The sequence below is a fragment of the Ochlerotatus camptorhynchus genome, unplaced genomic scaffold (assembly GCF_037179485.1).
Source record: "Ochlerotatus camptorhynchus isolate MF236.1 unplaced genomic scaffold, CSIRO-AGI_Acam_v1.1 ptg000303l, whole genome shotgun sequence".
NCBI lineage: Eukaryota > Metazoa > Arthropoda > Insecta > Diptera > Culicidae > Ochlerotatus > Ochlerotatus camptorhynchus.
This window is the reverse complement of record NW_027040791.1, coordinates 256-126,042: the sequence shown is the minus strand read 5'-3', so window position 1 is coordinate 126,042 and position 125,787 is coordinate 256. Positions and strand designations below refer to the sequence as shown.

Genomic DNA, 125,787 nt, shown 5'->3' with positions numbered 1-125,787 from the left:
CTACTACCTACCACAAACCGTACACTACCCTGAATATTCATGCGAGATTTTAGGTGACGAAACCGCATCATAAGGTTTAGTAACCGGAATAGTCCAATACAGGAATAACGCAGCTCTTGATTAAAAGCAGATAAATTGACTATTTAACAGGTTTATCGCAAGCCTGCCAAAAATCACTAAACTTCTTTGTTTCAATAGCCATGTTCGATGAAAATTATTCAAGCTGCATTTTGCTTATTTCGAGGAACCAAGTCTCTTTAAAGTAAATAGCATAGAATCCCGTTAGTTTGAATAGCTAAAATGGCTATTAAACGGCGCGCATTTAGAATTTGTTCAACTGGTACAGATGTGTCCAATGGCGTCCGGTTGATTGCAATGTTAGCTTTTCAAACTAACGGGGTTCTACGGTAGCTTGTCAGTTTCTTTTTCTAGCAGGTCACTAAAAGCCACTTGTTTCCACTTTTCCAATCTTTTTTTGTTTGTTTTATCCTCTATCAACTGTTATATCTGTATATTTTTGTTTTCTAGAGCTACTTGCCCCAGTATAGCATACTTGTCACAGATCAGTTGTGATTAGTTTTAAGAAATTAATTTTAGTCAACTTGATGATCGAATTATTGTGACCGAAGTATACTATTGTGTGGTTATCTCCATTATAATTTTTGCGCTTGCTAGAAGTTCAATTTTTCTTCGATTAACACAGGCCGATTCAAGTGAATATATTTGTGTTGTTTAGCTCTCATAGCGACCATTGATTCTGGATTAAGGTATGTCCAGATGAACTACACACGTGGATTCTAATACATTGACTAAGATTATTCCAATGTGGGATTGATATTTAAGGCTGGTACCTGTAAACGTTCCAATAAGTTATTGGAATGACCACATTATTATTGCGTTTGTCTTGTAGTTCATAGGTCAGAAGGAGTATTGCAGTTTTTTGATGATAATATTCGCTTAAATACATCGTTTGATGTAATTTTTACGTTTAGAGTTAGGATCTTCTGACATGTTGTTACTGATATCATCATACCCTACCATTTTTTTGTGACGGCGGTGAGCTGAACATAAAAACGGCAAATCATGTCGTAATTCCTGACATTGACAATAATATTTTATCGTTTACCGCTTGAATTCACCCGTGGCTTAAAAACAGTGTTCTTGGTGTCAAAAGGTTAATTGTAGGGAATTTTATGTAAACTTTGAAAAAATGCATCGTTGTAGATGGAGAACCACGACTAACTTATAAAAAAAATGATAGTTGAGTGAAAAAAAAACAAATGCTGCCAAAACGATTTTTCAAATATATCGTATTATTATTTTTCTTACAACTTTAAACCTTTAAGAAAAATAAAAAAAATCGTTCGTTAGGGCAATCAACGTTTTTCGAGTTATGATTTTTTTGAAAAAAAAATGAGAAACACATACGCCCTATTTGACATATAAATCTTGAGTCAAATGGTTTCTTGACCTGTGGAATGTTTTCCATATCTCCAATATCGAAGAGGCGTTAAGGACAAGATTGACGATAGTTCCATTTCGAGATAACTCAGCACCCAGAAGTCGTGCAGATCTAAAAATTAAACTCGGTACTTGCTTCTCTACAGCAAACAATTAGATACATTTTGAACTTCGTAAATTAACGGGAAGCTTACCGCTCGTAAAAATAATTACGCTTTGATTTTTCTAAAAATATTCGAAAAGATATCTAACATTAAACAGTTATTTTCCTCCAATTCTTAAGGGGGGAAGTACAATTAGAAGGCCTAAAATGAGGCCTATCTTTGAGAGTGGATTGCGAGTAGGGAAATAAATGAATGTTAGCGATTCTTTATGTATGTTATTAAGGATTTAATGAAGATTAATTATCAGTGACATTTTTTTAAAATTTTGCAATTTAGCCCAATTATTATAAATAATGTGAAGTCAATTTTTTAAAGCAGCACTTTGCGCCGTGCAGTCCCTACGTCCATGATCACGTCTGAATTAAAAAAAACAGGACATTAAATTTGAAGGTACAGCGCACAACATGAATTAATTCGTATCTAAAAAAAAAAATTTTTTTTCACAAAAAAATTTGAAGTTGAAAAAAAAAATTTAAAAACCCTATTTTTTTCGACTTTGTTTATAAAAAAACATGTTATAACAAACAAATCTAAAAAATCTTTCTATTCATGTTGTGGAGAATTTAATTATGAACATAAAACAGAAAACCGGAATCGATTTGAATGAAAACTCTGACCTGTACATTGCACGGCGATTTTGAAAACACTACTTTTCAGTAGAAGCATTTAAAGTTCAACTTTGACATGTTCAGCCATTTGACATGCACTCACTGAATTGCGTATAACTTTTTAAATAAGTTCCGGACGGCTTTATGCTTTTAAAGGCTCATTCCCAGATACATATAGAGTAAATCAAGCCAACAAAAAATTTTTCGAAAAAAAAAATTCTAATTGTACTTCCCCCCTTAAGATAATTTACGTGTACAATAGTTATTTATGCAACGAGGTTTGCCAGTTGAATAATTACGACGAGTGCTAAAAAAACAAGTTTTGCAACGAGTTGCATACAATTTTTTTTTAGAATTTAAAAAAAATCCCCTTTCTGTTTTAAGTATTTCTATCTGTATAGAACGCAGTTTCTAGATTAACTGAACGTCCATGTGTATGATCAAGTATAGGTTATGAAATATGACCGTCACATATTTTCAAGCTCTCGGTTGGTCTTCTCCGCACGCTTTCAGTTAGAAAACCTAATCCATTATGATGCGGAATTGCAAAAACATTTTTCTTATGTCATCATGGCAAAAATTGGACTTAAAAAACCGTAAAATCATCTTTTCGGTATTGTTTAGAGTCCAACTTTTGTTCATGATGAAATAGAAAAAAAAATGTTTACACGTTACTGTTACCAAGAATCTAAGAACGAACTGAATTTTTTAGATTTTGAATAGCTTTTTTTTCAATATTTTTAGGAAAAAAACAAATCGTGCCAGACAAAAACATTATTTTGGGTGTTGTGCTTCCCGAGTAGTTCGCCAGGGACCAAGAAAATGCGAATTGACAAAAGAGATTGTATGTAAAATGATTTCGTCAATCTTGTCTTTAAGTACAAGGTGATGTGATGTGAAAGGTACCCACCATCAGTGCATGGATTACCTATTTCTGCCTGATGGTTTGTTGGTGCAGGGTGAAGCAATGTCTTTTTTTTTTTTTTAACTCTTTATTTGTTTCAAATTTAAAATAAATTACATTTCATTTTTAACCTAGGTACTCCAGTTACTACAGTAACTTACCAGCCTTAATTGTTATGATATATATCTAAATGTTTTTACATTGTTCCTGTCTTGGCAATTCAGTATTTTAAACAGGTTTTTTTTAAACCTGCATGTCAGTATAACAATTGATATCTTAAAACTTAACACTAAAACTAAATCTTATCTAAGTATAAAGGGAATTAATCGTTGCAATTGAGGATTGTAACGATTTTTGCCGGAAATTATTAATTATTTTGTTGGACATTTGTGGTAAAGTCTCAACATTCGAAATTCTATGTACTTCAGTAGTACTGTACCAGGGAGGCAACTTCAAAATCATCTTCAGAACTTTGTTCTGAATCCTTTGAAGTGCTTTTTTCCTGGTAGTGCAACAACTAGACCATATTGGCACAGCGTAAAGCATGGCCGGTCTAAAAACTTGTTTAAATATTAGAAGTTTATTCGTCAGGCAAAGTTTGGATTTTCTGTTTATAAGAGGATACAAACATTTTAAATATTTGTTACATTTGGCTTGAATGCCCTCAATGTGATCTTTAAAAGTTAATTTTTGGTCAAGTATTAATCCAAGATATTTCACTTGGTTTGACCAGGAAATTGGAACTCCGTTCATAGCGACTATGTGACTACTACTAGGTTTCAAAACGGAAGCTCTAGGCTTACGTTGGAATATTATAAGTTGAGTTTTGGAAGCGTTGGGAGAAATCTTCCTTTTTTGTAAGTAAGAAGAGAAAATATCTAAACTTTTCTGCAGTCAGCTGCAAATAACACGAAGACTTCTTCCTTTAGCGGAAATGCCTGTGTCATCAGCGAACAAAGATTTGTGACAACCCTGAGGCAAATCAGGGAGGTCCGAAGTGAAAATGTTATACAATATAGGCCCAAGAATGCTGCCCTGAGGAACTCCTGCTCTAACAGGTAGTCGATTAGATTTGGAATTTTGATAATTTACCTGCAGAGTTCTGTCAGTTAAATAATTTTGAACTAATTTCATAATATAGAGTGGGAAATTAAACTTTTCAATTTAGCAATCAAACCTCCATATCAAACACTGTCGAATGCGTATTCTATGTCTAGAAGAGCAACTCCAGTTGAGTGGCCTTCAGATTTGTTTGAAAGAATTAAATTGGTAACTCTTAAGAGTTGATGAGTAGTGGAATGCCCATGGCGAAATCCAAACTACTCATCTGCAAAAATTGAGTTCGTATTGATGTGAAGCATCATTCTATTTAAAATTATCTTTTCAAAAAGTTTACTTATTGAAGAAAGCAAACTTATTGGACGGTAGCTAGAAGCTTCAGCTGGATTTTTATCCGGCTTCAAAATTGGAACAACTTTTGCATTTTTCCATTTATCAGGAAAGTATGCCAAATGGAAACATCTGTTAAATAATTTTACCAAGAAAGACAAGGTACTCTCTGGGAGTTTTTTGATAAGGATATAGAAAATTCCATCATCACCTGGAGCTTTCATATTTTGTGAAGCAATGTCTTCATTCCTTTATTTAACGTCGATTCCATCAATCTTGTCCTTAAACGTTTCCCCCAAATTGGAAAAGCTCGTGCAAGATTTAGGCTTTTCTGGAAAATTTTGAATTTCCGCCAGGACCGCAGCTCCCACACCTGGGGAGCTACTGGCTACATAGGTCAGGCCAGTGACAAGGCCTATACCAACAGCAGCGCTTGACAGTAGGCAGCGTGTCCCGGACTCAAATCGTTTATTTTACTGTGCTGGGCTCGCTGTCACACATGTTGCCTACGCGCCTGCCACTGGGCTGACTTAGGCTCGTTGAGGACACAGATCAGATATAGATTCTCTGCTTGACCGTCAAGCAGTTCAGTCCGGTTTTTGCTCGCACTGTCGAGTTGTTCAATAAGTTTGTCCTAAAAGTTCGCAGTTTTACCGGTGGAAACTAACGATTTTAAATTGGCTCACCACTGACTGGCCTATTGGTCCAAAGCACATCTATAAGCGTACCCCAATCTAGTCGAAATTCTAGTACTTCACTATGTTTGTTTTGATTCGCTATGAAAGTTTGGCAGATAAAATGAGGGGTTCGTTGATTTTCCTATGTTTCGAGAGGTGCATCTTAGCTTGGGACCGAAGAGAGTACCAAGAGATGAACTAGCCTCAGGCTAAAAATCTCTAAAATAAAGACAAAAAAAAAAAAAAAAAAAAAAAGAAGAGAGTACCAGAGCTGAGCCAAAAAGTTATATTTCTTCACGTCACGTCGACAGTACACAATTAATCACGGTTTCCTTGTTCGGTAATTTTTTTACAGTTTTCGAACTGTAAATCACAAGAACTAAAAGCTGTTCTCAATAACATTACTGACGTTCATTAGTTTTTGCAAGAAACTACTGATTGCGGTAATAGCATAGAGGTAACTCTAAGACTAGAAGGTCCCGAAATAACGTGCTCAACTTTTTGGCTCAGCTCTGGTACTCTCTTCGGTCCCAAGCTAATCGATTCACCCCTCGAAAACCAATAACCCCTCATTTTATCAGTCAAACTTTTATAGCGAATCAAAACAAACATTGTGTAGTACTAGAATTTCGACTAGAATGGGGTACGTTAATCGTTTGCTTGGGACCAATAGGCTAGTCAAGTAGTGAGCCAATTTAAAATCGTTAGTTTCGTATTGATTGTTGGTAATAGTAATTACTGAATTGACCGTAAAATAACAGTTTTACGGGAAATGACCAAAACTTAGTTAAATTCAACACCGAGTTTTAAGTACTAATTATGTTTTACTGAAACATTCATCAAACGAAATTCCAAAATTACTGATCACACTAGTAAATTGGACTCCTTTACGTCATTCTCCTTCGTTCCACCAACAATCAATACGAAACTAACGATTTTAAATTGGCTCACCACTTTAGTAGCCTATTGGTCCCAAGCAAACGATTAACGTACCCTATTCTAGTTGAAATTCTATTACTACACTATGTTTGTTTTGATTCGCTATGAAAGTTTGACAGATAACATCAGGGGTGTGTGGATTCATGCAGAACATGCAGGGGTGAGTGAAATAGCTTGGGACTGCTTGGGACCGTTGTTCTGGTACTGAGTGAGCCAAAAATAATAATGATTTTCTTCGGGACCCAGTGGTCTTAGAGTTACCTCTATGGTTCCACCTCGTGCACTTGACTTCAGAAATTTGTGTGTGAAAACAGCAACATGTTTGTGAAAATACGTTAAATGACTGGAAGTCAACGCAGGAGTGCAGAATCATTCACGAAATCCGGCAGTTTCTGCACTCCTACATCGATTTCCAGATGTTCCATTGAATTTGCGGCCAAGAATTTCAATTGAGTGTAGCATTGCTCCAGACTTACACACTTAGATTTTTTTGCCGAGATGGGCACCACCGAGCAGCTCGGCATTTTATTTTGCTGGAAATTCAGCAAAAAATATGTTTGTTAGCTGAGATCTCGGCAAAATTCTCGTTTGTTAGCTGAATCGCGGCAAGTTTTTCACTGAGAACTAGCAAAATAAAATGCCGAGCTGCTCGGTGGTGCCCATCTCGGCGAAAAAATCTAAGTGTGTAGGCACGCAATCTGGCACTCCAAGAAAGCAACCAGCCGGCTGAACCACGAGGAAGTATTGAGCGCTTAAGCTGGACTATAGGTCAAGATAAGTTTAAACAGCATAATTGCTATTATGCCTCTAAACAAAATAAACCTGAGTCCTCTAATAAAAATCTTAAAAAAATCCGAAATAATTTATTTACTACTCATTGATATGTATTCATCAAAATACTGAAAAATTCAGCAAAAATAATGTTAACAAATAAATTACTGAAAAAGTCAGCAATTCTTTAACTGACTAAAACGGTAAATTTTGACATCTCAGGGATTTTTTCCATTTACCGAGTTTTCAGTTAAACCAAAAACTACTGAATTGATTGCTGAAAACTCAGCTGTTTAAAACCCCAGTAAAATTTTACCGGCTTCGGTAATCTAAACTCTGTGTGTAGTGCCGGTCGCATCGTGTGATGGGAAGGCAGCGCTCCCGGAACAGGTTCCGTGAGAAAGCGGAGAAGAAAAACAGGGTAGCTCGAGAGTACCTATCTCGAATAGGTACACTACTCTTCCAACCGATGTTGGTAATACCCAAGGGGGGGAGGTGGCTGTCAAATACGAACAATCGTCGCCTACCTCGCATAACTGGTTCCAAACGTAAACAAGCCATAAGAAACCTACAGGGTTTGTTTACGTTTGGAGCCAATTTCATACAAGAATGATCAGTAGGCTGATTTGACAGCACGTCTCACCTAGGTAATACCAACAATCAATACGAAACTAACAATTTTAAATTGGCTCACTACTTGACTAACCTATTGGTCCCAAGCAAATGATTAACGTAGCCCATTCTAGTATAAATTCCAGTACTACACTATGTTTGTTTTGATTCGCTATGAAAGTTTGACAGATAAAATGAGGGGTTAGTGGATTTTCCAATGTTTCGAGGGGTGAATCGATTAGCTTGGGACCGAAAATAGTACCAGAGCTGAGCCAAAAAGTTGAGCTCGTTTTTTCTGGACCATCTGGTCTTAGAGTTACTTCTAAAGAAATAAGATCATAACATCTAATTATTTCATCATTCCGAAAACATTTTTTTTACCCGAAATTAGTAATAGCAACGACCCCTAGTGCTGCACCCGGCACCCAGCTTTCATTTTGTTTTCATCCTTCCGCCGGGTTCCGGATGCAATGCCGCGCATAAGAATCTCATTTCCCGAACACTGCACCATCCTCACTGAGTCTGACGAAAGCTAAACCGACGCGATGTGTGGCCTAGAGAGAAAAACGAAAAACTTTTCCGCCCAAGCTCGTACACAACATCGATTCGGGTGGAAAACGGAAGAGTCAGAGTCGAGCATAATGTGTCAAGCTCATAATTTACATACCTACTACTACCTCCTCGTGGCCGTCCAGCAAATGGGTAACCATAGTTGGTGCTGAGACGGGGTAGCTGCTCCATGCAAGCTCGTTCGTGAGCACAGTCAAATGGTCTTTCAATAGAGAAGACCGAGGTGTTTTTTTAATACAGCCTACATGAAACTTTCCTCAGAATAGCAATAGCGGTGTTTTAGTTATTTATATTTTATTTTATTTATTATATTATTATGTGTGCTTTCTTGTTCGGTATTATCCTTTTGCTCCTAACGAGCCAGTGTAGATTGGTGTGTCGAAATATAAACATGGCTCTGCCCCAATATTCGATGGAGTGTGCAGCAATGGAGCAAGTTCTAGGTCGATACCAAATTCAGTTCAATTTCTTGCACAAATCAAAGAACAAGCGGTCCGAACAAATTAAAAAGTGCTAGTGATTTGTCTTCCAATTTTGGAAAATTTATTTATCTTTTAACTAACGTCGAAGTTCGAGAACGTGTGAGGCAGTGATGCTGCGGAAGAACCGCAGTCTAGCCGATCTTAAGGGGTTTGTTGGCAATTATCTAATGTGTATGCGATGCTAGACATTCAGCCGGTAGTGAACCATTGTTGAAGTTGCAGCAAAGTACATTCAATACATTTCATTATGTAATTATTCGAGGATTATACTAATGAACATCGATTTTCCATATATTCCATGCTCTGAAAGAAAATGTGTAGGCGGATGACCTAGTTTTCCTGTGCATGTGCTAACGAGAATATTAATGCATGCTTAGGATAGTTGCACGTGTTTAATTCAGTTTATTGAGTCCATCGAATAACATGTGGGGACATGCTGCGGCATTTTGATTAGCCCCACGTTGCATTATGACAAAGTTAATTTACTAATAATTTTCCATTCTATCATGACTCATCACAAATTATGAACGTATTAAAATCCCACTTGATGTCTTAGTTGTTGGTTAAACGTTAATGAAATATTTCTGTTTTATACAAAACATTAGCTGTGTTCAATAAAATAGCAGCGCATGCCGATTTTCATACAAAATGGTCAACATGATGTAACTTTGTTAAATTATGATCAATTGAGCTGAAAAGTTCGCCAAAGAACCACAAATATGTTCAATTTTACGATTACAAAATATTAAATTTTTGGAAGCACCTGCCGGCACCAGCTAAAAACTTCTTAGAAAGTTCTTGTCATGCCAAATTGTGGAAAAAACATAAACAAAATTATGGTTCGTTCAAAACCAATGTAAATGGATCAAAAACATCTAAAAATTCAGAAGTTTGTGAAGTTTTCAATATTTTTTTTCCCAAATTGGAACCAATCTTGTTGATAAAATACCGAAAAATAACTTAAATCCTTTGAACAACGTTGCTCGATAATAATCGATTGGAACGGTGTGTCTTTCTGAGACCCGCAAATGTGAATGAAGTGACGGGAATTATAAACGAGCTCAATGTAAAAACCCGAATTTATCCACCTATGGTGTGATCAGACCCTTCTTACTTATTCAAGTTTATTTATTTTATTGTCATTATCAGTGACCAAGCCCCCCACCCCCGTGTCATCCAGTGACGCTACGCCACTGCCTGGGGGTACCCGGAATATATCCGGGTGTAGTCTATTTGGTGAGGCTACCAATCACCTTATCATCGTATTTTAATGTGATTTAATGGGTTTTAATTCAATTCATATTCAAGCAACTTCCCCGGGGTACCCGGAACATGTCAAAGTGTGTCCAATGTGGTCTGGAACACTTAACACGACTTGCATTGATCTTATTTTTGAATTCTGTAGTAATTTGATGTGAGATCCTAGATGGTTTTGATACGTTTTCCGTTAAATCCAGCGTGAAGGCCCATATTCACCGGATCTTATTCCGGCCATATCTCCGGAACCGGTTCACCGATTCCAAAACCGTTCAATAGCGTTCAATGGGACCCCAAGACCTATCATTTGGCGCCGAGTTTGTCCAAATCGGTTGAGCGGTTGCTGAGAAACGTGAGCGCATTCATTTCGTTACATACACACACACATACACACATACACACGTACACACACACACACACACACACACACACACACACACACACACACACACACACACACACACACACACACACACACACACACACACACACACACAGACATGTTCCGATCTCGTCGAGCTGAGTCGAATGGTATATGACACTCGGCCCTCCGGGCCTCGGATCGATAGTCGGTTTTTCAAGTGATATCTATACCCTTCTTTGTAAGAAGGGTAAAAAGTAGTGGACCTGGTAATTTCCCTGCTAGTGTCATAAAAAGTAATGCAACTAAGTTTTCAGACATTCTTGTTCACCATTTCAATCAAATACTAGAACAAGGTACAAAGGTAACTCCTATATTCAAATCCGGCGACGCGTTTGATCCCTATAACCTATCTCTACTCTTTCTGTATTTAGCAAATTTTTAAAAAAATGTTGGTTAATAGATTCATTAATTTTATTAATCAGTATGATATTCTGTACAAACTTCAATACGGTTTCAGAAAGGGATGTAGCACTTTTACAGTCATAGTAGAACTTGTTAAGCTCCTTCTTCTTCGCTGTTTATGCTAAGTTTAGCTCAAAATTAAACGAAGGGAGATTTTAGGCGATAGTTAAAATTCAGAATTTTTTTCTGTGTACACTAACGTCATGCACAATGCTTTACCAATACGGGGGTTGTGTGAACTACAATCATGTTTATTTATTTACGATGTAATAAAACATCCAAACATGCATCATAATTTGGTTTACCTATTAATTCTCATGGCCACAACACGAGATATGCAAATAATTTAGTGAGAACTAGAGCTTTCAGTAGTCTTATTCAACGCGTTATTTAATATTTCAAATAACGCGTTGAATAACATTTATAGAGTGTAATTGGCAATAGTAAATGTAATCATATAAAAAATATGTTTTTTTTTTCTTTTCGGTTTCCTGGGATCCCTTCAAAGGAAAATAAGTCAACTGGGCATCTCTTTCTTAGCTAGTTTTTGTTTAGTGTTCATCACTTTCGTGCACACACCAATAAAGTATATGTTTATTTGATTGTATTATTATTTTTCATGTATACCTTACTTTTAGTTTTAGATTAGTCTTCTACCAGGGGGCTCAAAAGAGCTTTTTGGTGTGGGAATTAGTGGTAGGCCATAAAAAAAAACATGTAAACTGAAACGCGCGTCTACAGCTACCCGATTGTTTTAGCACCCAACAAGTCACATGTTTTTTGAGATCTGAAAAAGAAGGTAGATTAAGCATTTTTTTTTATCTGGTTGAGACCAGATTTGAAAAATCTCTTTTTTGAGCCCAAATGAGTAAAATTTCCATTATTTTGTTTATTTTACTTTACTTCAAGCGTTTTTAAATAGTATACAAAAAAATTGGCACTCTTGCAAACTAACCATACTATTATCTGGTACACAGATAAAAATTCTGAATTTTACTAGTGATGTAAACATTCATTCACGTAAACTTATATTTAATTTCACGCAACAGAGCAACTTGCAAACAATGTTGTTTACAACAATTGGCTTTTGTATACAATATTTGGACATTTCATGAAATGTATCTTAACTTTACACGATTTATAATGTAAACTTATATGATATGTGACGCTCCATTTATGTGCATCATATTGAACAGAAATTTACACTATTTTTCGAACTGTCTAGAGGAAACATTCCTCTACTTGATGGTATGAGAATGTGCGCACTTTTATTTGTGAGACCACGACGGATAAAGTCATTGTTTACAAAAACAGGTCCGCCCTTTTCAATGTTCATGAAGAATTAAGCTCAAAACAATGTTGTTAAATATTGCCGCTCATGGCATGTCCGTCCTTATAGCACAAAGCAGCAAGCAGAGAAAAAAAGGCAGTTCAGTTTGCTTTTTACACCTTTCCACGCTCAGCAATGGAGGCCTTCTTTTTTCATCATTTTCCGAAGAAACTTGATAAGATAATCCAGAAGTATAAAAATATGGGCTCATTGAAACTACAATTTTGATAAAGACGGTAATATGACCTTTCTGATTTTCATGAAACTTTGCATAATTTAGTTGAAGATGCTAATTTCAAATAACACACAGTTCGAAAAAGTAGTGTAAATTTCTGTTCAATATGATGCACATAAATGGAGCGTCACATATCATATACGGTTATATTATCAATCAATCTCAGATTGACCGCCCACGGATGTTGCTCTGTTATTACCAGATCAGCTGCAATTACACAGAGAACCAACAGATGATGTTTGGGACTAACATTCATCCTCAATGTGTAAGAACTGGAGATCTAATATTTAGCAATACCAGCGCCGGCCGTGTCCGAATGCAGGTCAACTAGGGAATGGGAAGGAATGTGTTGAAGTGGTACTCGCTGTGAAGGAAACCGAGAAATCCTCTGCGCTTCCACGAGAAATCACTGGGATGTTGGATGTGGGGAAAGGTTGCACACGCACACGCAGGGATCGTTTTTTGGTAGAGCGATTATAATACACAAAAACACACACACACACACGCGCGCGCGCACTCATCCAATTTCTATTTTTAGATCAGGACCCACACTGTGGTAAGCGATGCGATCGGTGTTAAAGAAGAATTTGTTTTCATTAAAATCTAGTGGGTATACAAATAAGGCAAAGTGAAAAATTGCAAGGAAGGGGACGGGCCTGGGATTGAACTCCCGACCTTCTGCTCAGTAAGCAGAAACGGTAACCACTGAGCTACCGAGCCTCGTCTCATATCATATACGGTTACATTATATATCATGTAAAGTTCTGACACATTTCATGCAATGTAGCAAATATTGTATACAAAAGCCCATCTTTGTAAACAACATTGTTTGCAAGTTGCTCGGTTGCGTGAAATGAAATACAAGTCTACGTGAATGAATGTTTACATCACAATTAAAATTCAGAATTTTTATCTGTGAGAGTAAAGTGGTAATTTTTATACGATAGATGAGGAGATGAAAGTATAGAATTGATAGTACCGTTTAGAGTACGGCAGTGTGAAAATTGCATATAGAGAGTAGAAAACTATCAAGGACAACTTTAGGACGGTACAAATCGGTTTTATCATCTATCTTTTCCAAACTCCCCCGTTGGAGAGGGATGGTGAGGGATATTCCCCCCCGCTACCACTGGCAAAAAGAGATGATCACCGACACGCTCAAGTACCGACGATGTAATTGAAACAGTTCTACCGATTTTGTAAAAAAATTGTTGCATAATTGGTGAAAAAATTGCATAATCCAAAATGGTCAACACACTTAGAAATAACTAATTTAACACGTGATGGAATCCGTCTTTGACATAAAAAATGAGACGTAAACAAACATGGCATGTAGTACTAAAAGCTCCGAGACTGAAAAGTTCGTTGCTCGACGAAAAGTACGTTTGATTGAGCTATATTTCGCGTCTGTTATGACTCAAATTTATGTCAAAATTGGCGCTCGTATACGTCACTCTCAGAGCACTTAAATTTACGTGAATTTTTCTAAGTGTGTATAACATCTTGATTGATTCAGCAAAAATGTGCATCATCAAAAGTTCTAAAATAACCTGGTTTCTAGTGGCCACCCTAATTCGCTTGTTTACGGGAAGCTTACCGCTCGCCCCGAAAAATAAATTATGGTTTGATTTTTCTTAAAATGTTGAAAAAGAGATCGAAATCAGTTTTTTCTCCAATTATAACGAAAATTTACGTGTAAAAGCATTTTTACTACGTCATCATGGCAAAAAGTTATATTTAAAAAACCGTAAAATTCTACCGTTTTTTGTTTAGAGTTTAACCTTTTTTCCATTGTGAATTTTCTCAAGAATCTAAGGAAAAATCCTAAAAATAAGATTTAAGGTGAACATTTATATGATTGATTAGATGATGATACAATTGATAGTTCCGTTAGAGTACGGTAGTGTGAAAATTGTATATAGAAGTAGAATATGAGCAAAGGGCATCAAACGAGAAATATGTAAAAACTTTCCCGACGATATCATTAACCGACCAGTAACTGTTTAGACACAAACATTTTTGTCTTCTTACGGCAACGAATACAATCCGAAACATCTTCACGTTCGATTCAAGTGAAAAAGGTTTTCGTAAACCCTATTTATCACGTAACTTTTACCGGAATTGCTCAAATAGAAAAAAAAATTGTGTGACGAAATAGTGTCCGATTTTGAACGCTTCTAACATGGTCCTTTATGGATGAAATTCAATTTTAATTTGGCAGTTATTGATAGTTATTTATCAATGGTGAACTATTGAAAATCAATCAAAGTTTTCAGCCATAATCAACCAATCACGTGCTCGCTCGCTATCACTATTGAGAGAACAGAGAAACGAGCCAGTACAACTCAATCCTCAATGTAATTTTTTTGTTTCCTGACAAACGTGAGTTTGATCGGTTGCTTTTAAAACCTAGCTCAGGTTGAGGTTCTCACTGACAAAAAGTTAGGTTTCGGGTATTATCCTCTAATAAAAAAAAAGTTATTAATTGTGCAGAACCAATGAATGAGTAATAGACTCTTTTTATCAGCTTTGTCTTGCAGCTACAAAATGCTAAGTGGGACGGCTCCGGTGTAGTTGTTAAAATTCATACCTCTCATGCCAATGTGACGAATTAAAGCTCACCCCCGGACAAGTCATGAATGACACAAGAATGTTAAAGTGACTATACTTAAAAAAAAGTAGAGCCAAACCACAACAACATATCCCACCACAGTCAAATTACTCTACAAGTAATATTAATAGTTCATCATATGGTAAAATTTACCTTTTTGTTTTGCTTTCATTAGTCATCAACTATTCTAGTCATGTTGGAATATATAGATAGTTTCAAAGATACTATTTATGTTCTTGATTGCAGATCTCCTCGTAAAGGTATTGCCCGGGGTTTTCCCGGACGCGGAGGTATTGTTGCTGCTGAGTGTGTCCGGTTGGATATCGAAGGGTAAGTATCAAACTAATTTTGTCAGTTGATTTAAACTTTTCGAAAAAAGGCATAGTTTCTAACCGTTACATTTACGTCATCTCATAAGAGGCAAATCAACTTCATTTAACACTTGTGTGACGACACAGTTCTTATCATCCGTGGGTGTCTGTGCAATATAAAACAATCAACGAGCTATTTAGACCAGGTGTTCAAACGGCCATGAAATCCATACATTGATAAATAGATTTGATAACGGTCTGCGAGCTCTGTATCTGGAGACAGGTTTATACACCTGATATGAACTTGTTGAATGAAATTCAATTTAATAGCATGTTTTCGATATCCGCACTTCCACTCAAAATATTTTGAGCATGGCAATAAGTCCGTTAATTGTCTGCTAATCGCTCTTTTTGCAATACAGGGAATCAAAATGTTATATTAGTCGTATATTAGCACTATTTTGCTATAAGTGCAATTAGTGGGCTTCTTAATTACTTGGATTGATCATCTTTAGTCTATGCTTGAACTAATCATGAAGGACTAACCCTGTCAAATCATTTGTAATAAATCCAACCTTACATTCGATGTAACATAAATTTGTTTTGCGTGCATCCATGCGACATATCAAACTTCATGATTTTCAAAACTCGGCCCATAAAGGTCTTATTGAGACTTTATGGTCACATTGGCCCTCCTGGAAAAAAAGAGATGAACCAGCCTCTGGCTGAAAGTCTCGCTAATAAAGATAACCTAAGCTAACCTCCTGGGAATGTTCCGGTGACCTCGAGGAGGTGTATAATTCTCGACAAGATGCAAAACCCGTCGTGCGACAATCCAAACTTCATGATTCTGCAGAAACTTGACAAAAGCTGCATGGCCTTATAGAGACTCTACGATCACATTAGCCATTACGAACATATTCTGGGGCTCCGGAAAAGTGACCAGTTTTCGACAGAAAAGGATTGCTGAATGATTTTTAGAGCTAATTGCATTTTGAAATCTATTCAAGTTTAGACGTTTGGTACGCAAAGGTTAAGGGTCACGTAAAAGGTTTACAGTTTGTAAGAGATTTTAGCGATTAATTGTAATTAAAAATGTTTAAATTGCACTAAAAATTTTGCTCTATTTTTGGGGTTATTTGTTCAAATGCTGTCGATATTGAACATGTGTGGATGCTATGATAATGACTAACAAGCCTAATTTTTGGGGAAATTAAAAATCTTCCATAGTAAAAAACATAATAGTATACAAACTTTAAATCTTTGCGCAACCTTCTTAATGACACGATTGATGGAATCCTTTTTTCATACAATTTGCTTTACCACTTCGCATTTTCACATCTTGTGATCTACAAATGTTCATAAGTTCAAAATGTTTGCTGCAAAAAAGCAAGCATCACGTTTAATGTTCAGATCTGTATGATTTCTAGATGGCGAGATTAGTACCAGTGAAAACGAGAAGTGGAGGGATCCTGTGAACCTTCCTTAACATTCATAAATATTAACCATAAATATTGAACAGGCTCATATTGTTGGGTAAACGGCGCCGGTGGTGTAGTGGTAAGCGTGATTACCTCTCACCCCGCGGCAGGCCTGGGTTCAATCCCAGTCGGCGCTGCCAGGATGTTCTGAGGCTTAACATCTCTGATCACGCCTTTCTTCGGATGGGAAGTAAAGCCGTTGGTCCCCGGTTCATGAGTTGATGGGTCGATAGGTAGGGTCCAGGTGTGGGAGCTGCCTTCCTGGCACGTCGGTAGCATTGGTGCTCAGCACGGAAAACAAGATCGACGGAAAAACAAAGCAAAGGAAAAAAAATTGTTGGGTGATTGCAATCATTACAGACACATTTTTTTAATGAAGCACTCTTATGTAGCATCATCAAACACTCATAGTGAATAAATCATTCTTATTCATGGGAAAGTAGTAGCATTTTCTTCTATAACTTAAATGTAGAACATGTTACTTTTTCCAAGGGAATAAAATATTGGGATTGGAAGGAGAAGCCCAGAAGTGTTCCAAAAGAGTTTCTGAGCAAGATTTAAAAGAAACACTGAAGACATTTTAAACAATAATTCCAAGGAATTTCTGACCACAATTTCAAGAAAACTCTGAAGAGCTCAAAAGAACTCCTGACATTATTTCCAAGAGAATCGCGGTAATAATTCTAAGCAAATCTAACCATGGAAACAGTTCCAAAGGAACTTTAAGGATATCATATCATTTTTAGAGAACATACAAAGGGGAGCACCCTGAAAATAAATTTGTGAACCTTTTACAACGAAATTGATAAGGTAATTCAGATATAGGTAAAAGTTTTTCCTATCTATGAAATTCTTATTCTTCTTCTTCTTCTTCTTCTTCTTCTTCTTCTTCTTCTTCTTCTTCTTCTTTTTATTTGGCTTTATGACGTCCCTACTGGGACTCTACGCCGTTCTTTGTTCTTTGAGCACTTCCACAGTTGAGAGCTTTCTAAGCCTGTACCATTTTTGCATTAGTATAATTGTGTGGCAATCATATAGGGTAGAGAACTACTTCGGCCTAATCGCCCATTTTTGGCCTATCGAGCAGAACACTTCAAATAAATCCATGATTTCAGAGTTAACAAGTCTATTATGCGTTTGATACGATACGTTAGTTAATAAGCTACCGAACGAAGCCAATGAGAATGCGTGATATGAATGTTTGCACCCATTATTCCCAAAAACAAAAGAAGCACTCCGACCGAATGAATTTTCATCTTCATCCGATATGCCAAAGTGAATTCATTGGCGTTTCAATGCGTTAGACCGAATTTAGAATCTGTAGGCCGAGTTTGGCGTCAAGAAGTAGTGTTAGACTTTCGACAATATCTCAACGATTGATTTATCTTTATCAAATCTTACGGTACTTACGGAAAAGTAAATAAATGTTGTTAACCAAGACTGCTTTATAGCTGCACCTTTACCGACTGAACTAAGGGAGGCTCCATATTTTTGAACATTTTTGTTGCAAGGGACTAGGGATTGAACGAATTTTCAAGATTTTGGAAATCATTATTTTATTTTAAGCATTCTGTGACTGGAATTTGTTAGATCTTAAGCTTGATTTTTTTTCGATACGCTGACCATAGAAAACAAATGTAATAAATTAAAATTAGAAGGGAACATTTGCGGGATTCTGAGACAAACAAAAACATTTACAATTATCAACATTTTTCGAGTCCTGGATTTTGAAAAATATTAGAGAATGCTAAGTTTCAAAAATCGAATGTTTGAGACTATGGAATTTGAAGTAATCTGATCCTTTTGATAAATTTATAATTTAATTTTTTTTAGGGCTATCCACACCGGAGATATGTCCTGGAATTAGCTTAAATTTAGCATTGCCCATTTTATTTTCAAACCTGGCACTGTTTGTTCTTTGTAAACGCCAGACAGACATACTTATCATACTTACCACTCAACCACTGCCGCCGTCAAAAGCTGTCACATGATTTATTGTTTCAGTTTGGAAAGAGGCGTCATTTCAAAAGATTGCCTCGTTACGCTGCTGAGTGACGGTCTGGTAACATGGGTTTTGAGTGATGATATGATCTTGCAAATTTTGTAATTTCAAGCTGAACATTGCATTTGGTCCTAAGTAACATTGACAGATTCTCTTCGTCGACTCTTTGCATCCTCACGGCCACGTAAGACATTCCCAGCTATTTTCAGCTCACAGATCGACGAAAGAAGCTATCATCTATCTTCTAAGACGACAAACATGACAAGAAACGGTTCTATACCTACCCAAATTATTAACGAAAGAGAAAGTCGGCTGCTGCCTTATGGGTAAAATTTTGCATCTCGCAACGATTGTTGATGGTATGATAGATTATTTGGATTGAGCAGTCGCTGCCCTTAGTACACATCTACTACCAAACGGTCTCTTCCAACTTCCAAGTCAGCTGTTTGCAAAAGGAGCGGATACAGTAGAAGGCCTGCGCGTACCAATACACGTGCAACTTCATAATGTGATGGATGGGGTTTAACCGTGTATCAGCACTAGACCCCATCGTGGAAGTATGCGCACATCGCGAATCAAAAGAGGCAGTAATTCATCTCTCAGTGCAAAGAGCGTTGATTATAATTATAAAAAAGCGTATCTTATCTGACACACTCATTCCCATTTATATGGTTTGCCTGGAAGTAGTGGCTGATTTCTGTTATAATGGTTATCATCAGTCGCGATGCTGCCGTAGGTACTATTTCGTTTATGTATGTGCACTATAGAACAGAACTTTTGTGTTGTTTAGCCCATGAAAGTGTGCGAAAGAGATTACGCTGGCCAGAAAGGGGTGGAAATTTCAATTGAAGTTTGCGAATGTCTACTCGCAGCAGTGTCGTATCGCGTCCCAATCTATTAGTACAGATCCAAATTCACCCGAAACCTTCTGAAGTAGTCGATTTTCTTTCCTAATCTTACTAGCAAAAAAAAAGTGCGATTCCCAGTGTATAGGCCTATCGGTGTGAATGAATGTATTGCTTTAATATTTTTCTTCACCTATAATTTCTGCTCTCTCGTAGCAGTTTTTCTCTAACTTGGAGTACGACCCACCGTCGTCGTGTAATCAAGACCTGTCGTCTCAGTTCGCTCTCGTCTCACCGAAGGTAGTCTGGCGCAGTGCTATCATCATCTTGGTATGATGATGATGCGGGAAACCATCGATATATCGTGTGGTTTGGTGGAATTTTGCAAAATAAATCCGTAAAGGTGATCGACGAAAGTGTGTTCTATTTTCGCCTTAGTGTTGTTGTTGTTAGCATAAGCGAGGAAAATGAAAATTTGGATTTTATTTTTAGTCATCAACTTCGTAATTAATTCTCGGTGGGAAACTGTGTGACTGGCGTGTAGTAAAATTTGCCGTGACGGTACTGGAGACTGCATGGGAAGGTTTCTATCGTACGATAGTGGTTGCCCTTGGTGGTGTTAGTGTGATGGTTTGATTCAACGTTGCGAATTTATGCGAATTTTGGAGAGAGAGTTTTCTTGCGGTACTTAACTGTTCTTTTAAAGTTTACATTAGCGGTTTACACAAGTGAGTCAGTTCAGTAATTAACAACTTTGTTTGTGATATCAGATTTATAGGCACATGTGTTATGTTTCAAGGAAAGTAGAAGTTAGTGAAACTTATTTGCAGTCCAAATCTGATAGGTGGTGTGTATTGGTCGTATTATTTGTTGATACGTAGGTGTTGAACAGCTGAGACAAATGTGTTAATTTGCATTTTATATTTGATATGTTTTTTGGTGGATTTCTTTGAAACAATAAGTGTATGAATTGGTGTAATTCACTTTGACAATTGCATGTGGGTTGTATTTTTTTGGCACAACCACAATGGATAAGAAACGACAGCGAAAATTATGGTTGTTTACTTACTCATGATAAAGCACGTTTCTAGAATTCAAATAAATTTCGGATGTATGCAGTCCTTTTGTTATCAGTAAAAATACTGTAAATATAATACGATAGTAAATCACATTAATCTGAACCTTTATTTTGTCGATATTGGCATGAACTGAGCTTGGATTGCTTTTAATTTGTACTAAATTTTATGAGTATGTGATCCTTTTTTGTTTCAGTTATTTATAAAGTTATAGAATTGAATTTATAAAGAGGACCAGACATAAGTTTCAAAGCTGCTCCAAAGATCAAACCATGCGCCTTCAATTAATCTTGTAATGCCGATGAACGTCATGATTTTGAGGTGATGTTTTATCAGTGATACGTGATTTTTTTCTAAATCTGACGCTTCTTCATATCAGGCGGATTGTTAACCAGTGCTTATACTTAACACGACAACAAAACGAAGCCTCTAAATCCTTGAATTATGTGAAATAAACTGAAGTTATTACTTTACAATATTGATAGAAATGATTTTTTTCTAGATCCGACGCATCTTTAAATCATGCAATTTGTTAACCTGTGCTATAACTTTATAATTTCCATTTAAGTTCCATGGTGTGTTTGTTAGAATGACTATAAAACATTAAATGGTATACTTTTGTGTACAAAATATGGGTCAATTTGAGCGTTTATTTCTATGAGTCACTTTTTTCTAAGTCTATTTGTATGGAAACAACATTCAAGACCCCACGATGAAAAATTTAAGTACCTATTAGTTTAACAATTACTGGAAACGTCCCCTCTTTCGAATGGTGAAGGTTTCGAAAATAGCGATTTTTTGGTTTTCATGTTATTCTAACAAAGACACCATAAGTTCACTCTTGAAGGGGGTGGCGGTGGTTGGGGTTCCACCCCTTTCCTCTTTTTTGCCTTGAGGCAAATATAAAATTGTCTTTTCGTTTGTACAAAATATGAGTCAATTTGAGTGAGTTTTGCTATGGATCACGTTTCGCTCAATCATTTTTCACGAAACATATCGATAGCAAATTTGTTTGATCAAGAACTTGTTGGTGAAGTTTCATGCAACTATTCCAGGAAAGGTCATCCGACTTTCCAGATTTTTATTAACAACTGTACCCGGTTTCTTCTGACTTCCTTGGGGAGTTTTTTTTTTCTTTCGGGAGTTTCAAGTCAGTACTAGTTTCAAGATATATTAGTTCCAATTCGTCCAGAATAAAAAAAATACACCGACTTTCCTAATTTCTATTTTTGGTTGATTCTGCTTACACCTTATTTGAATCACATACTAACCCCTATTCGGAAGTTTCTTTCAGCTTTTCCTGGAAGTTTTTTTTTATTAAAGTGTTCAATTTCACCGACCACCGGATTTTTTTTTACTATACCCGGAATTTACCGCTAAACTTTCTTTTATCTTTTCACAGAAGCTAATTCCAGTTTGTTTTACGATCTTACGACTTCTTCTGGATGGTTCTTCTGACTTCCCCAAGATTTTTTTTATAACTTCTAACGGAAGTATATTCCGGTATTCCCCAGAAGTGCTTCTTGCTTCCATCGATGTTTCTACCGATATCGAATGGGAGTTAATGGGAGATTGCTCCGAAAGTTTCATTTGACTGACACCGGAATATTTTTAAGATTTTTCCTGGAAGCTCTATCCGACTTTCTCTGGAAGTTTTGCTAACATGCCTGGAATTGTCTGTCGTAACTCTCTGGAAGTTTATCTAAACTTTATCTGAAAGTTCTCTCGGATGTGTCCCGAAGGCTCTTTCCGTCTTCCATTGGAAATTTCTTCAGACTTATCTCCTGAGTTCTAACATATACTGTCAGCTTCCTCCGGAAATTTCTTACAACTTTCCTCTGAAGTTTTTTCCAACTCATTTGAAAGTTCTTTTCAACATCTCCAAAAAAGTTAGTTTTCTCTTCATTTTTCCTCTCCAAAAAGTTTCCATCGACTTCCACTGAAAATTTCTGATTGATGGTTCTTTTTGCACAGATTAAATTTTCCGGCAACCTTTTTATCTGTTTCCCATGATATCACCCTTCCTTCCTTATAATTGAAAAACGTGATTTGTGGTGAAATTAGCTGAAATTGTTTCCCAGGATGTCACTGCACAGAATAGAAAGCTAGCGTTAAGTCCAAATGCATTTTCAGTAAATGCATCTTAATACATTAATGCTGTTGTTCACCCGATCAAACTTCAAAATTTTCGCACAGTAGAGCCACACTCTGTGTTTTTACAGAAGGTGCAGCCGAGTGTGCACTCTAGTATTTTTTTGATTTTTTTTTTATCAGAAGCATATTAGCATTAATCTATCTAGCTTAAGGTGGCTTATCTTAAAATTGAATTGGTTTTAAACGTTAGCTTTCAATATTAAAAAGTAATGAACGATGCTTTAATGAGCGATCCATCTCTGCCGGTCGTAATGTTTTTTTTAATCGTAACCAACATCCTCTTTAAGTTATTTGATGGTCCTGAATCCACATTTTGATGGTCCTGACCCCACAATTATGGATCAACGAAAAACAATTATTGATCAGTCAGTCTAGCGTGTTAGTCATAATTGTGGTGTTTATTAACATGTAAAGTTGAGAATAATAACAGCACCTTTTTCTGGGTTAAATTGAATAATAATTTGATTTTATATTATTAAACATTTTTAACGCTCTAGATCAAGACAAAAAACACAAGAAAACTAGGGCTGGTTGGTTATCTTTATTATGGACTTTGACTATATGTTTAGTACTACTTCTGCGTGAAGTCATAGTTGAAGATGCTAATTTCAAATAACAGACTACAGTGGTAATTTTTATACGATAGATGAGGAGATGAAAGTATAGAATTGATAGTTCCGTTTAGTGTACGGCAGTGTGAAAATTGCATATAGAGAGTAGAAAGCGAGCTAGGACAACATTTAGGAAGGTACAAATCAGTTTTATTATCTCTCTTTACCAAACTCCCCTTTTGGAGAGGAATGGTGAGGGGCAAGGGTTGAAATAGTTGATGTTTTTTACTACACTTGCTTAGTTGTCGTGCACGACATTCTGTTTGTGAGAGAGAGAAGGATTAGTATTTTCCATTTAATTCCACTACTTTATTTGCTTATCCTTGACAGATACGCGTATTTCGTCTACAATGTGCAGACATCTTCAGTGTCTTCAGAGTCTTGTACTCCAAAGGGGGAGTTTGGTAAAGAGAGATGATAAAACCGATTTGTACCTACCTTTAAAAGTTGTCTAGCTCGCTGTCTACTCTCTATATGCAATTTTCACACTGCCGTACTCTAAACGGAACTATCAATTCTTTACTTTCATCTCCTCATCTATCGTATAAAAATTACCACTTTAGTCTGTTATTTGAAATTAGAATATATTAATTATGGAGATTTTCAGTCAGAGGCTGGTTCAGCTCCGGGAAAATCCTAGGGTGACTGCTAAATATAACTAAAAAATCAATCTTGATGAAAATAATCAATTTTAAAATTGAAGCACAAACTTGAGCAAAACGTGGTCCAGATATTTAGAAAGGTCTCGTTTAGTTATAGATGTCTAAAAATTATTTTCAATGAAAAGTAGTGAAAAAATACTCGGTAACGAGTAAACAAATCTTATAACGGAATTTTATTTATTTTATTGTAGAAGGTGTTAGTTTTCCTCGTGGAGGATAAGGACAAATTATTATAATACATTGAATTTCTTGAAGATCAATGTATCATGCTATGCCTAAAAATTTACAGTTTCTCTACAAATTATCTTCTTTATCGCTGTGCACAATATTAAACTATTGTCGCATTATCCTGAAATTTTGCATTTTAGGCTAAAACCTATCTAAGATTCTGAAAAAATACTATAAAAGTATTGATTCTAATAATAAATTTTATTACCACAAGCATCGCCCACTGTTAACTGGGTATTTAAAAAAACAAAAGGTTTTTTAAAAAGCCTCCCTCAGACGGCAATCCTGGTTACGCATGTCAAAAGGGTCTAACTCGAAACGCAAACACCTACTTTGAACGTCGATTTCTTACGAATGACAACACACCCAGGAAAACTAACTACACCACCTGCTAAACTAAATTTTGCTCTATCAGATGGTGTAGTTAGCGGCACCGGTGGTGTAGTGGTAAGCGTAATTACCTCTCACCCCAAAAGGCCTGGGTTCAATCCCAGTCAGCGCCGCCGGGATGTCTGATCACGCATAACATGTCTGATCACGCCCTTCTTCGGAAGGGAAGTAAAGCCGTTGGTCCCCGGTTCATGAGTTGATGGGTCGTGGTGTGGGAGCTGCCTCCCGTCGGTAGCAAAAAAAAAAAAAAAGAAAAAGATGTTGTAGTTAGTTTGCGCAGATGTGTTATAATTCGTAAGAAATCAATGATCCAAGCCAATGTTTACGTGTCGAGTTAGGCCATTCTGACTTGTTTCCCCTGAATTAGAACACAGCCTTAGTGTCCTTTGAAGCACTTCAACAGTTATTGGTGATGTGGGACAATTTATCGTGCATATGCGCGTCCATAAATATAAAATGGATGACAGACACAATATTGATAAAAGCGGTTTTATACCAAGAGCACTTTTAGTTCGTTCAGAAAATAATAAAAATTGATATGAAAAAATAGGATAACATTCAAAAATGCGCTCGTGGTTCCTTTTTTCTCCTGACTGATCGTTTTGATGCAGTGCTGGAAGTGCTGGAAGTGCTGGAAGTGTAGGGTATGTACTGTTACGTGAAGGCGGGTTATTCCGCGTGGGTGATAATTCCCCGTACTTGATAACAAGTTAAATTTTATGTAAATTCGTTCAAAAAACTATAATTTTTTGATGTTCGAACAGAAAATACATTGAGCTTCACAACACTACATGCTAACCACACACTTCGAAAATCCTAATTTTACACGTGACGGAATCCATCTTTGACATAAAGGATGACACGTAAACAAACGTGTCATGTAAAATTAAGTGCTCCGAGACGGAAGAGTTTGTTACTCGACGAAACGTACGTTTCATTGAGCTGAATTTCGTGTCTATCATGACTTAATTTTATGTCAAAATTGACGCTCGTATATGTCAGTCTCAGAACACCTAAATTTACATGAATTTTTCTAAGTGTGCATGCAGGCATCATACTTAGCGCCGTTTCTAACGTGTGTGAAATGCGTGTAATTTTAAATGTCCTGTAAAATTACAAGATGAGCCCATCTAAAGCCATCCATGTAAAATTCAAGTGACGTTTAATTTTACATTCATGTAAATTTCAAGTTGTGTAAATTTAAAAACCAATATAATTTTTCACCATATGCATGCTCTTTTTATGTGCATGGAAATGCGTGTAAAATTACAAAATAATTTTAACTGTGTAGGCCAACGTTAGAGCCATTTCCGAATAATATTCTATGCCCATGTAAGTCTAAAAACCGAGTACCTCCAGAATGGTTTTGCTTTATAACTGCACACTTAGAAATAACTAATTTTACACGTGACCGAATTCGTCTTTGACATAAAAGATGAAACGTAAACAAACATGTCATGTAATATTAAGTGCTCCTAGACTGAAAATTTCGTTGCTCGACGAAAAGTACGTTTGATTGAGCTATATTTCGCGTCTGTCAGAATATATTTCAAATTTATGTCAAAATTGACGCTCGTATATGTCGCTCTCAGAGCACCTAAATTTACATGATTTTTTCTAAGTGTGTGCGTCTATACTGGCTGAGCTAAGGGAGATTGAGAAAATAGATGGCCTTTAAAATAAATATACACGTTAAAAAATCCCAAATTTTGAACAAGAAAAAAATGAACAAAAACAGCGTACATTAAATATTTTTAAACTTATGTTTAATTAAATGCTTATAAAACAACTTTTGTGAAATTTTCAAATTGGTAACTCTAAAATTGACAAAAAAATGTAAAAGATCAACACACTTAGAAATAACTAATTTTACACGTGACGGAATCCATCTTTGACATAAAAGATGAAACGTAAACAAACATGTCATGTAATATTTAGTGCTCCAAGACTGAGAAGTTCGATGCTCGACGAAAAGTACGTTTGATTGAGCTATATTTCACGTATGTCATGACTCAAATTTATGTCAAAATTGACGCTCGTATATGTCACTCTCAGAGCACCTAAATTTACATGAATTTTCTAAGTGTGAACTTTTACTAAAATTTCTGAATTTTTTTTGTTCAAATATATTGTTTTTTTTTTGCATACGATTTCTTATATCTAAAGAATTGTTTTTATTGCCCAAAACAAAAATTATCTCAATTGGCAATCTAACGATGGTAAAGTGCCGCTTGTGGCAAATAGGAGAACTAGAAAACTGATGATGGTATCATATTTTTGCACGACAAGGTAAAGGAAAATATTTTAAAAACGCTTTTATTTAACGAATAAAGTATTTTCTATAAATTTGGTTGTGCATACAAGGTTAGAAAAGTTCAGATCTAAAGATCTAAACAAAAACTAAGAAAATAAAATAAAATTTTAAAATCATACGTCTATCGGATATCTTTTGAGGCTTCTTCCTCCGTAGCAGCTTTTAAAAAAATGATAAATATTTTTTTTCGGATAATAAATGGTTTTAGAGATTTCTTTCCTATACCTCAACGTGCAAAATTTTAAGACCATCATCATTTTTCTATTTCTCTTATTCACCACGAGCGCTATCGTTAGATCGCCAATAAAAAAAAATCGAATTTTCTGAATAGTTTGCATTTTTTGTTTTGAAATAACAGTAAGTTTAAACACATTTGAAGTACGCTTTTGTTAATATTGCAGCTTTTATCAGATCTTTTCGGTTTTTGACCAACATTTGTTTTGTTTTACTGTGCGTAAAAATTAGGTGCGAATCAAAATGGCCTAATTTCAATACAAATTTTCATGGAAGTCAGAGAGGGTCTGAAATTCGTTTTTATTCGCGTTTTGCCTGGGTTGTTAAGTAGTAAAACTCTGTGTATGGAATTAGTTTCATTCCAAATGGTCGGATTTTTGAGACAGGTGAATTTTCCAACTATAAGGTCGAACTTTTACTCTATGTTGTGGATGTTTTCAAAACGATTAGAAAACCAGAATTTTTCATTCTCATTTCTCACAATTTCGCAAAATGCAAAATATTTTCTAGCTCTTTTATGGCCTCAGGAAGTGCTAACTAAACTGCGTATCTGCTCGTATGTTCAGTTTCATAATAACAGCTGTGCTCAGGGTTTAATGAAACACGCACAAAAACGCGCAATCCATAAAATGAAGGAACAGACGTTTTAAGGCAAAAGTCGGCGACCGCCATACTTACTTTTAATATACGTATGACTTATGTCGTTGGAAAATGCTGAATGGCGAGTGAGTAAAACAGTGTTATCGATCGGCACATGGAAACATTTAGTCGAAGTCCCAAAGCGAAGTGATGTGTGAAATTATCGATGGCAAAAAAATGTTCAAGTTAGTTAGCGGCGATGGAGTATTGCAGCAACGAAAAGACGCAGAGAGAATTTGGTGAGGAAGCAGTGCAGCAGCGCAGTGTGAAATGATATAATTTTGAAATCGAGCCAATATCGATCGCATTGACCGGTAGTGTGGGAGTGGTGTCGCCGAAAGCTGGGTGTCTAACGGGTGGCGAGGAAAAATGGTCTCACTGTCGGAAGAGTCCAACGGAGTGCACAGAAAAACTAAATTTTTGCCGCAATTTGTACGGCGGTTGGGCATTGGGAAAAACAAAACGGTTCCCAAAAATGGGCTCGATTCGGAAGATGACGTGTATTTGCGGAAAAAGATAGTGTCGTTCGAATCCAACGAGGCAGATGGGAATACCGCAAGCGGTGGAGGAAGCTCATACAGCAGTGATCGCCCGTGTAGTTTGCCATTATTGGTGAGGCATAACGATATGGGACAGCTATGTGATGGGCGGGAAGAAAAAGCAATAAGTTTGGGTAACGAAACAGGTGCGCGGATAACATCGATTCTCAAGCCTGGCTCCCAAGTGATTGTGATTGATGACGGGCGAGATGCATGTGCTAAGGCTAGAAGCATTTCGCGTCAGACAGAAGATTTTACCAATAGTTCCGGTAATGAATCTTCCTCGTCTCCATTCCGCCGGGGGTCTTCATTTCGGCAAAGTTTCAATTATTTATTCAAACGAAACAAACTGAAACTGAAGGACCGTTCGTGTACTAGTGATAGCGATTCGAATGCTGTTCTTGAGCTGGACGAAGAAACCAACACCAACATCCCTAGTAAACCATTCTTGGATGCCTTTCTGCCGGAAAAAGTGCCTAGTAAACGTGCCAGCACCGGAGACATATTCGACGACATTGTGATACAACTGAATGAGGACTTTGGAGTTAAAAATAGAGAAAAGTCCCATCGACGAATGCATTCTGACTCGTTATGCATAGGGAAGAACGCTGTTTCGTCAAATGCCGTGCAAAGTGATAGGTAAGTTATTCATTCTCTTCCTGTTGTTATATTTTGCTTATTCCTCCAGTTTTAGCAAAAAAAGAAAAATGCCGGGGACTGGGCCTTTGGCACACGTATTGCATAAAAAGCGGCGCAAAGTATTGTGCATGTATTATGAATGTGTTATTCAAAAGGGATATTTGCTGCGAACGGGACTTTGAAATGGTAGCATTTATTTACAGAAAAAAAGATTAAAACAAGCGTATATTTATTGTCAACATTCAATATTGTCAGAGGCGAGAACCTCTGAAGCTTATATGTGGTATGTACATTTCTTACAAACTCGCTGTTTGTGAACTTACTGGCCAGTTTTGTTTTTGCTACTGCGTCTTTGTTTTCAATGGAATGGAAATTGCGTAAAAGTAGAATCCATCGTATTTATATGGGGGCAATTATTTAGGTATACAGAGGGGGCGACCCCGGCGTAGTGGTTAGCATTCATACCTCTCACGCCAAAGTCACGAGTTCAAATCTCACCCCCGGACAAGTCACTAATGACCCAAAAGCGTTAGTTAAAGGGACTACAATAAAAAAGAAAAAAAAAATATTGTATGTATATTTGATAGAAATTGTAAAACGAATCAATAATCAAATGTCTCCCAAATTAGCGCACTTCTGATTAGCCATTAGCCATGCAAAATCGTATGAACTCATCAATCATTCGCTTTGAACACTTTTCTAAGCATGTAATCTCAACAATTTAAAATAAAATAAAATCTTGAATTTTTTATTTCTCAATCATAGATTTGACTTCTGTGTTTGAGGACGTGTAATTTTTTCTTTGTCTGAATCATCCTGATAATGTCTTTGGAATTCTTCACTAGATTTTGTTCAAGACCAGAGGTGTGTTTACTGCGCCCTTGGCAATGGCAATTTTTCCAAATTGAAAATATAAAGTGACAAGTTTTGACGGCACCGGTGGTTGTGTGGTAACCGTGACTGCCTTCTCACCTTAGTGGGTACAACCCCAGTCGAGGTAGTTAAGATATTCTAAGACAAAAAATCTCTGTCATCTCTGTCTGTCTCACATTTTTCTTCGGAAGGGAATTAAAGCCTATAGCCCCGGCCCATCAAAACATGTGTTCGACATTAAGGTGATTGACGATTGCGTGGTGGAACCAAGGGCCTGACACGCCGCCTTCTTTTCGTAGCCAGCATAAAAACGTGATCACATATCAATCTAAGCGGGTCCTCGCCTATGCACGCTACGGGTTCTTGTTATTAGTAAGGATAGGGATGCCACCTCCTTGGGTGGAACAGATACCGACCAAAAATATTCAAAGAAAAAAGTGCCGTCTTGAATTCTAAATTTATGCTAGTTCCAGGACATTAGAACTACATTAGAATTCCTAGAATTAAATTCTAGGAGTTTGAATTTTAAACATAGTATGAAAATTCGGGTTATAATTTGTCATGATTCTGATATTTCAAGTGAAAAAAAAGTAATAAAATATTTATCCAGAACATTTTTTTTATTCGATGCATCGGACTAACTGACATGCAGAGTCAATCAAGATTTAACTTTAATTCTAATTAAAAGGAATGAACTCGAAACTTGAATGATAGTGTTCCTGTTTGTAACTAGATAATAATTGAATTTATTTTCGCAAAAGCATTGGGATTTTTATATATTTTAAATGAAGTTAGTTTTGGTTAAACCCATTCGGAACCAAATAATTATTTACACAAGCTTTTACAGTGTTCTTGATTTCTTTAATACAAAATACACACAAAAGATTTTTCTATGTGCTAAGGCTATCCTGCAGCTGAATTCCGAAAAGAAAGAAATGAATACCGTAATCCGGGGATAAATTGATCACTATTTAACGTAAAAAAAAAAATCTACAATAAACTACAATGAAAAACTAATGATATTCAAATCAGTAGCTATAAGGGCTCCACCGTCCTGCATGATTTCTTATAAATTTGAATGTTTTGTTAATTTTTAGGAAATTTGTTTTAAATCTTAAATTTGAAAATATCGATATTGGGTGAAATTGATCAACCCCTCAAATGACTACCCATTGCATTTCTAGTAATTATTCTTATGAAATGTGGGTTCCCTGAATCCGATGCAAGTGCTAAAACAGAAATGCCAAATAAAGTTGTCTTAAATGCTCAGTTGCGCCTTTATGTAGGTAATTTAGATCAAATTCAATTAAATATCGATATAATATGATTTCTCAAATTGCCTTCTTCTAGTCCTGGTCTACAAGAAGAAATTTTGAGAAGTCATATTATATTTATATTTAATCGTTGGCATAATAAGACGTCTTCAGGACGTCGTAATAAAGGACTTAAAAAAAAAAGATTTGTAACATTGAACTTGACAAGCTTGACAAAATACCGGCGAATAAAAAAAAACACCAAAAGTTCGGGGGGGGGGGGGGGGGGTGTCTAGATAATTTTGGAGGAGACGTGATCCCCTTGGCACCCTCATTAGCTACGCCAATGTAATTACCATGTAATAAGCTCATGGAATCACGGGGCCTCATAGCCTAGTCAGTAAAGGCACGGTATTACCAAGCCGGAGGCGGCGGGTTCGATTCCCGGTCCGGTCGGGACGGGTTGGAAATTTTCTTGACTTCCCTGGGCATAGAGTATCATTGTGCTTGCCACGCAATATACAAATTCATGCATTGGTATTGGCATCAAAAGCTCTCAATTAATAACTGTGGAAGTGCATTTAGTAGAACACTAAGTTGAGAGCACGCAATAAGCTAATATGCACTAAGCAATAAGCTTGAAATGCGAATAAGAAGAAAGAAGAAGAAGCTCATGGAATGCTTTTCAATATAGCTTTGAAATCGTCAACGGATATCCAGAATTCCCTAGGAGTTCAATACAAAATGCCCTTGGACTGCTGCCTATTGATTAAATGTCAACGAAATTAATGTCGTTAAAAAGATGCTAGGAAATCCTCTTTGAAAACGCCCCTTTGCCTTGACCTTTGGCGGAGGCTATTTTTCTCACTACCTCACTACGTACCTGCTCAAGACTCATCGCAGAATTCGTCCTCTGGATTTCTCCTGAAGCCTCAGATCTCTTTACTAATATTCCTTACAGTTCTTTTGGAATTAACCTCAGAATCTTCTATCTTTATTCAATAAGTTCACTTCGGTGATTTATTGAAATCTGTCAGAATTCTCTTAGAATTCTACTAAAACTACCTTGGAATTCTCCTTAAAGTTCACTAAATGTTCGCTAATCATAGAAAAACTTAGCCTAACTCTTTAAAAAAAAATTCCAGGTTTTACATTCCTAAAATTTATCTGTAATTCTCCTCACAGAGTAATGATAGTGCCAGTCACACAGTGTGGGGGAATTACTCTCTCAGCAGGCTTGGCACCTACTAGGTTCTATTTTATGTGGGAGGGGGAGAAAAAACCAGATTTTACGCACAACATTACCTTATTCATGTTGTGCGTAAAATCTGGTTTTTTACGAAATTTAAATCTTTCTTGAAAAACATATTTGGTGCACGTGGTAGGTTTCATCATTACAGAACATAACATTTTTGATGTGTTCGCTTCTTAAGTCGATATTTTGGAAAAAATAAATAAATTAAATCTTCATAGGGTGACGAATGTTACACTTAGGAACGACCCATCTAGTACGCTACTCTCTAAGGTATGTGTTTTTTTTAAAGAATTCTGCGATAAGCATTGCTTTAGGTATAGGATGAACATGACGAAAAGGGGTTGGGATCAAACCCAGGTCCCAGAATATTAAGGAGTTTTATACATTGCTTGCTCATCGTGTGTTTTGTGAAAATAATCGTCGTTTTCGTCGGTACTGTGGTGATCTGAATTCAGTTTGTACAATTGTATTCCGTTTGGGTCATAGTTTGGAACCTCTTATAATATAATCTGTATAGATTAAAATATTTCATTGAAGGAAATTTCATTCTTCTAATGTTTTTGATTTTTACTTACCGATGTTCGGTTAGGACGGTTTGCCATGAAACCAACCAATAATTACAAAAAAAAAAAAAATTATTACGGAATCTCTGGAAAACGTGAGATATAGCTCCAAAAGATTTTTGAAAATAGTCCTAGCCATTTTCGAGAAAAAAAAAATACTTCTGATGCAATAAAATTAAGCTGGGTTTCACTCCCCATATTATTTGTAAAACTTTTCTTGTGGTTCAAACAATATAGAAGAAACTAGTCATGGTATGCTAGATGTGCCATATTTTCGAGATAATTCTTTAAAGTAAGCCATTACATAGCAAACCGTTATAATAGTTCTCAGAATTTCGTAAAAATTGGTAGTTTTGTTCCTTATCGCAACATATTGGACCCGTATTTTTTATTTTGTCATTGGGGTGACAATTTCCACGTGCCAGATTTGTGCCTTTAGGTGAGAAAACCATTCTCTGAAAGTTTAAGCTCATTTGGTTGTAGGATGAGCTAGCGCTTTAAATTGAATTTTGCATGGGGATTTTGGATAAAATACAAGAAAAAATGACACTCCTACACTCTATCGATCATAACAACGTTTTTTCATGCTCGATTTGATTCAGATTTTCAAAACTTGTAGTTCAATTAATAAGTAACAACTTTGCTGAAGATCGCATCATGGATCCAGTTAATTATATTGAACTATTTGCCTTTGAATGTATATGAACATTTTGTATATGAAAATTTCAACCAAATCTCTTATATGAACATTAAACCAAAAGCGTCAGCCCGTGTAACGTCAAAAAGAGCTGAAACATGCAGAGAGTTGTTATCGCACCAAAAGACACGATCCTGGATGTAGACCTGTTGAACATACGAACTTTTATTTTTAGTTGCAATATATGGAGCCCAATGCACATAATTATTTAATATCTCCATAATACTAACTTGATTCGTGATGCTGTCTTCAGCAAAGTTGTTTCTGATAGTTTAAGCTGCGTGTACTGAAATTCTGAGCTTACTTGAGTTTGCTGAACCAGTTCTATCCACGAAAGAGTGAAGGAATATTATTTCTCCATACATTTCAACCATATAAATTTTAAATCTTGTTACATCCGAATGAGCTGAAATTTTCAGAGAGTGGTTTTCTCATCTAATGGCACAAATCTAGGGGTTGGCCCGTTGAAAAAAATGATAAAAATTTCTTCCATATAAATGAAAGTTGGTGGTCGAAGATATCCATGTTTTTTTTGACGTCGTGACCATGTTACAGTCGCTATAAATCAATGGAGACGCATGGTAGTCTAGTCGCATAGAAGTATTGAGTGAAAACCCAAAACTTGATAACTTAAAAACAATATAACTCAAAACCGAAAAACACATTGCTGATTTTTTTTATATGTTGTGTTAAAAGCCTAAATTTTTAAGGATACATATGAAAATATGTTGTGTCTAGGAAAAATCATGAAATTTATAAAAAAAACAAATACAAACATCTTTTTTTTTCAATACAAAATCCAAATTTTTTAATATAAAGTCTGGAACGCGCAAAAAATGGTCAACTTCAAATTGGTGTATTTCTGTTAAAAATGCATAAAAAAAACCTGAAATGCTGCATTTGGAAGTTGAGTGTATGATTACTATGGTTGCTTTTCCGTCACCGTTTGCACTCCAGTTTTCAAAATGACGTCCAAGCAAGAGATGCAGCGTGTCAAAATTTTACTCGCGCAGCAGGAGAATCCGACGTTCTCACGACGAAACTTATGTGAAGGCGGATTTCAAGCAGCTTCCGGGACAGGAGTTTTATACCGCATCAGGAAAAGGGAAGGTGGCAGAAATTTTCAAAACCATCAAACTATCGAAGTTCCCGAAAAATATCTCGTCTGGCAGTCCATATGCACGTGTGGTTTAAAAAGCGGCATTTTCATTACTACGGGAACACACAAGAGTTTTACGTCCAGGAGTACCTGGAAAAGCGGCTGCTACCATTCCTAAAGCAACAGGATAGACCTGTGCTGTTCTGGCCGGACTGGACGCTGCCACTATGGAAAACAAGGCAATCGAGTGGTACGATGCGAACAACGTGGTTGTGGTACCCAAAGACCACAACCCTTCGAACAGCCCAGAACTCCGCCCTATCGAACGATATTGGGAAATGGTCAAACGGAATCTAAAAAAAAGCTAATAAATCTATGGAAAACGAGCAGCAGTTTAAATCTAACTGGCGTTCGGCGGCGAATAAGGTCGATGAGACCACTGTGCAAAATTTAATGGAAGGGGTTAAGCGGAAGGCATGGCAGTTCGGATTTGGCAAACCAAAAGAATAAACGAACATTTTTTCCTTTAAATATATGAATTGAACTACGAAAAAGAAAAATAAGAAGATTTTTGTGATATGAAGACTGAAAGAAACGATTTTTTTGTCGACCAATTTTTGCGCGTTCCAGCCTTTAATTATATTTTTCATAAACATTATTTTTGGTAACCTTTAATCAAGGTTGCAAAGACTCATTTCAGCTAAAACAATGTTTTTCTAAATTATGAAATAATTAGATGCCATGATCAAATTTTGAATTGGTAGGATACAAGAAGAGGTTGCAAAGAATGTGTTTGACATATTAAACCTGTTTATTTCACTTCATGAGAGTCACAATCAGCGATTTTTCACAAACTCACTCACTCACTCACTCACTCACTCAGCGATCAGCAAATCGCTGATTGTGACTCATAGAAAGCAAAATTTACAGGTTTTATGTTTCCAACGCATACTTTGTAACCTCTTCTTGTAAGTTACAAGTAAAACATGCCATCATACCATCTTTTGGTTTTATTATTTCGAAAAACATTATTTTAGCTGAAATGAGTCTTTGCAACCTTGCCTTTAATTTGATATTATAATCTTTGAAATCAATAGTTGAATTTTTGAAAAAAAAATATTTTTCGGGCCACCCTTACATGGAAATTGTCAGCCTAATTACAAAAAAAAAAAAGAAAAAATACGGGACAAAACTACCATTTTTTACGTGAACCACTTACGGAATGGTTGAATTTCTGGAAATGATAATTTTTTAGTAACATAATGGTATTTAATCATCAATAACCTTTTCTTTCTGGGAAAAATATACATGTTTTTTTTTTGTAATTTTGAGTACACATTTCAAAAAAGTGTTGGAAAACTCATCTGTTAGGGAAATGCAAAAAAGTGAAGCAATTTTCGGCTACGGCATCACTAGTGTATATGGACGTGAAAAAGGAGACTCCCTCATAGTTCCATTTCCTCAATCGCAAGGGAAATGTATTTTATGAGGAAAACAAAAAAAAAACACATGCATGACGGAGGGGCACGGGATGAATTCACATACTTTACAACCTCTTCTTGTAACGTACACTAACAAAATATCATTATAACTTCGAATGATTTATTGATTCCGAAAAACTATTTTCATTGCTAAGTGTGTGGAAGCAATAAGTCTTGTTTGAATATCAACTTTTGATGAATAAATGCCATTTTGTAACTAAAAAATTATTATTCCAGTATTTAAAAAAATAAATCTCGAATTAAAGGCACATGGCATGGCGTGACTAGATTCTCTTGTATTGTTTGGCCCAAAGTAATGTGTGAACAATAATATGGGGTTATGTTTCACTTAAGGTGAAAGTGACCTAGTGAGTAAATGAAAATTTCAAAAATGGTTATCTCTGGAAATAATAAAAGGAAAACAGTGACGCGAGCTTTTCGCAATCTGGAGTAATGTCTCAAAGATAACCATTTTTGAAATTTTGCATGAATTATGTCACTTTCATCTTAATTTCAATGCATTAGAAGATTTTTTTAAATGGCTATTAAAATAGTTCTTATTTCAAAAATCTCATCGGTGCTACTCACGTTTTTCAGAGTTTATGTTGTAGAATCTTTCGAGATCTGTCATATCTATGGACGAATGAAACTTCCACTTGTTATTAACTCATTAGAAGTAAGACCTAATCCGGACTCGTCCAGATTAGCATTATCATTTCAGAGCAAATTTGGAAAATTTAGCTAAAATTATTTTGTTTGTTTATGGCTAAAATCAACAGTAACTAATTTTGACCAGATTTTTTACCTTGTTAGACTGTTAGTCGCTTGGCAGGAGAGTTCGATCTCGTATGTCAGCTTTTCCGCTCTCAGAGAACCATTGATCGCACAGCTAGGGATATAAGAAGAGAGGTAGTACCTTATGGAGACAATTGACACCGTCTTCAACCAGAGGTTGCACAGACTGAACACTTAACACTAGACAACGGACAACACACAACACCCTGTTGATCAGTATGGACATTTTCGGGTTGCGAAAAGTTCCACCGGCTAACTTTGGACATTTTAATAAAGCTTGTTCCCTCTGTGAACAATCATCCACACAATTAAAAAAAATGTGTGGACTGTGAACATTTGGCCCTTTCTACGTGGTATATGGACAGCCCCTTAAACGAGGGGAGGTTTAACGCGACGAAGACAATTCTGAATTTTGTTTGTGAAAAGTTAAAAAAAAAAACAATTCGAAAATAACGCCATCAAAGCATACATGTAGGGGAATGGGAGGTAAAACGGGAGATTATCGTTTGATCACATAATACAGGCAAATCTCCACAACTCGATGTCCACTAACTCGTTATCGAGTTATAGAACCATAGTAAACATTAATTTCATGGCTGCTGTGATAGCGAGTTCACTGCAATATGGTTTTTGAAGGTGGTACAATCATAAATGATTGATGATCACGTTAACAAGAAATTGCAATCGATAGGTATATAAGGTGAACAAACTATATGACAAACTAAGAATTGTAAAAAAGTGCACGTAAAGAATACACATATTTTGCGAAGTAAATAACCGAAATGTGACTAACATCAGGCTTCATTTTGCTTGCAATCATGTTTCTGAATTCCGCTCTAGGTCTGGATGACCATCAGTGAGTGCGGAAGAAAGTGTGTAGTGTAGTGTGGACAGTGGGTACGTACGCTGTATGGAGGGTAATAAGTGCAGAACGGAATTGAAAAGACAGGCGAATGTATAAGGGAACATACATAAAAGACGTAGCATTTGAGGGTGGACGGGGGGTTTCAGAAGTTGTGTATTAGGTATATCAAAATACGCTACAAAGGTGGAGGGAGGTCTAAAATTAATCAAAAATATGCTTTGTCATTTATGGATAATCCCTAATAACATGAAACCTGCTAGTAGTAGACCGGCTGGCTGCCGTCATCTTTTCTGTATTTGTTAGAGCTCAAGCTCATGCTTCATGCATTTGCTTCGGCAAGGAGAGTGCGGTTCAGAGCAATGTGTTTTGCCAGTTAGCCGTTAGTCGTCAGTAGGTATAGTATCGTTGGGTGTGTGTTTCGTCGTACAAAAATACACAACTGCCTCCGAAATCCGTTTGCTTTCCTTCAGTTTCGTGGTAGTTTTCGTTGTCCATATCATCTAAATCGGGTTCTTAGGTGCAATTTCTCCCTTTAGCTTTCGTACCGTTTACAATTTACAGTTGAAAGTGTGACAGCAACTATGTTATTTTTCTTTGTATGGTTATATAGAACAGAAGCAACAAGACTCGTTAAGGTTCTTTTCCAAACAGTGTATCCACAGGTGCATGAGATTTCCAAAATCCGAATCGGTGTATCGATTTCTGCGTTAAATTTCACCGGTAATCATTTAACATTACCTAAAGTGAAGATAGTGAGGTGTTTGTGAAACGTAAAACTTACCCACCCAGTGTGTATCAGTCGGTCTAGTTGTTGAAGCCATGGGAAGTTTCACGGCATTCGTTGCGAAAATTGGATCAGTTGAGCGAATGATACGAAAAAAGTTGAAAGAGTTTATATACACGTATGCCTTTGTGTTCATTGATCGATTGTTTACCTCCATCGCCGCGTGAGAAGATCGGAAGTGCAGTCTGGGTGTATTGTATGTATCTGTGTTGCATAATTTATTCACCTTAACCTGTGACTTGTTAAAAGTGATCGTGAATAAACACAATAGTGTAGTATTTACGCTACCGAAAACCTCAACCAGAAGATGATTGGGGTTGGGTATATTAATTTTTCCTTCCTGTAAGGGTTTTTTTCCTTTTGAAATATAGTTTATTAATGTACTAGAATTATTTGCGAACGCGTTTGCTTCTTTGCCTTCGCCCGTAATAAGACACATTTAACTGATATTTCAGCATTAAAAATCCTTTATTTTAAGCTTTGACTAAAACAATGGATTTATAATGCTGAAATATTAGTTAAATGTGTCTTATAACACTAGTTTACAGCATATTTGAACTTTGTACGCTGGTGATAATTTCATATGTAAAATCATGTACTGAATTCAAAAATGTTGTCAGAAAAAAATCTCAGTAGGATATCAACTTGGATAAATAATATTTACGACTGTAATAAAGCTATTATCAATTATTATAACTTTTTCTTTTCGATCAGTTTGACATAATTTTTCAGTTAGGTTAGTGGTATTGTTGGCACAACCACTACAAAAATAAAAATAAAATGCCTTGCTTAAAAACTTAGCTGAAGTCTATCTTTCTTATAAATATGCAAAAAAAAAAAAATTAAAGCAGAATTAAACAAACTATTAATTTACAACAATACCACTAATCTAACTAAAAAATGATGTCCAATTTATCGAAAGCAATTTTCTCACCTTTAATTTGGCGTTAGAATAATTTATATATGGAGATATTTGTATTTTAGAAAACAAACTTTATATAAGTGAAATATCGTTTTTAACTGTATCTAGATTTTATGACTCCATTTTTGGATTCAGCGCACGATTTTACATAAGAATCATAGGTCAAACATTGAAGTTCATTTTCTTTACTTTTATTTGTGAACTAGGGTAATTATACAATCAACTCTCCATAAATTGATATTGAAGGGATCATCGAGTTAGAGAATTATCGACTTACAGAATAAAAACAAATTTATTGTAATATATGGCCATATTTATCCATATGAATTCGAAAAACGGTTCAAGAATCTATTTACGGAAGTTCTGAGTAGTAAATCCCTAACATTAAGCCAATATGAACAAAAAAAAAACGCAATACGGTTGTCGATTCTAGACATTTGATTTTTCGCAATTTGTCTGGTTTATGATAGGTTTTGGGCATTGCCATGTCAAATGTAAGAAACAGCTGTTTTAATGTTGGATGTTTTCCTGTGCTTCACATTTTAATTTTGATCTTTCAAACTGGAAAAAATCTAGTTTAGTCAAATTTGATTATTCAATTTTAATCTACATATAATGTGACTGCAACTGCATGAAAAGAATGATGAAATTTTGTGCCTATTCACCGTAGTGATATGAAGACGATGTTCAATATTCTGGAGTCCTTGGTAATTTTCTAGTCCGGGGAGAAATATAAAGCAGGGGCGAATGTTAATAGGGTTTAGATCCAATTTTACCTCTATGTTTCCAATGGATTTTTACATAAGATGGAATAATGTAAACCGATGACTTTTAAATTTATTTAACTTTCTATATGTACCATTGGATTTGAAAGAGATTCACCAAATGTTTATATTTTGTTAAAAATACAACACTTCTTCTTGATTCCAAATTCGGCCAACGGGTTTCAATTACGTACAAACACATAAGAACGTCATTGGATTTATGGATGAAATCAAAAATGAAATTAAGAAATGGATTCGCTTGGAGTGCTTTTTATGTATTTTTACAATTCATTTATTTGTCAAGGTTTAAATGAGCGGAGCCGAAATTCATTATACTTTTTACAATGTTTCTTAATACTAAAATTGGTAGAAAAGGTGGTCGAATACTTGCGGCTTTAGTAACAGGTAGGGAGCGGCTTTAGTAACAGGTAGGGAGCGGATGAAGGAAATTGTAGACAAGGATGCGATTGATATATTTATCCCCAGCGCCGTTGAATTGCTGTTTTTCGACGATTGATCATGGTGAATGCTGTGGTGACGCGCAAGTGCTCTAGATCTCTCTGCAACGAAACACAAAAAAGGGGCTTGGGTTGGGATAACGATCGAGGACAGACACTTAAATTGATACATAAACAGACAAAACACTACTAAATTTTCGAACGTTTGAAATTTTATCCATTCAAGTTGATGATCTACGAAAGCAATGGCTATATAAAAGAGTTTTCAATATCGGAACCATCAAGCTAAGGGGCTGTTCATAAACTACGTAGACAGTTTTTTTGGGATTCTTGACACCCCCCCTCCCCTGCGTAGACAATTTTCCATACAAAATTTTTAAAACTTGTATGGGCCGTAAATAATTGTCAACCCCCCCCCCCCCTAAACTGTCTACGTAGTTTATGAACAGCCCCTAATGGTGTTCCTCATGGATTCAGATACATTCAATATTTCTAGATAATGTGAACATGACGTCATGTTCTGACTGTGTAGCTCGAACATCTGGAGTCTTGTAAGAACCTGTCGTGGAAAGATCCTATCAAAATCATATGATTTGAAACCCGGTGGAGTTGTTTTCGGAACATTACCGGTAGTTCCTGATTTCTCCAAAATAACTTGATAACAATGGTGCGACATTTCTGGATCGCTTTCTAGATGGACTTTTGAACTCGAAATTACCTCCCTCGTCAACCACAGGGTCAGAGCCCTTCCCTAGTAACACGCTTGTCACAAATCAATTGTAGAAACTTATATATGACTTATTTCAGTCATAAACAAGTTGCTGTAACTTATTGTGATGAAAGTGTGCTACTCGGGTTATAATCAACTGGGAGAATCAAAGGGGTTGCTACCCGTCGTAATTTTGGAAGATGGACGTCCACAAAAGAACACCGAGAGCGAGCTCGAATTTTTCTCCTTGCTGTTTTTACCTTAGACCATCAGCGACAGCTTGCGGAATTTCCAAACAATATGGACAGTTTTGGGTGACACAAAAACAAAACTCTCCTTATGATCCTCCCCACACTGATCTCAGCGTGGATTTTTGCCGCAGAAGGCTGCTGTGTGCCCTAGTTGCTTCCATTTTGTGCAATTTATTACCTTAGGTATAAACAAGCGCACTGGTAGTTGGATCTTCCCAATTGCGACGTAGTCCAGTAGTACTGACCAGGTGAAGGTCACACGGAACGAGTCCAAAAGCATGTAGGTCTTCTTCGTTCCGACGAGTGGTACTGAATGTATTTGAATGCTGTCTAAAACTGCAATGTTCGGGAGGTTAGGGTTTTTAATGACACCAACCTCGCCTTTCAGGAAATCATCGCGAGCCATACTCGCTTCGGTGACAACTTCCTCGATTTCGACATCATGACTTGGAATATACACTCTATATTCATCGAAAAAAGCTGCGCAGTTTGTGTGGCCTCTAATTTATAATCTCGGCCACGGCCGAGAAATGTTTTACCAGATCCTTCGAGATCTGATTAACATTCAAAGTTGTTTGTTTGCGCTGGAACAAAACAACCCACGAACCTTTCGGGTTTTCTGGGTATGCCTTAGGGTGGGGGGCAGCTATTGTTTTGTGGGGTACGGGTGAAGCAGAGGGCAATGGTGGACGAGGGGTCAAATGAGGTGGAAAAGAAGGCTGTGGCGATTGTTTATTCTTAGGATATGCTCTCTATAACCATCACCACCAGAGGTATCCATTGCCTCAGAAGTAGATAGAGTTTTCAGAGAATCGCGGGCCGCACGTTGAGCAGCGCTAATCTAGTCGATGGCTGCTTCCCGTTGAGCGCTTTGCTTGCTGCTTGCAGCACTAACACTTGATCACTGTATTGTTGTATTGAGCTATCTATAAACGGTTTACTGATACGAGTGATCAGCGAAACTGGACCGGCTTGATCATACGTTCGGCTGAGAATGAATCTTCTTTTTTTTTGTTTTTGAGATCAAAGGGTGTAAATATTCATACTTTGTACTCGTGTTGTAGCTTTTGAACTTAAGTATCGTATCAAACGTATAAATGAAAGATTAACGCTGAAATGATACATAAATTTGATATTTTCTGCCCGATAGGACGAACATGGGCTTCTTCGTCGTATGGAGCCCATTCCGTCGTATTGTTTTCGCAACAACTTCATTGCTAACGATTTAATCTAAGATTAGTGTAAAACAATTTGCAATAGACTGTTGATCGACCAATATTAGGGAAGTTTTGACGAATCGATGTTTAGTACGAGGAAGTGGCGTTAAAACATATTTGAATTTCTTGTGATCTCATAAGCGGCTTTTGGATGGTTTAGGTTAATTTTGGCGTTTTGGATCATTTGTGAGCTATTAAGGTAATTTTGAAATTTTATTTTTATGCCTATTTCGGTGATTCTGTGGCTATTTATTGCATTTTTGCATAGCTATTTTTGCAATTTTGTCGGATAAAATTACATTCTGGCGTTTTTATTGGTATTTTGGCCTATTTCTGGCCATTTTAAGGTTCTAATGGATATTTTGTCATTTATATAAAGTTTCTGTTTCTAAGAGTTTGTTACGTAATTTTTTGAGTATAAATGTTATTTTTGACGTTTCAAACCCATTTTGACGTTTATGTGTGACTTTTATCGTTTTGATGCCATTTGCTGGTGCTATGTCATTGTTTACGTTTATTGTGCCATTTTGGTGATTCTAGACCATTTTACCGTATATGATGTTTTCAAGGACATTTTGTATCATTCAAAGATTTGATGGGGGTTATAGGGATCCACGGTTATATTTACATTTTTAAATCAATTTTTTCGATCATTTTTTGTGTTCTGGAACCGTTTTGTCCTTACAACATTGGTGACTCGTGAGATGATGGAACTTCTCAATGTGTGTGGCAATGAACCGAATTTTGGGAACCACGTTAACCCGCGGGCCGGTGATCTAGTTGGTTTTTGAATTGTGACACTGATTCCTAACTGTTCTTAAAATTGGGCTAGTGAACATCTTCCAACATTTCCTCTTGATAATTCCATTTATAATTATCCTCCGTATTCTTTTTGAGATCTTTTCTACACAAATACGTTGTGTATAAAAAGTGCGAAAAACCTGTTTTTCCACACTTTCAAACATTTATAAGAAGAGCAAAATTTAAGATACTATAAAAGTATCTAAATGAATAGTTTTTATTTGTTTTTGTGAAGTTAACTTTTTAAGAAGAACATGACATAAATAATTGAATACCTTTTCTCATTTTAACATATTTTTTAGGGATTTGGAAAAATATATTTTTTATAACTTATTTTCGAAACAGCCCTTAAGAGGACAGAGGAGGAATATGTACAAAGGGGCAGAAAGTGTCGGCGAATTAGATAAAAAAATTCAGAAGCCCGAATTTACAGGATTTAACGCAATTGGTGCAATTTTAGGGTTTTCAACTGGATGTAGGGAAAATTACTTTTAATTTCGAGTTAAATCAAGCTAAAGACTCTAAACATTTTTTTTTAATATTTTAATGTATATAAAACCAAAGATTAACATATAAAAAAAAACTAGATATTGACCAGTAATATACTTACAGAAGCAGATACATATAACGTGAACAAGATTCACCTGTTCAATAAGACAGGTAAAAAGCTACGTACCGCCCGTAATTACCCTTGAACTTTTTGTCACTGCCATTGCCTAGTTTGCTAGCAGAAGCGGGAGAAACGCAATTCAATAGTCTTTTCACCTTTCATAATAATTAATTTCGAATAGGTAGGCACTGGAAGAGTGCTAGGTAGTGGCTTTGATTGTGTGTAGCTGGGTAAATAAACGCATTGCCAGTGAAAGCTCCCTTTTCTCATTCACAGCTGCCATGGTGATTATTACTATATATATATCCTCTTCTCGTTCCATTTGGTGCACAGATGATTCCATTTCAATTTTATTTACTACACTATACTATGCATGCAACGTAAAGTGGGACTAGAATATACTTTTTTTTGTGTTATTTACTTTTAACAACGTTTCTCAGCTAGTGGTGATAAATTATGAACACAAATTGCCAAGAACCCATTAACATACACCATTCAAATTAACCGTTTATTGCAGTGTATCTGTTGTGCAGTGTGTCCTAGATGTCTAGTAGAAGTCAATGCCGTGTATAGGATAAATTTTGGAACTGTGATAGTATTTCTGTATCAGAACGCCAAAACAAAACGTGTTAACAAAAGATGTGATTAATTATTGAAGACAATGGGATCAATAATTCATAAGTTTTCGCCAATTGAAAATGATGTTAGTGTTCAACGGTACAACAGGTTGTGTCAGACCAGAATAGAAAAAACGTGGTGGCGAGTTAAGAGCGGAAACCTCGTTGTGGAAGGCAATCATCTAGATATGTATGTAGATCGGTGCTGATGGCGTGTCATAGTGGTATAATTCTGTAGGACTTCCACCTCCTGGCTAGTTTGGGGGCTCACTTACACTAGTTATACACCAATGTCGTGCAGTAGCGACAGAAAGCAAACAGAAGGAAAAGAGCACGAAAGTCTCGTTTTATGACTCGTAAAATTTCCACGACCATGTTGTGTCTCGTGCAAGGTATTACCGGAACGGCGGCCGGCGACAGAAATAGCAAAATTAATTCCTCAGATGGATCGTCGACGGAAAAGCTTGACATCGGCGTCAACGGCAACATCAAGTGGGGAATGTTGCGAAAATCTAGGTACTTATGTCTTGTGGTCGTTTTCGTTTGTGACACCTATTTTGGCTTATTATGTATTGCAAAATTTCAGGCAGGTTATTATCCGTCTGACATGTCAGTTGTTCAGCACTCCAAGCAATGTGTTTTTTAGTTCTTGCATTGTATGTCACTTCGTATGTTCCATTCTATTACCGTGATTTGAAATGTATTTGCATCACTTCCCTTTATTAATGCGTCGACGACAGTAGATCGGAAATATCTCTCAAACATATGGAACCAACCATACGCAAATTAGGAAATGTTCACCTTTATTAATTGGTCCATTGCTATTTAATAAGTGGTCGGTGTTGGGCCAAATAAAACTGAACATCGGAATTTATTTGTTATAAATTCAAATCATTAATTTTTTAACCTAGGTGATCCAGCTTCTAACTTAACTTACCAACCTAATATGGTATTTCATATCTAAGTGTGTTTACATTGCTCTTTCCTTAGCAGTTCAGTATTTTAAACAGTTTTATTTAGCTGCGTGCCAGTATAACAATTATTGTCAACTTAAAACTATATCTTATCCAATTATGAAGGGAATAGATAGTTGCAATTCTAGTTTATTTTTTTTTGTGATTTCAGTTTTTTGAATGTGTTATATTACGTTTGTTTTGCCGTTCAAAACGGTTGCATGATTATCAAAAATGGTCAATCAAAATTAAAAAGAAAATCAATGTTAACCTCTGACACAATTTCTGCTCCATCATCCATGTTCAACAAGAATCTTGAATATTTGAATAAAGCTTTCTCATACAAAAGATGCGTGTAATCGAAGGTACAAGGTTGATCAAGAAATTCGAGGTCGTTCTTGAGCATTTCCTTGCTTGAAATAAAAAATGAACACAAAAACAATGTCCAAAGGAGCCATTTACAATTTTTGTAAGAGGTTTTGAGATATTTTCAGCTTCCCTCTTCACCAATGTAAGACAGTGTAAGATTTTTAGTCCACTCTCTCCCATTAAAATCTTAGTAAGAATATGAAATTCCAGACAAAATAGCGAGAAAAAAATTATATTTTAATCGACCTTTCTCTGATTTGTATGAAACTTTACATACAATAGTTTTAGGAATTAAGCTGTCTGTGCTTTTTTATATGAGGGCAAGTAAATAAATAATAATAAACATTTGGTACATATTTTTACGCCTTGAAGCCATAACATTATTGCATCTGAAGAAAAATTATGAAAAATCTAGTGATCAAGAATACGCCAACTCGATCCCGTTTACGGTATGTAGGGGAAATGGATGTAATGTCGGCCTAAATGCCCCTAATTTGGGCCCATACATAAATTCAGAAATCAACTAAATTTTCAATAGCAACCAAAAATATCCATTAGAACCGTCTCAATGACGCGTTCATCTAGATAAAATTGATAAATAGCAGGCCGATAGGCCCAATCTTAGATCCATAGGCCAACATTAGAGCCATTTCCCCTATATTCTTAATGTTTATAGTCGTTTTGTTTGTTTGCAGACATATGGCGATAAGGCAGCTCTGGTCACTTGTGGGACGGGAATTGAGATGTTTTATACGTGTAAATGTAAAAAACAACATGGAAGCAAATAATGACAACAAAGAAAACAAACAGAAGCGTGCGTAGGAATGAATTGAGCATCGATCAATTTCGATGTTGACGACTTGGTGTTAACCAGATAAATAAGTAGATCAGTAAACAAATGAAGTGTGGAAGATATATAAATCATTTGAAAATAAAACGGTTTTGCAAAGATTTATTATAATTGCTGTCTCTGTTTATCAATTTAATTGGGTATTATCTCGATTTGATGTACCTAGTTGTTCGAAAAGTTGCATTTTTCATCTATAAGTGAGTGTAGTGAGACTGTGCCAAATTTGAACAAGTTTGGTTGTTATCAGGATTTGCGGGATGATTTTGATGTTATATTTACTTTGCTGCATTTTCATAAAATTCAAAAGCCATTTTTTCGACGCATAATTTTACATTCCAAAAACCTCGCGTCATTCTATTCCTTTTGCCATTTTACACAATGAAGAGCAATTCAAACTTGACCCACTTTAATTCGCATCTTGCAATTGACAGCATTTTAATTTTAATTAAGTAATTAGGAGTATCTGCATTAAATGCTGAAATATTTAGCGGACTATAACCTGTAACCTTTATAATACAAACGTAATACAGTATCCGTTCGATGTCACGTCATGTCTGATTATATCATATCAAAGCTTCACAATTCTCAGGGCAAGCAAAGCAAAATATTATACAGAGTTTAAGATTTTAAACTACAGAGACAATCAAATTACAGACACCGGAGACGTGTTGCAAAAATCGAACGGACACTGTAAACGTGAAAACATACAATTCCCAAATTTTTGAACAAAATCGTGTCATAAATGTATACATTTGAATCCATAACATCAGTAGCGCATAAAAGATAGTAAATATGACTAAACTTGTGTCATTTTCTTATTTACAGATCTACAAGTAGTGTTGGTCTTGGATTTCGCCCACTACCCATCTCATCAACCATAGAGCCACTAAGTTCCGATGTGCATATCCCAACCAATAGCCAACTATCGTGCAGTCCAAGCCACAACAATTCTGCGAAAAGCGATCAAAAGTAAGTGAAATTTAGTAGAGTAAATGAAGGGTTCAGCTGGCAATTTCTCAGCATTTTATGACAATTTTTTTTTCGCAATCTGATTAAGGCAATTGAAACAAAAGCTATACAAAATACTACCTATTTGGAGGAGCTGATATTAAACAGCTGTTTAACAAGCAGTTCAAATGGTAAGGGTTCTAGAAAAACACCAGAAAACATAGAAACAGGATGCCGGTAATAGTCATCTGAGAATAGAGCTTCCATCCCGGGATGTCCTGGAATTAGCAATGGTAGGAATTTAGGATTTCCCAGGATTCCCAAAACCCAGGAAATAATCATACTGATCCCGGGATCTCATGCATTCGAGTTTTGTTTTAATGTGAGTCACTTCTAAACAATTTAAGATTTTATGCCATTCTTGACGTTTCTTGGGTAGGGATTTGAACCTTTTGGCATGAGGCATAGATGCTAACTCTATCATTTAAAGAGGCCACAACAAATGCTTGAAGACGTGTTTGGTATATAATCCAAATCATTTGTGAAATAGATGTACCATCAAAGTGCTTCTGCTATTATAGAAAAGTGATTCTTAAAGTTTCGTTAGTGGCGGCACACTTTGAGAATATCCATAAACGTGCGGCCCATCAATATTAATATTAATATTAATGTTAAAGAGATGTGTGATCATAAACGTCCTAAATTGAAGGCTTTTGCAGGGTTGGAAATTAAAAAAAGGCCTTGATGCGCCAAGACAGTTACCATGTGAAAGAAAACATGATAGCTTAAAAAACCGGAATGTAAAAAATATACGTTATACGTAATAACAGCTTAAAACGCAAAAATTGTCTCGGAAACACCAGCTTAAAATAGCCAAAAGAGCACAAAAAAAAAATCAAAAAGGATACAAAAAAGGCAAATTGAGCTTAGAAACGCCAAAAACGGTTTTTAAATCCTCAAAAATTGCCATAAGACGAAAATGTAAAAAAGCACCAACAACGTTAAAAACAACCTTATAATGCCAAAATAATCCAGAAATCGTTAAAAATAGCATTGAATTTCGTAAATGGTTTTGAAGAGCCTTCATTTTGATTTTGATGAAGCTATTTTCAATAGATCATTAGAATGCTTTGTTGATTATTCATGAACTCTTGATCGCTGGCAATGCTAGTGAATGTTCGAGGTGGTCAAAAGGGTGAACAAAGAGGTAAACGCCTAAGCTTTTTCACATTTATATTGCTGTGAAGCAACTGAAAAGTGTTAAAGGAATTTATATCTGCAACTGTAACCAGTTCGTTTTTGATTGCTAATCTAGTTAAATGTTATTCTTAATTATTTTAAAAATAAATCGTCCAGCTCAAACCTGAAAGGGATAAGCTTTGGGACCATTATCATCATCATCATCATAGATCAGGATTCTGGTTCTAATTAATAACTAATTATCCTGACGTTCAATGTTAAAATGTGGTCTTAAGCAAAGTTGTAGTTGGAAAAAAAATCACATAACTACCAACTTTTCCGTAAATAATATCAGAAATAACATCAGAATTCAAAAACAAGATCAATGACAGCCAAAACGAGTACCCAGGACCACACTGGCTTCATCCGGCTATGTTCCGAGTACCCCCAAGTGGTCAGTTCCTGATTAGGACCAAATTCTATCATGCGACTTATAAAATTACATCAGAATTAAAAAATCAATATCAATGACAACTAAACCGAGTGTCCAGGACCACATTGACCGCATCCGGTTATGTTCCGGTTACCCCCGAGAATGTAGCCAGTTTCTGATTATTTCCGCAAAATTCGCCAACCAGTTTTCGATGAAGCACTTCATATAATGTATTTTGTAACGGAAAAAGATTTTTGTCTTATGTAACGTGTTACTTAACGCATATAAATAAAATTTCGTAGATTCTTCATTTCGAACTCAAGGTGATTGATTGCAACCTTTTTATTTAAGTGAAGCACCCTATTATACCATTTGGGTTATCGTTTGTGAGGGGTACAACGAGTACGGTGAAATCCCCATGCTAAAAATAACAGAAGTGGACAGTATAACTGCAAAGTGTCTAGTTGATTTGCTGGTTTTGTCCCGGTAATAAAACATCCAGGTGTTTGGTTTTTCATTGTTTGAAGAAGCATTTGTCTTTTTGATGGCACGCAGTCGCATCCAGTTGTTGAATTGCTGATAAGAGAAAAGACACTTCCAGATGTTCGACCCAGTAATCAGTTGACCGGGTGTGTTTTCATTGATAATGTTTCAAATTGAATGCTTCAATCACAAACTAACCCATCCTTAGCATTTATGTGTTTCGACCAATAGGCGATTTGGTACAGCGCAATTGATAAGCTCTATCTTATCAGTCGGAGATAGAACTTCCTGACTACATATCAGTTGTGTACCTACCGATTCGAGTTCGAGTTTTAATTTGATGACCAACGTCTATAGTGTTACTTCGGATTGCCAGTTTTAGTGTAACTTTCATCGCAAGCAGTTTATCCGTCTCGTTGTGATCTTTCCTGATTAACGTAGTCGTGTGTGCCATCCTTCTTCGATCGAACCTCGTGTAATTAGAACAGTAAACAGACCGACGGAGAAACAAATACGCGTACAAAGCATCATGTGATGAGTTTATAAATATCAGAAGAATGTTTACATCTGAATATAAGTTATGCTAGCGAAAATGCGAGCGATAACTCCATAATTTATTCACTGATGAGCAATGGGGAAAGTGTGAAATTGAGTGAAATGTGTGTGTGAACTTACGACGTTGTTTGTTTGTATGTATTGTGATAAACAACTAGAAACTAGAAGATTGGTAATTCTTTGCAAATATGTTTAGCGATCTGTTGATAGGGTTAACGTCCCTAATGTCGGGCTAAGTGTCCCTAATATTGGGCCCATGCATATAGCTCGAAGGAATACATATTTTGACAATGTTTCACTAGCAACAAAAAATGTATTGTCCAGAAGACGCATGGTTTTACGAAAAATTGAAGAACATGAGATTTTTTATCAATGGGCCCAATATTTAGATCCATATGCCAACATTAGAGCCATTTCGTCTATTTCTTGGTTAAAAATCTCGTCTGGCCGTGATCCACTGAGGAGTTTCGTGTGCTATGTGATAATAAGTCCTGTATTCTTATTTCCTCACACTGAGCTGTTATGTATAACCATATGCATCACTAAAGTTCACATTATATATAGGGTTAATGGCCCTAATGTCGGCCTAAGTGTCCCAAATATTGGGCCCATAAAGCATTTTTAGAAATTTTTTTACCAGCAACCAAAAATTTCCATTTGACGTATTGTTCTAAGAAACAATAAACAACAGGGGATTGTTATCGATGAGCCCAATCTTTAGTACCATAGGCCACATAATTAGAGTCTTACGATCAATTGTGCTGAAACCGTAGTCACAGAACTACAAATATGTTCAATTTTACGATTACAAAATACCAAATTTTTGGAAGCACCTGCCGGAAAGTGAGATACTAGGTATAATTATTCGAAATGATAGCAGTTTTAATAATTTGCATTTCAGCTTAATTTTAAGGTTTTAGATTTTACATTTCTCAAAATCCAAACAATCCTCACCCAATTAACAAATGTACACAATAGTTAAACATGTTTGAAATATTTGCAGTACATAAATGTTCAAATCAAAAACTGGTACTATTTCGAACAATTTTACTTAGTATCTCACCTTCCGACAGGTGCTTCCAAAAATGTGGTATTTTGTAATAGTAAAATGGGACATATTTGTAGTACTGTGGCGAACGTTTCAGCTTAATTGATCTTAAGATAATAATGTTACAAAATGTCAAAGTTGCCAGTTTTGTATGAAAATCGGCACGCGCTGTTATTATATCGAGCAGCACTGTGTATGATTTAATGTAGGAAGTAAGCAGACCAAGAAAAGTGCGTAAAGCGAAACCTTCCTTTAAACGAAAGGGGCAACAAAATTGCATATAGTTATTATATTTTTCGAGATTATATATTTTGTACATTATTCATCATTTGCATAAATACATACCCCAAAAAATTTCAAAAACCGTAATTTGTATTTTGGCTATAGTAAATGCGTTCATGATAACACATTTTACCTACCGTGTGGTCAAGTTAACAGTAATCAACAAAAATTAGATCTAAATATGGAGGATGTGGAGGATATTAAAAAGATAACAAATCATGTTTTCAGGATAACAAATCCATGTGTGCGTTTCGATATCATAAATTTCGTTGAAAATAAACAATCAATTTGTTAGTATAACTACACAGCAAAACATTAATTTTGATATCACATCAAAGTGGATGTACTTCAATCTTGTCAAAAATATGGTGTAATAATACTTGCCAACAAGGACAAAATTATCATTAATAAAGTGTTTACTGCATTTGTTTATTTTTGTGGCCATATAAATTACATGAGATTTTCGACATGATTGAAGTGCATCTTCTTGGACGTAAAATATTTTTTTTTGCCTAATTCGTTATTATTTTGATATCATGATATCAAATTTAGTAACCTGATTTTTTTTTTCGATTCTATAGATTTAAAATCGAAAATTTTTATCAATAAGTTTTCATCTATTCAAAATAAAAACAAACCTATACAGTGCTTCCTGATTTTACCAGCCTCTTTTTTAGGCTGACAAAAACGGGAAACTGACAAAATCGGGAAATTTTTTGCTAGCTATTTTTTTGATCCAAATTATTACAGAATAATGAAATTGTTATAGGGAAATGTGCGCTTATTTTCTTGTTTTTCAAAACTAATTTAATCACAAGAAGAGCTGGAGAACTATCATCTTCGAATCTGCATGTATAAATTAGTCTTTGAATAATACGATAAAAACGCGTTTTACCCCATCTTACTCTTCCTATGAATGTTATATGTAAAAACTGTTCTAACCTATCGAATAATTATAATTATTTAATGAATGTTCCCTTGACGATGGCGGTTGGGAATAATTGAAGTAAGCAGATTCATTCTTTTGAGTCTCAAAATAAACCACGGTGAACATAGATGTTTCATCACCCTTACGTCCGGACTGATTTGATATCAATCAGCTCTATCGATATCTATCAGTTATATCGATTTGTAAATTAAATTCGCAGGTAGAGTAACATCAATAATTGTTGTAAAATATAACTGTAAAAATCATAATTGTCTTTGTGATGCCCATAAAGAAAACAGCAAGCATCCTGACTGATTGACTCGTAAGAAAAAAAAAATAGATTTCAGTGATAAATGTGGATGCTCTTTTTATAAAATATCATATTTTAGTTTTAATTATATTTTTATAAATATCAAAATAATATCAAAATATTAGTTCAACCGAAATTTAAAAAATAGCATATCAAAATATGGTATCATCATGATTTCAAAAACATTATTTAATATCATTTAGATAGTATTTTGATATCCGCCTTCGGATAATGACATCCTCAACAAAGAAAACTTAAACATAAAAAACGGGACTGAGGGAAAGCAGCAAAAGCATATTCGACCGTTTGACTTGATATTGATCAGTTTATTACTTGATAACCATTTTAAAGCTTATTCCGAACTTTATAAAATATTGGCTCAATCAAGCAGTTGTAAAAATATAATGAGAAAGTCACGAACGAGTTCTCAATTTTGCTCTGGAAAAAAAGTGCTTATTTGTGAGCGGTGTTTAGAGGATGTAAACAAATGCAAGAAAATGGATATTTTTCAAGCAAAATAACTCGATCATAATAAGACATGTTATGAAATATTTCAAATATTGAATGAAAAGTTGCATCTTGTCAACGGAATATTTCTAGAAAATGCCTAGTTTGGCGTGTATGGAAGTTTTCTTCACCAGTAATAATCATACGTTGTGATTGAGAAGGTTTGAGGATTTTGGGGATTCTATCACTTTTCCCACAACTCTGCTATATGCCTATCTGCGTGCTATCAGCGCTTCCCCTTCACAATACTATCAGTAATGGGCTGTGAAATCACACTTGGTTCCCGTTCAGAATCTATATTTGACGTTCAGGACTCTTATCATGCATGCTCTATCAATATTTTATGCATGATTCATACCATCAATTTACTTTTTGACAGCACCTATAAGAAAATCAGTTGATATAATACCACCAATGGTTTTCGATTTTGGATGGGCACTTGGACAAAATGACTCATATAACGGTTGTCAAATAATTGCAACACAAAAACCTCCATCAAGATAGCGCCATAACATGTTATAACTCTGTAGTCTGAACAAAGAATAAGACATCATTTTGATTCGAAGTGACGTTTTCGAGCTATGATTTGTTTAAAAACAGCCGAAAATCCGTCTCTAATATTTTTTTTATATTTTTTATTAAAAAACTTTTATAAACTATGCTGTTTTCTGTACAATTTCCATGTTGGACAATTATTAATTATCATAGAACAACATCTTTTGGACACATTTTTATCTTTTGTTTATACAGTTTTGTGTGAAATTTTGCACATAATTCTATTTTTTTAGACTTTCAAATGTTGACAATTTTTACCAATTGTTGTTGTACTATGATTTATGTTTATTTTTAAGTGTCCAACTTGAACATTTCACAGAATATAGCATTGAATACCAAATATTACAGGAGGTTATTTTTTATTGCTTATATATTTTTTTTTAAATTTTTTGCCCTACACTAATTTAAATTGTTAAATTTTGTGTCAAACGTCATTTTTATTTAAAGTGACGGTTTCGAGTTATGATGTGTTGAAAAATATCGAATTTAATTTTTTGGTAAGATTCAAAAGGGTCGAATTTTAGCTGATCATAACGAACAATTCTAGATTACTTTTTCAAAGGGACGTATCTGCTTTTGTAAGCGATTCAAACGTCCATTTGTCGAAACTCTTAACACTCCCACGCACACTAACACTACCATCAGAAAGGGTACTGTTTCCACAACAACATGGTGTTAGTTTGCGTGGGATTGCTAAGAGTTTCGACAAATTGCGTTTGAGTATTTGTTCACAAAGCAAATACGTTCCGTGGAAAAAGTTATCAAGATTTACGCAAAGTTTCACACAAATCGGAGAAGTTCGAGTTTGAAATTAAATTTTTGAGCTTATGGGTATGCACGGAGGATTTGGCATAAAGTAAAAAGCTAATAACTTTTTGCACTGAGGTATAATTGATTTACGATTTTCGACAAAGTTGTATTGTATAGTTTTCTCGATCTAAGTCTCAAGTTTCGTAAAAATTTACATTTTTTTGTTTCGTACCGTTTCCTACATAAACTTCACTTCAAATTTGTCCCGAAAATCCAGATTATAACCAATTTTTTTGTTCAAGCTTGGCACAGTTGCTGGAGATCTTAATGCAGATCAATATAGCAGTAGAGAGCAGGGCTTGTATGGTTGACCCACCCTAAACACCATTTTACTACATTCCATATTGATGCAGAAAAAAAAACAAGGCATACTTTAAACAAATTTATTAATTATGGATGTTCCGGATCTTTCGGCGGGCCATTTGACGACCACTAAAGGCCCAAGCGTAATGCCAGCGGAAGCGAAACGGCAGCGGCAGCGGCAGCGGAAAAGCCCGATCTGAGTAAGCGTACTTGTCGGATTGAAAACTAGTTATAACCAATTCGACTTCGGTTAGGTATCTTGTTGTCATTTGTGACAACTGTCACAACTTGCTGTTTTCGTTCCACTTCCACCCACATTGCGTTTGGGACTTAAGAGTCTGATCAAAAATAATAATTATACTACATTCCACTTGTTGCACATAAAATCATAGCTTACTTTGATCATTAATTTCTATAAGCCCATTGTTGTGGTTTTACAGCATCACCTTGTTCTAGACGACTGATACATCTGTCCCCGCTAGCTGACGTCATGGAACGCAGAATAAAACCGTAAACACTTGGCCAATCCTCACCAAGTAAGGCGGGTGGCGTTGAGTTTAAACGCTATTAACTTTTCTGGATTAACTCGGATTGACATCCGGTCTTGAGCAAACTTGTTCCCCATACCCCGGTTATTCATTTTTCACAACATAAAATTCGAATACCTACAGAGCCAAAAATGTAAAAATTGCCTCATTCCCCATAAATTTTGAAGACTTTTCATATTCAAGCCCTTTGGGGTACTACTTCCCGTGACCCAAATGGCTTAAATTTTTAGTGAGGTGTTTCTAATTCCCATCCCAGGTTATTCCAGGGGGTAGCGTTTGAAATTCCCGACTTCGTATTTTTTCATATAAGGCTACGTACAAGGTGGCAGCGCCACATCGATTTAGTATTAACAGCTTGCTCACTGAAAGCAGACGAAATTCACACAGTTTGACACGAAATTACATTAAAATCTGTCTACTGAGGAGCACGGAATCTGATAAATGCTAAACATTATAGTTTGAAGATTGGTTTTAGATTTTGCAATGGAATAATTAAAAATTACAATTGAAAAGATATGTTTTGCCAATGAAAAATGTAGTATATTTCATAAATAATTAAATAATTTCTGAAAGTAGCAAACTGAAATAGTTTGGAAAATTACCTGTGTCAATGTTTTTGTTGGAAAAGTTTGGAGATTTTCACTGGATCTGCTTCTAAAGTTTTAGTGTATTTTTTTTTCAATTGGATATTCTTCAATTGCTTATGGAAGATTTGGGATTGTTTATTGGCAAAGCATTTATTTACCATTAGCTCTTCATTATTCCTAAAATGGCATCATTCTCATAGTTTAATGAGGAAAAAGTAATAGAATCTGTACCTAGGGACACGAACGGAAACTTGACGTAGGACCGCAATTGGTCGGTGCATTTGTTTTTAAGTTTGATTATTTTAATTGTTCAAAAATCTGTAATTTAAATTCTATAATTTTATAAATGGTGGCCCTAGAAATGGCAGTTTGTTGTTTTATCTGCATGCTAAAGGGCAACTAAATTGCATGTTTGTATGGGCAACATAGGCATAATTTAACATGTGCCATTGATGCTACTTTATTTTTTGGCTTTTTTGAAGAATAGCTTTCGATTTTTCAGAAATTTCAAAATAGGTTTTTGTTTACTGAAAGTTAGCACTATTTGCTATCATTAGTAATCAATGGATATTAGTTTCGACTTGTGACCAGTGATGGAAAAGTTCATTAAAGTTCCCTATGACTCGCGAACTTTTCCCTTGGAAAACTTCGTGAAATATCGCGAACTTTTCCAACACTGCTTGTGACAGTATAGCATGAAAAGGACAATTTCAGTACCAAGCACTGAAATTATTAAACGGTAACTCTATTTATGCTTTTGTTAGTCCCTTCTACTTGGAAAATTATGCTATGCAACGGCTTGTTATGCCCCACCTCAATTATACTTTTCCGGATTTTGTTGTTGATGGTAACGGGTATAGAGATTGGGGAATACTGAGATCTGTAGGCGCTTTCTCCACGAATACTGTGAGCGAGTTTGTACTTCTTTGCCATGATGATGACAAGCAACTGTTTGCGGGGAGCCTTTCCTCTGGTCCGCATATACATAGTCTGTGTTGAGCTGCTTCGTGATGAACGATATCAACACATCCGAAGTTCGAATTTTTTTTTCCTTGAGTTTTTTCCGTCTATCTTGTTTTCCGTGCTGAGCACCAATGCTACCGACGCAAGATAGGCAGCTCCCACACCTGGACTCTACCTATCGACCCATCAACTCATGAACCCCGAACCAACGGCTTTACTTCCCTTCCGAAGGAGGGCGTTCTTAGTTGTTTAACTATTTTCACTATTTGTAGTTTTTCGGAGACGAGCCAGCCAACGGCTGAAAGTCTCCTTAATAAAGATATAAATAAAAAAAAAACTATTTGTAGTATATGCCAAAACAATGCTGGATAAACTCCCCGTCGAATGGTATATTGTATGACATATTTCACATTAATGCTGTGGAGAAATATGCATTTGAAAACACCCCCTTTCTCGTTACATGCCTCATTTTTGAATTCTTAATGTGTACCCCAGAATATAGTAAAGGAAGACGTAGTCCTATGTCAAAAATATTTCATACCGTTGTTTTTAATCCTCCCCATGCAGTTTTTCAATTGAATTCTCAACTCATTGTTCGTGTAGGTTTCTTGACCATTTCAGTAAATCTGTGACATATAAAATGGTTAATACTTATGCCGTTTATATGTTTACCATTTCATTTTTTGTACTCAAGAATGTATGAACCACATTTAAATTGACGTTGATTTGGGATTTTCGTGTTTATAAAATTGAGTATAAAGTGAAAAGAGACAACAACTTCTCAAAAAATATATGAAGCGATGAAACCGGCTCGTTCAACGCCTAATATTTCAATAGAAGACGACGGCGATCAAGATGAGGATGGCGTTGTTTTAAGAAGAAAGCATTCCGTGTTTTACTACGGGTAAGTGGTTGTTAATGAATATACCAGATGTTACATTTCTAGCGTTGATAAAACACTTCAATGAAGTGACATACTTAATGTGATGCAATTTCGATGTTGCATTAGTTGTATGATTGGATTGAGTGGATGTGAATCGAAGCACGGAGTGTGAATATGTGTGTGGTTGAACATAAAGGTATATTTACATTGGTCATTGGCGATAGCAACAAGCTATTGAAGTATTAATGCAATTATTTTTAATTAGTTCAGCTATTCACGTGGGAAGAGCAAATTCGTCATATCACGTGTTATCCATCAACGCCTTTCAAAGTTATCGAGCTACGGGGATTGGATTACCTACTTATATGGTTATTTGTATTGTATTTTTTTTTTGACTTGTAGGATTTATAGAATCGTTCAACGAATAGAATAATTTCATTCATGCCATTCTAAAAGTCTCCTTTTGCCCTTTGGCTTAAACGATTCATAGTTCTCCAGTCATAAGGTACTACTTTTAATAATGGATGAAGGAAGAAAAGATGCTTAGCAGTAGTGTGGGAAAATGACATCAACTAGAAACCTGCATTTGATTGCGAATAAACTTGACCTTGCCGACATTGCAATCGAAAGAAATGTAATATTGATAGATTCCTTTTCTAACGTATACCTACTGCCACATTCACTACTTATTGATTCGGTCTACATTGACATTAATTTCTCTGTTCCGTTGCAGATCTTTAAAATCTCTTACGTCCTCTCCACTATCGGTATCGCCAACCATAAGAAGCTCCAGTCCACATCCGTCAAAATCAGTCGCCAAAAATGATGCCATCGAGAAATCAGAGAAGCCAGAAAAGGAAAAAAAGAAAAAAGAGTACAGCAGTTCCAGGCAGAAAAAGTTCTCCCGGCACTTCATACAGGTGGAAGATGAGAAGGTTCTAAATTGTGAGTAACGAGAATTTGTTGTATTCGTTTGATAAAACGTTAATTTATTTTTTCAACCTATGTATATGAACTGTAACAAACTAAAATGTAAAAACATCATGTTTCGCTTGAACATATTTGTGGTTTCACTTGAAATTCCATTTTACACGATTAAAAGACGATTTTGGGTTTCTTCTTCTTATATTGGCTATTTTACTAAGGGGCTGCCTACAAACCACGTGGACAGTTTTCAGAGATTTAGACTCCCTTTCCCCGGGAAACCTAAACCACGAGGTACTTGGACTGCCTCAGTGTGTAAGTGGAGCTTTAAACAGCCTACCCGAGCAAAGTCTGAGATCAAATTGAAATCTAAATTTGATGTTGTGATTTCGCTGATAATGATTACTCAGGTTGCTGTCGTTTTGGTCGTTTTAACGGTTGAAATATCAAAATTTAAAGCAAAAAATCTTCCTGTGACATCACATTGAAAACTATTTCTGCTATCAGTGAGAGCAAACTGAAAACTCAATTTGATATCCATTTTTCTTGTTGATAACACAACAAGTAGGAGTACCCCATTTGGCATAATGGTCGTTTGATATAATGGTTGTTTGGCATAAGTTCGGAAAATAACAGTTATCATTTAATGTTATCATTTTGAGCATAAGCTGTTCTTTTATATTTTATGAAGAATCGATTATGATAAAAAGCAGTCATGACCGTAAGATACTATAACATATTTTTTTCGTATTTATGCCAAATGGCAATTATGCCAAACAGCAGTTATATCAAGCGGTATTCTAGGTATATAATTGATATAATAATATTATGTAACGTTAATGTGTTATATTAATATTAGAAGATCAATAAATGTTTTAGAAGATTTAGTAAATTAGGCTCAGTCGGTAAAGGCGTAGCAGGAGGTGGCAGAGTTTGAATTCGGTCCGGTGTAGGAATTTTTCGGGTTGGACAATTTCTCGACTTCCCTGGGCATAAAGTATGGCTGCCGAACAATTATACTAATGCTAAAAAATGGTACCGGCATCGAAAGCTCTCAATTAATAACTGTGGAAGCACATGTAGAACACTAAGTTGAGAGCATGAAATTAGCTAATATGAGATCAGGGGCTGTTCATTAAATACTTAGACAGTTTTTTTGGGATTCTTGACCCTCCCCCTCCCCCTGCGTAGACAATTGTCAATACATTTTTTTCAATTTGTATGGGCCGTGGACAGCCCCTAAGCAATAAGCTTGAAATGCGAAGAAGAAGAAGAAGAAGAAGAAGAAGAAGAAGAAAAAGAAGAAGAAAAAGAAGAAGAAGAAGATAACATGAATGATGAACCTCATAAACATTTCTGCACAGGCTCTTATTTTAGGGTTATGAATCAAACTGGAAGGTGATCTATAAGATTGCAAACAGTTTTGAAGCACTTTAGTAAAGAGTTGTTAAATACTAACATGCGCTATCACACGTCCGGTTGTATTGGTGCAATAATTTAGAGCGTATTAGTGCAAATCTGAGGAAAATACATAACAAATCGCTGCCAAACTTATTTTAACAAATCTAATTTCATATATTTTTAGGTTAGTCAGAGGAAAATAATAAACAACTTCACACGGCGATGCACCCGCAAGTGTGCGTGCGTTAAACGTCAATGATTTTTTTAAAGACCGAACTGTGCAGCGGTCATTACTCAATTCGTTGTTGTGACGCAAAATGGCATTGCAGCCGTTTATGCTTAGTCCACTATAAATATGAAATCACTCCCATTTGACATTAGTCGTTTGCCATGTAACGAACATAAAAATACACTCGTTGGGGAGTATCCATTTAGTACGTCACACGAAATTCTGGAAAAATCAACAAACACCCCCTCCCTCTTCCCATCTCCCTTTCATCACTTTTTTCCTATACTTTATACATTGCTGGTCACATATTTTTGTACACCCCCTTAAAACGTGACGTACTTAATGGATTGCCTCTTGTTGACTTCTTGTTAGTATTATTGGACCAAGCAATTAGTAGCCATGCGATTTTTTTTACACAAAAGTCCCGTTTGTGATTTGCGTAATTACTTACTATGCGATTATTCTTTATTTGGGTACTGCACTGAAACATCCCATAACCAAATGTTAATCTTAGCGTGAAAATGCCGTTTCCGCCATGTTTCGTAGATGCTGCAAACTTTGTAGCAAGCAATTAATTAGGTTGTTTAATTTCTAAAAACATACCAGTTTTTATACATCATCTGAAAGAGCGTTGTTTTCAGAGCACAACGATATTTTTATCGATCCTATAGGCATTCATCTCGATTTTAAAATCAAGATTTAAATTTTTAAATTTTTGGCATTAAACCTATTAGTTGACAGCTCGCTCCTATACAAAGTCCTACCGAAGGGCACTTATTTATAATAGTTCTAGAGCACCAACATTGATGAAATTTTGGATTTCGGTTTTATTGTTGATGTAGATTACGAATACGTACTTACGTCAATACCCCTATATAACCCAATATAGAGATTGCTAAAATGTGATTGCGTCAGTGATTTGTTTTCATCAGGAAAATTTTCCGATATGATTTTTTTTTTCCCTGAAGAAAACATTTTGCGTATACGTATACGTGACGTAGTGTGCGTACGATAAACGTCAGCAATCTCTATAAACTTCAAAATGCCAGTGCTGTATGAGTTCACATCCAAATGAGCCCAAATTTTGGGAATATGATCAGGACCTGATTTTGAATCGATTGAGCTTGGTGGAGCAACCACCCTAATATCCAATATTAAAATAGGGGATCAATTTGTGGGAATCCCAGGGCTATGTGACACAGGAAAACACAATAACCGCACTACCGGGTCCTTGCTTGTATTTTTTCTTCATCAAAGTGACTTTCAGGCAGGGCCTGGTTCGTCACTTCAACTTGTTTTAGGAATTATGAAACAATGAGATATTATAATGATAATTTGTATATGCAAGATGCAAGAAGGGGATGTAAAGTTTGTGTATGACAGATTATCGCACTCAGTGATCATAAAATCGCTAATTGTGACCCTTTGAAAGCAAAATTGACAGGTTTTATGTGAGAGTTGGGAGGAAATGCTATACTAATATCAACATGAAGCTTTAGTAACTCGTAAACTTCTCGTATGAAGTAACAAAACACTTTGATTGAATGTAATAACTCAAGGCGGGAGTAACCGCCAACAATGCTGATGATGGTACAGCACGCAACACTGCTTCTCTCTGAGATGACTACGTTGATCATGACGAGAGAAGCAAAACACTAGTTGGGTAAAGAAGAATTGCATTATTACACACCATCGCGCATCGGCTGGAAATGGTAGTACTTAATAAGCGTCGCTAGATCTATTCCATATCCGCAGACAGTATTTGAACGCACTCTTTTGCCTGTGGTTTTGAGGACCTACCTCAAATCCCCTCATCCATCAAAGTGTGAGTTAGGTAAAGGCATTACATTAGTATTGTCGCATTAATGGCCCTTCGCTCAATTTCAACTTCTGTTCACTTTTCACACGGTCGTACCCTAGCGGAACTACCAATCTATCCTCTTCAGAACTTTCGCTAGCTAATAAATTATCGCACTAAAGCTTCATGTTGATATTAGTATAACATTTCCTCCCAACTCTGAAAAGTCGTATATTTCACTTATAGAGATCTCCAAGCGCAATCTCACGAACACTAAAACCCAACATCCATATATAAAATTGAAGAATAAGAAAAATCAAAAAGGTATCGCGATATCAGCTAAATCTCTCCCGAAATCGTTTTTCAGCTCTGTTAGAGACAAACAGAAGTCAATAATCCTTCAAAAATTTACCTAGACAACAAAACAGGAAAAACGACTAGCGAGATCAGTAACTTATTTGCTGAGTTTTTTCAGGATATTTACACAAGTCATGATGACCAAGACCGGGATTACCAGTATTTATCATACTTTCCTGAGCCAATGAGAGATATTGTAGTTGATAATGTTACCCTCAACGAAATCTTACATTCTCTAAATACATTGGATACATCAAAGGGTGCAGGACCAGATCGATTGCCATCAGTAATCAGTATCGCAGGAGATAGCAAAGCCATTGTTTTGGCTGTTCAACTCTTCTCTCGAATCCTGTTTTCTACCGTCAATTTGGAAGGAATCGTTTTTGATTCCAATTTTCAAAAGTGGTGATAAACCAGACGTAAAAAATTACCGTGGAGTTGGTATATTGTCCTGCATTCACAAACTCTTTGAATCTATAATAAATGTGTTCGCACAAGTTAAGTATTTAATTACAGGCAAACAGCATAGTTTTGTTAAAGGACGTTCAACGATTACTAAACATTTTCTAATAATGCAATGGATAAGGGACATTATGTTGAAGCACTATATACTGACTTTAGTAAAGCGTTTGATAGAGTTGATATCCCTCTTTTGCTATTCAAATTATCTAAGTTAGGTTTTCGTCAACAATTATTGAAGTGGATTCAGTCATACTTGACCGGTAGGACAGATTTGAAGGAGATTTATCGTCAGTAGTCAATATAACATCTGGTGTGCCACATGGTTCCCATCTTGGACAATTACTGTTTATTATATTTGTTAATGATGTAGAGCACATATTGTATATCCTGAATGTCTCAATATATGCAGACAAATTAATCAACTTGCCAACATAGAATAGACTATTACATTTATTTTGGTGGCACTCTTTAAATGATAATAAGCTTTTTTCTCGTTTCGGTTGTTTCGCACGGCATTCGGAATTCGCGCGGTTTTCGTAACTTACATAATTTAGATATCTTGAACTATCTTGAAACAATACACACGGAATCCAGTGTTCAAGCTGCCAACTGCCAACATAATTCCTAAATCCCCGAGACATTTATGCTGGGTCGTAGAGTTCTCTGCATCTCTCTTAAGTAAATGTTGGACTAACATACCTTTCCTATCCCTACCAGTTGTAAGCACGGGGCCAAGACAATCCTTAACTGTTGGAGCGGGATATGTCTTTAAAAGGGAGAGAGTAATTATTTATTATTTATTACTATCTGTTAAGTAATAGATATCCGTCTTGCTCTTAATAGTTTTGAATTCGTACCACCTACGATATTGTGCAACTTGTTCGATGCTAATGCTAATGCTAAATAATTATGAGCACTATACAACAACTATACACAAATTATACAAGTGTGACCATGGATGTGCTTATAATATATTATACAAATAATGCTCATGCTCATATTTTGTCATCCAAATGTGTCCACGGCATAACTACGGCATGCATAGCGCTATCATTGGTCTTCAAAGATTATTCAACAGTGTGGCATCTGTGTTTGACACTCACATGCCACGTGAGTTACTGCGACGAAAATTTACCTCTCTCTCTCTTCGTAAAGAGTTGTTTTTAGATTTTAGTAAATTTTTTATTAGGTATATGACAGTCAGTAGTGTTAACTAACCATCATTGCGGCCACGAGTCATGTTGATGCAAAATTGAAATAAAATAAATAAATAAATGGGATACTTGTGAACCAAACAGTCCCTAGTTTATATGCCTACATGCACCCTCTTTAATATATTCAAATCTTTATTTTCTATTTTTCAGACTTTTCATGCGCATTAATTAGTGATATCCTTCTGCAAGGCCATCTTTATGTGACGCAAAACTATTTTGCATTTTACTCCAATGTTTTTGGTTATGTAACAAAGGTAATAGCATTAAGATGGATTGCGTAAACTATAACACTTACGTTACGTTTGCTATTGATTCGCAGCTGTTGATTCCGACGGTGTCAGTGATAAAAATCTCCAAGGAGAAGACAGCCAAAATGTTCCCGAACGCGGTCGGAGTCACAACCTGTGACGATCGTCACGTGTTCGGTAGCTTCATGAGCCGCGAAGCCGCGTACCGATTGATGTGCAGTGTGTGGCGCCCGGTTGCACCAGTGGAAATTGAGGAACCAATAGCACAGAAATCACCGGACGTCGAGGTGTCCGAATGCTCGGTGGAGGATGACAGCAGCTGCTCAATTAGTGGTAACGAAAGTTCTTCCCAAGTGAAAGATAAAAAGTCTGACGTAGTTGATTCGGGTGATTCTAACGATAAGCTAACGGTGATTGATGGCATTAAGCGGTCTCTCGATGGTGAGTAATGTAAGCTTTTGGAGCAAAGCCCCGTGACCTAATTAGGTATTACAATTCTTACAGTTTCGAAAAGTATTAAATCGGTACAGAAGGAGATAATCATCAAAGCACCAGCGGCACTGATAGCATCCGCAGCAATTTTGAAGACATCCGGCAACGCCACTCTTAGAGAAAAATCCAGCTTTAGTGATAACCCCTATCAAAGTAGTAGTACTAGTAACGCTAACACTAGCATTCTAACGAGACTTAGAAATAGGCTACAACAAATCTTTCCCTCCGATTTTGGTGTTATACATGTAGGAATAATTTTAGCGATAGTCTTAGCACTGTTTTCGTGTTTTCTTATGTACAAAATACACTACCTGCAGTCGCGGATATATAGTTTCAACAACTTCCGATGGGTTAGTATAGTTGATGGCATGTAAACGGGTTTTCGTTAATTTGTTGATCGATTTTATTGCAGGGTGAAGACGATAATATGGACGTTTACGCAGAAGTGCTGAGGTGGCAGAAGCAAATGCAAGACAGAAGCACTGAGGAGGCTCAAATAGTTCTCAATTCCAATTTAGAGCAAATTGCAAAGGTATGTAAATATTGCCAATTGTCGCGATTCGTTCGGTGCAGTTGATGTATATACAGCTGACTGCATCATTCGCCATAGCCGTAAGCAACAAATCTGTAAATTATTGTATCTTATGTTTTATTCAACGCCCTTCCAACACGTGTGGTCAATTATTGTTCTAAACTATCCATTCACATGTTTGAACCGTGAACGTGATAGCTGATATTAACAACAAATTAATTGTAAGCGATATTATCATGGTTTTCCTCCTAATTTCCGATAAGAGTTGCCATAAAATAAAATAGTTTTTCCATGTTCCTTATTTTACTTTACTAGGAAATTCAAACGCTTAACACCGACGGAGCTTTTAGCCGAATCGGTTGAGAAATACATTTTCAAGAAAAATTTTAATGTAAAAAAGCGTGAAATTTCAGTTTGTACAGGCACGTTTTATCTCTGGTTGAAAATTGATGCATTTTTTTTTACTCTTTATTATATAGTCAACTTTACATTTTTCAAAATTGAACCATCAAAATAGTGATAGATCGATATTCAGGACAATAATTTATTAGCCTACTAGAACGATTCTAGAATTTCTTCGAGCTTAACAAGTTTATTTGTTTATCCCGTATCCAAAGCAAACCTCGATCGTTTATTTAAAACATAGGAAAAAGTAGTGAACTAGATTTTGACGTAGGATTACGTCTTTCGGCAATATATTGGGGGTGCAATTTCAAAAATCCAAAATCGACCGCGTTACGAAAAGTGGTCAGGATTTGACTACTTATAATTCTGTCAATAGTAGATGGATATTAATTTTAAGCAAGTTAATAGATGACATTCCAATCTACGAATCTGCTAAAATAAACACTTTATCAATTTTCAATAGGTCACTATTGAAAATTGCACGAAGGTGCCAATGTTGCAATAATACTGAACATTATCACCAATTGACTAAGAACAGCGCTTTCCTAACACAGATTTACGAATTTATATGGTTGATCGCAAATATCTCGCGATGGAAAAAATTTAGCAAAGAAATTCAAACAATTTTAACTTTTTTTTATCTATTGAATAAGCCAAACATTCCGTGCGTTTGGTCACGAGACATTTCCGTGATGGGAACAGTGGTTTCCCTAACACAGTCGCCGATTATTGATACCGAGCACTGAACATGCCAGACGGTACCTATCTTTATGACTTTTGATGCTAATTTTAAGCCCCTCCTATTAAGAGAATTATGCCACAAAAAATCTTGCCGAATTCTCTTAATAGAAGAGGCTTAAAATTTGCATAAAAAGCATGAACCGGACGGTACATGCTCAGTTTCTGTGATTGATGTGTTTTCCCTAATACATATTTCATTTCCGCACCGCTATCATATCCAAGAACATTGAGGAAAAAAATTCCATAGCATTGTTCTAAACTGGTTTCCAAGCTTCCAAGCCATCGGTCTTTTAGGACCAAAAATGACTGATAAAAGAGTTTACTTAAGACTTCAAATAAGAGTATGTATCCCAGACATATCGTCCAGGACACCGACATAGCACCTCAAAAACAGAACTCTCAAATTACTTCCGAATCGAGTTAAGGTGTAAGTAATTTAATATTTACCATACTTTTGCTGCGACATCAAAACTACTTTCGAAATCCTACGTCAAATCTACGGTCGTGTCTTGCGTACAATCTCTTACTTTTTTTTTTATCGACAGGAGAGCAATTTTTTCCTAAATATTTTCTAGTGACCATCGACATAGAGAGATATCGAGATAAAGGGAGTAAGGAACTGCCCAAATTATCGAGCTAGGTAAAAACATCGAGATATAGAACATCAAGAAATAGATAATTGACTGCAGTCACTTTAACACTTTGGCATGAGAGGCATAAATGTTAACCAATATATAAAAAGCCATAATTAATTTACCTATGGTGATGTCCGACCCTTCTTACAAATATAAATTCTTTGAAAAGTGCTCATATGATATTTTTGCGATCTGAAATAATGCGTTGAAAAAAAAGGCCTTATATTTTTTTGAAAATGCATCAAAGTAAATTGAATCACATGTAATTTTTGCAGTGCGGCCTACTACCAACCGCTGAAAACTAACGATTTTAAATTGGCTCACTACTTGACTAGTCCATTGGTCCCAAGTATATCTACACGGTTAGAAAAAAGTACCCAAAATTAAGTTCTTTTCACTCATCTCAGCACTATAGTGCAGGAACCCAAAAGTAGGTAAACCGGGTCAAAGTTTTTTTTTTTATTATTATTATTATAGTCACTTTAACACTCTTGGGTCATTCGCGACTTGTCCGGGGGTGAGATTTGAACTCGTGACTTTGGCGTGAGAGGTATGGATGTTAACCACTACGCCGGGGTCGCCCCCTATTCGGGTCAAAGTAATTTTCATTTACTTGTGTGCAGTTCGTATGGAATTTTCCACTGGCTTTTTAACCAAAACTAAGTTAGTAGTACCCAACAGTAGGCAAATATGATTATACTCAACGTTGGGTTCCCACACTTTACTACCACTGTTGGGTGGTTTTGCTCCTCCGTTTTTGACAACATTAGACGGAGAAAAGGAGACAAACTAGTCAAAAGTAGGTAAAAGTGAACTGGCCGTTGGGTACTTTTTTCTTACCGTGTATAAGCGTACAGATAAAATGAGGGGTTCGTGGATTTTCCTTTGTTTCGATTAGCTTTGGACCAAAGATAGTACCAGAGCTGAGCCAAAAAGTTGAGCACCTTTCTTCGGGACCTTCTGGTCTTAGAGTAACCTCTATGCTACTATAATCCAGCTATAAAAATTAGCGGTAAGTGGCATTTTGGGTAACGGGGTATTTTTTGGGAATGACATTTGGGGGACGCATTCGGGTAATGTTATAGAATCAATTTCACCTGCATACATGCATCAAGCAAAATTCGCTAATTTGACCACTTAATATTTTATTCCTTAGGTACGAAAAAGTCTGGAAACTTTATCAATACTTTTGCACGATTCTACCAAGAAGTATGGTATAAGCAGTTCAAATGCCGGTGAAGTACCTGGCTCTGCTGGCAGTACGATTCTGGAATCCACCTCCGAATACGGGACGTAGCAAGCAAACTCTGGCGCATCACGGTAGGCGGAAATGTGATGCAGCAGCAGTTGTAGGGATTTTTTTTATCATTAACTTATCGTGATATTTAGTTCTAAGTATTTATTCACAGAATAAGCTATGTTTGCATTTAAAAAAAGTTAGTAACAACAATTACAAAGCAAAAGGTGTGCGCAGGATCGGTCACAGGAAATAATTAGTTAACAGACGTAAAAGACAGCTTATTATAAACAAAACGAGTCAACAAAGTGTTTTAGGTAGCCAAGATTCCTTCACAACTCTCCTTGGTTCTAGTGTTTAGGGCAATTATTCCTGTCCCAGCTTAGCTGGATAAGATTAAATTGTTTTTCTTTATAGGAGTTCTGGAAAGGTGTCTCAAGTTTACTGATATAATAACACGAACTAGTCATATGACATAAAACGCGAAGATTGGACAAGGTCCATTGGGTCAATGGTTCTCTAATTGAATTTAGAATGATTTTTCACAAAAAAAAAACAATATATTCCCATGGGTAATATTTTGTTTTGGGATGCGCCATAAATTCTTAGCTCGTGCCGTTCGGTACATGGTGATACACGATACATGAATTCCAACAACTTCGAACTATACGAACCTGAGTAATGTATATCGTATAAAATCCCAATGTTTTGTCAATTCATTAAAGGTATTTACTTTTTGTATGTTTCGACTGTTAATAAAACAAATGTATTTAATTGCAACGTTGCATTTTAAATCTTGATTAATAATAATTAAAAAGATATATATAATATTTGGTAATATGAGGATATGCTTTCGATTCATTTTGTTACTTGGTTGGTATGTATCAATACGTTCTTGTAGGGCTTAATGGTATGTGGATATTTTTTTTCGTTTATGGTGATGTAATAGCATACCAATATTGCGGAAGACAGCTTTCATTTGAACAAAATATGAGCATCGTATTTTCCTTGGGAAGACTTAGGAAAGCGGTAATATCAAACGAGGAATTTTGTGGAACTAATATAACGCAACTTTTGGTTGACTAAATAATGTCTGTGATAAACAAAAACCGTTGAGAAAAAGAAATCAAAATAATTAACCAACAGAAGCAATTAAAAGTTTCGTGAACATGCATTTTAGTGACAGGAATAACAGCAAAACGATGAATTTCTCGTGATTCGAGTTTGGGTTGACTTGTAAAATCTATTTTTCAAGCTTAGTTTGTTTTGTTCTCTGCTTATGTTTGTATTAACTAGAATACAAAGGAATGGACTTGAATAGAAAATTCAACATATCTATTTTTAATTATATCCGAACGTCCTTTTATTATCCATCGTAACCATATCCGAGTCAGATTGATCATTGTCAATGTTGCAAACTTTTCTAGATGTTTTAAAACATGCCAACTCGCAGCCTAATTTTGTGCGGCCCGCAGGTTGTTCTATCATCGTCCATCTTTGTCAGTTGAGCTTTGAATCTTGTTTGTGGATTTCGGTAACAGTTTCTGTGATCAATAAAAAACGGGTGTTGGAGAGCAGCCAACAATTTTAAGTTTCTATTAAATAACTAAGCTGCTTACCGATGTTCTCTTAAAAACAAACAGAATAAACAAAAAGTTGTTTTTTGAAACATTGCTGAACACTACTAACACTTTTGTCATAAACAGTTGCCGAAACATCTAGGTATATGACTTATTTCTGACATAAAAAAGTTGCTGCAACTTTTCGTGATGACAGTGTGCTACTTTGAAAGATCCTTCCATGATTTTTTTGCATTTAGTTTAGCAATTTGTAATGCTTGTTAAATGACACAAAATTTTTTGATTGTGTAACAATGTGGGAAACTGCGTAAGAACCGACCAACCGAGATTGACAAAACACATTTTTTATGTGTCTGGAATCAGTGTTCGGCAAAACTCAAACATTCAAATCTCATGCATGAGTTTATTGCAAAATCCAACGTCACAAAAATCACCAATAAGTTTTCAAGTTCAAAAATTAATTTCTTTATAGTTTAGTGTTATTCATTGTTATTACTATTGTTTGTGCATCAGGGGTTCGAAAACTATCACAACAAGCATAAGCATGCTATTAATTGACGTTTGAGTGTTTTATTTTTTATTTAAAGCTCTGTTTAGATTTTTCGGCGTTGAGTGTGAATGTGTGAATATGCATGAGAATCTTGTGGGCAGAACCAGCCGAAACGAAGCGAACCGGAGAAAACCACGAAAAAGGAATTCGTTCGAATATAAAAGATACACGAGGCCAAACTTGTTTCACACGGTCTTTAACAATAACTATTCTCTGGGAATACAGAATGTGGAATGGAACAAGGTATGAACAAAATAAATATACGCCTGCTACTGCTCGTGACGCTGGTGTTGTTTTAGTCTGCGATGTTGGTAACTGCCATTCGCCTTGACACCAGTCCCGAAGTGACGTTTCTTCACACACATTTTGACAGTTCTTTATGGGGTTTTGCGTTGGAGTGAGAGAATAAGAAAAAGTCCGCCATGTTGCACACATAGACTGACAGTTACATATGAGATTTTTCCATAGGAGTAAAGAGTTACAGAGCTCTCGTCAACGCCAATAAATGTCATCATGATGATGTGAGGGGTAGAAAACGGTAGGATGGTTTTCTGGAGATAGGTGGTTGGTGATTTCTCCCACACTCCTCCTCAACGAGCACTGGATCGACTCATCTCGAAAGCCCACTCATCTCCACCAGCTGTCGAAATTTAGTCGCACCCAGGGGTTTTGTGAGTGCGTCCGCTATCATCCGCTCCGTTGGAAAGTAGACCAGATCAACTTCGCCTTGCTCCGTCCGAGGCTCCGTCATATCCTTCACAAAAATTTGTCTCGTGTCTATATGTTTAGACCTCTTGCTTGGCTTTGATGAAAGACAAACAGCTTTGATTATCTTCGAACACCGTTGTCGCCTTGGAAAAATCTTCTCCCAAGGCTGCCATCAAGCGTCGAAGCCAAAGTAGTTTCACTTAAAGCGATATACTCAGCTTCCATCGATGACAAGCTGACGCACGATTGACGCCGACTCACCCAAGCGATGTTGCCGCATCCAAAAAAGAATATGAACCCTGTAGTGGATCTCCTGCTTGCATGATCTCCGGCATCGGAGTAGCCGACCAGTGCCCATTCCTATCCGGGTTCAAATCTCAGTCGCATATCCATAGTTCCCTTCAAGTATCTCACGATACGGTTCGCAGCTTTCCAGTCCATTTCAGTCGGCGCACTAACCTTTCCACCAAGTATTGAGACACTCGAAGCTATGTCTGGCCTGGCATTCACCGCCACGTACAAAAGAACTCCTATGAGGCTTCTGTACAGAAATGTATCCGGAAACTGTTGACTGAAATTGTTCACTCCTACGTACCCAGGATCCATTGGGGTACTCGACGGCTTACAGTCCTCAAGGCCAAACTTCTTGATCAGCGTCCTAATGTAGATTGTCAGCCGCAAGCTGTAGAATCCGCTCACACATTGAACATTGAATCCTAAAAAATGCTTCACAGCTCCGAGATTCGTAACATCAAACTCCTTCCGCAACGATTCAAACACATCAGTGATCAATTTTTCGTCCAACCAGGATGTCATCCACGTAGATTAGCAAAAATACTACACCTCGATCGTCGTCCCGAACGTACAAATAGGAATCAGAAGAACATTGCTTGAATCCGAGTTTGATTAACGAACCATGAATCACACGGTTCCAGCAGCGTGCTGACTGCTTAAGTCCGTAAATACTTTTCCTGACAGACAGTTTATAGACAAGTTTCTCCTTCCCGGTAGTCACGAATCCTGGAGGCTGGCTCCTCAATCGTGCCATCTAAATACGCCGTCTTAACGTCGAAATTATGGAGCACCATTCCTCGCTTACCCGCTACGGCTAACAACGCTCGGAAGGTCTCCTGTCTCGTCACTGGTGCAAAAACATCCAGGTAATCTTCACCATAGCGCTGTCGGTACCCCTGTGCCACTAGCCTTGCCTTGTGTTTCACTACGTCACCTGCTTCATCACGCTTAAGTTTGAAGACCCAGCGTGACCCAACAGCCTTCTTCCCTGGTGGCAGTTGAACTAAGTCCTAAGTCTCGTTCACCGCGTGGGAATTCAACAACTCATTCATTGCTTCCTTCCATTCAGGGCACTGCAGCGCTTCACGGTAATCCGTCGGTTCGTCGGCTTCATTTCTAGCAATCCCGACTACAAAGTCATCTAACGCGCCGATAGGACACCGCGATTAAGCCTACCTCGCCTCTGTGCTCCTTGCTCCTCCTGAACCCGAACATCTTCAGAATCATCGGACACGGCGTCGGCCCAACCTTCAAAATCCGACGACGACCCACTGTCATCATCCTCAGGTTCAATAATCTCCTCATCGGGAATCTGATTGTTATCTCCAGCGATCGGGTTCTCTACCTCAAGTACCTCGGCCGTTTCAGGTTCAGTCTGTTTCTTGGCTTGATCAGACCCATTTCCCAGTTCTATGAACTTGGCATCCCGGCTGACCATAATTTTATGGTTTGAACGGTCCACAAAACGATACCCTTTATTTTGTATTCCCGCACTTCTACAGGGTGGCCGATGTCCGCCTAAGCGGACCAGTATCGCGGGATACAATAAAACGGTGATATTGGAACCGGAATGTTAAAACGTGTTGTTAACGTAATAAAAGTAAACAAGGACTGGTCCAACTTTATTCATTTACTGGTGACAACTATTTTTGTGTTTGTGTGTGTCGATGCGCATGATGACATCGCTGGGTGACAGTCAAAGCTGCCACGTACGAGCCCAATGGCGTACAAAGTAGTACACGGATACGAATTTTGTTCATTTAAAACAAAAATATAAATGTTTATACATAAACATATGAATTATACAAAGTAAATTGAAAGAATGTTTAAAACTAAAATATTTATGTTTGATTAAAATTCAAAAGCATGTTTATTTCAACAATATAAGATTTGGGTAAACGGTTTTTAGCGTGTCATGCCTTTTTATTTCCTTCTTGTTACATTCGGAAAAAAGTTGCGCCAGCTTTGCTCAACCTCAACAGAAAACGGCCATCCATTTCGGATCCTCCTCCGATACCGAACATAGAAAGAAACCGGAATGAGGACCAGTGGCAGAAACGGCAAAACGACGTTAATAACACAAATTTGCACCGGTTCCACTGAACTGGAACCCCCGGACACCCACCCCGACGGGTCATCGCATCCCGGACCAGGACCCCAATACCCACAGCTCACCCGAAAAAGAACAAGAATTAAGATGCCCTGCCCGAAGATCTTTTTTTTTTTATTTCTTTGCAAACCTGGCGGTTTGGTGTAGATCGATACGTCAGCAGAAAAATGTCCAACGCTTCTTCCATGGTCTTCCTCCCCGCTTGGATTTTCCGCAACGCCCGCTTAAATGTATCCACAAACCATTCTGCCCGCCCATTAGATTGTGGGTGGAACGGTGCGGTAGTTATATCAACAATCAATACGAAACTATCGATTTTAAATTGGCTCCCTACTTGACTAGCCTATTGGTCCCAAGCAAATCGATTAACGTACCCCATTCTAGTCAAAATTCTAGTACTACACAATGTTTGTTTTGATTCGCTATGAAAGTTTGCAGATAAAATGAGGGGTTAGTGGAATTTCCTATGTTTCGAGGCGTGAATCGATTAGCTTGGGACCGAAGATAGTACCATAGCTGAGCCAAAAACTAGAGCTCGTTTCTTCGGAACCTTCTAGTCTTAGAGTTACCTCTATGGTGAAATGCTGGCTGCCGCTGGTCGCACAAAACTGTTGAAACTCGGCGCTCGTAAATTGTGGGCCGTTATCGCTGACGAGCGTCTCTGGAATCCCCAAGCGAGAAAACAGGTTGCGAAGAATACCGTGTGGCCACTGAACTGATGCGACGAGTTACAATCACAATCACCTCTGGTCATTTGGAGCAGGCGCCGATGACCAGTACAAAATAGTTTCCATCAATCGGTCCGGCAAAATCAATATGGACGCGCTGCCACGGTCCACCAGGCGTTGGCCACAGAACAGATGCACACTGTATGCATGCCTTCACGAAGACGCGATGTCCTGGTCCAGGGAAGGCCAATATATATAACCTCCCAACAAACAATTTTAGCTGCAGCTTAGCTTATACAGGCAAAAATTAGCCACATAAGGCAAATTTTGGCTGTATAAGCTAATCTGCAGCTAAAATTGTTTGTTGGGCTCTAGCGAGGGCCTTCATTCTTACGATCCCTGGATGGCCTTGGCGCAGTTGTTGCATACATCGCTTGTGGTGTTGCTCAGGTATGACGAGCCGTTCCCCGAACATGATACACGCATCCGTAGTGCTTAGCGAATCCTTTCTGGCGTAGTAACGTTGTAGCTCGGCATCGGACTTGTCGAGCTTTTCGGGCCAACCAACCCCAAGGAAGCGATAGACCTTCCATAGCACTGGGTCAGCCTGTGTATCTTTCTCCACTGTGCTGAAACTAAGAGGAAACTCGTTAGCTACTTCGTTCACCACTGACCTGATTTCATCCTCCAAGATGATGCTCGCGATGACATAATCTTCATCTGGTTTGACATGGTTGTCAATTAGCCGTGACAAAACGTCAGCATTACCGAACTTAGCAGTAGGCACATATTCGATAGTAAAATCGTATAATAAAATAATTAGCGCCTAACGTTTTAAACGATTAGCGGTGTATACGGGAATTCCCTTGCTTGAGCCGAAAATCCGTACCAGTGGCGCATGGTCTGTCTGAAGACGGAATTTGCGCCCGAAGATCATTTTATGAAATTTCGTCACAGCGAATACTACAGCCAATCCTTCACGGTCCGGTTGACTGTACCGCTGTTCAGCCTTCGTGAGTGCGCGGGCGGCGTGCTGTACTACCTTCATCGAGCCATCTGGGTACCTGTGGCTGATGGTAGCGCCAACACCGACCGATGATGCGTCCGCAGAAACCACTATCTCGTGCCTTGGATCGTAATGCGTCAGCAAAAGGTCAGAGCTAAGAATCTCCTTAAAGCGGTCGAACGCTCGCTGACATTCCACCGTCCATCGAAATTTTACTCCTTGTTTAAGTAGCTTATCTAGCGGAAAACATAGCGACCGTATGTTTGGCACAAACTTCCCGTAGAAATTTACAGCGCTTAAAAACGAACGCACTCCGCTGACATGCGTAGTTGCAGGTAGCTGCTTGATAGCCTCAACTTTCGCTGGATCAGGCCTCAACCCATGGCGATCGAGCAGATGGCCTAGTAGACTGATGCAAAATTTGAAATTTTCGCTCCACAGTGCTCAAACGGTTCCAAATTGGGCCCTGATTAGCCTCCCAAAATTTGAACTCATTTAGTGAGAAACTGACTTGGCACAAACCATTTGAAGTTTATATGGGAATTACTATGGAGAAACCATAATTTCGGTTTATATCTATCTCAAAATTCACCAGTTCACTCTACTTAAAAAATAATAGCTAAACTTGTTGCAATTTTTCTCAGCTTCAATTTTTTTTGAAAACTAGTTTTCGATCAAATGTAAGGAACAAAAGTTATGACAAAAGACAATGAACAAAAAGTTTTGTTTTCCCATAGTAATTTCCATATAAACTTCAAATGGTTTGTGCCAAGTCAGTTTCTTATCAAATGAGTTTAAACTTTCGGAGGCTAATCAGGACCCGATTTGAAACCGTTTGAACACCGTGGAGCGAAAATTTCAAATTTTGCATCAGTCTAATGGCCTAGGTAACGAATTTGCTCTTTGCCAAAGGAGCACTTGCTGAGACGAATTTTGAATCCATATTCCTTGATTCTATCAAGCACGGCACGAAGGTTTCTCATATGGTCTGCTGAGCCTTCATCCATTTCCATTTGCAGGAATGAATCAGTCAAATCGATCTGGCTAAAAACGGTGGAGTTAGCCAGACTAGCAAAGATATCCTGTGGTAACGGGAGTGGGTACTGATGAGGCTGTAACGAGTCATTTAACCCCGTTGAATAGTCACCACATATCCGAATCGACCCGCTTGACTTGCGGACCACCACGATTGGAACCGCCCACTCCGCAAAGTCTACTGGCGTGATGATCTGTTCCTGCTCCAGTCGGTCTAGTTCATCATCCACAGCCCGCTGCATCGCGTAAGCGACCGGGCGTTTCGGCCGGAACACGGGAGATTTGCCTGACTTCAGCTCCAACTTGATCTTCATCTTCGTACAGATGCCCAACTTGTCCGAGAAAACCGCTGGAAACTCCGCCTTGAGTGTCTCCACATAGGACGTTTTACTCCCGACCTGGCAGCAAATCGCATTGAAGGGTACCGACCACAGTCCAAACACTTCCATCATATCGGATCCGAGGAGTTGAATTTGCTCTCGAGAAACTCGCACTGTACCCTCCGATTTCATATCGTTGATCATCATCTCGCAAGAAAATTCGCCTTCGATATTCAAAATCTTTCCAGCAGCTGTCTTTGTGACGATCGTTGGCGCACACATCGAAGGGCTTCCGATTTTGCGCCACGTTCCCATTGAAATGATGGTAATGTCAGACCCTGTGTCTAGTTGCAGGCGAACCGACGAACCGTTGATGTCCACTGGTACATACTTCCTGTACTTCGTTGCACTACAGGCGTTCACCGTCACCACCTTCGCAGCGGCGTTTCCTTTTCGTCGATCGGATCTCCTGAACTTCGCTTTCCCAGCACTGTGGCAGTATCCCTCCTTATGTCCGACCGTACCACAATCACTGCATTTGTGGTTCTTAAACGAACAATCCCTGGCATAGTGATTAGCATCACAGAGCCAACAAGCTGATTTGGGCCCACTCGCGTTGCTTCTGGAATCAAAGCCGTCCTTCGAGCCCTGCTTCGGCTGACGTGCTGGGAACCTTCCAGGATGCTGTCTGGATTTCAGCGCTTTCACACAGTCAGTTTGATCCTCGATCATTGCTGCGTTGTGCCTCAAATTCAGCAAGCGCTGGTTCTCCTCCGACAACTGCTCCATTGTCACATCACACTTCTCTTCGATACGCGTCAAAAGCCTGGTTCGAACTTCCGCATCCCGCTCCGACTTAAGCCCACAGACGAAAACCAGACATTTAAACTGTTCTTCCGACAGCTTCGTAAGTTCGAACTCCACGCATGACTTATTTATCCGGCAAGCGTACGTGACATAGTCCTCTCTAGGCTGCTTCAAGATCTGTAGGCAGCGATACCTGCGGCTGATGACTGACTCGGATGCCCCGAACAACGAGGTTAGCTTCGACACCGTCTCCTCAAATGAAAGATCTTTCGGTGTTTTAGGTAAAATAACGTATTCCATGTTTGAAGTCATGTGAAATCAATGTTTAAAACAAAAATAATGTTGCGTTTATTTCAAAAATATTCGTCTTGAAAATAAACGTATTTAATTTTGTTTGGTTTGGCAGCTATGCGAACAATAATAAATATGTTTATTTTAAACATGCTTCTCATGTTTAAAATAAACATACATATTTTGAAATTATTTTAAATTGAGTGCAGGGTAAAGCAAAATAAAACGGTTTGCAAAAAAAAAAAGAAAAAAAAAGATCTTCGGGCAGGGCATCTTAATTCCTGCTCTTTTTCGGGTGCGATTAAGGGTGACCTATGGGTATTAGGGTCCTGGTCCGGGATGCGATGACCCGTCGGGGTGGGTGTCTGGGGTTCCAGTTCAGTGGAACCGGTGCAAATTTGTGTTATTATCGTCGTTTTGCCGTTTCTGCCTCGGTTTTTGCCACTGGTCCTCATACCGGTTTCTTTCTATGTTCGGTATCGGAGGAGGATCCGAAATGGATGGCCGTTTTCTGTTGAGGTTGAGCAAAGCTGGGGCAACCTTTTCCGAATGTAACAAGAAGGAAATAAAAAGGCATGACGCGCTAAAAACCGTTCTCCCCAAATCTTATATTGTTGAAATAAACATGCTTTTGAATTTAATTCAAATCAAAATATTTTAGTTTTAAACATGCTCTCAATTAACTTTGAATAATTCATATGTTTAGAGTATAAACATTTATATTTTTGTTTTAAATGAACAAAATTTGTATCCGTGTATGTTTGTTTTGATTCGCTATGAAAGTTTGACAGATAAAATGAGGGGTTTGTGGATTTTCCTATGTTTCGAGGGGTGAATCGATTAGCTTGGGACCGAAGATAGTACCAGAGCTGAGCCAAAAAGTTGAGCACGTTATATCGGGACCTTCTAGTCTTAGAGTTACCCCTACACACTTAATCCACAAACGAAGTGACAGACGGAGCGGCTCGAAATTTGATTTGACGCACTTACATTTTCAATTTTCGAGTGTACCTCACGGCAACACTATCTACTCATATGTACTAGATTAAACTAGGGGGTACCGCCTGTTATCTCTTTTTCTCTAACGAAAATTGAAAGGGAGAGCCTGTTGTCAAACAGCATGTCATTATATCGCTTCTTTTGTATAATGAAAGACCATAGGCCAAAATGATTAGGGATGAACACATCGGGTTAACATTTGCTTACAAGTAAACGATGTTGAGCTGTCAATGACTCGCGCTTGTTGCAATTGTTGCTACAGATTTCTTCAGTCCGTGCTAGAAGCCTAAGTCACAGTCATTCGCGACCGAGAAGACAGACATCGTTGTTGGACGCCAAACAGAACCCGGCCATACTCGGTATGCTGGTATACATTCACTCCTCCGTAGCGGAACTGGAAGGATCCACCCAAGCTGCCGGATATCAGTTTTGTTTGCTCCAGCTTCTTCTTATTATTCTGCAGAACCAGACAGTGCGAGTACTGGTCGTGTTTGCCAAACCAACCGGTGGAATACTAATCTGAAAGCCGATTTCTTAGGCACGTTGCATTTGTCGCAGTAGATCGTCACTTGCTGCTGCACTTTCATGGAGCGGATTACAATCGCCGTGGCAGTAGTTTCGTCGTACAGATCGATCACTGGATCGATATCAACCCGATAGGTATGGCCGGCATGCTTCGCGTAGTGACGCTCGCTCATGTCACGGGGAATCCTTTCCGAACAGGCGGCGCATTCAAACTTCTGTACGAATCGATCGGGACATAGGATTTGATGTCACGCTTTTGTCTCTTGCTGCCTCGACTGCTCAGCCTCTACTTATTCATCATTCAAAACATTTTCCGGTACGGGTGCGGGTAGTGGATGTCCCTGTCGAATTGGTTGATTAGACGAGATCATCGTCATCGACAAGTACCAGTTATCAAACTTTCCAGCTATCATGCAGATGAAGTTTTCAACGGAGTAATCTCTTCCACCTATGCAGCACAAGCTCGGTTAACAAGCTGCGGCAAGTTTTTACGTCGATGCAAATGGGAAATTGGAATTCAATCTGAAATTGAAAACCAACCCTAATAAAATTGTTATGGTTATTTTGCTTAACGACGTGTTCGGGGTATCATCCAAACCATTTGTTGGATAGTTTTATTATTTGGGTTTTCGTTCATGTTGTTGTTGTTGAATATTACAGCAGATAAGCTGCACATAACATATACACATTAATCCAGTCAGTAATGTTTTACTGGGTTTTTGAATTGCGGACTGTTCGAAAAAAGTTTAAAACTCTGCAGGAAATTCAAAAATATGAAACTTTTTCTGAACTTGTACAGATAAAGTTCTGTTAATCTCATTTCTTTTTTTTTTTCCTTTGATTTGTTTTTCGTCGATCTGGTTTTCCGTACTGAGCACCAATGCTACCGATGCCAGCACTGATAAAAATCCCCTTATACATTTTGGCAAATTTCCATTGCTGATTATTCATAAAATGTATAAGGCTACCACCAACCAATTTGTTCCGAACGGCCGGAAGACCAAGCTGAGGCATGGGATGCTCACTATGCCCCACTTGTTCACTATGCCCCTCTTACCCCTACCATAAAATCACAACGAAAATCATGGTATATGAGAAATGTACAATAAAAAAGGGGGCTTGTTAAGCTAAGCATCTTAAAAATAAAAAAATATTTTTGTCGAACAAATTTGATCTCATCAAATTAATTTTCATTGATAATTGTATCGTTAAAAACGAAATTTATTATTCCTCCTTTCCAATAATTTAATAATAAATTTTTAATGTGCCCAAAATTCAACCGTAAAATTCATTGTAATTTCGTTATTTTATTATAATTTTTTTTTGCGTCCATCCTCGGTATGCATTCGTTACTCCGTAGCGGAACCGGAAGCTCTCGACGAGGGCGATCTAAAGAAGAAAAATTTACTCCAAAATCATGCCGAGATCCATCGAATCAAAGAGGCGATCGACGTGCTGGAGGTGAGAATGAAGGAGGATCGGATGAAACTGATTTTTTTTTTATTTTATTACGGCTAGAGATGCTGTATGTCAAGCGTTTGAGCATGATTGCGGTACGATGCACTATTCTGGACTGGTCTACTATACGTGGCAAAACTAGTCATTATACCTGCTACGTGTACCTTGTTACCTGAAGACGAGGAAGGAATCTTCGGATTCATGGAGGAGGACATCGGACATCAGAAATGAGGAAGCTCGTATGCGAGGACAAAAGTGTTACATCTGCAAGGGTTGATGCATATATTATGTCACGCTCTAGGGGGGGGGGGGGGGTCTAAGATTTTGTGACAAGCAATGCATTAGGTATAGGAAAAACGTCACGATAGGGGGGGGGGGGTAAATTTCTCTTCGATTTAGCGTGACAAAATAAATGCATGGGCCCCAAGGAACGGTATGCGAACGTTTTGTGTTGCACGAAGAAGTGCTTCCGTTCATTTCAGACGCTTTGTGGGATGCAGAATGAGTGCCTGTCGCATTACGTGGATACGTTCCAGTCGTGGTGCGATAAGCACGTAGCGCTGGTGGGTAAGGTGAAATAATCCGGGACCGAAGCCTGTGGGATTTGCTACGATGAGATGGGACCGTACAGGAAGCTGGAATCGATTCGTGCTGTCAGAATGTCTGGTTCCATCGGAGCTGCATGGCACAGTTTGCCCAATCGGCGGGGTACTTTTTCAAGTGCCCTTTGTGCAACAACAAGGACGACTTTAGTCAGCAGATGCAGCAGCGTGGCATTTATATTCCACTGCCACGAGGAACTTCCGTCGAAAACTTCGAGGAACTTCCGTCGAAAAATTGCTTCGAGCCAAACCGGTCGTATCAAATCGTTGACTTCTTCGGACAATGAAGACGAAGCATCCTCCGCCGGATCGTCGACCGTGTTCGATTTCAACTATCGTGTGAATTTAACCAAAAAAGCAGTGCCGAAAATCGATGGTAGAATTGCAGTCGATCAAAGAGTTCATCCGTTCCGACACGGACACGCTAACGGATGCCTCGGTGGGACAGGAGATCGTGCGTCCCAAGACGCCTGCCAGAAATCTTTTGAAAATCTGTTCAAATTGTAGCTTTTCGGGTCGAAAACCGTCCCACGAAAATGGTCCACCAGCGAGTCTGATCCGGAGTACGTTACAGCGAAGAAAATTAGGTTGATTTAATTTTAATGGTGACCTTCCTTAAACGGTGAATTTTCCAGTACTAGTCAGGTCTTTCCCACGGCGCAGTGGATTACTGCCAACGGTGCCACCTCAAGTGGGAATGCGATTCGAAACCGAGTTGACGTTGATGCTCAAAAGTGAGGCCGGCAACATAGTAGAAGCGATTCGAAGCGATTCGATTCGTTGGCAATAAGCGGAGCGCTTGCGTGAAAGCACCCTCTATGAGCGTTCTATGGGAATCGCCCAAACCAGCCATAGTGAAAGCGATGCGAAAAGGTGTAAAGCGTTCAGCAAAGCGACAGAGCTGTTCGTGTTGTGTTTTGACGCCTTCGAACGCAAGTGGACTGATTCTAATGAGGAAAAATGGACACCGAAAATTTGAACAAATATTTTGCACTGCGCGCGCGACTGTAATGTTTTCAAAAACGCTTTCACTATGTCATAGGTTGCTTCGCTTGCCGCTGCATTTCGCTTTGCCAATTGCTATCGCATCGAATCGCTTCGAATCGCTTCTACTATGTTGTCGGCCTGAGAAAATGTTCCGGATTTCACTACCCACACAGATTAGTGGGAAAACAAACCGTCCGTTCATCCATGTGTGCTAGATAGAGAAAGATGATGAAACGGCAAAAAGGTCTATGCACCTGAAACCGACGGAGAATCGCAAGTGCTGTGGTGAGGCAGAAGGAAACAAGTTAGCACTTTCATTATCACGACGTTCTTATGCATAATCTAGTGTGACGTAACGTTGGATCATACGTAAGAACACCGTGAGAACGAAAGAGTTGTCAACATTCCTTCTGCCGCACCTACAGTAACGCACACGGTTCCCGCACGGATTGTTCCTTACTTTCTCACTCTAATCAAAATTTCCTTCGATGAGTGAGAAAACAGCACCACGTCAACGCGAGCGAGAACGAGGGTTGCCAGATCATTGCACACAAAAGCAACTTGAATTAATTCAAAGCAAAAATACTAGCGAACCTGGCGGTGAAGGGCGCAAGGTGGACTAAAATTCTATTACAGAGAACCACATTATTTTAATTAATTTCTTCGGAGAAAGTCGTCTGTCACTTCGTTTGTGCTTAATCTAGCTCGGTAAAATCTTCATACATACTTCAAGTCCCCGCGTACATCGTACGGGTTAGGCAAAAATGTGCGTCTATCTTGAAAAACTGACGCATTAATGGCCCTTCGCTCATTTTCAACTTCTATTCAATTTTCATACTGCCGTACTCTAACGGAACTATCCACCTACCCTCTTCTAAAAAGATCATTCTCTAGCTAATAAATCATCACACTAAAGCTTCATGTTAGCATTTCCAACCAACACTAAATCTTTATTTTTTTTCGATTATACAGATAGGAAATGGCTTACGCTGTTTTTTCTGCAAGCAACTAGTTCCGGGGTACGCTGATGGGCTACACCGCCATATAAATTTTCACCTCAAAGAAAATCATTTTAATGCAGACATGATTTCATATGACTGCACTTTTTCAAAGTGTAACATGAGATATGCTCACTTCACATCTCTCAAACGGCACATTATTCAAGAACATCCAGCGATACCAGATGAAATCATTGCTCCCCTGAACGCCCCCCTCAATATTGAGTTCAATCTTCCTTTAAAAAAAGCTAGGTTAGAATCACAGCCAAATCCACCCGCAGAGAATTCCTCAGCAAATAAGGCCCATGAAGATATATGATAATATTGCCAGAATCATAGTAAATTTACCTTTCGGATAAACTCCACGATAGTGAGCTTTCACCAATTATGAACAACTATTTGAGCAACTTGTTGTCTGAGAAATATATGAGCTTTTCTCATGGAAACTTCCCGAATTAGTTACATGGGTCTCCCCCAGGGCTCATGCTTAAGCCCCCTTCTTTATAATTTTTATGTAAAAGACATTGATGGTTGTCTTGATGAAAATTGCTCGCTAAGGCAGCTTGCAGATGACGGCGTTGTGTCCGTTATAGGGCCAAGTGCACCGGACCAGCAAGGACCATTGCAAGATACCTTAGACAATTTGTCTACTTGGGCTATGAAGCTGGGTATCGAATTCTCTCCGGAGAAAACTGAGTTGGTTGTTTTTTTCTAGGAAGCATCATCCTGCACAGTTACAGCACAGACAAACAGACGTAACTCATTGAATATTTCTCACTGTAAAACATCGTCGCTAAAACATTACCGCCATCTGTTGAGTACACTGTGGTGGGTAGTACGCTGAACAGATGGCGGTAGTGTGTAAACGTCAAACGCAAGGGAATTTACTATGCGCGCCACAGGTGGTGGTACTACCAACTATGATACTTTTAAATTGACCGTTAAATGCTTGTTCGATCAACAACTTGCGAGTGTTATGTCTGTTTGTCTGTGGTTACAGCTTCAACTAAAGGGTAGAACAATCACTCAAAGTATATCTTTCAAGTATTTAGGTGTCTGGTTCGATTCCAAATGCACATGGGGAAAACATATTGCGTATCTGAAACAAAAATGCCAACAAAGAATCAATTTTCTTCGTACAATTACCGGAACTTGGTGGGGAGCACACCCGGAAGATCTGATCAGGTTGTACCGAACAACCATCCTTTCGGTTTTAGAGTACGGCAGCTTTTGCTTCCAATCCGCAGCAAAAACACACATTCTTAAGCTGCAACGGATTCAATACCATTGCCTTCGTATTGCGCTAGGCTGTATGCACTCGACTCATACGATGAGCCTCGAAGTACTCGCGGGTGTTCTCCCACTGACAGATCGTTTCGCTGAGCTGTCTTTCCGGTTTCTCATCCGTTGTGAAGTATTGAATCCTTTGGTAATAGAACACTTTGAGAAGCTGCTCGACCGAAATCCTCAAACAAGACTCATGAGTTTGTACTATGAGTACATGACGCTGGAGGTTGGTCCTTCTTCCTTAATCTCCAATCGTGATTGCTTTCAAGCCTTCTATAGTTCCTCTGTAAATGTTGATCTGACCATGATGCAAGAAATCCATGGAATACCAGATCACCATCGGTCGATGGTTGTTCCCTCAATTTTTGCAATCAAGTACCACCATGTAAGTAACGATAAAAGATTTTTCACAGATGGGTCAACCATAAATGCTTCCACTGGATTTGGTGTATTTAATCAATTTCATAGCGCCTCCTATAAACTACAGAAACCATGCTCCGTATACGTTGCGGAACTCGCAGCTATATTGTACGCAGTAGAGCGAATTGCCTCACTACCTTCTGACCATTATTTCATTTTTACGAATAGTCTTAGCTCATTGGAGGCTATTCGTTCAATGAGGCCGATGAAGCACTCCTCGTATTTCCTGCCTGAAATACGATCTAAACTGAGTGCTTTATCTAACTGCTCCTATACTATCACCTTAGCTTGGGTCCCATCTCATTGTTCAATTCCGGGTAATGAGAAAGCGGACTCATTGGCTAAGGTGGGCGCTATGGAAGGCGATATTTTTGAGCGACAAATCGCCTTCAACGAATTTTTCTCCATTGCTCGCCAGCAAGTCCTCATCAGTTGGCAACAAAAATGGAATGATGGTGAATTGGGAAGATGGTTACATTCTATTCTCCCACAGGTGTCGAACAAACCATGGTTCAAAGGGTTGGACATGAGCCGCGACTTTATACGCGTTATATCAAGGCTTATGTCCAATCACTGCTCGTTAGACTCGCACTTCTATCGAATTGGGCTCTCAGGCAGCAATTTATGTGCGTGTGGCAGTGGTTATCACGATATCGAGCATGTTGTTTGGTCGTGTACCTTACACCGTGTTGCCAGATCTGAGTTATCCACATCCCTCAGGGCCCGAGGAAAACAACCCGCGATACCCGTTAGAGATGTCTTGGCGAGCCGAGACCTCGACTATTTGAATTTAATTTATGTGTTTTTAAAACGGATAGATTTGAGGATTTAGAAGTTAGTGTCATCTTGTGTTCTCCCAAGTTGTTAGCTACCCATCGGTGTACCCCCATGTTTGTCTTTTTCATCAGAGTGTCGCCTAGTTCGAGATCAAGAGCACATTGCTCTCCAAACCTTGTGTTCACAATCCCTACCCTGCCATCCATTTGTTACAATTTGTTACCCCTAACCTCGAGATAGCCGCGAGTAATCGGCCCCCGCTTTACTGACGTTAGTTTTAAGTAATTTTGTTATCCAAACAATGAATATCGGGTCCGCAAAGCTACAGCAAATGAGCCTGGAAAAATAAACGAATTATTAAAAAAAAAATTCTAAATTTGTTTACATTTGTAATCAATTATACTGAATTGGTAGTTGATTTAACGGTAATAAGCGTGGTTATATTGAAAATAAGTGTTTTCTGCAAAATAGCATTCCAAACGATTGTCCTTGTTTCAGTGTAGAATTATTGAAAGTGTGAATTTTTCGAGGAATTTTTACCTAAAATTTTATCGTATATAATCTTAGGGAGCACGCTATTTCAAAACTCCCCAAAAATTTGGGTAGAATCCACCCAGATCGGTCTAAACTGAACCTACCCAAAAATGGGTAAACTGTGTTGGGAGTGACAAGTTGACAAATGAACAACGTCGATCGGATTCATGTCGATGTTCTTAATTTGTCAACTTGTCACTTCAAACACAATTTACCCATTTTTGGGTAGGTTCAGTTTTGACCGATCTGGGTGGATACTACCCAAATTTGGGGAGTTTTGAAATAGCGTGTGTATGCCAGACACAGCGCTATGCAAATTTCAATGCGGTTTTGTAAATGCGTTGAGACTGCGTTTATCTATTTCCGTTTCCGTTTTTTTTCGACAGACTTTTCTAGCGTGCTGTTTCAAAAGATTCCAACTTGTTTCATCTATAAAAACTTTTGTATGTTTCATTCTGTGGTGTTTTGATAATATACTGATGCATAGAGTCGTAAGCGCATGTCTGCAAGCTGAAAATTGAAGACTTCACATCATTTGCATATCCAAAACATCGCTTTCATTGTGTTTGTAAGTGTTTTGGTTTTTATAGACAAAAGTGATTAGGCCTTATTGAATGAGAACGATTAATTTGTAAGCCAGTGCAGTGCAAAGCTAAGTCATACAAGCAGTCGGATTAGTTTTTTGAACGTGTTAATTATTTCTTAGTGATCGGATATTTTTTCATAGTTTCTCCGGAGCATTTTCATTGTTTATCACGGGAAAAGCAGAATATTTTTCTTGCGAATATTGTGTACAGGATCCGAACAATGCCGGCTCGTAAGAAACCAGCACCGAAAGGACCGTTCTTCTTCTTCATGTTGGAGTTTCGTCGACGGGAGGAAACTAAAGGCAAGAGTTTCCCTGGAGGAATGGAGCAGGTCATGCAAGAAGCCGGACCTTCATGGAATCGGCTCAAAGAAGCTGAACGGCAGGTCTACAAGGATCAAGCCGCAGCCTATAAAAATCAACCGAAGCAAAACTACGGCGAAAAGTACACCGCCCAGGGTGTTCCGTATTCGCTGGTCGAGATGCAGAAACAGGAGCTACTGAAAAAGCAACAAACGATTGGATTAGTTATTTCCGAGATGATTCAAACCGCTATGCATAACAATGTGTTGGAGAAGATGCAGGTAAAATGAATTGTAATTAAATTAACGTATATCAAAATATTATCTTGAAAAACGACAGATCCCTCAGGCAATCGTGACATTTTTTTTGTTTGCTGTTGTCTGATGACGACTAAGACCATAATGGATCAACAATAAAAAATAGCCCATCAGCATTTGTAAACAAACCGTTCCAAAGCCCAATCAAATTAGGTTTTGCACCGTCGGGGTTAACCTCAATCTGATGACAGTTCAGAGGTACTGTTTACGTGGCCAAAATTCTGCAATGTCCACGATCAACATCCTTTCACCGCGCTCTTTCTCGACTATTTTCAAGTTCAAATTCGGAAATTTTAGAATATTTTTTTTTCGATCCATTGAGCTGAAACGTTCGCCAAAGAACTACAAATATGTTCAATTCGCCAAAGAACTACAAATATGATCACCAAATATTAAATTTTTGGAAGCACCTGCCGGAAACTTAAAAAAAGTGAAATTGTTCAAAATAATAGCAGTACTAATAATTTTCATTTCAGCTTAATTTTGATATTTTAAATTTTACATTTCTCAAAATTCTAACAATCTCCAACCAATTAACAAATGTACTTAATAGTTAAAAATGTTTAAAATATTTGCAGCAAGTAAATTTTCAAATAAAAAACGGCTATTATTTTGAACAATTTAACCTCTTTCCGGCAGGTGCTTCCAAAAATTTAATATTTTGTATTTACGATTGAACATATTTGTAGTTCTTTGGCAAATGTTTCAGCTCAATTGATCATAAGTTAACTAATTTACATCATGTCAAAGTTGACCATTTTGTATGAAAATTGGCACGCTCTGCTATTTAATCGAACACAGCTGTATATGCTGCTAGTACTGCAAAATATACAATTTGAGGTAATAGCATAAAAGAGTACAACGTCGGTACAATCAACCGGTGGAAACCCGGGCAGGTTTAAACTAAAGATTTTAAATTGGCTCACTACTTGACTGGCCTATTGGTCCCAAGTACACTGAAGTCTTTTTTACACGGTTTTTCGCGATTTACGCGGTACGTTTTTAACGATTTCTCGTCAACGATACAACCTATCGACTTGATTCCAATCACATTATCCGTTTCAAGCTATAGGTAATGAAATACTTTAAAAAATCACAATTTTTGGTGTAAATACAGAAATTAAAAAAAAAATATGTTTATATGGACCATAGCATGCTATACATAATTACAAATGCATCAAAATCCCTTTTTTTAAAACATTTAACCATGTGAAAAATCAAAATCACGTAGGTCTTTTTTTACACGGTTTTTTTACAGGCACATATCCCCCGTGTAAAAAAAAAATCTTAAGTCTACATCGATTAATTCGCTATGAAAGTTTGACAGATTAAATGAGGGGTTCGTGGATTTTCCGATCTTTCGAGGGGTGCATCGATTAGCTTGGGACCAAAGATAGGACCAGAGCTGAGCCAAAAAGTTGAGCATAATGCTTCGGGACCTTCTGGTCTTAGAGTTACCTCTAATGGTGTACTTCACTAATAAAAATTCAATGATTATTTTTATGAGTCCCACACTTGAATTTTTGCAATGTGATAAACAAATGATATATGTGTCGGACACATAGTTCTTATGTGTATAAAATTCATGTGTAAACACACATACTATTCATTTGACTCATAAAATTCATGTATACTTCTGAGTGGATCCTGTTTATGTGTGGACACATGAAAATCATGTTGAATTTTACATGGAAATTCGCCAATAAAAATGTGTCGAATTTTTTTGAGTGTTTGTATATCTGTCGAAGGCCTTAAATGCATTTAAGCTACACAGAGAAAAAAAAAATACCTAAATTTTAGTACTTTTTACTTAATTTTGGGTAATTTTGAGTTTTGCATCCCACTCTCACTTTTTGTTGTTATCAAAAACGGAACGAGAGATTCGATTTTCGCATGGCTATTGTTCAATGAGCTAATAGTATAATAGTAAGTATATGAGATATTGTCAAATTTGAGTCAATTGAACTTATTTTTGGGTAGAAAATACTCACGAGTAAGTAATTATTTTTGCCGTAGTCAAATGTAAACTACTCTAAGTGGTTTACTGAAAATTATCTTATTGAACGGAACATGGGAGATGAGTGAAATAAACTTAATTTTGGGTTTTTTTTTTCATAAATTTTAAAAATGATTATTGGATTTCATTTTCATTTTTATTTTACAGCGTTTGGTGGGGCAATGGGACCGCAAGTCAATCCAAAGCCAAGGATAAAGGAAGGGTAATGGCTGAATAGTCTATGCGGACCACTTGAACGCCATGGGAAAAGGAAGGGATTGAAGATGTCATTTATTGGGGGGTTTTGAGGAAATGACACAGTACTAGATTTGTGCTGCAAAATGTAAAGAAACCGAAAATCCATCTCCCACTGATTCATCCTTTCACATATATACCAAATTGATATTTTAAAGCAACCATCAAAATAAACAGACAATATATGAATATAATATATATGGTCCCCAGTTCATGAGTTGATGAGTCGATAGGTAGGGTCCAGGCACAGGAGTGGAACTTTGGATCAGAAAGTGGCTCCACTTGTCATTTGCGAACACAAGCGCACCTAGCGGTAGAAGGCATGTTCTGCCTGCAGTTAAGATAGGCAGCATGCTATGATAGTGTGAGTGCACATAGAAAGCCCGTGTGGAACGCTACCACAACACATCGCTTGTTGAGCAGAAAAACGAATACTTTTTGATTCACCGATTTGTTAGCACTTCTCCTTCTGTTCTGTGGTCCAGGTGTGGGAGCTGCCTCCCTGGCGTCGGTAGTATTGGTGCTCAGCACGGAAAAGAAGATCGACAAAAAACAAATCAAAGGAAAAAAAAGAAGTTTGCTGAGGACTCAGAAAACTTGTTTTGCCGAGATTTGCACAGCCGAGCTCGGTAGAAAAAAAAAAAAAAACTATGTGTGTACACACACAGATTTTTTTGCCGGATCTCAGTTAAAGACTTGCCGAGATTCAGCTAACAAACGGGAATTTTGCCGACATCTCAGCTAACAAACAAATTTTTTGCTGAATCTCTGCAAGTTTTTCACTGACATTCAGCTATATAAAATGCCGAGCTGCTCGGTGGTGCCCATATCGGCAAAAAAAATCTAAGTGTGTACGAAACATATAATTTAAAGTATTTCACTAAATACATATATAAAATACTTAAGACCTGTGTTTCTTATGTAGAAGAATTATAGGAAATCTGCAAAACTGATAGATTTAAAGCTTCGTTCAAAAACCAGGAATTTTTATAGAAGAAACCAGGAAAACCGGGGAAAAAGCAAGAATTTAAAATCAGAAATTCACTTGCCACCCTGCAATAACAACAAGTTGGAAGTCAATTTTCGGGAAAATTGCTAGAAACTTTCTGAAGAAATTGTAGATATCTCGTGGAAGAAGTCGGGGTCAACGAAACTTTCAAAACAAGCTTCTAGACATTTCCGGACGCAATGTAGAAGAATCTTCTGGGGTAGAAATTGAAATTAATTTAAAAATTATCTACTGCTTTGTGGGTAGTTATCAGAAGTTATAAATAGAATATTCGAATGAATAACTACCAAAAATAAATGTTTTTACCTGAATAAAAGTAGACAAAAATGAATGGGAAACGGTCTATTGATGGTAAGAAACCTAAGAAACACCGTGGTTTATTAAAACCAATGCTTGATATTAGGTAGTCTGCATTGCATTACTGAAGCTCTTCGCATGTCGGTCCCATAGTTGTTTTTGTCAAAACTGAGTTTTTCAATGCAAATGCTAGATAATCACGCATACCTATTTTCACAATACTGGATGAACTCAACAACTTTGTTTGGAAATACAGTCAAATTAGTTGTCCCATCACATAAGAAGCAATGGTACGAAGCAAACTTTAAACGTGATTTTCTCGGCTTACTGATTTTCGTTATGGGACGGACATGCGAATAGCGGCAGATTAGGCCGTACGAAGAACAAGAGATAACTTTCCTTTCCAGTGCTTTTCTTACGGAGCGAGTAACCTATACTCCTTTATTCATGATCCATTATCAATTTTTTTAATTGAATGTTTTAAATAATATATGCTTATTAAATTTGTAGTGAATGCTGTCTTGACTACGGTCTACTCCTAATTGAATTGTTCTATTGTTTTGAATTTTTCAGATGTACTTCATTTCGATTAACCATTTCTGCAAAACATCTACAAATGTGTTCGTACCGGCCGAGTTGGCAATGGTGCAATACAATCTAGAATTGGGTGTCCAGGCTAAGATGCACGAACTGATCAATCCCGTCAAATTGCCTTTGGGACTGGCACTTGAAGCGACCCAGTTAAGCGAAGAAACTCATGAGTTGCCTATTCCACCGAATGCGATGGGCGAAACCGATCTCGATAACGTGCTGCAGAAAATCTTGAATTTTACCGATTACAAAAACAATACCCAAAAACAGTTTCCCGTTATAACTGATGAAAAGCAAGTTCCGGTGGTTGAAAGCATTTTGGAGCAGTGCGACGAAGATTCGAAGATCGATTATCGATTTCTGGTAATTCCACTGGGAGAGTTCTTTTTCCACTTGAAGCGTGCCACGGAAAAATACGGATTGGACATTTGCACCTTCCCATCCAAAACCATAGCGGATATTTTACTGAAGAAAGACACGTACGAATATACCAGCGGAATTGCATGCGATTTTCACGAGAAGCGAGGAAATACCAGATTCTGTGCACTGTCGAAGGCTGTTCGCTGGACGTACATACTTTCTGACAATTGCTGTCTGGATCTGAGCATTGATTTGATTGCTGGGTGCCATTTGCCGTCGAACGCCGACACTACACTGTGTTTAAATCTGGCCGAAACAACATCGTATACCAACCAGGGTCAGACTGATGGATTATCTATGGTTTCTTCGGTGCAGACTAATTATACACTTCCGAATATCCAGAAACATCGCGCAATGAGTACTTTCTATGACGAGAAATGTTCCTTTGTGTCTCGTGTAGCAGGACCCAGTAAGGAAACGAAAAAAGATGCTGGCGCCTTGATGAATCCGTTCCAAATGATTGATGTCAACGACAGCGTTTATGATCCCAATTTGCCGAGAAAGAGTACTGAACAAATCGCCGCGACAACCAGGAGCTGCAAAACACAAGACCGGGACACGGAGGTTGGAATGATACGCCAGCCAGCGGTCACGGAATCAGGTCGCGGGCGTGGAGCGTTGCTTAATAATTCATTTAGTGCAGTGCTACCACCAGCAAGCCAACGGCAGCATTTTTTCGCTGATATGTCTTCTATTGGTACGAATTATTCCGTGAAACTAAGCGACGATGACGATTAATCATTCGGTAATTACGTAGGTGGCAATTGAAATAACCAAAACTAATATTTAGCTTATTTATTGTTTCAGATTTCTGGTTGTTGTTAGTATTTCATAAACGAAATATTAAAAACGTGTTCAAAAGCATTATTTCGATAACAATTTCGAAAATATTCAAATGCTCAATTATCAATTCATTTGATTTCAAATTCGCGATACTTATTTTTACTATATAACAGTTGAAAAGATCTCAAACAAATCGAAATAAGTCCAGGATATCAAACATGCATTATCAAATCCAAGATATTGTTGTTAAAAAAAACTAAATAAATTTGCCAATAAATGTTGTACGATCCCAGCCTAAGACTAGACATATATTTTTTTTTTAGCCGAGGACTTTATAAAAGAAGATAGTCGATCTTCAAGAAACTTGAATTTGAATTGCAATCGAAGCTAAAGCTTTACATAGCAACGTGTTCTTATCAAATCAGAACAGGTTAGAACTTATACTTGAATAAACACATCGAACGTAGGTTTGGCAAATTTGTAGTTCTGCGTTTCTTTCGAATTCCGAACAGTATTGGTCCTTTTTTATCCGGCAGGTGAGTACCGGTGTTTGTTGCAGTTTTCCGTTATAGTAAATTTTAGCTTTCCATGCTGGTATTGCATTCGTACCACTAATCCAAAGTCGCGAGTGAGCTGCGAATCGAAGTTACGCGGCCGTTGAATCTGACTCATATTTGACTAAAATTCGGAAAAATGTAGCTCCTCATAGACACTGAGCAAAATCTTTCTTGATTTTCCACGAAAAACTTATCGAATATGAGGAAAATCGATAGAGGTTTCACTCAGTATGATTAGTATACGATTCTGTGACACTACCCCGAACGCCGTTACCCTGAACGGTACACTACCCCGAATAGTACACTACCCCGAATGGGCACTACCCCGAATGGCCACTACCCCGAAATTAAGACAAATGGAAGAACAGCAAGGGATCAAAAGAAGGGTAAATTTTTGAGAAGAAAATTTCCTTTTCTAATTTATACTGAATACAAATGATAGGATTCTATAACATTCCCCAGAATCTCATTCCCCAGAATGCACCATTCCCCAGAAAAGCATTTCCCAGAATGTACCATTCCCCAGAAAAGTATGCAATGTATTAGATTGACTAGTTTTGTTTATTATAGTCACTCCTGGAATCTTCTTTCGCGTAGGGGAATTTACGTATTCTCGTCAATCTAAGCAGTGTCCGCACTTCTATTAGCATTTTCTCAGCGTCACGCACATATATGACGTGTCTGTTGGTTTAAATTCATCTGCTGCTTGCTTCTCTATCCATTCTAATCGACCGAATTCTTCAAAACTGTTTGAAAGCGTTTTTATAACGCTCCAAACTTCTCAGGTGAGTGTGACTATTGTCGGCAGCCTCGTTTTCTTCGGCAACCTTCCCATTTGAACTGCGTGTTAACCAGCTGTTCTATTATCGGCAACTTGAAATCAACCCCATTTTAGAGTACGTATGCTTCATTTGAATACAAATCTGGCATAACAGGACTGCTCAGACGTACACATACAATCAGATTGAAGCTGAAAGACTAAAGAATCGTTTGGATGCATTCAGGGAAGTGTGTTGATGGGAAAACATAGTGAAATTAACGTTTAAATTTTGGTTGCCGAAAACAGTCAATGGGTGCCGAAGCCGACATTTACCCTATATAAAAAGAAAAGAAAAACTTAATGGCTCAAGGGGGTTTCCCATCTTTGAAAATACAACAATAGACAATAATTAATTCTTTGGATATGCGATAAAGAAGGGAATATTCCCTTCTTTGAATATGTAAAAGAGAACATAATTAATTCGTTAAATATATGATAGAGAAGAAAATATTCCCTTCTTTGAAAATATAACAAAAGGAAATAATTAATTATTGGATAAACGATAAAGAAGGGAATACCTATTCCACAGACAAACCTATTCCTTTCTTTGAATATACACTGGAGTCGCTTTTTACGCGGTTTTTTTTACACGGTTTTTTTAACGCGGTTTTTTTTACGCGGATTTCGGAATTTACGCGGTTTTTTTTTACGCGGATTCCGGAATTTACGCGGTTTTTTTTTACGCGGATTTTGGTTTTTTTTACGCGGATTTCAGAATTGACGCTGTATATCGCTTTTTACGCGGTTTTTTCTTACACGGTCTTTTTTTACGCGGTTTTTTTTTACGCGGATTTCGGAATTTACGCGGTTTTTTTTACGCGGATTCCGGAATTTACGCGGTTTTTTTTACGCGGGACGTATCACCCGCGTAAAAAGCGACTCCAGTGTATAAAAGAGAAAATAATTAATTCTTTTGATGTATGATAAAGAAGGGAATATTCCCTTCTTTTAATATATAAGGAAAATATGTAATCAATAATAGGCGCCGGTGGTGTAGTGGTAAGCGTGATTACCTCTCACCCCAGCAGGCCTGGGTTCAATCCCAGTCGGCGCCGCCGGGATGTTCTGAGGCATAACATCTCTGATCACGCCTTCCTTCGGATGGGAAGTAAAGCCGTTGGTCCCCGGTTCATGAGTTGATGGGTCGATAGGTAGGGTCCAGGTGTGGGAGCTGCCTTCCTGGCACGTCGGTAGCATTGGTGCTCAGCACGGAAAACAAGATCGACGGAAAAAACAAACCAAAGGAAAAAAAAAAAAAAACAAATTAACAAAAGGCCGAAAAAACTCGTAGTTTTTTCGGCTTTTTGTGTTTTCGGCCTTTCGTGATTCGGCCTTTTGTGTATTTCGGCCTTTCGTAGTACTCCCATATTATGATCTAATACTTAATATGAAATATCGGTATAGATGAAAACTGGAATAACCCATCAGCGAGAAACCATTTTACTTTCTGTATGTTGAACATAGTGTTGGAAGTAGTGCGCAGTAATCACACAATAAAGCGCTATGCGCAGGGAAGAGTTCGCGAATCATAGTGAACTCTTGCTTCACTGATTTGCATGAATCAATTTTAAAAATGCTCTTATATGTACCTAGACATAATAGTTATATTAGCAAATTAAGTGCTTCTAAATTCCAATAAAAAATATCATTTGTATTGAGTATAAATTCCAAAACAAAATTTCCTTCTAAAAAATGTACCCTTCTTTTGATCCCTTGCATTAATTTGTCTTAATTTCGGGGTAATGGCCATTCGGGGTAATAGGACATTCGGGGTAACGGCGTTCGGGGTTATAGCGTTCGGGGTAGTGTCACAGAATCTAGTATACTCCTAGACTGAGTAAAATTTCCATCGATTCGTCACAACAAGTTCTTTAACTTTAAGTACACACAGTAACAGTAGTAGAGTAACCCTTTCTGACCATTTCAAGCGCTTTTACCAGTTACAAAAAGTCGTAAACTGTGCTCCTTTTGCGAAACATGTAGACAATAACTCACTCTGTTAATATCAGGCACAAGAGTAGTGAAATTATTTATATTATAAGGTTTTTGATCAAAACTTTATTACTTTCACCGGCTTAAGCGCTGGCCAGACTGAGCAGTTATAACATGTTATAACGGTTGTCAAATAATTACAACACAGAAACCACCATCAAGATAGCGCTATAACATGTTATAACTCTGTAAAGGGTGTCCACGATGAAATTGCCACACACAAAATTGATTCGCAAAATTCGAGTTTTCATCCGATTGCCATCAAATTTTCAGGGATTGAGAAATAACTATTAAACTTCATTTTACCATTTTACTCGTATTTTATTTACAGTCTATACGCAAATGCCCGCACCTTGGCCTTAACCCCGGCCATAAGATTCTGCACAACCTGTGAATCAACCGTTTTTTGCATGTAAACCCATACTTTCTTCAGTTCCTCGACTGTCTTCACTACCTTAGGTCGTTTAAGAAGGTGCTGCTTCATAATCGCCCAGTACTTCTCGATGGGGCGGAGCTCCGGAGTGTTGGGAGGGTTGAACATTTTCGGCACGAAATTGACCTTATTGTCCGCATACCACTTCAGCACGTCCTTGGAGTAGTGGCATGAGGCCAAATCCGGCCAGAAGATTGTTGGGACGTTGTGGGCCTTCAGGAGAGGAAGCAGCCGCTTCTGGAGGCACTCTTTTATGTACATCTGTCTGTTCATCGTGTCCTGGGTCACGAAAGGTGCACTCCGCTTCCCGCACGTGCAGATGGCTTGCCAAACCAGGAATTTCTTCGCAAATTTGGACATCTTCTGAGTGCGGACATGCTCCGGAACGCTGAACTTATCCTTGGCCGTGAAAAACAGGTTGCCGGGGATCTGTTTGAAGTCGGCCTTCACATATGTTTCGTCGTCCATGATGCAGCATTCAACTTTCGTCAGCATGTTGAGGTACAACTTCCTGGCACGGGTTTTGGCGGACTTGTTCTGCTTCTCGTCGCGATTAGGGGCCTTTTGTACCTTGAACGTTCGAAGCCCAGCCTTAGTTTTGGCCTTCTGGACAAAACTTCGGCTTAGGTGCAGCTTCTTAGCCACATCCCTAACGGAGGCGTTCGGATTTCGGTTGAAGGCCCCAACTACGCGGTTGTGATTTTTGGTGTTGTACGGAATACTTTTTCCTTCACTTCTGGGCTTCCGATCGGTGGTCAACCGTTCCTCAAACCGCTTAATCACTCGCGACACCGTGGAATTCGCGATTCCCAACGTTTTAGCGATGGAACGATGCGAGAGATCCTTGTTCTCGTGATGAATGCGCAAGATTTTATCACGCACGAGCTGTTCTTTCGACTCCATTTCCGCGAGTTTTGATCACAGGACTTTAAAACTTGCAGGATGTAAATAATGCACTATGAACTAAATCCACCCAAATTTTTATTAAATTCTACCCAACGGTTAAAAAGTTAGAGCAATTTCATAGTGTGGCAATTTCATCGTGGACACCCTTTAGTCTGAACGTACTATAAACGTACTATAAACATAATAGACTGAGCAGTGATAACATGTTATAAACTTATCTTGATGACATTTTTCTTGTCGATTATTATTATAACATGCCACCTCTCTGTAGTCCCTCCCCTTGGCTAGTTTTTTCCTGAGTACTGCGGAGTATATCGATTTCAGTTTGCAAGCCAATGGAAAACTGCTTGAAAATTTGTTCAAGTTTAAAATTGTTTTGTTCTTTCTCAGTTGATTCTCGCCAAAAGCTCTGAGCCAGGAGTGCTCGAGCCCCCATGACTCTATCAAAGTTTGTTTACATACATGTTTCGCCAAAGTATGTTTTACTCATATTGTAAACGCAGCTGAGTCTTAAAAACTATGCTGGTTTTCAGGGTTACTTCCACTCACTTCACTATAAAAAATGTTTTTCGAAATTATGGAATCAATGGATGCTATTATGAAAGTTTGTACTTGTCAGAAACAAGAAGAGGTTGGAAGGTATGTATTTGACACAAAAAACCTGTCAATTTTGCTTTCAGAGCGTCACAATCAGCGAATTTATGATTCGTGAGCGCTCACTCTGAGTCGCTGATTGTGACGCACTGAAAGCAATAATGACAAGTTATATGTGTCAAACGCCTAGTTTACAACCTTATCTTGTGACTTACAACTACTAACTATCATTATAATATCTAATAATTTCATAATTCCAAAAAAACATTTTTTTATAGTAAGTGAGTGAAAGCAAGCTTGCTGGTTTTTATACTCTTATCATTGAGCCTGTTGGTTTTTGTCTTTGAGCTTACAATTAAGAATGTGTTATGAAAAAGTTTAAATCATTTTTATGAGATTGCAATGCTTGACAGTAACTGAGTTTGTTGCTTCTGAATGTTTGGCTCCCGTTTGACAGTTCTGACTGGCTCCCAAGTGACAAGCACATTGAGTGAGTCCGCAGTACCCAGGTTTTTGCATCTTGCTGTTGGTGGGTGTGCTTAATTTCATGCTTTATAGTGGGGTGTTGGAGACGGTAGGTTTATGACCAGCGCTCTGGCTCATACCGCGATAGAATGGCGTCATTGACAGGCAATGGGGATTACTAAGCTTCCCTCTCTGATGAACCACTGCATGAGAAAATCAATAAAAGGGGTCCAGTGTAGAGTTTAAGCAAGTGTATGCTGCCACTGTGATCACTACAAAAAAAAAACTTGTCACATCTCTGTAGTCTGAACAAGGCATTAGCGTATGTCCTGCACGAAAACTCCATTGGATTATCAGGTAACAACTACAACAGCGATACGGAATGATTTCTAAAGTAATTTCACATACTTAGTACATGAAATTCCTTTGCTTTGAACGTGTTTAAGGTAGTCATATAAGATTGCACTATAAGAAAATCCAGTAAAAATTACCTACGTTCGTGATGATTATCGCTCACTAAAAGATTTATCTTATATGACAATCATATATATTTGGAGTGGTTTTTAACGATTTTTGACGTTTGTTAATATGTCTAGTGTGTAAACAGACATGTAGAAACTGTTAGATAGTCATTTATGTTTCCACTATAGGAAAACCTACTAACAAATAATTGTGTTTGGGATGAATACAGCTGAATCATAGACAAACAGACATAACTGTTAGAAGCAAATTATTTTAAAAATATCGTCAAACGTATTTTGCATGCACACTCGTACCAACAGTATTATCAAAGATGAATACTAAGATGAAACTGTCGGAAGAAAAACTTTCTATTTTAGTGTCCTCTTTCACGGTCCCTTTCATCCAATGAATACCCCCCGTATTCAAGGTAATTTTGTGGTTTTGCTGCCCCCTCGACAGAGATGAAATTTTGCGCTCATTTTTATCAAAACAAACACACCAAAATCAGAGGTGTCCCATTTTTTAATTACTCGATTAACAACTAATCGATTTTTTTTGTTCGCTGTGCTGCCATATTTCCATCAATGATAGTGCAGCACATGTTTGAAACGATCGGTGATGATCCTCTGGAGAAGTTAATGCTTATATCGGCATGATATAACCGATTACAAATATTTTACTTTTCGGTTCGTTAATCGATTAATCGATAATTCGAATGAAAATCGGCCATCACTAGATTAATGTGAAACGTCATTTCAAATATATGAAACGTACATAAATAATGATACAATTTGAAAGGGACCGGGGCTCATCACAAATTACGTCCTCACGGTAACTGAAATAAACACGAGTGTTCACCGGTTGGTATTATGTAGTTTATCTCAAGATTGATGTACCATATGATATGATAGAAGAAAGATATGTGATTTGAATTGAACGATTTTTTAATGCTTATTATAATTATTTTTAAATGGTTTCAAATCTTAAAATGCTTTTATTTTGCAAATGGAGCATTTTATTTAAATCTGGTTGATGCTATGTTAGTAGACAATTTAAGGACTACTCAATAGACATTTTTTTTTTTCCTTTGGTTTGTTTTCCGTCGATCTTGTTTTCCGTGCTGGGCATCAATGCTACCGACGCGCCAGGAAGGCAGCTCCCACACCTGGACCCTACCTATCGACCCATCAACTCATGAACCGGGGACCAACGGCTTTACTTCCCATCCGAAGGAAGGCGTGATCAGAGATGTTATGCCTCAGAACATCCCGGCGGCGCCGACTGGGATTGAACCCAGGCCTGCTGGGATGAGAGGTAAACACGCTTACCACTACACCACCGGCGCCCTTACTCAATAGACATATAATACAGAAAAAAATAATTTCTTTTCAGATTTTTAGGTGTACACATAGATTTGAGCTTTTCTACCACTGTAGCAGCAACCAGATTTAAATAAAATCGAAGACAACATATCAAGAAGACTGGTAACTCTTCTATTTTCTCATACAACCGGTATGAGACAGGCACAATTGCGTCATCTGCCGCTCAAAGGTAAATGCTCCTATAGAATTGGATAGCAAAGGTTCCATCCTCAGAAGAAAGGTTTGTGTATTTGCTCATTTTTCTATGCGTTGCTTCCACCTTCGCTCGAGCGCAGCGCTACTGTGTCTGTCGCTTGAATTCAGGCAATGTTGCCAGTTTTCTTGAAATGTTGTCTTCGATAAAATGCTCCATTTGCAAAATAAAAGCATTTTAAGATTGCACTCGTATACTTCCCCGTGGAAAATTTTGAAACCATCATCACTTTTATAGTTCTTCACACTCGTGCCAACTTTGATTTGCCAATACATTTTAATTAAATTGATTTATGACATGTATATGATATTGAAGTGAAAAGTATAGCTTATGCTTATGGGTTTCAAATCCATTTCAGTTTATTGTTATAATTTGACCAATTTTCATTTATCACATAAAAGTTATCAACTTATCAGCATTGTAAATGTATCAGATATTCATATAGAATTTACCTGACACATTTTCAACCATAGCGTTTTCATTGGATTTTCTTATAGCGTAAATTTATTAGACTTGATTGATCGATTGATTTGTCTTTATTAAGGAGGCTTTCAGCCTGAGGCTGGTTCGCCTCCACGCTTTTATTAGACTTCCACATAACAGGAATATTTCTTTTTGATTCAGTGTAGTGAGGTGACTCTCCGTGCAAATCAAATCACCTCACTCGCGGCGCAGAATAGGCCTCAATATCTGTGAAAAATCACCGAACTGTTAATCGAACGTTAAACTGTAAAGATTTCGGTAAAATTTCACAAAAATCTGTGAAATATTCTTACTGTGTACTCAAAATGTAATTAATGGCATTGAACATGTCGTTGAGGCACTCTAATTACGAAAGTACGATTGTAATTAACAAGTAGTCAACGGTCGGCAGAGTGTAATTAAAGCTGTAATTAAGGCAATTAGTTGCGGGTAAGGTATACGTATGGTCAGGATCCTGTGGATTTGAATGACGAATCTACTTACAACAATTGAAACTCAGTCACGATTTTCGTATGATTTGTTTTTATTTTTCGATTAAGTAACTTTTGTTTTTATAAACTTGCAATAAATTAAATTTCGGTATCGCACAATCAATTATTATTAACGAAAACTAATCGCGGGTAGCAGCTTTGCATAGCGAATCGTTATGCTTTCAAAGATTAGAGTAGAAACGACTGCTTAGCTATTATATTTTTTTTGTTTTATTGTCTGAGAGTAGCAAAAACAAATCGCGACTGTTTCTATGCCCTATTATTGGTACGGTGGATTTAGTAGGTAATACTGTGTGACGCTCGAAATTAATTATTTTTTAAATTTTTGTTGTCGGGAAAACAACTACCAATTGTGAAATAAATATTTGTTTAACTTTATGTAGTTTTGTTTTGGAAGGAAATTCGATACTGGTTTGCAGTATGGGTAAACTATGGCATAATCTGACTGACTGAAGCTTGTCGCTTATGTGTTAAGGTGGATGATGTTCGTAGCATCATGTTTAGTTGAGTTTTTCGATGATAGCGTTGGTGTATTCTGAACACTTGGCTTTGCCACCCAGATCGCCCGTCAGATATTTGGCCTCCTTGATAGTTTGGAAGCAGGCGCTCTGAATCTTATCAGCATGCTGGTTAAGTTCCATGTGCCTCAACATCATCACAGCCGACAGGAGGAGGGCAGTTGGGTTAGCCAGATCCTTTCCAGCGATATCGGGAGCAGTACCATGAACCGACTCGAATAGTGCACCGTTAAGACCCATGTTTCCGGATGGGGTCAGACCCAATCCACCGACCAAACCGGCGCACATATCTGACATGATGTCACCGTACAGATTTGGCATAACCTGGAATGAAAAATTCGTATGGTTTAGGTATGTTTTGATTGGACGCAGTGTTTTGCACGGTACAATTGGTCGGGTCCCATAGAAAAAAAATATACAATCACTCTCAACGCCAGTGTTTAGTGCGGTAAATGTTTCTACTAAAGATGACTTCTAAATGTATTAACCTTTCCATACGATCAATTTGATGACTATTTGTTGAGATATTGTTAAAAATCTAACACTGCTTGTTGATTCCAGTTTCGTCCAAACGCATCGATACGCCATTGGATTTTCTTCGTTACACGGAGAATGGTAGGTGAAAGTGATTCGCTAGGATTGCTTCTTTTGTTTTTAAGAGTGTAAATATTTATACTTCGCTCTCTGAGGTTACGAACCTATAAACATTCCCTAATAACATTGTTATGGTTATTTTGCTTAACGACGTGTTCCGGGTATCATCCAAACCATTCGAGAATAGTTGAACCATTTGTGTTACCATTCATTTATGGTATTTTTTCATTAGGGTATTCAAATGGTTCGTTATTTTTTGTCTAGATTATCTATAAAATTGTGCGTGGGAGTCCTAAGAGTGTCAACAAAATGACGTTTGAATCTTTGTTTACAACAGCAGATTCGTCCCTTTGAAAAAGTAACCATGATTTCTTGTATACATTCTTGTTCCGCCAGAGTTTTTTAAACTGGTTAAGAAATAACCCCCCCAATCAGTAGTCATAAACCTCTTGTCTAGTTACTCCTATCCCTATCTGCGCGCGGTGCCGGCTGGGGGTACGTATTACCATAGTAAAGATTAAGCAACCAACTCCGCTGGACCATGGTCGTGATAATAAATGAATCATCAGTCGATCTTTAACTTGGCCGTGGAACAATATTTTTATATTTTTTTCTTATAGAACCTTGAGAAAATAAGGTCTTATTTATGGTAAATTTGAACAATCTGGGATTTATTGCTTCATTTTCACCCTGGTAGAATGTCGTCCTAAAACTGCTCTACATTATGATTAATAGATAATTCAAGGATGAATTTTCAAAAGGATGTCTAAGCTTGCCCATGAAAACCAACACCACTATCAGGTACGGGAAATTTTCCCTGATTAGTATGAAAATTCATCCTTGAAATATTGACAGTCATGTTAGGGACAGGGTCATGTAGCACAACCCTGTGAACCATGTCAATAGACGTAAGTAAAGCAGTATTTTGGCATATAGGATACGGGATGCGTTTTGGTTGTTAAGCCAGTAGGGGAGTTGAGATGATTGTACTGAACCCTTGTAAAAAAGTGGTCTAGGTATTGACTCTACTTACCAAGACATCGAATTTGCTCGGATCTTGGACCATGTTCAAACACACAGTATCCAGGTACTTTTCTTCGAATTTGATTTCTGGGTATTTCTTGGCCATGTCACGGCAGCATCTGAGGAACAAACCATCCGACATACGCATAATATTGGCCTTGTGAACGACGGTGACCTTCTTGCGGTGGTTGTCTTTGGCGTATTTGAATGCGTACTCGGCCACTCGGTTGGATGCCTCCTCGGTGATCAACTTGATACTCTGGACAACACCATCAACGATTTCGTGCTCGATACCGGAATATTCACCCTCAGTATTCTCACGGATTGTAACGACATCGACGTTATCATACAAAGTTTTGTAGCTAAAACGAAATGATTAATAAGCATAAGCTCTACTAAGCATTGCACTCTTCACAACTTACCCTTCCAAGCTTCTGCAAGGACGCACATTGGCATACAGATTGAATTCCTTCCTAAGAGCTAAGTTGAGCGAACGATGGCCCTTGCCAATCGGAGTCATCAGCGGTCCCTTAAGGCCAACTTTGTTGCGATTCACCGAATCAATGGCACTTTGCGGGATGCCGAATTTGCCATCAGGATTCTTGAAAAAGAGGCAACCATTTTTGATAAGTTTCACCTTGATGACACCACAGAGCGATAACAATCGTGACTTACCCTTACGGGAGTGACATCGACTGCCTCCCATTCAATCGGTACATTGGCGGCAGTGAAAATCTTTTGAACTGCAGCGGAGATTTCCGGTCCGATTCCGTCGCCGGGGATCAATGTGACCTTTCTCACACCAGAGGCATAGCCACGTCCACCAAACGGAGTGGAAGCCTAGAAGTAAATGGTAGAATTTTCGAAATAACATGTAAGGCGGTACTTGCTCACGGCCATTGCAAATCTGTTACGTAACTTAAAATTAGTTTCAATGAAAATATGTCTCGAGCTGTTGTTCTATGTCTTGCATTAAATCGGATAAATCCAACTTGAATTATATGCGGAATAGATAATAATTTAACTAAATATTTATTTACTTGGACAATTGGCTCGTTTTTATTTTGCTTTTCTTCGGGAGAAGGCGAGGTTATGTAAATCTTGACCCAATTGTCCTTCACTTTTTGCGACAAACTTTTGAGAAAATTTTCAGCATCTGTTCCCAACTAAAGGAAGAAATTATGAACAAAATTTAACAATAACTCCAGATTCACTTCAAATTGTTTGGATTATAAAAAAGGGTTTTAAACAGAAACAGGCTGCTCCTGCAGCTGGAGGGCAAGGCAAGGCAGTAAAAATCAAAACACCAATCACATAACTAAACTACATTTTACGGAGTAAGAATTCACCGGGACAAACACTACAATTTCTTACAATTTTCTTAATTAAACGTGCTGCCATTGCTTGCACAGATTTTCTTCACAAACGTACACGACTGGAGTGAACAAAATTTTTTGGTTTTTTCCCGGAGTTCTGACAGCGAAGGACTGATGCGAAAACTACGGCAGATCGAAAATCGAATTTGACAGCGATGGAAGAGAAAACGAGAAGAAAAAGGTAACAGTCACTTTGCAAGTGACATTTTTCCTTGGATTCGTGGTTCACTTGCTTCGTGTACACGTTATTGAAAAACTATCCAATATAAGGTTGTTAACCAGCGTCTATGGTTGAAAGCGTTCAAAGTGTGTCAAAGGCCCAAGCCTAATGACAGCGGAAGCGGAACGACAGCGGCAGCGGAAAAGCCCGATCTGAGTAAGCCTACCCTAATAAAAAATAACCATAAACGAACGATAACCCAAATCATTGAACTATTCCACAAATGGTTTGGATGATACCCAGAACACGTCGTTAAGCAAATTAACCATACAATTTTTATTAGGGTACTTGTCGGATTGAAAACTAGTTAGAACCAAATCGACTTCGGTTAGGCATCTTGATGTCATTTGTGACAACTGTCAAACTTTCTGTTTCCGTTCCGCTCCGTCCATATTGCGTTTAGGCCTTAACTCTCAATTTCACTTAGCTAAACCAATTTTGAGTAAAAAACAATGGGAACGATACCTCGAACGATACAACCTACTTACCTCTATGATACAACCATAGAGGTAACTCTAAGACTAGAAGGTTCCGAAATAACGTGCTCAACTTTTTGCCTCAGCTCTGGTACTCTTTTCGGTCCCAAGCTAATCGATTCACCCCTCGAAATATAGGAAAATCCACTAACCCCTCATTTTATCTGTCAAACTTTCATAGCGAATCAAAACAAACATTGCGTAGTACTAGAATTTCGACTAGAATGGGGTACGTTAATCGTTTGCTTGGGACCAATAGGCTAGTCAAGTAGTGAGCCATCGTAAAAAAAAAAAAAAAAAAAAAAAATCGTTAGTTTCGTATTGATTGTTGTTATAACCACAAACGAAGTGACAGACGACTAACTGGCGAAGAAATCCATTTAAATAATGTGGTTCACTGTAATAGAATTTTCTTGGAAGCTTGTGCCATCATCCACCAGATGGGCTAGTTTTTTTGTTTTGATTTGAACAAAGTTGATTTTGTGTACAATGATTCTTTGACAGTGTGCAAAGAGTGCGTATCATTTTGTCATTTTTTTATGCATTTCGGTTTTGAGTAGAGTGAAAGAGATAGAACCAAAACATTCTAGTACATTTGGTGAAAATGCTAGTTCAATCTAGTAGTACACACAAAAAACTATCGTTAGTAAAATTGAAAAATCCATTGGTAGAATTAAAAGTTATCGTTGGTTCTTTTTGGTAGAAAGTCTTTAGCTTTCAAAACAAAAGTCAGCTAACTGTCAATTCAAAAGTAACTCGTTTTTTACTTTTAAAAGTTGAAACTTTCAAATCGAATTGTAGAACTGTCAATATAAAAACCTATTTTGTTAAATAGACTCATGAAAGGATTTAATTTAAAAGATGGGCAGTTTTATCTTATAACTCTGTAGTCTGAACAAGGCATTATACCTCAGACAAACTGACATAACACATGGAATATTTATCACTGAACACGCAGAAAAAACTATCGTCAAAACAAAAAATATTTGAGGTAAATTTAAACGTAAACTCAGTTTGTTCTATGGCCACAAAAATAAGTTAGGTTGATTTCAAACGTATTCCATGTTTGAAGTCATGTGAAATCAATGTTTAAAATAAAAATAATGTTACGTTTATTTTAAAAATATTCGTGTTGAAAACAAACGTATTTGTTTTTGTTTGGTTTGACAGCTATGCGAACAAAAATATATATTTGAATTTTTAACATGCTTCTCATGTTTAAAATAAACATACATATTTTGATATTATTTTAATAGTTGAGTGCAGGTTAAAGCAAGATAAAACGCATTGCAAAGAAATGAAAGAAAAAAAGATCTTCGGGCGGGCATCTAAATTCCTGCTCTTTCACCCTGCAATTAAGGGTGACCTGTGGGTATTGGGGTCCTGAGCTGGAATGCAGGGACCCGTCGGATTGGGTGTCCGGGTGTTCCAGTTCAGTGGAACCGGTGAAAATTTGTTATATTAGCGTCGTTTTTGTTGTTATGCCACTAGTCCTCATACCGGTTTCTTTATACATTCGGTGTCCGAGGAGGATCCGGAAGGGATTAAAAATCCATTTCGGATTTTCGTCGTCCTTTCGAACGAGGGGCGATTCACTTGTGTATTTTCGATTCAGGCCAACGTATTGATGAACGTATTGAAGTATTTTTTTTATCGAATAAACGTGTATTTTGTGTAATAATGTATTTTTTTGTATTTTTTGAATATATGTATTTTTTTTTGTGTATTAGAAAAATAAAAGTGTATTTTTATGCATTAATGTATTGATATAAGTGTATTCTGTCATTTCAGTGTTTATGTTTACTACTCGAACCGAGGATCAAACGGATCAAACTCACAATGTTGACGTTTTGTTTGACAAATGCACAACACACGTGAACTTTAAAATACCCACTGATGAGTAGAATTTCACCCATTTTAAAGAAAAGAGGCTTAACTCATTAACTACGTAGACAGTTTTTTTGGGTTTCCTTGCCCCCCCCCCCCTTAAAAACCTGCGTAGACAAATGTCCAGACAAAATTTTTAAAATTTGTATGGGCCGCGAATAATTGCCATCCCCCCTTAATTGTCTACGTAGATTATGAACAGCCCCTTACCTCGCTCATTACGCATTAATAAGCATCTGTTACATTACGCTACATCTGTTACATTACGCATTAATGAATTATCGTTACTTATTTGTGGCTCACAACTACTCAAAATGTTTTTTTTATTTAATAAATGATTTAAGGCACTTTTCTTAAAAATGGGCGAAATTGTACTCATTAATGCATTGTTTTGTGATTCAAGCTCGGATTAAAACACAAAATAATAAATTTACGCATTTTGTTCGAATTCAGCATTTTGATTGTACATATTTTCGATTTTTTCGTGCAAATGACGAATTATCGTGTATTTTTATTATTCGTCGAATATTTTTGTATTTTTTTTCCGAATTTTGTATTTTTTTGCATTTTTTTGAATAATGACGAGTAATGATGAATTTTTGTGTATTTTTTTCATTAACGTATTTTCGATTCATTCTCGAGAGCAGTGAATTGCCCCTCGCTTTCGAAGTCACGTGTGGAGGAGGATGATATAGGGATCGGCATCAGAAACTGAAGTTGATACTGTGGGATTCTGCCGGTTTGTGGAGCTGGTTTCCGGATCCATCTTCGGTTTTGCCACTTTCGGGCCGTTTTTTGTTGAGTTGAGCAAAGGTGGGGCAACTTTTTCCGAATGTAACAAGAAGGAAATAAAAAGGCATGACACGCTAAAAACCGTTTACCCAAATGCTATATTGTTGAAATAAACATGCTTTTGAATTTAATTCAAACAAACATATTTGTGTTTTAAACATGCTTTCAATTTACTTTGAATAATTCATATGTTTAGAGTATAAACATTTATATTTTTGTTTTAAATGAACAAAATTTGTATCCGTGAAAAACACCGTAAACTATCGTCATCTGTGGAGTGCACTATCATGGGTAGCACGCTGAACAGATGGCAATAGTTTTTAAACGTCAAACGCCACAGGTGGCGATGCTACCGACCATAAAAACTTTAAATTGCTTAGTCGATGAAAAGTATGCGTGCAAAAATTTAGCCCACCCCCCCTTTTCGAAACCTGGCTACGCCCTTGAGGATTATAGCCATGGCTGCTACATCTTCGTTACATTATTTTAAAAATTGCGTTGACTTAAGCTTTAGTTTGGGTCTTAAACAGTTAAACATATGACGCAATACTGTATACTCGATGCATGACCGTACTAAATTATTATTGTGATCTATGTTGATTAAAAATAATGGTATTTTGGAATACAAGAATCCCCCGATTAGTGCGATGGGTGGTGCATTCTACCCACCACTATTTATCGACTGTCCTCGAACTAATTGAGCTAATTTTTTGTTTGTGATTGGTGTCAATGATATACAGTAACCCCTCCGTTTATGCGGTGGGTGGTACCGCCCACCTACCGCTATTTAGCTAATTTTGCTGATTTTCTGTAGATAACTAGTTTATGGTTGACACTAATCACACAAAAAAAAAAATCAATGTAATTGCTTGAAGGACAACCGAGAAATAGCGGTGGGTGGACGGTACCACCCACCGCATATATGGAGGGAATGTTGTAAAATCAGCTCAATCGGTAGGACAGCCGAGAACGAGATTCATGTACCTATATGCTAGAGTTTGAACATTTTCTTGAAGTGCAAAGTGGACATCAAAGCAAAGTGACCATTTATTTATTTAAACTCATTGAATGATTGACAGTTTTACTATGATTTTTCCTACAAAGAAGGTACCATATTTTAGTATTCAGTAAATCTAATATCTCGTGTATCGTAATATTTATGAAATAAATTACGAGACACGAGTTATTAGATTTACTTAATACTAAGTTAAGTTAAGTTTTCTTTATTAGGGAGGCTTTCAGCCTGAGGCTGGTTCGCCTCCGTTAATACTAAAATATGGTTCCTTAATTGTAGGAAAAATCAGAGTTTTACAGGTGTCATTTCAAATTTAACAATCTAAAATAGTTCAATTGCGTTCGATTGCCTGATTTGTTCTGGATAAGTATCGTAACAAATGCATACCTACCATATACATACTTCACGTGCCGAATCATCTCTCGTTTTTGTCACATTCAGTAAAGTGTGACACATATCTTCCTTTGTTATGCTCCGTACCATATGAAAAAGTTACAGTTAAATTAGTACTCGTTCGACTGTGCTTCAGGGAAGAATGAAAGGAACACCGCTCGTTCTCGTTGTTTTATTTTCCGTTGCTTCGCTTCATAATTGCTGTAATATAACACAATTCTCAGGCAGATATTCAACATTTTACGTAAATACGATCGTGAACATCCTGCATGGTTATTCCAAAGATGATCATCTCCTAGCTCAAATCAGTTCAATGACGTCGAATTCAGAAGAAGCATTTCATCAACATTATTTGATTAATGAAATTTTACGCAGAAAGAGCGCAAATCCTCAAATGTTGTTTCATTTGGCCTACTCAAAGCAGCGGAGACCGTTTTCCTACAACATTGTGTTCATTGATGGTTATAGTGCATTCAAGAACTTGTCGAGTACTTTCAGCAGTGAAATATTTGATTTTTCAGGATTTTACAGTGTTGTAGTGAGTAGTGCACCAGTTGATCATGTCACAATCTCTAAAATATTCAGCGATTTGTGGACCATCGGGATCACCAACACTATTCTATTGAACACAGATTTTCACGATCATCTGGAAGTCATTCGAATATATGCTTATTTCCCGTATTCACAAGGACACTGTGGCAAAGCAGAACCAACACTCATTCATACAGTCTACAGCAATTATACCGACATATTTAAAGCGAACTTACCTCGAAATCGTTTGGGAAATTTTCATAATTGTTCGCTAAAAGCAGGAACGTTTGAAATTAAACCCTTCATAATCAAAGAATCAATGGAAGATTCAACAAATCCAAAAGTCAAAGGGTTGGAAGCGGACTTACTACACATTGTGTCGAATCGCTTGAATTTTCAACTAGTCTATCAATTTACGCCAAGTGAAACTCAATGGGGTTTTCTGAGGAAGACTAACAGCACAGGGCTGTTCAAAATGGTCCAAAATCGAGAAGTAGATTTCGGAATAGCCTGTATTTCGTTTACAAGCGAACGGTATGAACTGCTCAAGGCAGGAACAGCACACTATACCACCAAAGTAGTTTTTGCTATCCCGGCTGGGCGTTTATATACACCGTTGGAAAAGCTTTTCAGACCTTTTCAGACTTCCATGTGGATTGCAATGGCGTTATTATTTTCATCAGCTGCTATTGCGACTATCGTCATCCAGCGTTCCAGTCTAAAGCACTACTTCTTAGGGAAAGACGACCATGATCCGGTGTTGAATTTGGTGAACGTTGTCTTTGGAAATTCGATACACAGTTCTCCAGATCACGACTCGGCACGCATGGTACTCATCTCCTGGATCTATTATTGCCTTGTGATACGAACTGTGTACCAGGGATTCTTGACCCAATACTTACGACGAGAACAGCGTTGGCCTCAACTGGAAACCATGGCGGATATTGATAGAGCCGGGCTGACTTACTATATGGCGCCTGCTGCCAGTCGGTTCTTTGACAGCACGCCGTATGTTTTGAATAGGTATGTTGAAGCCTAGTATTGTTGCCATAAGACACGAATTTGGACAAGTATTCGCCATAAAGATGGCACACTATGTTGCAAAATTTGGATTTTAAATTAAGTTTTTTGCAGAGAAAAAGGTTAATGTTTTATTTTTAATTTGATTTTTTATGATAATTCATCTGACTCATTGATGGTTAACATTTATACCAAACACAAAAAAATACATAAAAATACATCTTCGTATAGAGAGCCGTTGCTCAAAGGTTCTGGTGGTCACGTTGAAATCAAACTAACCCCTAGTACTTAACCCTAAATTATGCGATTGAAAAATCACAAAATAAAATAAAACAAAACAAATAGCAAACAGAAATACAGTCAACTCAGTAAATTTTGGAAAATTGTGGGGGAAACGTGGTTGAAGTAGCCTGGATTTCCATCAAGTAAGGGAGAGAGAAATCGAGTAAGGGAGGTTTGACTGTATTTAAGCTGTGACTTTAGTTCAGATTTTTAAAAGTTTGCTCGATAATTGTTTTGAAGTGAGTTCTTATGAGTGCCCTTTTGTCATGCTAGCCGCAAGAAATATTTATATATTTGAACCACTCTATAGCGAAATATCACGTACCAAATGCTAGTGAGAGTGGTTTACGGTTGAAAAAAAACTCAAACTTTGACGATTTTGCGGCATCCCTTAATCTTGTTTGACTGAGCTTGATTTTGTACAGGGTCTTTTTTCGAGGCAATTAAAATAACGACCATATGATGTGGGACATGGGGATTTATTTTTTTAAATTACCGGACAAGTGGCCGTAGGTTCTCAGAATGCTGCAAAATTTATCCCACTTGCGGGGGGACAGGTAATCACGCATACCACTACACCACCGGCGCCGCTGCCCCATGAAACATAGGGTCGGAAAAGACTGCTAAGTGATTTATCCAACATTCTAAGTTTTTTCTCATAGACAACTTTGCATACCTAGCTATATTTTTTTCAGTCTTAATGTGTTTTGACGTAGACTACGTCTTACGGGAAGGGATTGGAGGTAAATCGATAATCTAAAATTTCGACCGTCACGAAAAGGTGTAAGATTTTGAACACTTATAACTTTGTCATTTATAAAATCCAAATACACCAATCGATAGGAAATAACTTTCGTAAGCTGTTACAATAAATGCTTTTTCAATATTTTTTTTTTATAAAAACTGTTTTAAAAATGTGCAAATAAAAAGTGGTAATTTTAACACTGTTTTCATGAAATAAACGTTCTCCCCAAACCCAGTCGTGATAATCGAGTACCATTTGGTTGTACATCGTGCTGCTTGAATCTGAAAAGCTATAAAACAGCGCTGCTAATGTGCCTCAACTCATTTTCGCTTCGGACGGCGGGTAAGCAGGTAGCAGCAGCAGTAGTAGCAGCAGTAGGAAGGCGGTTCCTGTCAAGCGCGCAGCGCGTTCGAGTTTTGCACGTCGAACTTTGCGCGTCGTTCCCGTCGAGATTGGCTGAAAATGGGCCAAATTTGCGTGACATAATTAATGGACCATCCCTAAGAGATACTTATGCACAGCAAAAAAAAATGTAATATCGATCAACGTAATTCAAGCTGATGTATGAAATAATGATGTAATAGCAAAAAGCAGATGCAATATTACATCAATGGATGTAATTTTGTTCGCAAAATCGATGTACATCGTACAATGTGATATTACACAACCGATGGATTGACCTGGTTGCAGCAGTTTCGATGTAATATTCAACAACTTTTTTTGCTGTGTGTAGTGCGGTTTATGAACACGGTTTGCCAAGTATACGTGTAACGCTTGTAGTGGTCTTGATTCCAGTGCATTATGAAACCATTCACACCCATTTTTTATCGCTGAAAACCAGCAATATTTTGCTGGATTTTGCCGAGCTGAAAGTCCAGCAATCCATCCAGCAAAGTGTTTTTGCTGGACAACCAGCAAATTGATCTAGTGCCAATTTGACAGCACCCAACTGTTAAATCAGCAATGTTTACTGTTTTTTCCAGCAAAACGGAAAGTCAATCATTTTGCTAGAATCGAGGCTAGACTTACCGCAGTATTCGATGTTTTATATATAGGTATTAATTTGTTTTAGAAGTTTTAAAAACACATTTTATTACATATGCACTATTTCATGTTAATATAATACTTAACACCGGTTTCTTCAAATTGATTAGAATTTCGAGCCAAAGGAAAAAAATAAAGTCTTATTGAAGAACTTTTGATGGGCCTCAATGGGTGAGTTTTCAGGTGAAAGGACTGCAAAGATGAAAAGAAGTGAGTATTTCAAGTACGCCGACAAAGTATAGAATACTTACTCCACGATTCCAGTCAAATTTACGTCATCCCAATGATAATGCGCAAGCCGAACGCTTCTTGGACTGCAAAATACTCAAAACCGCAAACCAGTTATTTACCAACCAAACTGCCTGACACGCCTGAATTTGACATTTGTTACAATTTACTGGAACATCCAGTAAAATTTTTCAGATTATTGATTTTCCACCAAAACTTGATTTTGCTGGAAGTGATCCAGCAATTCGTTTGCTGGAACTTAATAACAAAATTTGGTGTGTGAATTTCCATGACAAAATCATGAATCATTGTTACGATTTCATGGGATGGCAAGTTTTTTCATTTCATGATTTTTTATTCATGAAAATGGAATCGGATTTGTTACCGTGTACTATGAAATGTTGCATAACATTGATGCAAAATTGTGCGGTCCGTTTTTGTGTGTGCACTCATTACCACATAAAAATTTCAAGAGTACAGATATTAGCTCTCACAAAACTCATAACAAAGAAACTGGAACTTCACGTTTGTTGCAGTCCAGTGCACAAGGAGTTTCAATTTCATGAGTGATGTCACAACCGTCCAAAATTTGTGTCCTAGAAATCTTGAAGTGATAGGGAATATCAGCCATCATGACGGTCATTGTTGGCCGCTTCAATGAATCACCTGAAGAAAGCCTTACTCATATCTGATTGTAAGTTAGGAACCAAATGTAATAGAATATGTATTCGCATTTTTATGAGGTTCTGAATTTAACCAAGTTTTACTAAGTAGGAAATCCAAAATATGTACACAGGACCGAAATCATAGGTTACTGCTACTGTATTTTAAATCAATATCTAGAAAAAAAAAATGCACGAGAATTTCACTACACAGCTTAACTAGTCTACGTCAACCATGCGGTCGTGTCTTGTACACAACCCCACCAATTTTTTTTTTTCTAATATAAACATACCAAATGGAAGATAGAAATAGAAGTCTTATGCTTCTGTATGCTACGGTGAAGAGGCTAGCATCCGCGCCTCTTATATCGTAAGGACTAAAGAGCCTGGATTTATTAAGAGACGACATGTCAAAATTAGAACAATCGATTGTCTGTCGAAGTCATAGGAAAAGTCATTCCAATCGAGCAGAAGACCTGTCAAATGGATAAGATGTCACCTCTTTATAAATTCAGGCTCTTTAGTAAGGACCAGTGTTTCGAATGGGCAAAAGATACAATATTCAATCATACATGTTCACAAAATTAAAATTTGCAGTGTCGTTACCAAATTATTTCCCAAGACCCATATTTCAGATAACGGTTTTAAGTCTGAGCTGTCATAGTTCATCAAAGTCCCAGAAATGTTTTACGGGTCATTAAAAAATCGAACACTACTAGGACAAACGCGATCGTTCTGAATCGATCTTTTTGTCGACTAGTAAAAAATGGGAGGCAGAACATAGAAATTGAAATAGAATTTTTAATTTTGGCGATAGGTTCGATGACATTCAAGCGTCAGGAAAATGTATGTGAAGAGAGAGAACCAAAAGTAGTTCTGCAAATTTCTGAGAATATTTCTGAGAACTTCTTAGATGCCCGCGAATTTCTGAAAAGTTTTACAAACATCTAAGAAATGTGGTAAACTTCACAGAAAATATGCGTATTTAACAGACATTTTGTGAAAAAAATCCGCGTAATAAAAATAACTTCTAAGAACTTTAAAAGACAATCTTAGAAATTTAGAAAATAAATACAAAATAATAGGAATGTATACCCAGAACTGGTACATAATCTATAAAAAAAACATAACAGAAATATGCTTTTCACAGATTATCTGTAGTATCTGTAGGTAAGATGCGGGTAAAATGGACATGTGGATTAATATGGGCAGGTACTTGTTTTGCCTTGAAACGCTAAATATCACTTTTTTGATCATGCACCCTGCTCCTTATTTTATGACAATCAGAACATGCAGAGATTTTCTAAAGTATCAAGTGATGCAAAAAAAAAAACAAAACATGTCACATCATCCTCAAAATACTTTCTGATGTTATTTAACAAAGTCGAACTTAAGAACTTTGCAAGCTAAAAGTACAAACACTACACGCAAACCAAAAATGTATTACATTGAATGATAAAAGTTGACTTCGCAGACGATATTATGGTTTTTTGTCATTATTTCGTATTCTGTGTACGCTTTCGGCTATACCAGATTTTTTTATTTATAATATTGTAGAACGACGCACACCCTTGCCTCTATTCTCTCCAATTCCCGTTTAGCAGAATAAGCATACGAAGTCGAGTATGAGAGGAAATGAGCGCTTCTTATTTGATTTTAGCCTATCCATATTCCGAAGCATGGAGAGAGCTGTGGAGAAAGCACAGGGCTGATAATCGCAATGTTCGTAGTTTGAGTCCCAGACGGCATTCTTTTTTTCATCGACATGATTCATTTTACTCACTAATATACTCCACATTTTTCTTTCTCCATTGTCTTGCATTGGACCGCAGCTCGGTAAATCGCATCCTCCGTTCATGCGGTCTCCACTAACATTCTACGAAGATGAATCTCTCCTAATTATAAGCAAATCTTACATCCTTCGGTTGGGTGTATTATAATTGCTAAGATAAGGTTTTAAACAACAAATTCGCAACGAAATATGATTAGAACTTGATTAAAATTGTTCAATTGCGAACATTTAAAAAATATGCTGACAGGTATCTGGGAGACAATTTAGCGGTGCCGGTGGTGTAGTCAAAGAAGAATACTGGTGTAGTGGTAAGCGTGATTGCCTCTCACCCCAAAGAGCTTGGGTTCAATCCCAGTCGGTGCCGCCGAAGTTAAGCCGTTTATCCTCGGTCCAGGAGTTGATGGGTCAATAGGGTAGGGTCCAGGTGTGTGGGACCTTCACCCTGACGTCGGTAGCATTGGTAATCAGTACGGAAAATAAATCAAGGGAAAAAAAAAAACAAGAAATGTAATAAAATGAATTATTTTTTTTCTTGATTTTTTTTCCGTCGATCTTGTTTTCCGTGCTGACCACCAATTTTACCGACGCCAGGGAGGCAGCTCCCACACCTGGACGCTACCTATCGACCCATCAACTCATGAACCGGGGACCAACGGTGCTACTTCCCTTCCGAAGGAAGGCGTGATCAGAGATGTTATGCCTCACAAGATCCCGGCGGCGCCGACTGGGATTGAACCCAGGCTTGCTGGGGTGAGAGGTAATCACGCTTACCACTACATCACCGGCGCCGCTGAAAATGAATTATTGTTTTTAAGTTCTGTATTTCATTTATGGAACATTTGTACATAACTAACAAGTTGAAATTTGACGATATTTTTTAGTAATGAATAATTTTCATGAAAATGAAGTTGAATAATCCTGAATTTTTTGTTTGCTGTGCACAGAAAAAAAAAATTGAATTTTAACTTTCGCGTAAAATCTCCCTTCGTTTCATTTTGTACTATACATACATTGTGACATAAACAGCGAAATCGTTTACAAGCTTGTATACAATATTGCTAATTTATGCGATATTGCGCTTAAATTTACATAAAATATGGGTGTGGGTGTGGGAGCTACCTCCCTGGCATCGGTAGCATTGGTACTCAGTACGGAAAAAAAGATCGACGGGAAACAAATCAAGGAAAAAAAAACTATGTGATGTCTCTGTTAGGAAAGACACCTTATGGTCTAAGCAAATGGATGGGATATTTTGATGCTTAGATTGTTTCTTAAATTTCTTAGTTGTTAAACTATTTTCACTATTTGTACTGTATGCCACAAAATTGCTGGATAAATTTCCCGTTGAATGGCACATTGCATGACATATCACATTAATGGTTTGGAGAAATATGCGTTTGAAAACACCCCCACTTTTCGTTACATGTCTCATTTTCGATTTCTAAATGTGATCTAAGTGAGAATTCGTTTAAGTCTGTTACTGTAGCTACCATGATTTGATATTGACCCCTGACCTCTCCATACTTCATGCAAATTATATTTATTTTACAGGACAATCTTCCTACCGTATGAAAGGGACAATATCAACAAAGGAATAGAACGCCTGGCTCGTGGTGAAATATATGGTGCAGTAGTCGTACCACTCGACAATATCGCCTATCACAACAAACACAATGCTGACATAGGAAACGTCTTCGCAATGAAGAATGCGCTATCTGTTTATCCAGTCGGTATTCACTACCCGAAGAATTCACCGCTACCAAAGGTGATTGATAAAATCATTAAGGACCTTCAACCCTCCGGCATAATCAATTTCAGGGCCAAAAGTTATGGAAATTATGCATTTTTTCAAAGCAAAACAAACGACCAAGGAGAGCCTATACCGTTGAATAATATCCATTTGTTAGGGTGCTATGCTTTGTATTGGGCACTTAATGGTGCAGCCATTATCGTTTTCATTTTTGAAGTTGTCATTAAAATTATGAATAGCATATTGAAGTAACAGAAAATATATGATGGTGCAAAAAAGAAATTTAAAACTATGCAATGATCCTTAGCTAACATGAGCCTGTGCAGTTTTGAAATAAATTATTAAACTATTCGCACGAATAAGGTTTATCCGGCATTGTTTGTTACTTTACTCCTAATAAGCATAAACAAGTTCCATGCATTGAAATAGAAACCAAGCATTTTGCTCAATTTTGATTATTTTGTTCTATCTCTCCATGTATCACATTTCGATATCCGTCCATGAACATTGGCTTCCCAATGTATATTGAATTAGCTGGACTCTTGAACGAGTTAGATCTACATTCTGATATAAGTTTTTATAAGTATATAAGTTTTATTTTAGCGGGGCCGGTGGTGTAGTGATAAGCGTGATTGCCTCTCACCCCAAAACGGCTGGGTTCAATAACAGTCGGCGCAGTCGGGATTTTCTGAGGCATAAAATTTCTGATCACGCCTTCCTTCGGAAAGGAAGTAAAACCGTTTGTCCTCGGTTCATGTTGATGGGTCGATAGGTAGGTTCCAGGTATGGGAGCTGTCTTCCTGGAGTCGAACAGTGCCAGTGGTTTAAAAGTTCATTTTGACGCTCTTAATTAATAGCACCCTGGAGAGTGGATTTAGAGTAATGACGCCTTCAGTAAAGTTGATGGGTATGACATATTGCATCTTTGGAAGATATGAATTTTGTGATTAATCCCGCTAAAAGTGAGATGAAAAGTTTATTTTTTCACAATGTCGAGATAGAGGGTTAACGTCTTGAGCAAAGTTATAGCAAATATGGTTATAAACAACTTTTTTGAAGACATAAACGTCCTCAATGCACTAAAAAACTTAAACGCGTCGAAAGGGTATGGACCTGACGGCATCGCACCCATATTTTTGAAAAACCTTTCTGTAGAACTCGCATTTCCTCTAGAGCGTCTTTTCAACATGTCTCTGAAAAATGGAAAATTCCCTGAAATTTAGAAATCATCTTATTTGGTACCTATTTTCAAATCAGGTGCAAAATCAGACATTCGAAATTATCGTGGAATTGCTATTATTTCTTGCATTCCAAAACTTTTTGAATCAATCGTAAACGGCAATATTTTTCAGCAGGTGAAAAATCTAATTACAAGTAAACAGCACGGCTTTTTTAAAGGTCGCTCAACTACCTCTAATCTTCTAGAATATGTATCTTTCATTATTAAAGCGTTGGACAGTGGCAAGCACGTTGAAGCGCTATACACCGACTTCAGTAAAGCATTTGACCGCATCGACATACCATTATTAATCCTCAAATTGCAGAAAATAGAAATGGAGCCTGGACTTTTGAATTGGCTTCAATCATACCTAACACATCGTAAACAAATAGTTCGCTTTCAAAATAAACTTTCAGAACCAATTTCAGTCACCTCTGGGGTACCCCAGGGTTCTCATTTAGGCCCACTTCTTTTTATTTTGTACATAACCGACATTTCCTACATACTTAAAAAAAAATTGCTTGTATATGCAGACGACATGAAGCTCTTTATGGAAATAAGTAATTCTAGCGATGCAGAAGAATTCCAGAATGAAATCAATATATTCCACACCTGGTGTAGTAAAAGTCTACCCAACTAACATTTTCAGCTTAGTAAGCCAACTTTTCCAGCATTGTGCTGTAAAGTAGCTGAAAAGAAGCTACATATACAGCTACAAGCAAAAGCTAGCAAAATAGTTTTGGAGAACGTTTACTCAACTTTCTCACAACCATTATTCAATTTGTCAGTCGCACTGAATAACATCAGCCAATAAACGCTAATGTCACTTCTATACACACACTAATCAACTTTCCACTTGTAGCTGCAAAACAAAGCTAACAAAGTGAATATATTACTCATTTGATGGCTTCTACACAACCAACCACTCTTGCTGAATAACATAAACATCAAAAGTGCTTTTTCATCAACTAAACAACCTGTACTCAGCTTATAAGCTGTGTTAGAGCAACTTCGGAAGCATTTTCACAGTTAACTAGGTTTATTTTTAGACGTGTGCAGTTTTACAGCTTTTACTCTGTTCTATTATAACTAGTCGAGAAAAGTGATTCGTGTGCTCTATTATAAAGCCTCTACTCAGCAATTTTGTTGTAGAAGGGAATGTTGATTTGTTTACATAAGTTCAAAGTGTTGGCGTAGCACAGTTGGTAGTGTCAAGGTTTGCCAATGAGGTCGTCTCGAGTTCGATTCCAGGTTCCGGTGCAGGGTAAATAATTTGGTGATGATTTGTAACTAATTTCGATTAATTTGATTTACAGCAAAATAAACTCAATAACTTCCTTCATAAAAAAGCGTAAACAATATTTAACCCGGCTTCAAGAGAAAGCTGTGTAGTGATTATTGAATAACCGGGAAAAGGTTGAATAAGCGCCTTTCAAGTTCACACACAACTAAACAGCAGGATAACAGCTGTATAGAAGCGTTAATGGATATGCAATAAGAGCTTCTCCCGACCGTTCCAACAGCCATAAGTAGCTGAGTAAGTTCGCCAGATTTGCTTGTATAGAGGTTGAGTAAAGGTTTCTTCATATCGTATAACGTTTGAATACAGCTTGAGACTGTATAAATGAAATGAGTAAAGCGTTTACATTGTGAAAATTGTTAGTTGGGTACTTCAACTGAAAGTAAAAAAATGTACTGCAATAGCATTTAGCAGAAAAATTGAAACACCGCATATTGAAATATCATTAGGCAACCAAATAGTAGAAAAAAGCAAAATTGTAAGAGATTTAGGTGTAATCCTAGACTCCAAACTAATTTTTATAGAACATTATAATATGTACTATCATTAGTAAAGCAAACAGAATGCTAGGCTTCATCAAAAGGTTCAGTCATAATTTCGAAGACCCATACACTATTAAGCTATTATATACCACATATGTAAGGCCAATTCTGGAATACTGGCACCTAGTATGGAATCCATACATTTCCACACACGAAGAACGCATAGAATCTGTCCAAAAACAATTCCTTTTATATGCTTTACGTAAATTGAATTGGACTGCATTTCCGTTACCATCTTATGAAGCGCGCTGCATGCTCATCAATATACAAACACTTAAGGAGCGCCGCCAATTTGCAATGCTTTTCTTCATCAACGACATTATTTCAATACGCATAGATTCGGCAGAAATTCTCGCACAATTAAACTTTTACACACCTTGTCGATATCTTAGAACACGGAATTTATTTTCAGAAAAATCGTACAGAACAAACTATGCAAAAAATAGCCCAATCAATCGAATGATGCACCTATATAATTTGCATTGCGGAACTATTGACATCACTATGTCCAAGCAGCAAATAAAAACTAAGCTAAAACAGAATAGAATTAATGCATAGTATGTAAGTAAACATTGTAATAATCATTGTATGTAGTCTACACTGGTTTGACGAAATGGAAATAAATATAGTTAACCTAAATCTAAATAGACAGGCTTGTTTGAGGACGGACCCCCAAAAACATTGTTTTTACCAAACACTTAATTTCTTTTACTATAGGTCTACACTATGTTCTATAAAGTTGTTTGTCAAACTAAAATACACATTTTTCTAGAACATACTATGCATGTATCATTTGAATACGATGAGTTATTGATAATTTTTCTTAAATTTTCCTCATACTTTGAACTTGTGTATCTTTCATTGATTATACCGCGTATTAAATTCATTTCCATAGTAACTGGCTCCATAAACAAACTTCCCATTTCCTCAGAGCATAAAATTGCAAAAACTGTACATTATTTTTTCAAACGTTTCCCAAACTGAAGCATCAAAAATCTGTCAAATTCAATAAAAAATCCTGAGTCTTTAAGTGTTTTTCCACAGTGCTCATTACTGTTTTTTTTCAATAGTCGTGAAGCAATTGTGAATGCATATGAAAGAAAGCAAGATGGAAGAATAAAGGGAGATACTAATAATCAGCCAAAGAAATCAGGCAGCGCCAGCGGAGGGAGCTCGAAGAGCAGGACTTGCAAGTAAAATGGCGTCATCTAGTAGGACTTAATTCCATTAGAATTTTTCAAATTATCGTTTGATCACAGGGGGATTAATCACAAAATTCATATATTCCAAAGATGCAACATGTCATACCCATAAAATTTGCTCAAGACATCATTACTTTAAATCCACTCTCCACAGTGTTATTAATTAAGAGCGTCAAAATGGACTTTTAGAGCACTGTGCAGTGGAGGTTAGATTGAATAAATAAACACACACACAAACACACACACACACACACACACACACACACACACACACACACACACACACACACACACACACACACACACACACACACACACACACACACACACACACACACACTCACACACACTCACACACACACGCACACACACACCCACACACACCCAAACACACACACACACACACACACACACACACACACACACACGCACACACACATACACACACACATACACAGATACACAAACACACACACACACACACACACACACACACACACACACACACACACACACACACACACACACACACACACACACACACACACACACACACACGCCGAATCAAGGTTGGGTGGTCAGTGTGCCCGTTGAAAGCTATTCCTCGGGTATCTAAGAAAATGGAGAGATGCTACAAATGCATGGGCTTCGGTCACCAGGCGAGACACTGCAAAGGCCCTGACAGATCTGATCTGTGCAGGAAATGCGGAGAGAAGGGGCACGTTGCAAAAGACTGTACAAAGCAACCGAGGTGCATGCTCTGCAAAAAGGAGGACGGAAATGGCCATGTGACGGGAAGTTTCAGGTGCCCTGAGTTCAAGAAGGCGATGGTGGGCCAGCAATAATGAAGGTAACCCAAATAAATCTCAATCATTGTAACACAGCACAGCAACTGTTGTGGCAGTCAACAACGGAAACAAAGTGCGACGTTGCAATCATTGCAGAGCCATACCGAGTCCCTCTCGATAATGGTAACTGGGTGGCGGATAGAGCAGGAATGGCGGCCATACAAGTCATGGGCAGGTATCCCATACAACAAGTGGTGGCAAGCTCATATGAAGGTTTCGTGATCGCCAAAATCAATTGGAATCTTTGTATGTAGTTGCTACGCACCCCCGAGATGGACAATTGAGCAGTTCCACCAGATGCTAGATGGGCTCACCGAAGAGCTCATTGGACGGAGACCAGTCGTCATCGCAGGAGACTTCAATGCTTGGGCAGTGGATTGGGGGAGCAGATGTACCAACGCAAGAGGGTATAGCCTGCTGGAAGCTCTGGCAAAGTTGAACGTCAGTCTGGCCAACGAAGGAACCATCAGCACCTTCCGCAAAGATGGTAGGGAATCCATTATCGACGTTACTTTCTGCAGTACGTCGCTAATGGCAAATATGAACTGGACGGTGTGCGAGGAGTACACCCATAGTGACCATCAGGCGATCCGGTACAGTATCGGCGAACGAACACCGGTGGAAATGCGGAGGACGAAAGTAAGCGAGCGGAAGTGGAAGACGAAGGCATTCAATAAGGATCTCTTCATCGAAGCTCTAAGGGTAGACAACAGCGTCCCGGGCCTAAGCGCGAATGAGTTGACCGAATTATTAGCAAGGGCATGTGACACAACTATGCCGAGAAAACTGGAGCCAACGAACAGGCGGCGTCCAGCCTACTGGTGGAACGAGGAAATTAGCACCCTCCGTGCTACTTGTCTTCTAGCCAGAAGGCGTGCTCAGAGAGCAAGAACAGAAGCAGACAGAGAGGAGCGCAGGGTGGTGTTCCGAGAGGCCAGGGCTGCACTGAAACGAAAGATAAAGCTGAGCAAGTCAAATAGTTTCAAGGAGTTGTGCCGCGATGCCGATGCCAACCCCTGGGGCAACGCATACCGAGTTGCGATGGCGAAGATCAGAGGCCCAACGATGCCGGTTGAAATGTGTCACAACAAGCTGAAAGTCATCGTGGAGGGACTTTTCCCACAGCATGACCCAACGAACTGGCCACCTACACCATATGGCGAGGTAGATGAAGACAACGTTGAACAAGTCTCCACGAGGAACTCATAGCAGCAGCGAAAGGGTTGAAAGCGAATAAAGCTCCCGGCCCGGATGGAATTCCCAACGTGGCGTTGAAGGCGGCGATCCAGACGTTCCCGGACATGTTCAGGATGGTGCTGCAGAAATGTCTGGACGATGGTCAGTTCCCTGATAGGTGGAAGGTACAAAAGCTTGTGCTGTTGCCGAAGCCCGGAAAACCGCCGGGGGATCCTGCATCGTATAGGCCAATATGCTTGCTGGATACTGTAGGAAAGCTCTTAGAGAGGATCATCCTCAACAGACTGACGAAATGCACGGAGAGTGAACACGGATTGTCGGAGAGACAGTTTGGATTCCGGAAAGGGAGATCGACGGTGGATGCAATTCGGACAGTGATTGACAGAGCCGAGAAAGCTTCCAAACAGAAGCGGAGAGGAAATCGATACTGCGCCGTGATTACGATCGATGTCAAGAATGCATTCAATAGCGCCAGCTGGGAGGCCATCGCCAAGGCGCTCCATAGAATGAGGGTTCCAGGCTACCTCTGCAGGATTCTAAGTAGTTATTTCCAGAACCGGGTCCTTGTCTACGTGACAGACACGGGGCAGAAATCGCTTAGAATCACGGCGGGGTTCCCCAAGGCTCCATTCTAGGTCCCACGCTGTGGAACGGAATGTACAATGGCGTGCTGACGCTCAAGCTGCCCAAAGGAGT

General features: G+C 37.7%; 4 protein-coding genes across 8 annotated transcripts; 2 read left to right on the top strand and 2 right to left on the bottom strand.

Moving 5' to 3' along the window:
* Nucleotides 1-8,489: 8,489 nt before the first annotated feature.
* LOC135707066 (protein Aster-B-like) lies at nt 8,490-70,473 on the top strand. Of its 4 annotated transcripts, XM_065228804.1 has the most exons (9): nt 8,490-8,725; nt 15,083-15,166; nt 47,973-48,116; nt 59,203-59,414; nt 65,005-65,108; nt 65,174-65,543; nt 65,607-65,944; nt 66,007-66,126; nt 69,064-70,472. In XM_065228804.1, the coding sequence occupies exons 1-9, from the start codon at nt 8,688-8,690 to the stop codon at nt 69,202-69,204; spliced, it is 1,551 nt and encodes a 516-aa protein (XP_065084876.1). In that variant the 5' UTR covers nt 8,490-8,687; the 3' UTR covers nt 69,205-70,472. The 4 variants fall into 4 exon arrangements, with proteins under 4 accessions (XP_065084876.1, XP_065084873.1, XP_065084874.1 ...); XM_065228801.1 differs by lacking the exons at nt 8,490-8,725; nt 15,083-15,166 and adding an exon at nt 27,672-28,961 and having other exon boundaries at nt 65,589-65,944; nt 69,064-70,473; XM_065228802.1 differs by lacking the exons at nt 8,490-8,725; nt 15,083-15,166 and adding an exon at nt 27,672-28,961.
* A 6,462-nt stretch (nt 70,474-76,935) lies between these two features.
* Nucleotides 76,936-78,522, bottom strand: LOC135707101 (uncharacterized protein K02A2.6-like). Its single transcript, XM_065228837.1, has one exon. The coding sequence runs from the start codon at nt 78,520-78,522 to the stop codon at nt 76,936-76,938; it is 1,587 nt and encodes a 528-aa protein (XP_065084909.1).
* An 8,971-nt stretch (nt 78,523-87,493) lies between these two features.
* LOC135707082 (protein maelstrom homolog) lies at nt 87,494-94,125 on the top strand. Its single transcript, XM_065228821.1, has 3 exons — nt 87,494-88,270; nt 92,437-93,619; nt 93,682-94,125. The coding sequence occupies exons 1-2, from the start codon at nt 87,908-87,910 to the stop codon at nt 93,610-93,612; spliced, it is 1,539 nt and encodes a 512-aa protein (XP_065084893.1). The 5' UTR covers nt 87,494-87,907; the 3' UTR covers nt 93,613-93,619; nt 93,682-94,125.
* Nucleotides 94,126-102,757: 8,632 nt separating this feature from the next.
* Nucleotides 102,758-106,080, bottom strand: Idh3a (isocitrate dehydrogenase [NAD] subunit alpha, mitochondrial). 2 transcript variants are annotated; one of them, XM_065228781.1, is made up of 6 exons: nt 105,945-106,080; nt 105,611-105,736; nt 105,246-105,410; nt 104,993-105,171; nt 104,581-104,932; nt 102,758-103,277 (listed from the first exon to the last, which is right to left on the bottom strand). In XM_065228781.1, the coding sequence occupies exons 1-6, from the start codon at nt 105,969-105,971 to the stop codon at nt 102,936-102,938; spliced, it is 1,191 nt and encodes a 396-aa protein (XP_065084853.1). In that variant the 5' UTR covers nt 105,972-106,080; the 3' UTR covers nt 102,758-102,935. The 2 variants fall into 2 exon arrangements, with proteins under 2 accessions (XP_065084853.1, XP_065084854.1); XM_065228782.1 differs by lacking the exon at nt 105,611-105,736 and having other exon boundaries at nt 105,945-106,078.
* Nucleotides 106,081-125,787: the final 19,707 nt, after the last annotated feature.

What these genes read in the sequence shown, in the direction of transcription:
- LOC135707066 (XM_065228801.1), top strand. Translation starts at nt 28,153, where the DNA reads ATGGTCTCACTGTCGGAAGAGTCCAACGGAGTGCACAGAAAAACTAAA. An exon ending in TCTGCGAAAAGCGATCAAAA is followed by an intron (nt 48,117 to 59,202) that starts GTAAGTGAAATT and finishes GTTCCGTTGCAG; the next exon opens with ATCTTTAAAATCTCTTACGT. An exon ending in CATTAAGCGGTCTCTCGATG is followed by an intron (nt 65,544 to 65,588) that starts GTGAGTAATGTA and finishes TGACCTAATTAG; the next exon opens with GTATTACAATTCTTACAGTT.
- Idh3a (XM_065228781.1), bottom strand. Translation starts at nt 105,971, where the DNA reads ATGGCAGCACGTTTAATTAAGAAAATT. An exon ending in TCGATGTCACTCCCGTAAGG is followed by an intron (nt 105,172 to 105,245) that starts GTAAGTCACGAT and finishes CTCTTTTTCAAG; the next exon opens with AATCCTGATGGCAAATTCGG. An exon ending in CGAGCAAATTCGATGTCTTG is followed by an intron (nt 103,278 to 104,580) that starts GTAAGTAGAGTC and finishes TTTTCATTCCAG; the next exon opens with GTTATGCCAAATCTGTACGG.
- LOC135707101 (XM_065228837.1), bottom strand. Translation starts at nt 78,522, where the DNA reads ATGGAATACGTTATTTTACCTAAAACACCGAAAGATCTTTCATTTGAG.
- LOC135707082 (XM_065228821.1), top strand. Translation starts at nt 87,908, where the DNA reads ATGCCGGCTCGTAAGAAACCAGCACCGAAAGGACCGTTCTTCTTCTTC. An exon ending in ATGTGTTGGAGAAGATGCAG is followed by an intron (nt 88,271 to 92,436) that starts GTAAAATGAATT and finishes TGAATTTTTCAG; the next exon opens with ATGTACTTCATTTCGATTAA.